Source organism: Mobula birostris, chromosome 24 (genome assembly GCF_030028105.1).
Source record: "Mobula birostris isolate sMobBir1 chromosome 24, sMobBir1.hap1, whole genome shotgun sequence".
Lineage (NCBI taxonomy): Eukaryota > Metazoa > Chordata > Chondrichthyes > Myliobatiformes > Myliobatidae > Mobula > Mobula birostris.
Window position 1 is genome coordinate 1372335 of NC_092393.1, and position 121896 is coordinate 1494230.

General features: G+C 43.5%; 1 protein-coding gene across 2 annotated transcripts; it reads right to left on the bottom strand.

Annotated features, from left to right (window-relative positions):
- Positions 1 to 6343: 6343 nt before the first annotated feature.
- On the bottom strand, positions 6344 to 114471 carry cdr2l (cerebellar degeneration-related protein 2-like). 2 transcript variants are annotated; one of them, XM_072242737.1, is made up of 5 exons: positions 113827 to 114471; positions 102477 to 102589; positions 58113 to 58261; positions 43950 to 44114; positions 6344 to 8723 (listed from the first exon to the last, which is right to left on the bottom strand). In XM_072242737.1, the coding sequence occupies exons 1-5, from the start codon at positions 113897 to 113899 to the stop codon at positions 7856 to 7858; spliced, it is 1368 nt and encodes a 455-aa protein (XP_072098838.1). In that variant the 5' UTR covers positions 113900 to 114471; the 3' UTR covers positions 6344 to 7855. The 2 variants fall into 2 exon arrangements, with proteins under 2 accessions (XP_072098838.1, XP_072098839.1); XM_072242738.1 differs by lacking the exon at positions 113827 to 114471 and adding an exon at positions 100138 to 100453 and having other exon boundaries at positions 102477 to 102564.
- Between the last annotated feature and the right edge of the window lie 7425 nt (positions 114472 to 121896).

Here is a 121896-nt window from a genome sequence, read left to right on the forward strand (position 1 = left end):
ATTTGTAAGGTCTTCAGTTTCAGGTGGATCAGAAATGAGTAGCCACAAGTCTTGCATTGTCATATGGTCCCAGTGTACCTTTGCTCTTGGAGTATTGTGAGCTATTCTGGGCCCCTTGTCCAAGAGAGGATGTGGTGGTATTGGAGAAGATCCTGAGTATGATCCCGGGAATGAAAGGGTTAACTCAATGAGGAATATTTGATGGCTCTGGGCCTCTAATCACTGGGGTTTAGAAGAATGAGGGAGGATCTCACTGAAACGTCAAATATTGAAGGTCCTGTATAGAGTGGAGATGGAGAGGATGCTTTCTACAGTGGGGGAGTCTAGGACCAGAGCACATCCTCAGAATACAAAGTTGTCTCTGCAGTAGAGATGAGAAGGAATTTCTTTAGCCAGGGGATGGTGAATCTGTGGAACCTATTGCCCAATCATTAGCTATATGTAAAGTGGAGATTGACAGGTTCTCGAATAGTAACAGAAGAATAAATCAGCTATGATGAAATGGGGATGAATGGGGCCTAATTCTGCTCCTGTGTCTTATAACTTATGGTCTCATCAGGATAATCTGAGAGCTCTGTATCTTCTTCGAACAATCAGTTTCCCTCCACTAACACATCAAATCACCTGGTCTCACGTCTTCATGTTCATCAACTTTGCCTTCAATAACATTCACATTCTCCAAATCAAAGATGTAGCAATGATTCTCATGGGTCTAAACATGCCATTTTATTGCACATTTTATATTCCCTTTATCATGCCTCAGTAGTCTCCTCCCTCACCTATGTTTCTCTGGTGAATGTGCTGCTGCTAGTTTATACTCACATGCAGAACTCAAATGTCATCATGTTTGATGCTCATTTCCATCCTGCTCTCACTTTCCCAAGACTCAGACTTGTCCCTTGCAGGGACAGGTATTTGAAGCCCAGACTCTCCCAGGTCTCTCCACAACACCTCCTCTCACCAAGCTTCCTGCAAAGGTCCATTCCCTTTCCCCACACCGTTGTTTTGTTCAAATAACACTTTCCACACAGTGCTTGCCTTTTGCTTACCTCTAGCTTCACCTTGGAACAACAGAGAACCCACTTAAAGAACCGCCCCCCCTGCCATACAACACCAGACGTGCAAAAAAAAAATCACACAAGCAGCAAGTAAACAAGTAACAGACAAAACATCAAACCATACAGCCCCCTAAAAAAGCACATTCAGTGTTGGATGTTAAACATCACACAGCTACTTGGATTCCTGCACCTCCCACTGGCAGCAGCGAGACAGGGAGTGGTCAAATGCAGACGGACAGCACAAAACACCCATTCATTTTCTGCTCCTGTCCTCCTCTTTCAGTTGGTGAAATAGTAATGCAGATGGGAGTTCATGCTAATAAACTGGAGGTGATGTTCACACCCTACCTGCTCCCAGCCAGAGCACAACGGGATTCTCTTGGCCTCACCTCCTACTGCACTCGTACAAAATAATAACCACCCTTCAGCCCACCCCTTCGATGCTAGACATTGAGTGCACGTCTATACAAATCGCTTTCATCAGCACTTGGTCCATAGATTGGTTGGCCTTGGGCATTCAAGGTTTTCTCTAGATAGTTCTGAAACTTGAAAATCCCTGCCCAGCCTCCTCAGCTAGACTCCAACCTCCTCATTCCACTGCCCCCCCCCCCAGATAAAACACTTCTTCCCCAGATTCCTTCTAAACCGCTTTCTACCTTAAAACGGTTTCCTCCGGTTCTACCCACCTCTGCTATAGAGGAAAGTTTCCTCCAATCTACCCCTAATAATTTTGTACACATCTATAAGCTTCCTCTTCAACATCTTCCATTCCAAGCCTAGCCTGGTGAACCTTCCCTCTTCAGTGCAGTCATCTTCTTCCCATGACATGGTGACTGGAATACACAAAGTCACACTTTGCTATCAGCTGTGGGTAAATGTGCCCACGAGGGTCACCAGTTGAAAAAAGAAACAGATGGTAAGCCTCACAGCATGTTAGTTCAAGGAGTTTTATTTAGAACCAAGTGAAAGAAAAACAACACTGCCCAAAAGTTGTGAAGAATAAAAAGTATTTACAAATGGACAAAACAAAGGTGTACAAAAAATTATAAATATACAGAGGCTTTCTCCACAACACACTTTGTTGTTAACTTTTCAATATAAATATTCACCAATCATCAGACCCAACCTCGACACCTTCCACGGGCTCTTCTTAGTGGTTTCACACTCTCCTGAACTCTCTCTTCACAATTATTTTCAACTTTCCCTTACAATACTTGTTGACTGTCGACCTCATGCCAGTATTTAGCCTTAGATGGAATTTACCATCTGCTTTGGGCTGCATTGACAAGCAACCTGACTCAGAGACGACTTCATTCTGATGAGCCAGGGGTCTCTACCAGCCAGGGGCCTCACACCGTCCACATGAGACTGCATCTCTGGAGCATCTGGCTTAACTCTGGTCTTCCATGAGCACAGCCCAGCTCTTTTCAACATCCTTCTGTGTTCGAGCAATGTTTTATAAAGCTTTCATAAATCCTATTTCTTATGTCTATGTCCTAGAGGTAATGAAGACAGATATCCCCATGCTTCTTCACCTCTTTATCTACTTGTGCTCCTCCTTCAATCCTGGTATAGTACACTGACAATTAACTCTGTTCCTCAATCATCTCCAGAGCTGGATCATTCCCTCTCCATGATCTACTCTTACTGGTCCTCCCAGAATGCAACACTTCCCACTTATTTGTATTAACTTCCATCTGCCATTGCCATTTACCAATTGATCAGTTATCATCCTGTGGTCCAAGACTAATCTCTTCATTATCGACACCACTACCAATCTTTGTCACTCAAGCTTTGTCATTCATCATATCTCCTATATTATTGTATGTAGAAAATGATAAGAGTTCGAGATTCTTACAGCACAGAAATAGGCCTTTTGGTCAACCAAGATGCCCTTCTAACCTAGTTCCATTTGTCTGTATTTAGGTAACTTCCCTCTAAACCTTTCCTATCCATGTACCTGTCCACTATTGCACCTGCCTCAGCCACTTCTGCTGGCAGCTCATTTCCATACCGACCAGTCCATGTGTAACATAAAGTAGCCTCTCAAGTTCCTGTTAAATTTTTCCCTTCTCACTTTAAACCCAAGTCTTGTAGGTCCTGACTTCTCAACCCTGGGAAAAAGATGGAGTAGATTCACCCTATCTATGTCCCTCATGATTTTCTAAAGATCTACAAGATCGCCTCTCAGTCTCCTATGCTCCAAGGAATAAAGTCCTAGCCTGTCCAACCTCTCCTAATTACTCAGTCCTTCAAGTTATTATGGCAACATCTTTATAAATGTTTTCCTCACTCTTTATGCATTGTACTTGTTGGATGTTACTTTCTCAGCTCTCTAGAACCTGGAGCAACACTGGGTTTGAATTTTACAGTGAGGATCAAGTTCAAAATCAGTGGTCATCTGTGTGGAGATGCAGGGATCATGTGTAAGGTGCACGTATTCCTGTAGTATACCATTGCTCACACGATCAACCATCCACTATCAACCTGTCCACTATATCAGACAATTTTGTATCTTTCTACATTCATTGAAGAGATGTACACTTCAAATCATATGCTAGCATTCAATGGCTATCCATAATTGTCCTTGGAAAGTGGTGGTGATCTGCCCTCCTGAACCATTTAGTTTCTCTTGCTGGTGATACTGTCTGAGCTGCTGTTCTGTACATTGTCCATGTTTGTACTGGAGATGAGACTCAGAACGTGAAGTAATTCAGCGACCAGTCTCCAGCAACAAGCCCTGGCAAGTGGGACAGGATCTCATGTTACTCTGTTCAAATTCACCTGAAATTATTTGAGCCATTTTCAGCTCACTGGTCACAATCCAAGAGTACTGGTGAAGTAACTTAACCAAAATTGATTAAACTATTCCTGCAAGAACCTTACCAACCTCTGGTGGTTACACACCGTCGTATTGCATCCTTCCTTTATGTGATCCCTCAGACTTGCATCTGCTTTTAGAAGAGAATTAGCATAATTGAGCAGCAGATGGTAGTGCTACCTTCCAGCTTGTGACCAGGGTTCCATTCCTACCTCACGTGCTGTCTGCGTGGAGTTTGCATATCCTCCCAGTGACTGTGAGGGTTTCCTTGGCTGCTCTTTTTCCCCCACATTCCAAGACTTGACGTTTGTATGCCAATTACTTTTAGTTCGCAGGCAAGAGGGAAAAAGAACTAACAGAGAATGGACATGTGAGAAAGAACATGTTGCAGGGCTACAGCAGAAATGGAGAGAGAGTGACCAAATGGTTTGCTGGGAGCCAGAATGCAGCTAATCGGTTGAATAACCGAGTAAAATGGGTATAATGAAAAAAAAGCACAAAACAGGTTGGATATTAAAAGAGTGAAATAAAGGTAGAAGGACAAAGCATTGGCTCAGAAAATCACACGCAGTCCATTTTAGAAGAGTTCAGTGATAGGAAGGGCAGACAGCACGGGAGTTGCTTTTTGGCCCCAGAAATTGGTGGTGATGCAAGGCGCAGGATCAATCAATCAGGAAATTAAAAGGTTATGCAACCTGGACTATTATTCACATATTGACTGGGAAGCAAACAATATGGAGAGTGATTTCACGGTTTTCCAAACCAGCATATTGAGGAACCAATGAGGGTATAATCTATTTTAGAGCTGGTACTGAGAAAGAATTAACAGACAATTTGGTAGTTAAGGGACATAAGGAAAGAGGGACCACTGTGAACTTCTTTAATATAAAAAAAAAGTGAAGTTACTTAGTTCAGCATGAAACTGGGGTCTTAAAGCTGGATAAAACGGCAAAAGTACACTCCTGGTAAAGTACATGCAAACAACAGCAGTTAGACAGGCAATAGTGAAACTCTGAACTAATATACAGTTTACAAATAATATTCCCCTCTAGTGGAAAATACAGAACTATGAGATAACCATATCTAAATGTTAGATCAGGCTAATATTGTGTCAAAAGTGCTGTAAGCCTAGCTAGTTCTTACAGAAACATCTGCATGATGCTAAGCTAGGGCACATCATCAGTGTTCAGGTGTTTTGGGTCTTTCAGCATCATACACCCTCGCCCAGGCGACCCGACCGGGGTTGATCAGACCCCGGCCTGCACCCTAGCAGCAACCCACCGATCTGCCCTCTTTATCCAGAGCCATCTTGACGCTTTCTCTGCTGCATCTGTGGTGGTACAAATGGCTGTCCTTCTTCTCTCTCTCCCGTGATTCCAAGTGCAGAGCGACTGGCCGGCAAAGCCATGACACCCGACCTCCACGGGCCAACACTTTTCTCTCCAGCCTCTCCTTTGGCAGTTGTTCTTCAGATCTTCAGCTACAATACTGTATATCCATATGTTGAAAGTAAAAAACATCTTAATAAGAGCTGAGTAAAGGGCAGAGAGAGATTAAACATCTTATGCCTGTCATTACAGAAAGCTCTGAAATTCCAAAAATATTAAGTGTAGAGTAAATGAGGAGTAAAATCAACTTCAGTAAAACTACTTTTTGGGAGAAATTACAGGGACTGAGAGACAATATATCTTTAGATATTCACCATTGTTGGTCTACCGATGCACCTTTCATGTAGTTTGTCTAGCATACTGGCACAACTAAAGACTTGAGTTTAAAGGAATGTGGATTTGGATGTAATGGTTATCATCTTCCAAGCTTCCACAGACCACTCAGACTGGGTGATAGGAAATCCACCCAGTATTCACCAGTTCAAGGAGAGAGAGAAGTGAATATACAGTCTAATGTTAGAGGGGAAATTTCTTTGGAATCTATGATTAAGAAACACCATGTTAAAAAATATAGGATTTTGAAATCAGTGTGCATTTATGTAATTGCATTTGATACATCAGTTTGAGATTTCGATGTTTTTGCCTGCAGAAGAGGGTGAACCAGTCGATATGGTGAATTTGGAATTTCAGAATGCTTTTGATGCATGAGATTATCCAATAAAATCAGAGTACATGGGTTCTCTGAATATCCAGATATAGGGTTTTTTAAAAAATCTATTATTTCCAGCCTGAGCTGAAATCAATGGCACAATTCCAATAACAATCAACATCGCACAGGATGAAGTAGGACTACCATAAAGCATTTTTTGCTGGTGGTGAAAATGTTGTTGAGTGTGGGGAAATGAGGGAGGATGGAAATAAGCCTGGATGTCCCAATTTAGAGTCATTGGAACAATGGTTGCTTGAGTCTTCAGTAGAACAAGGAGGAGAAATGTGGAACAAGGCTATGTGTGAAGTTGCATACAGCCCATGAATTCATCCAACACCAAGAATACAAATAACAGCACACCAAGTGGTAACAGTAACATTGCTTGTTTAATATCCAAATTATTAACGGAAATGTTTAATATTACATTTGAGGTTATATTTCTAGTTAAAAATGCATATGTTTTGGCACTTATCAAACGTGTCAAGCCTGCATACACAAGATGGAGCAGAAGCAGGATCAGTGCCAGAGATCCTTCCAAACCCTCTCTCCCATCTTCAGCTGACTGGGTTCCATGTGATTGACTCTCAATGCCTCAACAATCCCAATTCATACTGAATGTTTAGCAATCTGGGTGTATCACAGTTAACTCTACTTACCCAGCAGAAACTGGAATGAAGTAGACATGGATCATGAGAATGTCTCTGCCATTTTCCTCTCTTTCTTAATTTTGATTTGCATCACATAGCTACTGGGGGAGTCAGTTTTTTTTTTGTTCTTTGACCACATGCTCTGACTCTGACAATTAGTGCCTTGGACCCCAAAACATATTTGACAGCACGCACCATTTTCACAAGTACTCCAGGATGAGAAACCAATATCCTTTTAAAAAACAAGTTGAGAAAGAGCAGTCCTGGGAAAGGAACCATCCAGTTTTCTGTCCCTCTTTAGGGAATAATGTGGAGTGAAATCCTCGTTTATTACCAGAAGCTTCAGTGAAGCAGTGAAAATGGAATAGCCTCCATGACATCATCTAGGATAAACAATTCCATGAAACTGATGCAAGTTTGTGGAGTTGTAACTGCCCAGTTGTTGGACAGCACTAAATAGTAACTTATGGCCCAAATTTTCTAATGTTCAGATATACATTCTTCACCAGATCATCTCCAACCCTCATTTTCCCTGGGGCTGAAGTCTGCTACAAAGGCAAACCACAAAGAAATTTCTACAGACAACACCACAATGTAGTGAGATGAGAGGTCAGGCTCCATCTTAGTGCAAGCTTTCTCAACAAGGCAATCTCTCCAAAGATTGCACATCAATCTCATAGGCTGAGAGAGGCAGCACGTATGTAATACTGATTAACAAACTATTGCACATTTAGCAAAACAGAAGTACTAACAGCAACTGAGGAATAGAGCCTAGATGGAGGAGAAGGAAAAGGCCAAAGCAAGGTCTCTGGCTGATATTTCTCTAAGGTCAAACACCTACATGACCTCGCCCACTGAGACTTCACTGGAAGAATGGCTGGATTTCAGCAACTTTATAATGGGGGGGGAGCAACAAAACTGAGGAGACACAATGGGCTGTGAAACTCCATGGACAAATACAGAAGGCAGATAAAGTACATTTCAAAACAAATATCTATGCATCAGGAGAGGGAAGGAATCACATCAAAAGCCATATTAGTGCTTCTCCTTCCTACCCCAGATACATATTTACATTTTTTTTTGAAAGCAACTACTTTATTGCATAGTATCCCTTCATTCCACTCAGTAACAGTCATAGAAAGCCCAGGAGGTCTGGTTAAACAATTAATGCTAATGTGGTCAAAAACAAAACAGCACCACCCATCTTACCCCCTGGGACTGTGAGCTTCCTTTCAGTTGGTGGCCTTAGTTATGCTCTTGGAGGCGCTGATGTCAGCCTTGGTCTTCTGGATGCGGGTGAATATCTCCCTGAAGAGGGCCTTGTATTCAGGCTGGGACTGGCTCAGCCGCTTGTCAGCTGCCTCCACCTGCTGGCTGAGGCTCAGACCCTTTTCGGGGGCCTTCACCTCAGCCTCCAGGCACTCAAGAAGCAGGAAATCGCGGCAGGAGGTGTCGCGGGAGACAGGCCGCGATGTCTGCACGGCGGCGTGCCGTAGCCCCTCTTCGTGGCGCCGGCACTTACCAAGCAGCTCCTCGTACTTGTCCAGCAACGCATGGTACTGCTCATCCACCTCGCGCAGAATGGACATGCCACGCTTGCGCACACTGTTGGCGTGCAGGGCGTAGCTGCCCTCGTGTCGGCTTACATCATCCCGCGTGACCAAGGTGCTCAGGGCTGTGTCGCTGCTGCTCTTGCAGACGCGCAGCAGGCCGCCGTCAGGCGCGAGCGGCAAGGTGGCGGAGTCGTCGGTTTCGGGGGCAGCTGTAAGCGGTTCCAGCAGGGCGTCAGCCAGCGGATCGTCGCTGCTGATGAGGTACTGCCTCACCTGCCTCATCTGCTGCAGCTCCAGCAGCTCGGCCTCCAGCTCCTGCACCCGTGCCTTGCAGCCCTCCATAAGGCAGAGTCGCCGCTCCAGCTCCGAGTACTCGGCCAGCACCGCCGCGCACTCCCGTTCCGCTGCCTCCTTGCGCTGCCTTTCCTCACTGATCTGCAACCGCAGCGCGTTGGCACTCAGCCGCAGACGCTCGTTCTCCTTCTCCAGCCGCTCGGGCTTGGCCAGGCCGCCAGCGATGGGCGGAGAGTCATCCGGGGAGCTGCACCTGCGGCACAGAAGGAGAGGCGTTACACCGCTTGGCCTGTTGCTGACCACCCCCAACACAGTCCCATCCCTTGCTGCAGGCTGGGCACCATTCAATCCAGGCCCTTGGCCCATCACGTACCTGCAGACCACCTCCCAGAACTTGGTTGTTACCTTGTGCGGCCTGAGAATCCAAAGGAGGTGGAATTTGTACATTCATTAACAAAGGTTGTTCATTATCAATCTCACTTGTAATTATCAGTCCCTAATCTGAGTCAATTGAACATCGTACGATTTAATGGCAGTCACACTACTTGTTCATGAGGTTTACTGGTATATTGATCACACCTGTCTACATCTCCCCAAGCACGAACACCAAAGGTGCACGAGGAGAGCTTCACCGTATCATCAGCTCTCTGCAAAACAAATATCCTAACAGTCTCTTAATAATTACAGGAGACTTCAATCATGTTAACAGGCAGGACATTCTACCCAAATTCCATTAACATGTCACTGTGGCCACTGGGGAACAAACAGACTGGACCATATTTATACAAACAGACATGGTAGTTATAAAGCCATCCCACGCCTTCATCTTGGCCTCTCTGACCACATCTCCATAATGTTAATCCCAGCATTCCAACCATCGCTGAAAATGAAGAAACCAGTCAAGAGGACCATCACTGCATGGCCTAATGATCCAATCTCTAAGCTTCAGGACTGTGTTCAATGGACTAATTGGCAGATGTTCAAGGAGGCTGCCGCAAATGGAGAAGGCAGATCTCGAGGAATATGCCTCATCTGTCACACTACACACAAAGTGCTGGGGGAACTCAGCAGGTCACGCAGCATACATGGAAATGAATAAACAGTCTATGTTTCAGGCTGAGACCCTTCTTCAGGATTGACCTGTCAACGGCTACATCAGTAAGTGCAGGCGATGTTGGTACCTCAAAAACGGTCATCTCACGGCCCAACCAGAAGCCCTGGCTGAAAGCAGAGGTGCGATCCCGACTAAAGTCCGGTGATAGAACAGCTCTTGAAGCTGCCAGGAGAAACTCACCTTAGGCATCCAAAGAACAAAAAACCACAGAAAAAATTCAGGTACACTGTCTAACAATGAGCCCCAGCATATGAGGTTGGGCAGCGAGGGCGTTACTGACCACACAAGGCAAAGCAGCATTGACTATACCAGTGACACTTCCTCCACACCATGCGTGCAACACCACACCAGCCATGAAAGCTACGCCCTCTTCCAGATGAGCAGCCACAGTCTTCAACAGCGACAAACGTGAGAAGGGCTCTCCAGGGAGTCAATCCCTGTAAGGTGGCCAGGCTAGACAATATTTTCCAGGCTGAATACTCAGGGAGTTTGCACAGACACCTGTAAGGACGTTTTCATCACTTCACTTATCCAGGCTGTTGGACCCACATGCTTCAATCAGCCACCGTCATCCCTGTTGCAAAGAACTCTACATTTTCCGAAGGAAACAACGACCCCTGATGACACTGACACTAATCACCATGAAGTGCTTTGAATGGATTAGAGTGACACATCTCAAAAACTCCATTGCTGCCAAATTAGACACTCACCAGTACGCTTACCAACAGAACCACTGTATGACAGAAGCCACAGCATCTGTCATGCACCTGGCCCTGACACACCTAAAACAAAGACAGTTATGTCAGAACACTGTTTTAGGATTTCACTTTGACATTCAACATGACTATTCACAGACCCTGGGGAACAAACTCCTTCTCCTTGGTCTTAATACACTACTGTGCAACTGAGCGTTGGGTTCCTAATGAACAGACCTCAAACAGTCAGGTCCTCCCCCTCCCCAGGGCTGTGCGCCGAACCCATGGCTGTACACTCTTCTCACAAATGACAGCACGGCCAAACACCCAAGTGATCACATTGCCTGGTTCGCCAATGACACAACGTTGAAGGGGCTCATCACCTACAACGTTGAGATGGCCTACAGAGAGGAGATGGAAGAGCTCAGAGACTGGAGCCAGTCAAATAACTTCTTCCTTTATGTCAACAAGATGAAGTGGATGGTTATCGACTTGAGGAGAACTCGCACCCCTTTGTAATGGCGACAGAGAAATAGAAACCCCAAGCAGTCTCCAACTCCTGGGAGTGCACATCTCACACAACCTCTCATGGTCCCGGAATATATTCCACACAGTCAGGAAAACTCACCAACATCTCTACTTTCTGAGGAGGTTAAAGAGATCCGTCCATCATTCGGCAGGTGCGCAGTGGAGAGCATTCTGACAAGCTGCATCACTGCTTAGTATGGAAACTGCACTGTGACAGACAGGAGGCCTCTACAATGGGTAGTCAAAGCTGCCCAATGCATCACCAGTATCTCCCAGCTGCCATCAAGGACATCAATTGGTCAGGGCATGAAGGGATACTGGGCGAGAGGGTGGGGAGAGAAAGGAGATCTGGGCGTGAGAGGGAAATTGGATCCGCAACGATGAAACGGCAGAGCAGATTCAATAGGCAGAATGGCCTAATTCTGTTCCGGTATTTTATACGGAAAAGGGGCAGTAACATCATGAAGGATGCCACCCACCCTGTTCCCATCAGGGAGGAGGCTACATAGCATCCATGCCAGGACCACCAGACTCAAAAACAATTATTTCCCCAAGCAGTAAGGCTGATCAACACCTGCACCCATGAACCCACCCCTCCACACCCCCAGCACCACTAACCACTACGGTATTTTATCAGTCATCTTGTGTACAGACACTCCTGTGCCTAGCATCACTTCATGGACATACAATCAAAGTATATGAGCTATCCTGTGTATTTATATTTATTGTATTTTTATAATTACTGTATTCTTTATTTTTGTAGGTTTTGTGCTATATCAGATCTGGAGTAAATTATTTTGTTCTCCTTTACACTTGTGTACAGGAAATGACATGAAACAGTCTTGAATCTCAAAGTGCTCATGTAGATACCGTTAGCATGTGAGCAGCTCTACCTCGAGCACCTTCAGTCAATGCATTCTAAAATCAACCACCTTCCGGTTGGAAGAATTTCTTCACGCCCCCTCAATATCTTATCCCTTGCCTTAAATATCTGCTGTTTTTCAAACACCACCTTAGCCAATTTGAACCCCTTATGAACTTATACACCTTTTAGGTTTTACTGTTCTAAGGCAAACAGATTCAGCTATCCAATCCCTCCTCATAACAGAAACACTCGATTGCAAGCAACAGACTAGTAAATCCCATCTGCACTCTGTGTTTAAGTACTTAATTTGTAACCGAAGGAATGTTTTACATAAATTTTCCATAATTTCCTTGTTTATATTCTAAGCTCCAGCTAATAAAAGCAAATATCTTGTATGCTTTTTTCCATCACCTTATCTACATATGATTTTCCATATAACCGTATAACAATTACAGCACGGAAACAGGCCATCTTGGCCCTTCTAGCCGTGCCGAACACGTACTCTCCCATCTACCTGCACTCAGCCCATAACCCTCCATTCCTTTCCTGTCCATATACCTATCCAATTTAACCTTAAATGACAAAATCAAACCTGCCTCTACCACTTCTACTGGAAGCTCGTTCCACACAGCTACCACTCTCTGAGTAAAGAAGTTCCCCTTCGTGTTACCCCTAAACTTCTGCCCCTTAACACTCAACTCATGTCCTCTTGTTTGAATCTCCCCCATTCTCAATGGAAAAAGCCTATCCACGTCAACTCTATCTATCCCCCTCATAATTTTAAATACCTCTATCAAGTCCCCCCTCAACCTTCTACGCTCCAAAGAATAAAGACCCAACTTGTTCAACCTTTCTCTGTAACTTAGGTGCTGAAACCCAGGTAACATTCTGGTAAATCTCCTCTGTACTCCCTCTATTTTGTTGACATCTTTCCTAATAATTCGATGACCAGAACAGTACACCATACTCCAAATTTGGCCTCACAAATGCCTTGTACAATTTTAACATTACATCCCAACTCCTATACTCAATGTTCTGATTTATAAAGGACAGCATACCAAAAGCTTTCTTCACCACCCTATCCACATGAGATTCCACCTTCAGGGAACTATGCACCATTATTCCTAGATCCCTCTGTTCCACTGCATTCCTCAATGCCCTACCATTTACCATGTATGTTCTATTTTGATTAGTCCTACCAAAATGTAGCACCTCACACTTATCAGCATTAAACTCCATCTTCCATCTTTCAGCCCACTTTTCTAACTGGCCCAAATCTCTCTGCAAGCTTTGAAAACCTATTTCATTATCCACAACCCACCTATCTTAGTATCATCTGCATACTTACTAATCCAATTTACCACCCCATCATCCAAATCATTAATGTATATGATAAACAACATTGGACCCAGTACAGATCCCTGAGGCACACCATTAGTCACCGGCCTCCAAACCGACAAACAGTTATCCACCACTACTCTCTGGCGCCTCCCATCCAGCCACTGTTGAATCCATTTTACTACTTCAATATTAATACCTAACAATTTAACCTTCCTAACTAACCTTTCGTGTGGAACCTTGTCAAAGGCCTTACTGAAGTCCATATAGACAACATCCACCACTTTACCCTTGTCAATTTTCCTAGTAACCTCTTCAAAAAATTCAATAAGATTTGTCAAACATGACCTTCCACGCACAAATCCATGTTGACTGTTCCTAATCAGACTCTGTCTATCCAGATAATTATATATACCATTTCTGAGAATACTTTCCATCAATTTACCCACCACTGATGTCAAACTCACAGGCCGATAATTGCTAGGTTTACTCTTAGAACCCTTTTTAAACAATGGGACCACATGAGCAATACACCAATCCTCCAGCACCATCCCCATTTCTAATGACATTTGAAATATTTCTGTCAGAGCCTCTGCTATTTCTACAGTAACTTCCCTCAAGGTCCTAGGGAATATCCTGTCAGGACCCGGAGTCTTATCCACTTTTATATTCCTTAAAAGCGCCAGCACTTCCTCTTCTTTAATCATCATAGTTTCCATAACAACCCTACCTGTTTACCTTACCTTACACAATTCAATATCCTTCTACTTAGTGAATACCGGAAGAAGAAATTGTTCAAAATCTCCCCCATCTCTTTTGGCTCCTTACATAGCTGTCCACTCTGATTCTCTAAGGAACCAATTTTATCCCTCACTATCCTTTTGCTAGTAGTATAACTGTAGAAACCCTTTGGATTTATTTTCACCTTACTTGCCAAAGCAACCTCATATCTTCTTTTAGCTTTTCTAATTTCTTTCATAAGATTCTTTTTATATTCTTTATATTCCTCGAGCACCTCATTTACTCCATGCTTCCTATATTTATTGTAGATCTCTCTCTTTTTCCAAACCAAGTTTCCAATATCCCTTGAAAACCATGGCTCTCTCAAACTTTTAACCTTTCCTTTCAACCTAACAGGAACATAAAGATTCTGTACCCTCAAAATTTCACCTTTAAATGAACTCCATTTCTCTATTACATTCTTCCCATAAAACAAATTATCCCAATCCACTCCTTTTAAATCCTTTCGCATCTCCTCAAAGTTAGCCTTTCTCCAATCAAAAATCTCAACCCTAGGTCCAGTCCTATCCTTCTCCATTATTATATTGAAACTAATGGCATTGTGATCACTGGACCCGAAGTGCTCCCCAACACATACCTCCATCACCTGACTTATCTCATTCCCTAACAGGAGATCCAACACTGCCCCTTCTCTAGTTGGTACCTTTATGTATTGCTGCAAAAAACTATCCTGCACACATTTTGCAAACTCCAAACCTTCCAGCCCTTTTACAATATGGGCTTCCCAGTCTATGTGCGGAAAATTAAAATCTCCCACAATCACAACCTTGTGCTTACTACAAATATCGCTATCCCTTTATAGATTTACTCCTCCAATTCTCGCTTCCCATTAGGTGGTCTATAATACACCCCCATAAGTGTCACTACACCTTTTCTATTCCTCAATTCCACCCAAATAGCGTCCCTAGACAAGCCCTCTAATCTATCCTGCCAGAGCACTGCTGTAATATTTTCTCTGACAAGCAATGCAACACCTCCCCCTCTTGTCCCTCCGATTCTATCACCCCTGAAGCAACGAAATCCTGGGATATTTAGTCGCCAATCACAACCCTCCTGCAACCACGTTTCACTAATAGCTACAACATCATATTTCCAGGTATCAATCCATGCTGTAAGCTCATCCACCTTTCTTACAATGCTCCTAGCATTAAAGTAGATGCATTTAAGAAACTCTCCACCTCTTACTCTGTTTATCCCTAATGGTGCAAACAACTTTATTATTTTTTTCTTCCTTCTCCCCCACATCTTCGGTCTGAGCGTTCTCGTTCTCTGTTCCCTGCCTATCCTCCCTCACACACTGTCTACTAGCTTTCCCTATTTGTGAACTAACCTCCTTTCTCCTAGTCTCTTCAATTTGATTCCCATCCCCCAACCATTCTAGTTTAAAGTCTCCCCAGTACCCTTCGCAAATCTCCCCGCCAGGATATTGGTCCCCCTAGGATTCAAGTGCAACCCGTCCTTTTTGTACAGGTCACACCTGCCCCAAAAGAGGTCCCAATGATCCAAAAACTTGAATCCCTGCCCCCCGCTCCAATCCCTCAGACACGCATTTATCCTCCACCTCATTCCATTCCTACTCTCACTGTCGCGTGGCACAGGCAGTAATCCCGAGATTACTACCTTTGCGGTCCTTTTTCTCAACTCCCTTCCTAGCTCCCTATTCTCCTTTCAGGACCTCTTCCCTTTTCCTATCTATGTCATTGGTACCTATATGTACCACGACCTCTGGCTCTTCACCCTCCCACTTCAGGATATCTTGGACGCAATCAGTAACATCCCGGACCCTGGCACCAGGGAGGCAAACTATCATCCGGGTCTCCGGACTGCATCCACAGAATCGCCTATCTGACTCCCTTACTATCGAGTTCCCTATTACAACTGCCCTCCTCTTCCTTTCCCTACCCTTCTGAGCTACAGGGCCAGACTCTGTGCCGGAGGCACGGCCACTGTCGCTTCCCCCGGGTAAGCTGTCCCCCACAACAGTACTCAAACAGGAGTACCTATTGTCAAGGGGCACAGCCACTGGGGTACTCTCTATTACCTGACTCTTCCCCTTCCCCCTCCTAACCGTGACCCACTTGTCTGCCTCCCGTGGCCCCGGTGTGACCATCTGCCTGTAACTCCTCTCTATCAGCTCCTCACTCTCCCAGACCAGACAAAGGTCATCGAGCTGCAGCTCCAGTTCCCTAACACGGTCCCTTAGGAGCTGCAGCTCGGTGCACCTGGCACAGATGTGGACGTCCGGGAGGCTAGGAGACTCCAGGACCTCCCACATCCGACACCGAGAACAGCAATCTGCCCTCACACTCATACTTCCCCCTTTCCTCAAATAGCAGGAAAAATTGAAAACCAAACCTACTTTGCCTCGCCCTTTTCTGCCTAAGCCCGTTGAGCCAAAGCCCTTAAGCCTTCACTCTGCTTCTGGCTCACTCCACTGCCCGCAAAACAACGCTACCCGCTGTATAAGGCTGTGTTCCTTTTAAACCTTCTGTGCTTCACTGCCCGACGTCACATGCCTGCGCAGTCCCGCCTCTCTGAACTTCGATGAGAAAAAAAATCAAAATGGCTCCCACTGCACTCCCACTCCGGGAGTCTTTGAATCTAGCAATCTTTGAATGTGTATCCCAAGGTCTTTCTATTTCTCATACTGTGAAGTTCCGTCATTCGCTGAGTACGTCCTACCTTTGTTAGCTTTCCTAAAATGCATCACCTCGCACAGATTAAATTCCATCTATCACTGTTTTCCCCATTTTACCAACTGATCAATACAGTTCTGAAGCCTCTAACTATCCTCACTAATACAACCCTCTCTGTCACCTGAAAACTTACTAATTATATTTTCCACATTCAAGTTTATTATTAAAGTACATGCATATACAACCCTGAGGTAAGTTTTCTTGTGGGTATACACAGTAGATCAAAGAAACACAATAAAACGAATGAAAGATCGCACACAACAGGGCGGAAAACAACTAATGTGCAAAGGACAACAAACTGCGCAAATACGGAAGAGAATAAATAAACAAACAAACAAACAATAAATAAATAAATATCAAGATCATGAGATGAAGAGTTCTTGAAAGTGAGCCCAGTTTAGTGGTGGGCAAGTCAAGATGAGTGAAGTTATCCCCTCTGGTTCAAGAGCCTGATGGCTGATGGGAGAAGAGAGCCTAGCCCAGATACTGAACGTCCTTGATGGTATTTGTTGCTTTCCTATGATAGCGTGTAGGTGTGCTCAATGGTGGGGAGGGTTTTACCCGTAATGGACTAGGCCGTATCCACTACTTTTGTAGGCCTTACCGTACAAGGGAATTGGTGTTTCCATACCAGGCTGTGATGCAACCAGTCAGTGTAGTCTCCAACACACACATCTATAGAAACTTGTCAAAGTTTTAGCTGACATGCCAAAAGTTGTTGCCTCTCTCCACCTCTGATCTCCCAAATGAGGACTCTCATGGACATCCAGTTTCCTTCTTCTGAAGTCAAAAATCAGCTCCTTAGTCTTGCTGACATTGAATGAGAGGTTGTTGTGACACTGCTCAGCCAGATTTTCAGTCTCCCTCCTACATGCTGATTCATCAACACCTTTGATTCAGCCTTCAACAGTGGTGTTGTCTGTAAACTTAAATATGGCTTTAGCTGTGCTTTGCCTCACAATCATAAGTATAAAGTGAGTCGAGCAGGGGAGTAAGTACACAGCCTTGTGGTGCACCTGTGCTGATGGAGCTCATGGAGATGTTACCACTAATCCAAACCGATGGGCAAGAGAGGAAATCGAGGATTCAATTGCACAAGGCGGTTTTGAGGACAAGGTCTTGAAGCTTATTGATAAGTTTTGAGGGGATGATGGTATTGAATGCTGTAATGTAGTCAACAAATAGCATCTTGATGAATGCATCTTGCTCTCCAGATGTCCCATGGTTGAGTGAAGAGCCAACAAAATGGCATCTGCTGTGGACCTGTTGTACCGATAGGCAAATTGGAGCAGATCCAAGTCGCTTCACAGGTAGTAGTTGGTCTGTTCATCACCAACCTCTCAAAGCACTTCATCACAGTGAATGTAAGTGCTACCGGTCAATAGTCATTCAGGCAAGTTACCACATTCACATTGAAATTATTCATCTGCATAGACCATAATGATCCCAGCACTGATTACTGCGGTATGGCAATGACTTTCAATCACAAAAACAATCCTTCACTATCAATGTCTACCTCCTACTAAACAAGTCAACTTCAGATCCTTTGAATCCCATGGTCTCCACATGGAACTTTCTCAAACTAATCATGTAGTTTTCACATGTGCACTAATGTGAACCAGAGAGGATAACTTCACTCATCTTGACTTGCCCACCACCGAACTGGGCTCACTTTCAAGAACTCTTCATCTCACATTCTTGATAATGATTTATTGTTTGTTTACAGTATTTATTTATTCTCTTTTGTATTTGTGCAGTCTGTTGTCTTTTGCACATTAGTTGTCTTCAATACATTTTTTCCCTCTTCAAACCAACTCAATCCAAGTGGACAGACCAATTCTGCAGAGTTTATTCCCCATTTCATTGTGTCTTCAGCCAATAAATGTATGCCCTTTGACTTTATTGAAGAACCCAGGTAAGTCAGACACAATTTACCTTAAGTTAGTTAATGCCTGTAGTCTCTTCAGCTGAAGCTTCCAATTGTCTGTTGGATTCGACTGTATAATTGGTATTTTCTTTGGACTTTAACAATTTATGACAGCTTGTATTTATCTATATACAGTATGTTCAAAACTCTTAGACACATACATATACATAGCTAGGGTGCCTAAGACTTTTGCACAGTACTGTACATTTAATTGTTCAGTATGCCCCCGAGGTTAGTGGTCACCAACCCATCAATCGCAATCGACCGGTTGATCTTTGAGACTTTCCCAGTAGATCCCGAAAAAAATCAAAAACAAATACACAAATACTGTTGTAATGTGAGCATTATAAAAATAAGTAATACTAATTAGGATAATGGTAATATAGCAATACTTTTGCTACAAAGCTGTTTATGAAGGGAGATTGATTGCTTCTGGTTGCAGGGTTTTAGTTCCGTTCTTTCTGCCCAGTGCGCATGTGTGTAGCACCCTCGCCACGAACTGCGTTTTCAGCGTAGCTTGTGCTGCATCAAAATGACCAATTAGATTAGATAAGAGCAGTGGTCCCCAACCTCCAGGCCGCGGACCGATATATTGCCGCAAAGAATGCAGTGGTACAGCAGTAATCGGAACACACCCAGCACATGTTTAAGAAAAAAGCCGAAATAAACAAGCTAATTAATCTGGTGCCGTGCTGGCCCAGATCAGAGGCGATTGTCAATTGCCACCCCTGCATCCCTGCATTCTTCGTGGCAATGTATTGGTCCGTGGCCCAGAGGTTGGGGACCACTGGATAAGAGTACAGGCTGTCGCAAACATCAATATACGGCACTCACTCGTGATATCCTGATAGCATGGCGGAGGCTCCACAAAAGAAGGTGAAAACGTACAAACTCCATCCAGAATGGGTAGAGGAATTTCTATTTACCTTGGGGAAAGATAATTGTGAATCTATGTTGTGCCACCAAACACAAGCACTGACTAAAAGAGGGAATCTGGAGCGGCACCACAACACCAACCACCAGGAATTTAAAGACACCTACCCCCCAAAGAGCGCAATTCGTGCCAGGAAAGTTGAGGAGCTGAAATCAGGGTTGAAGGCCCAGCAATCCTTTTTCACAAAACATGCTGCTCAAAATAAGGCTGCTATTGAAGCATCATTTCATGTAAGTCACCTTTTGGCTAAACACAAGAAGCCTTTTACAGATAGCGATTTATTCAAGGAAGCAATGGCCATTACCGCAGAGACTGTTTTTAATGACTTTAAAAACAAAAACGACATCACAACCACAATACATAATGTACCGCTTGGCCCTGCAACAGTGACAAGGAGGGTAGGGTCACTGTCAGAGGACGTGGTTAAAGGACTTGAAACTCTGTGAATATTTTTCACTACAGTTCGATGAATCCCTGGATGTAATGCAAACAGCTCAGCTTGTATTTGTCAGAATGGCTTTCCAGGATTTTACAACAAAGGACAACTTCCTCACTCTTTTGCAATTAAAGGAAAGAACGAGAGGTGAGGATACTTACAATGAGTTTAAAAAAATATGTCCGTGAACATGACAACCCCATTCATAAACTGGTGGCAATTACTACTGATGGGGCCCCAGCAATGTGCAGTGTGTGCGTTGGTTTTATAGCACTAAAAGTCAGTGCCTACTTCGGGTTGACTTATCTGTGTGAAATTGCATTTTCACGGATGAAAATTATTAAATTTAAGTACAGGAGCTGTCTTACTGACAGACACCTCACAGACTGTCTCAGACTGGCTGTCTGTAGTTATGAGCCAAATTTCAGGGAACTAGCAGAAAGTATTCAGCCCCAGTCACCACACTGAGTGCAACAATCAATTTTTATTCATTTATTTTTCGTGTTGAAATAAAATTAAATAATGAAACTTAGAATTAAAGGTGTGAGGTATTGTAATATTCTTAAAGAAAGACAGCTATGGCCTGTTTGATATGCTAGTTACAGTGTTTTCTTGTTTGAATTAATTTGAAAGTTTGACAAAAGTATTTAGTGTAATTCAAATACAATTAGCCCAAATAAAAGGCCTCAAATTGGAAGTACAATCTGAGCTGTTTTTTCTCCAAATGATTTAGTAGGTAGATCTTGCCTTTCACTAAGGTCGAGATAGGGGATCTTGGGCTTAAAAAGGTTGGTGACCACTACCCTAGGTGATTACAGGCTTTGAATTATTCTGGAAGCTTCTTTGGCAGTGCATTATTTGAATAACGGCTATTTAATTGGTTAACTCCTGTACAGATTTGAGTGGAATGTCCCTTATCTATGGTATAAGAAGGGCTGAGCATATGGTCCACCATCTGTACTACTTCTTTTCCTTCCACTATTAGCCTCTTGCTACTCCCCATTTCCAATTCTTTGTTCTGCTAGAACTTAACAAAATGATCATAAAGCAACAAGTTTTATGCCTTTTTCTTGACTTCTGTACAAACCTTGGATCAAAAGCATCCAAATCCAACAATTTGCTATAATTGACAAGGATAGTTACGAAGATTTAAGGACTTGGAAGAATCCCAGGTGATGTGGAAGCTTTTAGTGCCCAAGCTTAAAAGGAGGTAATAACTTCTTTGATTCAAAATTTTCTGAGGGAATCGATTAGTTCTGGCTTCAGTACATCATCTGGTGGAAGTGCTAGAGTGAGCAAACTACTTTATGGTGCTATTTTAAAAAAAAACATTATTAAAAACAGACAAGAACGGAAATTAATACCGTGCTTGGATTAAATTTATGCAAGCTAGTGGAGTACGCAGAAAGATTTCAGTTGTAATTTAGTGCTTAAAAACATCTAGATTGTGATTGAGTGAGAAAGTTTGCAAACCAAGAATCTAATATTATTTTGGATCGTGGCAAAGTGATTTATAAAAAAATGTACCAATTAAGTGTTGCACGAGATTGAATTTGGACTACGGCCAGAGTCATGAAACCGAGCTCTGACCAGAATAAAACACCTGTTTGATAAGATTAATGAAAAAAATCCAGATGAAAAATCTGTTGGGTTTATTAAAGTGTGATAAAATTCAGAGAGTGCCTGAATGAAAGAAAAAAAACTGGAATGTGTGAGTTAAAGATATGAACACGTGGTCAGTCTGATTGAATGTATGAGCAACTGAAAAAGTTAACGGGGTGAGTAAAGGAGTTTACTAATAGATTGGAGAAGAAATGTGAAACATGAGATAAACTACAAGAACATTATGATGGAGACAATAAAAAGCCTAAAGAGTAAACTTCTGCATTAACTGAATGCGTGAATGAAACAATATGACAAGCGTAATCAAATTGAAGTGCATTGTATGGAGGTAAGGAGCAAACTGAAGTCATATTAAAAAGCCAAGCAGGACCTCCAGTGGGAAGTCCTGCAGTCTAGTGAAAGGTCCTGCAAGTGACACTTCTTTTGACACATCTCCTTGGGAAACACCTCTCACATCAGACAGTCCTCCCCTAGAGCAACATCATCTGACCTCTGAGGAATTACAGGATGAAAACGATACGGACACTATAGCGACCTTTAGAAACTCAAGGGAGGATGACAGTGATGAAATAATGGGATTGGCAGCTATGTCACAGCTTGCTCCGATAAAGACCAAGGGAGTGAAGACATGCAGGACTGAAGATGGAACCTTTGAAAGGAGACTGACAGCGGATTGCCAGGCTGCTTATCGATGTACTGACAAACTAACCCCTCTAGGGACAGATCCATCAACTGTTTTCAATGCCTTGAAGCCATCACACAAGTGGTTTACATTTATTGATATGGCCAATGGATTCCGATCTAGTCCACTGGCATCTGAATATCAACCATGGTTGGTTTTCACAGTTGATGGTCAACAATACTAGTTGACGAGGCCACCACAAAGGCTCCTCGACAATCTCACTGTCTTTCACGTGGCTTTGAGACAACATCTGAAGGACTTACCAACTATTGATTCAATTGTCATACAATATGTGGATGGTGTCCTGATTGTATCTGAAGCTGCAGACCAGCATGAATGTGATGTGCTTTACTTGCTCAATTACCTATCCTCCAAAGGTCACAAAGCAAACTTAAAGGTCTGACTGAAGCTTGTAAAGATCAGCTAATATCCACATGATGATGATTTTGGAAACTTATGGAGACAACGAGGATTTCTTATGGATGTAGGAACTCAGGAATATCATACAATTGCCACACACAGCAAATACACTCCCTAGGACACACTGGAGTGGAAAGGATATTCAACAGATTCTCCTAATGGTGATTGAATCTGAAGTTCAGGTGACAAGCTGAACAATTGAAAGATGCTTAACGTGCCAGAAAACAAATCCAGGAGCAGTAGAAAAGCCATCAGAATTAAGTTCTCCTGGCCTACCTGGTCCATCCTCACACTTGACTACATTACTTTCCCGAAGTGTCAAGGATACTCAGACATAATGATAATGGTGGACCAGTTTTCAAGATTCCAGAAAGGAAAGCTACTGACACACACAGAGGAAAAACTCTGATCAAGGAACACATTTCATTGGAAGTGTTTGTCAAGAGTTATGTTGATTAATGAACAATGAACGGTCTGCTTCTCAACAGCTTTCTGCCACTTGCAGTGATCCAACAGGAGGAAGACACGCCCTGATTCATGGTGAGTGGATCCTGATTAAGAAACCACATACGAAACCACTAGGAGCTTGTTGGGTTCTTTATCAAGTACCATTCATTACTAACTCGGCAGTGATAGTAGAAGGTAAAAGCAAGTGGATACACATTAGTCACTGCAAGCGAGCTTGTGTGGTACCCAAAGAGGACCACAAGCACTTTGCTTAATGTGCTAGTAACCCCTGACTCAATGCCTCTGTGCTGCTGGGCTACAGTGAGAAAATCACTGACCAGCTAGAAGACATTAAACGGAGTCAATAACTACTGGGTATTTTCAGGCCATCATGTTTGCTCTGCCATTTTATCATGGCTGATTCATTTTCTACTCAGCCCAATCTCCTGCCTTCTCCCCATATCCCTTTACGCCCCTATTAACCAAGAATGTATCAACCTCTGCCTTAAATTTACCCAATGACTTGGCCTCCAGAGCTGTCTTGGCAACAAATTCCACAGATTCACCAATCTCTGCCTAAAGAAATTCCCCATCTGTGTTCTAAATGGATGTCCCTCTATTCTGAGAATGTGTCCTCTGGTCTTAGTCTCCCCCATCAGAGAAAACATCTTCTCCACATCCACTCTATCAAGCCCTTTCAACATTCAATATGTTTCAATGAGATCACCCCTCATTCTTCTAAATTCCAGTGAGTACAGGCCCAGAGCTATCAAACACCCCTCATTGGATAAGCCCTTCAATCCTGAAATAATTTTTGTGAACCTCCTCTGAACCTTCTCAAACGTCAGCACATTAGTGAGCCTCAACAGGGCAGTATAAAGCCTCAACAATACATCCTTTCTTTTGTATTCTAGTCCTCTCGAAATGAATGCTAACATTGCATTTGCCTTCCTCACCACCAATGCAACCTGCAAATAACTTATAGGGACTCCTGCATCAGGACTCCCAAATCCCTTTACACTTCAGATTTTTGAATTTTTGTCTGTGCTTTTGTTTCTTCTATCAAAGTGCACGACCATACACTGCCGACACTGTATTCCGTCTGCCACTGCTTCGTCCATTCTCCTAATCTGAAGTTCTTCCGTAGCCTCTCTGCCTCCTCAAAACAAATTGGCCCTCCACTTATCTTTGTATCTTTTGCAAAGTTGATCACAAAGGCATAAATCCTGTCATCATTGACTATTAACATAAAAAGAAGCAGTCCCAACACAGACACACACAGACACCTGTGGAACACCACTAGTCACCAGCAAAAACAGTCAGAAAAGGCTGCCTTTATTCTCACCCTGCCTCCTGCCAATCATGCAGCCTCATGCGTTGCACTTTGCCAAAGGCCTGCCGAAAATCCAAGTACGCAACATCCACCAGTTCTTCTTTGTCTATCCTGCTCGTTATTTCTTCAAAGAATCCCGAAAGATTTGTCAAACAAATTCTTCCTTAACAAAACCATGCTGAGCATGGCCTATTTTATCATGTGCCCCCAAGAAAACTACTTCCTTAACAATTGACTCCTACATTTTCACAACCTGGCCTATAATTTACTTTCTTCCATCTCACTCCCTTCTTGAAGATTGGAGTGACATTTGCAATTTTCCAGTCCTCCGGAACCATGCTAGAATCCATTGATTCTCAAAAGATCATTGTTAATGCTTCCACAAACTCTTTAGTCATCTCATTCAGAACCCTGGTGTCTAGACCATCTGGTCAGGTAACATTTCAGACCTTTCAGTTTCCCAAGCACATTCTCCCTAGTAATTGCAACATTACACACTTCTGCCCCCCTGACACTCTTGAACTTCTGGCATACTGCTAGAGTATTCCATCTAGTGAAGACTGATGCCAAGTACTTACTCAATTCCTCTGCCATTTCATTGTCCCCCATTACTGCCTCTCCAGCATCATTTTCCAGTGGTCCAATATCGACTCTCAATTCTCTTTTACACTTTATATGTCTGAAAAAACTTTTGGTATCCTCCTTGATATTGGCTACCTTACCTTAGTATTCCATCTCTTCCTTCTTTATGACTTTTTTAGTTGCTTTCTGTTGGTTTTAAAAAGCTTCCCAACCCTCTAACTTCCCAGTATTTTTGCTCTATTGTACAGTATGTCCCCTCTTTGGCTTTGACTTCTCTTGTCAGCCACAGCTGCATTATCCTGCCTTTAGAATACTGCTTCTTATCCTGCGCTTTCCAAATTGCTCCCAAAATTCCAGTCAATACTGCTCTGCCATCATCCTTGCCAATGTTCCCTTCCAAACAATTTTGGCCAGTTTTTCTCTCATGCCTTTGTAATTCTCTTTATTCCACTTTAATACAGATACATCTGAATTTTGATTCTCCTTCTCAAATTGCAGGGTGAATTCTGTAATGTTATGATTACTGTCCGTTAAGGGATTATTTACCTTAAGCTCTCTCATCAATTCTGGTTCATTACACAACACCCAATCCAGAACAACTGATCCCCTAGTGGGCTCAACCACGAGCTACTCTAAAAAGCCATTTTTAGGCATTCTGCAAATCCCCCTCCTGGGACACAGCAACAATCTGATTTTACCAGTCAACCTGCATATTGAAATACCCCCTGACTATCGTAACATTGCCCTTTTGACATGCATTTTCCGTATCCCATTGTAATTTGTAGACCAATTCTTTACTACTGTTTGGGGGTCTGTATATAACTCCCATTAGGGTCTTTTAAGCCTTGCAGTTCCTTAACTCTACCCACAATGATTACACACCTTCTGGTCCTATGTTACCCCTTTCAAACGATTTAATTTCATTTTTTACCAACAGAGTCATCCCAGCCTCTTGGCCTAGCTGCCTGTCTTTTTGACACAGTGTGTATCCTTGGATACTAAGCTCCCAGCTATAATCTTCTTTCAGCCTCAATCCAGTGATGCCTGGAACGTCACATATGCCAATCTGTAACTGTGCTACAAGCTAATCTACCTTATTCCGTATATTGTGTGCAATGAAATATAACACTTTCAGTCCTATAGTCCTCACAGTCCTATAGTGCTAAGTTTATGCATTTGTGCTTTACATTCCCTTAAATGGGGTAGTGAATATGGAAATTTCCTCGATGATAGTCATCAGAAAATTACTGCAGCGCAACAAGGCTCCTGTTTAGTAATAAGAAATGGAACAAATATGTACTTTATGTAAGGAAACAGGGCACTCTTCCGCGTAATTGGTTAGGATCTTACTATTTGGAGTATTGACTTTCCTGCCATGAGACATACACAGACTTTACCTTTACCTCTGAGTCTAGAAGTAAACGAGACATTTTAGAAGGAGCTCTTTTGTAACAATTTCATTCCCATCTTATGGTGCTGCAAGGACTATCAGAGAGATTAAAGATGTCGCTGCAACTTTAGAAAAGGTAAGCAGTAACACTGCTGTTGCTTTATGAAACAATCACCAGGCACGAAATGGTGAACAGCTTTACGTTCCTCAGCATCCTCATCACCGAGGTTGTCACATGGTCTGTACACACCAGCTGTGTGGTGAGAAAGGCACAACAGCGCCTCTTTCACCTTAGACGGTTGAGGAAGTTTGGTATGGGCCCCCAAATCCTAAGAACTTTCTATAGGGGCACAGTTGAGAGCATCCTGACTGGCTGCATCACTGCCGAGTATGGGAACTTAATCGCAGGATTCTGCAAAGAGTGGTGTGGACAGCCCAGCATATCTGTAGTTGTGAACTTCCCATGATTCAGGACATTTACAAAGACAGGTGTGGCAAAAGGACCCGAAAGATTAATGGGGACTCGAGTCACCCCAACCACAATCTATTCCAGCTGCTACCATCTGGGAACGGTACTGCAGCATAAAAGCCAGGACCAACAGGCTCCAGGACAGCTTCTTCCACAAGGCCATCAGACTTAACTCACGCTGATTTGAGTGTATATCTATGTTACATTGACTGTTCTATTTATTATAAATTACTATTGCACATTTAGACAGAGACGTAATGTAAAGATTTTCACTCCTCAGGTATGTGAAGGATGTAAGAAATAAAGTTAATTCATTCATTCATTCAATTCTTCAAAATCATATGGCATTAGATCTTCTCTTACCAGTGATAGGCAATGAGTATTGTATTGAGACCTGGTGAGTCTGAAGATAATAACTAATATAGCCGATTATATTCATAAAGAAGCAGCTAAAATGCACCATTCTGGATGGGATTTCCTTGACTGGATTCATTTTAAGTCTAGGAAGCTGAGGTTACTCAATATTAATGATGGAATTGATGGCTTTGTTGCAAAGTTTGCAGACGAAATGAAAATAGGTGGAGGGGCAGGTAGTTTTGAGGAAGTAGGAGGCTACGAAAGGACTCAGACAGATTAGGAGAATGGGTAAAGAAGTGGCAGATGGAATACAGTGTTGGGAAGCATATGGTCATGCACTTTAGTAGAAGAAATGAAGGGTTGACTATTTCTAAATGGAGAGAAAATACAAAACACTAAGGTGCAAAGGAACTTGGGAGTCCTAAAGTTAATTTGCAGGTTGAGTCTGTGGTGAGGAAGGCAAATGCTATGTTAGCATTCACTTCAAGAGGACTAGAATATAAAAGCAAGGATATAATGTTGAGGCTTTATAAAGCAGTGGTGAGGCCTCACTTAGAGTATTGTGAGCAGGTTTGGGCCCCTTATCTTAGAAAGGATGTGGTGAAATTGGAGAGAGTTCAATGGAGGTTCACGAAAATAATTCCAGGATTGAAAGGCTTGTCATATGAAGAGCATTTGATGGCTCTGGGCCTGTATTCAATAGAATTCAGAAAAATGAGGGGTGACCTCATTGAAACCTATCCAATGGTGAAAGGCCTTGATAGAGTGGAGAGGATGTTTCCTATGGTGGGAGAGTCGAAGACGAGAGGACACAGCCTCATAATAGAGGGGTATCCTTGTAGAACGAGGATGAGAATGAATTTCTTTAGCTAAAGTATGGTGACTCTGTGGAACTCATTGCCACAGGCGGCTATGGAGGTGAAGTATTGATGTATATTTAGGGCAGAGGTTGATAGATTCTTGATTGGTCAGGGCATAAAAGGATATGGGGAGAGAGGAAAATTGGATCAGCCATGATGAAATGGCGGAGCAGACTCGATAGGCCAAATAGCCGAATTCTGCTCTTATATCTTATGGTCTTATATTGTGAAGCATAATATTTGTCCTGTTATGCTTATCATAATTTACATCTTTTTTTAAAAACTTTATATAAGGGTAATCATTAATAAGAGTAGTTCAAACTCATGTAGGTGTGCCTACTAATTTACCGAACTATGACATAATCCTATGAATTTTCAGATGTAATGATTCTGAATTTCATTTAGAGTCAAAGGGGAATATTGGACTGTATAATATTCAACTGTATAATTGTTATTTTCTTTGCAGTTTAACAATTTATACCTGCTTGTATTTTACATGACTACCCATATACATGTAATGATCAGTATGCTCCTAGTGGTTACAGTTCTTTGTATTACGTATTTTGGAAGCTTCTTTTGTATTGCATTATTTAAATAGGAGCTATTTGATTGGTTAATACTTACCGACAAATTTAAATGGAATGTCTCTTGTCTTACGGTACAAGAAGGGCCGGGTACGTAGGCCCGTCGCCTTTGCTTCTCCTTTTTCTTCCCTTATTAGCTTCTTGCTACTCCTCATTTCCCATTCTCTTTGTTCTACCACCGCTTAATAAAATGATTGTAAAGCAACAAGTTTTGTTCCTCTTTCTTGAGTTTGGAAAGAAGCTAGGATCAATATCCAACACGTCCTTGATGATGATTTCCAGTTGACCCCCAACTAGAAATCCGCCTCCACCACCACCCTTGGCATTGCGTTCCATGCAGCACCCACTGTAAAAAACACCTACCTCTGATCTGACATCCCCACCCCCCCACACTCTTCTCCAATCACCTTAAAATGATGCTTTCAAACCACTGGTCATTTCCACCCCGTGGGGAACGGCGCTGGCTGTCCACTCCATCACTGGTCATTTCCACCCCGTGGGGAATGGCGCTGGCTGTCCACTCCATCACTGGTCACTTCCACCCCGTGGGGAACGGCGCTGGCCGTCCACTCTATCACTGGTCACTTCCACCCCGTGGGGAACGGCGCTGGCTGTCCACTCCATCACTGGTCATTTCCACCCCGTGGGGAACGGCGCTGGCTGTCCACTCCATCACTGGTCACTTCCACCCCGCGGGGAACGGCGCTGGTCGTCCACTCCATCACTGGTCACTTCCACCCCGCGGGGAACGGCGCTGGCCGTCCACTCTATCACTGGTCATTTCCACCCCGCGGGGAACGGCGCTGGCCGTCCACTCCATCACTGGTCATTTCCACCCTGCGGGGAACGGCGCTGGCCGTCCACTCCATCACTGGTCATTTCCACCCCGCGGGGAACGGCGCTGGCCGTCCACTCCATCACTGGTCACTTCCACCCCGCGGGGAACGGCGCTGGCCGTCCACTCCATCACTGGTCATTTCCACCCCGCGGGGAACGGCGCTGGCCGTCCACTCCATCACTGGTCATTTCCACCCCGTGGGGAACGGCGCTGGCTGTCCACTCCATCACTGGTCATTTCCACCCCGTGGGGAACGGCGCTGGCCGTCCACTCCATCACTGGTCACTTCCACCCCGTGGGGAACGGCGCTGGCTGTCCACTCCATCACTGGTCATTTCCACCCCGCGGGGAACGGCGCTGGCCGTCCACTCCATCACTGGTCACTTCCACCCCGTGGGGAACGGCGCTGGCCGTCCACTCCATCACTGGTCACTTCCACCCCGCGGGGAACGGCGCTGGCCGTCCACTCCATCACTGGTCACTTCCACCCCGCGGGGAACGGCGCTGGCCGTCCACTCCATCACTGGTCACTTCCACCCCGCGGGGAACGGCGCTGGCTGTCCACTCTATCACTGCCTCTTATTATCTCACCAGAATCAGGTCTATTATCACTGGCACGTGACATGAAATTTGTTAACTTAGCTGCAGTTCAATGCAATACATAATCTAGCAGAGAAAACAAATAATAAATCAAATAAAAATAATAATAAATAAAGTAAATCAATTACAGTATACATATATTGAATAGATTTCTTAAAATGTGCAAAAACAGAAATACTGTATATTAAAAAAAGTGAGGTAGTGTCCAAAGATTCAATGTCCATTTAGGAATCAGATGGCAGAGGGGAAGAAGCTGTTCCTGAATCGCTGAGTGTATGCCTTCAGGCTCCTGTATCTCCTACCTGATGGTAACAGTGAGAAAAGGGCATGCCCTGGGTGCTGGAGGTCCTTAATAATGGATGCTTCCTTTCTATACACCTCTGTCAGGTTTCCTCTCATCCTCCTCTCCAAAAAGAAAAACCTTAGCTCACTCAACCTTTCCTCATAAGACAATAAGAGGCAATTATGGTATAAAAAAAAACTTATGAGGGGTTGAAATAGGGGGAGAATTGGATTAGTGTAAATGGGCAGAGGGTAATAATAATAATCTAAATGAATTATAGCTTGACACACCTTCTCTACATGGACATTTTGAAATTACATACTCTACCAGAAAGCTAAAACAATTAATTAAAATATAAACTGAACTTTGGACCTGATTAGTGCAGAACATAAAGGTGCAATAGAATGAGTACAGTATAAAACAGAGCAGCAGGACACAACTTATGGATGAATATTAAACATAAGAGTATCTGGGATATCAACAAGCAAGGAAAATAGATCATAGTGTGATATTGGGAAAACTTGTGACAGAATTTACATCAAGGCTTTAGAAATTATGCCAAACAGAGCACAATGGGAAAAGAAAACATAACAAAGACAATAACCATTTTTACTAATCCCATATTGACGTCAGAGGGAAGAAGATGAATAACAAAAAAATTATACAACAGTCAAATAAAACTTCTAAGGATATATTTTCACTAATGAAAATGGGATTCAGCTCTCCACATGAGCATATGCAATTCTGATAAGAACACACCACTATACCTAAACGAAAGCACAATTCAGAAAAATGAAGAAATTATCACTACAGAAGAAAAAATTTAACTAATGGAAGACCATGACCATCCATGGAAGACATCTCCATGACCTGAGCAGACCAAATGTCGACAAGGAAGCGTCAAACGTCTGGCTCAGCGCTGGCGATGATACATGCAAAAAATGCCAGGAGACACCAGAAACAATTCAACACATCACAGGATCCTGCAGCAGTTTGACTCAATCTGATTACTTACATGGGCACAATCAAGTGGCAAGCATCATTCACCAAAAATCTTTCTTTAAACTACTAACTCATGAAAGGACCATACCTCACTATAGATACAAGTCTGATCCAGTTTTCGAGTCAGAGTCCTACAAATTATATTACAACTGATCCATTATTACAGATCGGATAATCTCTAATAAGCGGCCAGTTATAATATTACAGGATAAACAAGCAAAAACTACTTACTTAATAGATATAGCTATTCCAAACACAGACAACATACAGAAATCAATAAATAATAAAGACCAGAAATATGCTGAATTAAAAGAGGAAACTGAAATACATTGTTCCAATCGGAATATCTACAACTGGTATCATTCCAAAGTCACTACACAATAACATTAAACTACATGCCTGCACAGCAATATTTATGTAAATCTCCAGAATAAACACGAACAGAATAGTCCAAAAATTCCCAGCAATTGAGAAATGAATGTGCTTGGCTACGCCTGTACCTGCGGTTTTATCAGCTTGAGCTGAGAAACGAAAATATCAGCAATAATAACAACAACAAACTTATTTATAAAGTGCCGTTTATACAGACAATGTCGTTCAAAGTGCTTTACAATGGGATAAAGAGCAAACATGAAAATAAAAGACAAAAATATGTTAGTTTAAAACTAAGTTAAATAAATAGGTTCTGAGCTGTTGTTTAAAATTTAGTGTCAACTGAACCTACATCCCTTGTAGTTTTAGGAACTGAATTCCACAGTTTAGGAGCATGGTTCAAAACAGCTGGCCTGCCAACTGTATTTTGAAGGAAATTGCTTAAACTTAAGAGGCTGGCAGAAGATCTGAGAGCTCAAGCAGGAAAATAAAATGAAAGTGATTCTGTGATGTACAATGGTCCGAGACCATTGAGAGCTTTAAAAACAAGACGACTTTAAGATAAACTCTAAAAGATACAAGAAGCCAATGCAGAGTATTTAGGACAGGAGTGATAGGCTCCCTCACCCTGATTTTTGTAAAAGTCCTGCAGCGGCTTTCTGAATGAGTTGAAGTTTGTCAATAATTGCTTTGGAAGGCCAATAAAAAGCGCATTGCAGTAATCTAGTCTATTCGATATACAGGCACGAACTAGTTTTTCAGCATCATTACGTGACAAAAAGATGTACCTTTGCGATATTGCCTAAGTGGAACTGTCCAAAGGAGCAGGAGAGGCAAAGAATATTTTGCATTTGAACTGTACTGGGAGTGTGTCTGAGAAATGATAACTGCAGGGTTGTGGGTTGTGGACCCAGAGTTGGTTGGTGGGTTAAACTCGAGGAGCCTCTCAACAAGTACATTTTCAGACGTTCAAAGTAAATTTATTATTAAAATGCATATGTCACCATATTTATTTATTTACTGAGACACAGCGTGGAATAGACCCTTCTGGTCCTTCAAGCTGTGCCACATAGTTAACCCTGATTTAACCCTAGCCTAGTCATGGGGCAATTTACCAGCACCCATTAATCCGCCAAACTGTGTACATTTGGGAGGAAACTGAAGCACCTGGAGGAAAACCATGTGGTCATGGGGAGAACGCACAAACTCCTTACAGGCAGCAGCAGGAAATGAAACTGGGTTGCTGGTACCGTAAAGAGTTGTGCATTACCTCTTGTGGGCAACCACTGTGAATATAAGAACACAATAGAATCGATGGAAAATCGCACCTAACAGGATAGACAAACAATGTGCAAAAAAACCTGTGCAAATACAAACAGAAAGAGAAAAAATAAATAATAACAATAAAATAATAAACAATAAATATCGAGAACATGAGATGAAGAGTTCTTGAAAGTGAGTCCAGTTCAGTGATGGGCGAGTGGAGATGAATGAAGTTACAGCATTCCCTCTGGTTCAAGAGCCAGGTGACTGAGAGGTAATGACTCTTCCTCAGCTTGGCAGTGTGGGCCCGCTTCCTGATGGCAGCAGTGAGAAGAGAGCTTAGTCTGGACAGTGAAGGCCCTTAATGACGGATGCTACTTCCCTGTAACAGCGTTCAGTGGCGGGGAAGGCTTCACCCGTGATGGGCTGGGCCTACTTTTTGTAGGACTTACCATACAAGGGAATTGGTGTTCCATCGCTGGCTGTGGTGCAACCAGTCAATATACTCTCAACTAATCAGCTACAGAAGTTTGTCAAATGACATTCCCAATCTTTGTAAACGTCTAAGAAAGTAGAGGCGTGGCTATGTTTTCTTTATAATGGCGGTTATGTGCTGTACCCAGGACAGATCCTCTGAAATGGTAACATTGAGGAATTTAAAGTTGCCAACCCTCTCCAGCTCCAATTCCCCCGGAAGAGGACTGGCTCATGGATCTCTGGTTTTCTTCTCCTGAAGTCAATAATCAGCTCCTTGGCCTTACTGACATTGAAAAGTTGTTGTTGTACCACTCAGCCAGATTTTCAATCTCCCTTGTGTATGTTGTTTCATAACCTCCAACGACAGTGGTGTCATCAGTAAACTTAAGTATAGCATAGGGACTGTGCTTCATCTCAACATCATAATTATAAAGTTAGTAGCACAGGCACTAAGCACACAGCCTTGTGGTGCCTCTTTACTGAGGGAGATTGTGGAGGAGATGTTGCTGTCAATCTGAACTGACTGGGATCTGCAAGTGAGGAAAACGAGGATCCAATTGCTGAAAGGGGTATGTGAAAGTGTTTGAAAAGTAGTTATAGTATTGACATCAAGCCAGAAATTCCTCTGACTCATTTGAATTCCTCACACCAGCCGTACCTCCTCTCTCGCCCACTCCACCATACCACCCCCCCAAAAATGAACAGGCTTTTGGTAACAGTCCCAAGTGCAAATTGTATCATTAAGCTATCAAATTCTTTCAATAAATTCATAAATTATCAATTGCTATTCAACTACATGGGGCTTCAAACCATCCAGATGAGTATAACATCCCCCTTGGGAGGAGAGATGGCAGGGACAGGGTTACCAGACACTGATCACGAGGGTACAACCTTGGCAATTGTTTCTTTCTTTCTATTTCAGTACTACGGAAGCAAGCATAGCCACTGGTTTGTGGGTTAGTTTGGGAAGTCACTCAGACAAGCTCTTTAAAGAGCTCCTGAAATAATACAGACTGCCTAGAGGACCCCAGTTCACCCGCAGATTTCAAAATAAAGAAGCATAAAACTCCCCATTTGCACTGTTTTACAAAGTAGGATTTCATGGAAGCCTGAGGCAATTCAAAACACCAACCACAGTAAATCAGTTCCCTGATAATTTATGCAATGATAATAAACAACAAATGAATGTCATTCTATAAATTGGCATCTGTAAATTTGCTGATCACAACCATTGTTGGCACAATTTCAAGTGGTGACGAAAGGGCGTACAGGAGCGAGATACATCTGCTGGTTGAGTGCTGTCGCAGCAACAACTTTACACTCAACGCCAGCAAAACCAAAGAACCAATTCTGGACTTCAGGTAACAAGGGAACACATATCAGTCCTCACAGAGGGATCAGAAGTGGAAAGAGTGAGTAATTTCAAGCTCCTGGGTGTCAATATCTCTGAGGATTTAGCCTGGATCCAACACATTGATGCAGCTACAAAGTAGGCACGACAGCGGCTATATCTCAAGGGAAGCCTATCTTAGGTTGGGTGGTGTGTAATAACCCAGATCTTATTAGGGAGCTTAATGTAAAGGAACCCTTAGGAGCCAGTGATCATAATATGATTGAATTCATACTGCAATTTGAGAGGGAGAAGCATAACTCACATGTATCAGTAACACAATGGAATAAAGGGAATTACAGAGCCATGAGAGAGGAGCTTGCCCAGGTGGACTGGACGGGGATGACGGCAGAGTAGAGGTGGCTGAAGCACCTGGGAATAGGTCACAAGATGCAGGATAGATAAGTCCCACTGAAGAAGTTGTTCTCAAACTGCAGGGGTAGGTGACTGTGACTGACAAGGGAAGTTAAGGACTGCATAAAAGCCAAGGAAAGGGCATATAAGCTAGCAAAAGTGAGTGAGAAGTTGGATGATTGGGAAGCTTTTAAAATCCAAATGCAATTAAAAAGCTATAAGAAAGGAAAAGATGAAATATGGAGGCAAACTAGCCAATAATATAAAGCAGGATTTTCAGAATCAGAATCAGGTTTATTAACACTAGCATGTGACGTGAAATTTGTTAACTTAGCAGCACCAGTTCAATGCAATACGTAATATAGCAAAGAGAAAAAAAACAAATAATAAAATAAAACATAATAATAAACAAGTAAATCAATTATGTATATTGAATAAATTAAAAGAAAAATGTGCAAAACAGAAATACTGCATATTAAAAAAGTGAGGGAGTGTCCAAGGCTTCAATGTCCATTTAAGAATCGGATGGCAGAGGGGAAGAAGCTGTTCCTGAATCGCAGAGTGTGTGCCTTCAGGCTTCTGTATCTCCTACATGATGGTAACAGTGAGAAAAGGGCATGCCCTGGGTGTTGGGGGTCCTTAATAATGGACACTGCCTTTCTGAGACACTGCTCCCTAAACATGTCCTGGGCACATTGTAGGCTAGTGCCCGAGATGGAGCTGACTAGATTTACAACATTCTGCCCCTTCTTTTGGTCCTGTGTAGTAGTCATTCCATACCAGACAGTGATACAGGAATAGAAGTTTATGAGTGTATTTGTTGACATCCCAAATCTCTTCAAACTCCTAATAAAGTATCACTCACAACAGGCTGAAGGAACTCAGCGGGTCGGGCAGCATCCGTGGAAACGATGAGACGATGTTTTGGGCCGGAACCCTTCGTCAGGACTGAAGAGGGAAGGGGCAGAGGCCCTATAAAGAAGGTGGGAGGAGGGTGGGAAGGAGAAGGCTGGTAGGTTCCAGGTGAAAAACCAGTAAGGGGAAAGATAAAGGGGTGGGGGAGGGGAAGCAGGGAGGTAATGGGCAGGAAAGGTGAAGAAGGAATAGGGGAAAACACAATGGGTAGTAGAAGGAGGCGGAACCATGAGGGAGGTGATAGGCAGCTGGGGGAGGAGGCAGAGTGAAATAGGGACAGAGGAAGGGAGGAGGAGGGAATTACCAGAAGTTGGAGAATTCTATGTTCATACCAAGGGGCTGGAGACTACCTAGATGGTATATGAGGTGTTGCTCCTCCAACCTGAGTTTAGCCTCATCACGGCAGTAGAGGAGGCCATGTATGGACATATCTGAATGGGAGTGGGAAGCAGAGTTGAAGTGAGTGGCTACCGGGAGATCCTGTCTGTTTTGGTGGACGGAGCGGAGGTGCTCGACGAAGCGGTCCCCCAATCTGCATCGGGTTTCACTGATGTAGAGGAGGCCGCACCGGGAGCACCGGATGCAATAGATGACCCCAACAGACTCACAAGTGAAGTGTTGCCTCACCTGGAAGGACTGTTTGGGGCCCTGAATGGTGGCAAGAGAGGTGTAGGGACAGGTGTAGCACTTACGCTTACAGGGATAAGTGCCGGGTGGGAGATACATGGGGAGGGACGCTTGGATCAGGGAGTTGCGTTTCTGCCTGCTCCTGCCCCACCGGACTTGTATCTGCCTACCTGGCCTCCATTTTGTCACCCATAGTTCAGTCCCTCCCCACCTACATCTGGGATACATCCCATGTCCTCCACCTCTTCAATAACTTCCAGTTCCCCGGTCCCAACTGCTTCATTTTCACTATGGATGTCCAATCCTTATACACCTCCATTCCCCATCAAGAAGGTCTAAAAGCCCTCCGCTACTTTCTGGACAATAGACCTCACCAGTTCCCCACCACCACTACCCTCCTCCAGTTGGCGGAACTGGTTCTCACACATAATAACTTCTCTTTTGGCTCTTCCCACTTTCTTCAGAGCAAGGGTGTAGCTATGGGCACTCGCATGGGCCCCAGTTATGCCTGCCTTTTCGTTAGTCATGTGGAACTGTCTGTGCTCCAAACCTATTCTGGTACTGCTCCCCAACTTTTCCTTCGGTACATTGACGACTACATTGGTGCTGCTTCCTGCACCCATGCTGAGCTCGTCAATTTCATCAACTTTACTTCTAACTTCCACCCAGCCCTCAAATTCACTCGGTCTATCTCTGACACTTCTCTCCCCTTTCTCGATGTTTCGGTCTCCATCTCTGGAGACAGACTGTCCACTGACATCTTCTACAATCCCACTGACTCTCATAACTACCTCAACTATACCTCCTCCCACCCCGCCACATGCAAAAATGCCATTCCCTATTCCGAGTTCCTCCGTCTCCGCCACATCTGCTCCCAGGATGAGGCTTTCCGTTCCAGGACCTCTCAAATGTCCTCTTTCTTTAAGGATCGTGGTTTCCTTCTGCTGTCATCAATGATGCCCTCACCCGCATCTCCTCCATTTCCTGCACTTCGGCTCTCATCCCATCCTCCCGCCACCACAACAGGGACAGAGTTCCCTTTGTCCTCACCTACCACCCCACCAGCCTCCAGATCCAGCACATTATCCTCCGCAACTTCTGCCACCTTCAACAGGACCCCACCACTAAGCACGTCTTTCCCTCTCCACCCATCTCCGCTTTCCGCAGGGATCGTTCCCTCTGCGACTCCCTGATCCACACGTCCCTCCCCACGGATCTCCCACCCAGCACTTATCCCTGTAAGAGAAGTGCTACACCTATCCCTGCACCTCCTTTCTTGCCACCATTCAGGGCCACTGAGGTGCACCAGTGTTGATCGTCAGCAAGGAGGATATGTTATCACCAATCCGCACAGATTTTAGTCTTCTGGTTAGGAAATCAAGGATCCAATTGCAGAGGGAGGTACAGAGGTTCAGGTATATGAAGAGTAAAAGGGAGGTGAGAGTTGATATTGGACCACTGGAAAATGATGCTGGTGAGGTAGTAATGGGGGTCAAAGAAATGGCAGATGAATTTAATGGGTACTTTGCATCTGTCTTCACCATGGAAAACACTAGCAGTGTGCGAGAGGTCTGTGAGCATCAGGGAGCAAGAGTGATTGCCATTGATATTACAAAGGAAAAAGTTCAAGGCAAACTCAAAGGTTTTAAAATGGATAAGTCATCTAGACCTGATGGACTACATCTCAGAGCACTGAGAGAGGCAGCTGAAGAGATAACGGATCCATTGGTCATGAGCTTTCAAGAATCACTTGATTCTGGCATGGTCCCAGAGGACTGGAAGATTGGAAATGTCAGTCCGCTCTTTAAGAAGGGAGAAAAGCAAAAGAAAGGAAATTATTGGCCAGTTAGCCTAACCTCATTGGTTAGGAAAGCGTTGGAGTCTATTATTAAGGATGAGGTTTCAGTGTACTTGGAGACTAACGATAAAATAACTCAAAGTCAGCATGGTTTCTGTGAAGGGAAATCTTGCCTCAAAAATCTGTAAATTATCCTCGAGGAAATAACAAGCAGGATGGACTAAGGAGAGGTGGCGGATGTAATTTACTAGGATTTTCAGAAGGCATTTGATAAGGTGCCACACGTGAGGCTAGTTAAAAAGTTAAAATCCTATGGGGTTACAGAAAAAACACTGGCATGGATAGCAGAATGGTTGACAGGCAGGAGGCAGCGAGGGGGAATAAAGGGGGCCTTTTCTGGTTGGCTGCCAGTGACTAATGGTGTTCCTCAGGGGTCAGCATTGGGACTGCTACTTTTCACATTGTTTGGCAATGATTTGGATAATGGAATTGATGGCTTTGTGGTAAAGTTTGCAGATGATACAAAGATAGGTGGAGGGATAGGTTGCGCTGAGGAAGCAATACAATTGCAGCAGGACCTAGCTAAATTGGAAGAATGGGCAAAAAAGTGGCAGATGGAATACAGTGTTGGGAAATGTATGAGGATGCATTTTGGTAAAAGGAACAATAGTGTGGACTATTATCTAAATGGGGAGAAGGTTCAAAGATCAGAGGTGCAGAGGGACATAGGAGTCCTCATGCAAGACTCCCTTAAGTTTAATTTACAGGTTGAGTTTGTGGGAAAGAAGGCAAGTGCAAGTTTGGCATTTATTTGAAGGGGAATAGAATATAAAAGCAAGGAGATAATACTGAGCCCTTATAAGACACTAGTCAGGCGCACTTAAGAGTATTGGCAACAGTTTTGGGCCCCATATCACAGAAAGGATGTGTTGTCAATGGAGAGAATCCAGAGGAGGTTCATGAGGATTATTCTGGGAATGAAGAGGGGAATGGAGGGGGGGGGGGGGTGTCCAGAACTAGAGGGCACAGCTTCAAAATTGAGGGGCAATCTTTTAGAACAGGGGTAAGGAGGAATTTTTTTTTTAGCCAGTGAGTAGTGTATCTGTGGAGTGCTCTGCCACAGACTGCGGTGGAGGCCAGGTCCCTGGGTATATTTAAGGTGGAAGTTGATAGTTTCCTGATTGGTCAGGGCATCAAAGGATATGGTGAGAAAGCAGGTGTATGGGGTTGAGTGGGATCTGGGATCAGCCATGACCGAATGGTGGAGCAGACTGGAGGGGCTGAATGGCCCAATTCTTCTGCTCCTATATCTTATGGTCTAATACATTAGGAGGTTGAGGAGACTTGGTATGTTGCAAATTTCTATAAATGTCCTGTGGAGAGCATTCTAACAGGCTGAATCACCGACTGGTATGGTGAGGGGCTGGTGCACAGGATCGAAATAAGCTGCAGGGAGTTGTAATCTTAGTCTTCCCCATTATGGGTACCAGCCTTCGTATCCAGGACATCGTCAAGGAGTGATGCCTCATAAAGGCAGCATCCATCAATAAGGACACGCTCAGCACTCAGGCATGCCTTGTTCTCATTGCTACCATCAGGAAGGAGGCACACATTCAAAGATTCAGGAACAGCTTCTTTCCCTCTGCCATCTGATTTCTGAATGGACGTTGAATCACAAGAACATAACATAAAAAGATAGGTGCAGGAGTAGGCCGTCTGGTCTGTCAAGCCTGCTCCGCCATTCAATAAGACCATGGCAGATCTCCACCTACCTGCCTTTTCCCCACAACTTCCAATTCCCGAACTATGCAAAAATCTATCCAACCTTGTGTTAAATGTATCTCCTGAGGTAGCCTCCACTGCTTCATTAGGCAGAAAATTTCACAGATTCACCACTCTTTGGGAAAAGTAGTTCCCTCTCATCTCCATCTTAAATTTACTCCTCTGAATTTTGGGTACATCCCCTGGTTCTACTCACACCAACCAGTGGAAACAACTTTCCTGCCTCCATCTTATCTATTCTTTTCATAATTTTACATGGGTTTATCAGATCTCCTCTCATTCTTCAGAATTCTAGCAAGTACAATCACAGGTGACTCAATCTTTCATAGTCTAATCCCCTCATCTCTGGAATCAACCTGGTGAACCTCCCCTGCACCGTGTCCAAAGCCAGTACATCCTTCCTCATGTAAGGAGACCAGAACTGCACACAGTACTCCAGGTGCAGCCTCACCAGTACCCTGTACAGTTGCAGCATAACGTCCCTGCTCGTGAATTCAATCCCTCTAGCAATGAAGGCTAACATTCTATTTGCCTTCTTAATAACCTGTTGCACCTACAAACCAACCTTTTGTGATTCATGCACAAGCACTCACAAGTCCCTCTGCACAGCAGTATGCTGCAATTTTTTACCATTTAAATAATGATCTGATCTTCCATTTTTCCTTCCGAAGTGGATGACATCGCATTTACCAACATTGCACTCCATCTGCCAGATCTTTACCCACTCAATTAACCTACCTATATCTCTCAGAAGGCTTTCTGTGTCCTCTGCACAATTTGGTTTTCCACTCAATTTAGTATCATCAGCAAAATTAGATACACTACACTCAGTCCCCTCTTCCAGATGGTTAGTGTTTATTGTGAACAGATGCGGGCCCAGCACCAACTGCTGCGGGACACCACTCACCACTGATTGTCAACCAGAGAAACACCCATGTATCCCAACCCTCTGCTTTCTATTAGTTAACCAACACATGCTAATACATCGCCCCCAACTCTCTGTATCCTTATCTTATGGACATCTTTTGTGTGGCTCCTTATCAAATGCCTTCTGGAAATCCAAGTAAATAATGCCCATCTGTTCCCCTCTATCCACTGCGCTCGTTATATCCTCAAAAAACTCCAGTAAGTTTATCAGACAGAACCTGCCTTTGATAAATCCATGCTGTGTCTACATTTCTTTCCAGATGCCTTGATATTTCTTCTTTCATGATAGCTTCAAGTACTTTCCCAACTACAGATGTTAAACTAACTGGCCCGTAGTTACCTGCCTTTTGCCTACATACTTTTTTGAACAGTGGTGTGACATTCACCTTCTTTGAATCTGCTGGGACATGCCCAGAGTCCACAGAATTTTGGTAACTCATCACCAAAGCCTCTACTATAACCTCTGTCAGTTCTTTCAGTACCATGGGTTGCATTCCATCAGGACCAGGGACTTGTCTATCTTTAGACCCACAAGTTTGCTCAGCACTACCTCTTTAGTGATAGCTATTGTATCGAGGAACTTGCCTCCCATCACATCTATATCATCTCTCTTTGGCATGTTAGATGTGTCCTCTATCATGAAAACTGACACAAAATAGTAATTCAAAGCCTTGGCCATTTTCTCATTACCCAATATCAATTCCCCCTTTTCATCCTCCAAGGGACCTACATTCACTTTGGCCACTCTTTTCCACTTTATATAATTACAAAAACTTTTACCATCAGTTTTTATATTTTGTGCTAGTTTATTTTCATAATCTATCTTCCCTTTCTTTATTGCTCATCTAGTGGTACTTAGTTGTTTTTTAAAGTTTTCCTAATCTTCCAGTTTCCCACTACTCTTGGGAACTTTGTACACACGAGCTTTTAGTTTGATGCCTTCCTTTATTTCTTTAGTTATCCATGGCTGGCTCTCCCCACCTTTACTGTCCTTGATTTCAACTGGAATATACTTTTATTGGGCACCATGAAAAATTACTTTGAAAGTCTTCCACTGTTCCTCAACCGTCCCACCATATATCCTGTGTCCCCAGTCTACCCTATCCAACTCCTCACTCACCCGTTGTAGTCTTGCTTGTTTAGGCATAATACACTGGTTTTAGATCAAACTATTTCCACCCTCCATTTGTAAGAGAAACTCAATCATACTGTGATCACCCTTTCCAAGAGGATCCCTAACTACAAGATTGCTAATTTTACCTGTCTCATTGCACAGGCCCAGACCCAAGAAAGCATGTACCCTCGTAGGTTCAGTAACATGCTGTTCAAGAAAGCTATTGCGTATGCATTCTGTGAAGTCCTCCCCAAGACTACCTTAACCAACTTGAGTCACCCAATCTACGTGCAAGTTAAAGTGCCCCATGATAACTGCTGTTCCATTCTTACATGCCTCCGATATTTCTCGGTCTATTGGCTGTGCCACTGTAAAGTTATCATTTGGTGGCCGAAAGACAAGTCCCACCAGTGATTATTCCCACTTACTATTCCTAATCTCTACCCAGATGGATTCAACATTTTGCTCCTTAGATCTTATAAAGTCTCTCACTATCGCACCTTAATTAAGAGCACTACCCCACCTCCCTTACCTTCCTGCCTATCCTTCCATATTACCTGATATCCTTCGATATTTAATTCCCAATCCTCCCCACCCTTCAACCACGTTTCTGTAATGGCCACTAAATCATACCCCTTTGTACTGATCTATGCCACAAGTTCACTGACTTTGTTTCGAATACTAGGGGTATTCAGATAAAGTGCCCTTACACTCCTTGTGCTTTTAAAATCTAGTAATCTTTGTCTCTTTTGCACTTGACTTTTCTTACCCTTTTCTCCTTTTTAACTTTTGCTTTTACTTTACCCACACTTTCCTCTATTACTTTATCCATACTTCTCCATTCTGTTGAACGCACCGCTCTGCTATTTAGTTTAAAGCCCTATCCACAGCCCTCGTTATACGATTCGCCAGGATCCAGGTCCCATCGTGGTTCAGGTACAGCCCGTCCCGATGGAACATGAAGCCTGGAACACTATCTCATTACTTTCTTAATTTCTACTTTTGCAGATATATTACAGCAAATATACACAGATATGTATAGTTACTGTAATTCACAAATTTTTTCTATTATTATGTATTGGATTGTACTGCTGCTGCAAAGACAAATTTCATGACATCTGCTTGGGATAGTAAACCTGATTCTGATTCTTTGCCACATCAACAAAGGGGATTCAGTGAAACCTTACTGAAAACACTGGTCACAAACTCAGGTCCAAAGTTGTTCACGCATATCCATTCTACTTAATAATGTTTCTAATAATCTCGATTCTTGTTCTTTTATTTTGCATCTCAGACATCAATTCATTTCGATTGCGATGTCCTAGTTCACACCCTTGTCTGGACACTGTTTCGGAGTAGAACACCCAGCTACTCATCGTCTCGAGCTAGATAATTGAGCAAAGTGGCTATGACATTAGAGACTTGTACTTACACACAGTACCCATTTGTGATTAACAGCAGGAAGTATAGCTGGCTTCGCATTGTGCCATACAGCATGGAGACCGGCCCCTCGCCTACGGAGTCTGTGCTAACCACCAAATATCAAGTGTCGATAACAATCCTTTGTTTACTTGCATAATATCCCAGGAACCCACTTTCAGACTTGCTGATCCAAGCAATCATGCCACTACTGTGCAATCATCTTCAGAATGTTACCTGGGCTTAGCATAAAGCTCCTTCAAACAGGGAAACGTGTGGATGGTTTTCCGGCGTTCCCGTTTATCCCTGCGGACTCGCAGCTGATCCATATTTCTCATTTCATGCACCTGGCTCTGAAGCATATCCACTTGGTTCTGCAAACTTTCAATTGTCTCCGTCAACCTGTTTTATATACAGGACATAATATGCAGTTACAAGATCCACAATTTATACCCGGCACAGGTCAGATACTGCGTAAAGTCTGCTCTACTTTGTCCATCACTCTGCCCAAGGCTGAGAACAGTATTGATTACATTCCCCATGTGTTTGCCCTCATCTGAAGTCCTGATGTGACAGAGACAATTTACTCTATCTTCTGGTGGCAGGTAGACCTCTATGGCAGTTTCTTAACGTACAAGTCCTCCCCCTTTACAGCAGGATCTGGGGTGGGAAGTGTTGAACACAGCAGTGCTGTGCAGCAGATTTTTAAGCTGGTTCACAGGCTCCCAGGCCACCTGCCAATTCTGTGACTCAGAGGAGTTCTTGTTTCATGGAGTGTGAGAGGTTGCAGCTATGAGTATTTGAAGGAGTTGCTCCTCAAATTCTGACTGCCTGTCCCTGCACTTGCATCTGTGGGAGCATGCAGTGCCCAAGGCCTTTCAGATTTATGGCACTATGGAAGCTGGAATATCTCATGGACAATGCTAACAATGTCTTACATTAACTAACGTGTAATCAAACAAAACAAAACCCACGAAAAAGATATTGGTTTCCTCTCTATTATCCCATCAGAAACTCCAAGGGCAGGAACAACTCAGGACCATGCACAACACTAGTGGGAATGTCACTCTCACCTCAGGCTGAACTGGAGTGCAGCAGAGTCATCAAGTACAGAAACAGATTCTCCAGTCCAAACTATCCATGTCTCCTGTCAACATGCTTCAGGTTCTCCCACTCATCTACACACTAGGGGTAATTTACAGCGGTCAGTTAATCTAGCAAAAGCACCCTGTGGCTGATTGGTAGGTTTTTGGTCAATGTACTACTTCACAGTAACAATCCAGATTCAGTCCCAGTAACTGCAGTTTGCACGTGCACCAGGTCTTCTCTCCCTGCAATGGGTGGTCTGTACAAGTGTAACGCCCTGGGAAAGGCTTCACTGCAAACGTACATAATGGTCTTTCTGTAGAAGCAGTGTTTGGGTTATGGTTAGAGATAACGGGTGCGCTGGAATGTGAGCTGTCCAATGAAGGCGTGTGTTTTCGTGTTGTGTGCCTGACACCGGTGTGTGAGCTGGGTCTTTGGTTCGCCAGGGAATGAAGGGAGAAGATGTCAGAGAGAAGAGGTCGTAGGACTCAACCCGGAGTGGCGCCATGATCCGACAAAGGCCGGGGAGATAGGGGGAGGATCGGCGAAGGGGAAACCGTGAGCTCCAACTTGTGCACATTAGACTGCTCCATTAAAATGGGCCCTTTGCTTTTTTTTTGCATTTTTGTTACTAACCCTTTAGTCAAGTTAAGAATTATAAAGTGAAATCGTTTAATTGTAAGTGGTGTACGGTCTGTTATTTCGCGGTACTGACTTGTAACAGAGTAACGAATCATGCAGCATCCACACAAACAGCAGGTTTCGGGGTGGGGGAGGCTCGCACCTCAATCTCACACGTTTGGTGGGGCCAGAGATTGCCTTCCCTAGACAGACAGAACCAGAACGTTTCACAAGTTATTCAATTCCACTTCCGGTGGGGTAGCTATCTTTTTAAACTTGGCATCTCAGCTAGAGATCCTCAGAATGTGCCAGGCTACTCATCTGGGTGATATGCTATTACACTTCATGAACATATCCAACTGCAGGTCTAATGCATTGCAAGAGCACTGCTATGAAACGGTGTTCCTGTGAGATCCATTTATAGTGCCGAATGCTTCATTGTCAGGGGTGAGGTAAGCGGCAGATACCAACTGTGCGCTGGAAGGAAGCAATCACTCTGGCACCCAGCATGTGTGACAGCTGAAGAGGCTGAGGGAACTGGCTCCTTACTTAAGACTTCTGGCAAACCCTCCATCTGAATTCTTGTGCCTTCACTTAAAGGTCTGGTAGAGAAGGCCCTCTGTTCGTATTTTAAGTATATGTGTGACATTTTGGTGAAGTTCACTGGTGTGGGCAGAGCTCAGTCTTCTGCACGTGCAGATATCAGGTTCACATACTGACACTGCAACAACCAGGTGTCATAAGACTGGCAATGCCAGGATTCATCCCATTATTACCATGCTGCCCAGATGATTGAAATAGAAGGGCTTCCCCCTCCTTGAGACTATGATGGGACCTGCGCAAAACTCAAAGCATTGAAGGGATCCATTTTTAAAGGGACTCAAGAACCCAGTCTTGTGGCAGACGTAAAAAGAGAAGAAAGGCGTGCCAGTGGACCTGTAGCTCATGGGATCCAGATGCTGCAAGGTTTGGACTACACCTTAACCTTCAATGCGTTCGTGGGGTGATGGCAGCCTACAGAGTCCTCAAATGGTGGCAACATTTGTGAGATACATCTGGAGGGAACAACCTTGGGCTCCTCTCTTGACTCATCCAAGGAGGTTATGCACAATAGTTAAAAAATAAAGGCTGTAGGAAGAAAACCGATGTTTTATGTAGAAAACCCTTTTTTTATAACTGGGGGAGAAGGTCATTTGGTTTAAAGTGACTTTAATTCTCTCTGTTCTGAGAGGTCCAATATGTGCTACAGGAATAGCACCAATTCCTCTGCCTTCTGGATTTGATACCACGATTCAACAGTTCCAGGCAAGTTATTAGCCAGATCTGCTACAAGTTATTCATCAGTAATATTGACTCTATTTTTACCTTACCCTTTTGCCCTAAATGGTAGAGGAGCTACTGGGAGGTAAGTCACCCCTAAGCTGCAGGAAGGAGAGTGCAGGAGAGATAATGAAAGTCTCCAAAATAAAGTTTAGAAAGGATAAGAATTTAAATGCCAGTGATGTGAGAGCAAAATTGAGCAAGGGCGATGAATGCAGAACTGAAGGTGTTAAATTTGAATACACACATGTAAGGGGGTTTCGACTTTTATGTTACTGCGGAGGCTAATTAAAATGGCATCCTTGTTATGTTAATCTGGGTAATGCGGCTTTGTTGTGTTAAACACTGAGAAAGTTTGTGCTAACAGCTTGTTTTGATTTAGAATGTGATAAGAGAGTGCTATTAACCAGTTAGGATAGTTGTTATGTTTTTGGTGTATTTGAAGATACTGTATGCGTGGGGTTTTGGGGCAGAAGGCGGGAGAGCGAGACAGAGGATGGACGAGGTGCTGTGATGTCTGCTAACGGGGTCGGACCCCAAGGAGGGTGTTCGGCGAGGAGACGGAGACGGACTCGTGTGGAGCGTCTGGTCGACTACTGTTGTTGGTCCCAGGCGGCCGGTCGAGGTGGTCTGAGGGGTTGCAGGGTGAAGAAGGTGGTCCTTGAGCTCCAACTGTTTTGTGTGCGAAGAGATTGAACTTTGATAAGTGTAGCGCCTTTTATTTTCCTTTATTTTATTCTCTCTTAATTATATAGTTCCAGTAATATCTATAAAATGTAAATCATTTAATTGCGTCTGGTGCATTGTCTGTTATTTGGGCGGGGTGGGGTACATCACACAGCATCCACACAAACGAATTATCCAGTTTGCCGGGGCCGAGGCTGTTTCCCTAGACAACAGCGAGCCGAGCGACCCTGAGGGCAGCCGGGGGGGCTACACACAGTATACACAATATGGTAAGTAATTTTGTAGCACAATAAGAAATTGTCAGGTATAGTGTTGTGGGTACCACTCGAATTGTGGCTGAAAGAAGCTCCTAGTTGGGAGCTTAACATCAAGGACAGGCAAGTAAGCAGAGTGGATGGGTGGCTTTGTAATTTAAAAATGAAATCAAATCCTTAGAAAGCGATAACATAGGATCCAAAGATGTCAAATACTTGCGGGTAAAATTTTAAAAATCGCAAGAGTACAAAGACCCTGATGGGAGCTATATACAGCCATCTGAACAGTAGCCAGCATGTAGAGTACAAATTACAATAGGAGACAGAAAAGGCATACAAAAAGGACAAACCTACAATAGTGAAGGACGTTTTCAATATGCAGATAGATTGGGAAAATCAGGTTAGCGTTGGATCCCACGGAAAGGAACTTCTAGAATGCCTACAAGATGGCTTATTAGAGCAGCCTGTGGTTGTGTCCACTAGGGGAAAGGCAACTCTGGATTAAGTGCTGTGTAATGAACCAGATTTCATTAGTGAGCTTAAGGTAATCAAACCCTTAGAAGGCAGTAATATGATAGAATTCAACCTGTAGTTTGAGAAGCAGCTAAAATCAGATGTATTGGAATTACAGTAGAGTAAAGGGAACTACCAAGGCATAAGACTTTAAGGCACAGGAGCAGAATTAAGCCATTCGGCCCATCAAGTCTACTCCACCATTCCATCATGGCTACTCAACCCCATACACCTGCCTTCTCACCATATCCTTTGATGCCCTGACCAATCAGGAAACTATCAACTTCCACCTAAAATATACCCACTGACTTGTCTTCCACCAAAGTCTGCGGCAGAGCATTCCACAGATTTACTCCTCTCTGGCTAAAAAAAAAATTCTCATTACCTCTCCTCTAAAAGGTTGCCCCTCAATTTTGAGAATTTGCCCTCTAGTTCTGGATACCTCCACCAGAGGAAACGTCCTCTCCACATCCACCTTATCTAGTCCTTTCAACATTTGCCATGTTTCAATGAAATCCCCACCGTTCTCCTAAATTCCAGTGAGTACAGACCCAAAATTGCCAAACACTCCTCAAATGTTAACCCTTTTATCACAGAATCATCCTCATGAACCTCCTCTGGACCCCCTCCAATGATAATACATCCTTTCCGAGATATGAAGCACAAAACTGTTGACAAACAGATGTGGGATATGGGGCCCAAAACTCTAAGTGCGGCTTGACTAGTGTCTTATAAAGCCTCAGCAATATCTCCTTGTTTTTATATTCTATTCCCCTTAAAATAAATGCCAGCATTGTATTTGCCTTCTCTACCACAGGCTCAAACTGTAAATTAACCCTCTGGGAGTCTTGCACAAGGACTCCCAAGTCCCTCTGCACTTCTGATGTTTGAATTTCCTCCCCGTTTTAGATAACAGTCCGCACTATTGTTCCTTTTACCAAAATGTATTATCATACATTTCCCAGCACTGTCTTCCATCTGCCACTTTTTTGCCTATTCTTCCAATTTGTCTAAGTCCTTTTGCAATCAGCATTACTTGCCCTCCACCGATATTTGTATCATCTGCAAACTTTGCCACAAAGCCATCAATTCCATTATCAAAATCATTGACAAACAATGTGAGAAGCAGCGGTCCCAATACTGACCCCTGAAGAACAGCACTAGTCACCAGCAGCCAAGCAGAAAAGGCCCTTTTCATTCCCACTCGCTGCCTCCTACCTGTCAGCCATTCCGCTATCCATGCCAGTATATTTCCTGTAACGTCATAGGACTTTCTCTGGTTAAGCAGCCTCATGCGTAGCACCTTATCAAACGCTTTCTGAAAATTCAAGTCAATGACATCCACTACCTCTCCTTTGTCCACCCTGCTTGTTACTTCCTCAAAGAACTCTAACAGATTTGTCAGGCAAGATTTCCCTTTACATTAACCATGCTGATTTTGACTTATTTTATCATTAGTCTCCAAGTACCTTGAAACCTCGTCCTTAGGTTTCAACACTTTCCCAACCACTGAAGTTTGGCTCACGAACCTATAATTTCCTTCCTTTTGCTTTCCTCCCTTCTTAAAGAGTGGAGTGACATTTCCAATTTTCCAGTTCTCCGGGATCATCCCGGAATCAAGTGATTCTTGAAATATCATGACCAACACATCCATTATCTATTCAGCAACTTCTCTCAGGACTCTGGCATGTAGTCCATCAGGTCCAGAAGTCTCATCCATCTTAAGACCTTTGAGTTTGCTTTAGAAGAAGGCAGAGCGGAGTGATGATGGCGCTAAACAGCAACTCCTTTGCTTGCTTCTTCGGAAACAGCTCTATTTCCATCTTTAATATCTTTATTTTTCCCTTTCAGGGTTCGTTTGAAGACCCTAACCTGGACTTACATGCTGACTATGGGTCTTGTGGGAATGGGACCAGCTCTCGGGATTTCACAACCGGTCCTTGTTGTTCGTCACGCTAAAGGCTCGACCTGAGAACCCGGCTTGGATTCGGAAGCCTAGGATCTTGGGGTTCTGGAGGTAAGTGGATTGAGGGTTGGTGTCACGAAAGGAGACCTGTGTGTCATTGGGGGAGTCGAAATACCTGCGGTTGTGCGCGTTTTTTTGGGCATAGAGCTCGAAAAAAGTGACATTGCGGACTTTTAACATGGTAAACGAGCGAGTTGATTGCTGTTTCCTGCACGCTGTGAAAACAGAGACACCTCTTTCTCCCTTATTAGGGAGAGAGAGAACCTGTGGTATGTCGAATACCGGGTGAAATGTGAAGTCTTTGGGGTAACTGTAAGTCTGTGTCTTTGCTATTGCTTTGCTCACACTTGAGTGCTCGGTAGCGGGTGCTGATGCTATTTTTTGCCGGTGGGGTGGGGGGGGGATGTTGCTCGCTGCCACTTACGCACGGGAGGGGAGAGCTGGGGGAGTGGAATTTGGTTTTCTAACATTTAACTGTCATTCATTCTTTGGGTTGTGGATGGTTGCGAAGGAAAAGCATTTCAGGATGTATATTGCATACATTTCTGACATTAAACTGTACCTTTGAACCTTTTCCTTTGTATTAACAATGGCACTCACTCCTGCTCCCTGACACTCACTGACCTCTGGCACACTGCTAGTGTCTTCCACAATGAAGACAGATGCAAGGTATTCTTTATCTGCCAATTCTTTGACCCCATTACTACCTCACCAACGTCAATTTCCAGTGGTCCAATAGCAACTCTCACGTCCCTTTTACTCTTTATCTGACTGAAAAAAGCCTTTGATATCCTGCTTTATATTATTGGCTAGTTTGCCCTCATATTTCATCCTTTTCCCTCATTATAGCTTTTTTAGTTGCCTTTTGTTGGACTTTAAAAGCTTCCCAATCACCCAACTTTCCACTCACTTTTGCTACCTTATATGCCCTTTCCTTGGCTTTTGGTAGACATCAAAGGATATACTTTGTATCGAAAGGACAGGCAGGAAGGCATAGGTGTTGGTGCGGCTCTGTTAGTAAGAGATGGAATTACACCTTGAGAAAGTGGTGAAAATTCAGCCATCATCTCTGCCGTCATCTCCGCCAGTATCCTCCTCCAATCCACATGGGCAAGCTCCTCTCTTATGCCTCTGTAATTTCCTTTATTCCATCGTGATACTGATACATGCGAGTTATGCTTCTCCCTCTCAAATTGCAGCATGAATTCAATCATATTATGATCACTGCCTCCTAAGGGTTCCTTTACATTAAGCTCCCTAATAAGATCTGGGTTATTACACAACACCCAATCTAAGACAGCCTCTCTCGAAGTTGGCTCAAGCACAAGTTGCTCTAAAAAGCCATCTCGTAGGCATTCAACAAATTCCCTCTCTTGCAATTTGACACCAACCTGATTTTCCCAATCCCCTTGCATATTGAAGTCCCCCATTACAATTGTGACATTACTCTTATTACATGCCTTTTCCACCTCCCTTTGCAATCTCAACCCCACATCTTGCCTACTATTTGGAAGCCTATATATGATTCCCGGAATGGGTTTTTCACCCTTGCAGTTTCTTAACTCCACCCACAAAGATTCAACATTCTCTGACCCTGTGTCATCTCTTTCTAAAGATGTAATTTCAACTATTACCAACAGAGCCACAGCACCACCTATGCCTTCCTGCCTGTCTTTTCAACACAAAGCATATCCTCTGGTGTTAAGAGGAGCGTTGATGCATGAGAAGGGAGCTGGCCAAAGTTGATTGGAAGGGGACAGTAGCAGAATTGACAAAACAGTAATGGCTAGATTTTCTGGAAGCAATTCAGAAAGCACAGGATAGAGTCATCCCAAAGAAGCAATATTCTAGAGGGAGGATGAGGGAACTGTGGCTGACAAGGGAAGTCAAAGACGCTAAAAAAGCAAAAAAAGGGGCATACAATATAGCAAAAATTAATGGGACGATAGAGGATTGGGAAGCTTTTAAAAACAAACAGAAGGCAACTAAGAAAGCAAAAGGAATGAAAGGATGAAATATGGAAGTTAAGCCATCACATAATATAAAAGAGAACACAAACGTTTTCAGATATACTGTATAAAAAGTAAAAGAGAGGCGAGATGGATATCAGACTGCTGGAAATTGCTGTTGGAGAGGTAGTAATGGGGAGGGTGGGCAGAAGAATTGGCAGACGAACTCAGTAAGTATATTGCACACTCTTCGCTGTGGAAAACACCAGCTGTATGCAAGAAATCCGAGAGTGTCAGGTTGCAGAAGTGAGTGTAGTTGGCCTTACTAGATAATGGGAAGCTGAAAGGTCTGAAGGGAGGTAAATCACCTGGACCAGATGGACAACACCCCAGGGTTCTGAAAGAGGTTGCAGAAGACACTGTAGAGGTGTTAATAGTGATCTTTCAAAAACCACGAGATTCCGGATTGGTTTTGCAAATAAAGAGTCTGCCACTCTTTAAGATGACAGGGAGGCAAAAAACAGGAAATTATAGGCTGACTTTCGTGGTTGGAAAGATGTTACAGTCCACTATTAAGGATGAAATTTTGAGGTATTTGGAGTCAGCAGATAAAATTAGCCCATCTCAGCATGGGTTCCTTCAGGGGAAATCTTGCCTGACAAATCTGTTGGAATTCTTTGAGGAAATAACAGGCAATATAGACAAAGAAGGATCAGTAGATGTTGTTTATTAGGGTTTTCAGAAGGCCTTTGTCAAGGTTCTTTACACAAGATAAGGGTCCATGATGTTACAGGAAAGATACTAACAATGATAAAAGATTTGCTGAAGATTGATAGAAAGAGACAAAGAGTGGGAATAAATGGGGCCTTTTCTGGTTGGCTGTCAGTGAGTAGTGCAATTACAAACAAGAGAAAATCTTCAGATGCTGGAAATCTAAGCAACACACACACAAAATGCTGGAGGAACTCAGCAGGCCAGGCAGCATCTATGTAAAAGAGTATAATTTACTTTTTGGGCCGAGAATCTTCAGCAGGACCAGGGTCTCGACCCGAATGTCGACGACTATACTGTTATCCACAGATGCTGCCTGGCCTGCTGAGTTCCTCCAGTATTTTGTGTGTGTTGCGGGAGACTAGTGCTGTTCCACAGGGGTGGTTTAGAACGGCTTCTCTTGTCAATGATTTGGATGATGGAATTGATGGCTTTGTGGCCAAGCTTGCGGACAATACAAAGATATGTGTGATGGTGGTTTGGGGGGGGGGGGGGGGGGGGAGGAGGGAACAGGTGTCCGGTTGACTACAGTGTAGGGAAGTGTATGATCATGCACTTTGGTGAGAAGGAATAAAGGCAGAGATTATTTTCTAAGCAGGGGGAAATTTCAAATATCAGAAGGACAAAGGGACCTGGAAGTCCTTGTGCAGGATTCCTTAAAGTTTACCTTGCAGGTTGAGTTTGTGGTGAGGAAGGCAAATGCAATGTTTGCACTCATTTCAAGAGGACTAGAATATAAAAGCAAGGATGTCATGCTGAGGCTTTAGTAAGGCATTGGTCAGGCCATATTTTGAGTATTGTAGGCAGTTTTGAGCCCCTTATATAAGAAAGGATGCCCTGGCATTCTAGAGTGTCCAGAGGAGGCTTGTGAGAATGACCTAAAATGAAAGGGTTAATGTATGAGGAGTCTGATGGCTCTGCACCTGTACTCGCTGGGGTTTAGAAGAATGAGGTGGGGGGGAGATCTCATTGACATCTATCAAATATTGAAAGGCCTAGATAGAGTGAACACATTTGTGAGATTGTTTCCTATAGTGGGGGAATTTAGGACCAGAGGGCACAGTCACAGAATAGAAGGATGTCCTTTTCAAACAGAGATGAGGAATTTAAAGTTGGAGTTGACAAGTTCTTGATTAGTAAGAGCATCAAAGTTTATGGACAGCAGCAGGAGAATGGGTTGAGAGGGATACTGGACCTCAAGAGAGAGAATTTGTAGAATGTCTAAGGGATGGCTTTTTAGAACAGCTTGTTGTTGAGCCCACTAGGAGATCGGCTGTGCTGGATTGGGTGTTGTGCAATGATCTGGAGGTGATAAGAGAGGTTAAGGTTAAGAAACCCTCAGGGAACAGTAATCACACTATGATCGAGTTCACTTTGAAATTTGAGAGGGAAAAAATAAAATCCAATGCATCAGTATTTCAGTGGAATAAAGGAAATTACAACGGCATAAGAGAGTAACTGGCCAAGGTTGACTGGAAAGGGACATTAGGAGGAGGACAGCACAGCAGAAATGGCCGAAGTTTCTGCAAAAAATTAAGGAAGTGCAAGACAGATATATTCCAAATAAGAAGAAATTTCCGAATGGAAGGAGGAGCATACCGTGGCTGACAAGTGAAGTCAGTGCCAAAGTAAAAGCGAAGGAGAGGGCATACAAGGAAGCCAGAGCTAGTGGGAAGATAGAGGATTGGGAAGCTTATAAAAAATTGCAGAAGGAAACTAAGAAGGTCATTCAGAAGGAAAAGGTGAATTATGAGAGGAAGCTGGCAACTAATATCGAAGGCGATACGAAAAGCTTTTTTAAGTATATAAAGGGTAAAACAGAGTCAAGGGTAGATATAGGACCAATACAAAATGACGCTGGGGATATTGTAATGAGAGATGCAGAGATGGCAGAGGAACTGAATGCGTGTTTTGCATCAGTCTTCACAGTGGAAGACACCTGCAGTATACCAGACATTCAAGAGTGTCAGGGGAGTGAAGTATGTGCGTGAAAATTACGACTGAGAAGGTACTCAGGAAGCTGAATGGTCTGCGAGTGGATAAATCTCCTGGACCTGATGGAGTGCACCCTTGGGTTCTGAAGGTAAATAGCTGGAGAGATTGTGGAGGCATTAACAACGATCTTTCAAGAATTGATCAATTCTGGCATTGTACTGGATGACTGAAAAATTGCAAATGTTACTCCACTATTTAAGAAGGGTGGGAGGCAGCAGAAAGGAAACTATAGACTGGTTAGCCTGATATTAGTGGTTGGGAAGTTGTTGGAATCGATTGGTAAAGATGAGATTACGGAGTACCTGGAGGCACATGGCAAGATAGGCCAAAGCGAACATGGTTTCCTGAAAGAAAAGTCCTGCCTGACAAACCTACCACAATTCTTTAAGGAAATTACAAGCAGGGTAGACAAAGGAGATGCAGTAGACATGGTGTACTTGGATTTTCAGAAGGCCTTTGACAAGGTGCCGCACATGAGGCTGCTTAGCAAGGTAACAGCCCATGGAATTACAGAGAAGTTACCAGCATGGGTGGAGCACTGGCTGGTCAGCAGAAGACAGAGAGTGGGAATAAAGGGATCCTATGCTGGCTGGCTGCCGGTTACCAGTGGAGTTCCACAGGGGTCGGTGTTGGGACCGCTGCTTTTTACAATGGATGTCAATGATTTAGACTATGGTTTTAATGGATTTGTGGCTAAATTTGCTGATGATATAAAGATAGGTGGAGGACCGGGTAGTGTTGAGGAAACAGAGAGCGTGCAGAGAGACTTAGATAGTTTAGGAGAATGGGCAAAGATGTGGCAAATGAAATACAATGTTGGAAAGGGTATGGTCATGCACTTTGGTGGAAGAAATAAACGGGCAGACTATTATTTAGGCAGGGAGAGAATTCAAAATGCAGAGATATAAAGGGACTTGGGAGTCCTTGTGCAAAATACCCTAAAGGTTAATCTCTAGATTGCATCGGTTGTGAAGAAGGTGAATGCAATGTTGGCATTCATTTCTAGAGGTATACAATATAAGAGCAGGGATGTGATATTGAGGCTCTATACGGCACTCGTGAGACCACACTTGGAGTATTGCGTGCAGTTTTGGGTTCCTTATTTTAGAAAGGATATACTGAGGGTTCAGAGAAGATTCATGAGAATGACTCCAGGAATGAAAGGGTTACCCTATGAGGAACGTCTGGCAGCTCTTGGGCTGTATTCCCTGGAGTTCAGGAGAATGAAGGAGGATCTCATAGAAACATTCTGAATGTTAAAAGGCCTGAACAGATTAGATATGGCAAAGTTATTTCCCATGGTAGGGGATTCTAGGACAAGAGGGCACAACTTCAGGATTGAAGGACGTCCTTTTAGAACTGAGGTGCGGAGAAATTACTTTAGTCAGAGGGTGGTAAATCTGTGTGATTTGTTGCCACGAGCGGCTGTGAGGGCCAAGTCATTGGGTGTACTTAAGGCAGAGATAGATAGGTTCTTGATTAGCCAGGGCATCAAAGGGCATGGGGTGAAAGCAGGGGAGTGGGGGTGACTGTAAGAATTGGATCAGTCCATGATTGAATGGCAGCGCAGACTCGATGGGCTGAATGGCCTCCTTCTGCTCCTGTATCTTATGGTCTTATGGATAATAAATCAGCCATGATAGAATGGCAGAGCAGACTCGATGGGCTGAATGGCCTCCTTCTGCTCCTGTACCTTATGGTCTTATGGATAATAAATCAGCCATGATAGAATGGCAGAGCAGACTCGACAGACCGAATGGCCTACAGTAATTCTGCTCCTGTGTCTTATGGTCTAATGGCTTTATCTGTATCTTTTTCTCACTCCAATCCCAAACTGGCTATATCAGGGATATTCCCTTTGTACATCCATCCTTCCATCATGCATTCTGCAATCTGTTTTCTCCCATTTTTAGTTTGGGTAAAGGATGTTCCACATGAAACATTTACACTGCTTCTCTTTCTAAAGTTGCTAGATGACCTTATAAATGTTGTGATTTTTTTTTTTTTTTTTTTTTTGCAGCCAGAGGGCTTTGGGAGGGCCTGGATGAACAGACTTGATGCCGCCGTCAGCTCTCAAGTCCTGGGGCTGGATAGGGCAATCTCAGCTTCCTGACACGTCACGCAGAGCAATTATTCACAGGAGCTAGGAAAATCCTTGACATAGTTGACATAAGAGCTGCCCTATTCATAGCACAGCAAATTATCTTATTTCTCAATAGAAAAGTGTGCCTGGTCTTCTTCCTCAGCAAGGATTACAATCTTTATTTGATCCACCCAGCTTTGATTTGTGGAGTGAGTTAGCAGGCAGGTCCCATGTCTAGTCACCTACACTGAATTGGTTTCACTCTGACATTGATAGATTTACCTCCACTCTGGCATTGAGGTGGTTCTGCTGGCTTGCACCAACGATAGTCTCATTACAGTCACAGATCCCACTGACATAGAAAGGGTATACAAGAGCCCGATGTTTTGGTGCATCCTCCACTAGGATGCATTCCAGCAGAAATGTGTTGGGTTGCTTGTAAGTTGGTTGTAGGTGGATTCCCTACCAAAGAAATGGAGACCATTTCTCCAAAATGGAGGAGTCATTGATACAGCACCACAGTTAATAGCGAAAGCCTTCAGGAATCACATCACCGTGGGCATCAGGAGTGTGAGGCAATCCCAACTGGACTAACCCCTGCCCAGGTAGAATTGCTTATTGGATCCAGGTCCTGAAAACAACTTAAGCATGATTTACATAAATTAAAATACACATCTTTCTGAAATGCCTTCCTTATTGTTCCACTCTCTGCCTCTGTACTCTGTCAGTGGTTTTTCCCTCACCTGCCGTCAGGGCACGCTATCAAGAGGATCTCCAGTAGAGGGCTGTCTATGCAGAAGCTCTACTGTTTTTGTTGGATTTAGCAGGAATAACTACAAAAGGATCACAGACAAAGCAAAGCTATCTTCGCTCCAAAGACAAGGACGAATGGTTCGAATAAGAGTTATGTTTCCCAATCTATGATGTGCTGTTGGCTCATTTTGCCTTTTCCAAATATTTACATGCATCAATCTCAACCCAACGAGTCTTGGACTGAACCCCAGTTGATGTGTGAACAGCTAAGAACGTTCACTTGTGTCTCTCCATTCATGGGGGCAGGAGTCTCTTGGACAGAACTCAGAGAAAGCTTCTGCTGATGGCACTAGTTCTAGCTGGTTGGCCCTGTTCTCAAATGTGTTCTGTAAGGGTACATACCGCTCTATTTTCTGTTGTGAAGCCTTGCTGTCCAGCAGCAGTCTCTGGTTGTTAAGCTCCAGGTCACGTGCCGTCACATCCAGCTGCTCGTACACCTTGGCATGCTGGTCATTCATTTGTCGCAGCGTCTCCAGTTGTTTGCTGAGATACTGTCAGACAAAAGCACAAACTAAATTCAAAGCAGAAATAGATTGAAGGACTGGATGCCCAGTTGTGTTCAGTAGCAGCAGCCAGAGGCCTGAACCTGGAAGATTTTGCAGCTCTCACTGGCTCAGGATCACAGCCCAATCACTAAATTTTGTGTTGCAGGCAGTTTATTGACATCAGTCCATGAAAGCGAACTGCTCATCATCCTTTACAGCGTTCGCCAGAAAGAATGACGATCTGCAAATCAGTGAATTCAAATGATCAAGGACAGTGGAAACAGGCAGACTAATTGTTTTTGTTCCTGCCACATGCTTGGGGATGGAAGCTGCCATTTTGTGAAGACACTCTATTTTCCATTTTGTGAGCTTGACATGCTCGGATTGATCAATGTTTTAAAGAAAAGTGACCTGCTGGATTGGAGATCATTTCCAAATAAGAAGTTATTTGTGAGATGTTCTTTGGTTGGCTATAACATGCAGGTTTGTGAATGTTGGGGTTGGTGCCTGCCTAAAGTGATTCGAGCTCATTGCTGATTGAGAACAAAGAGCGATAAATTATCGACTGTCACTTGATGGGAAGAGGGCAAGAAATGGATGCTGGCTTGGAGCAGAGCCAATAACAAGGTGTTAAAGGACAGACACATGACCTGTGGCCAATGACACTGGAATGCGATATTTGAATTGATAAGGAATGGATATAAAAGTTGATGCTTTGTGTATGTTGGTGGCGCTAACTTCGAAGAATAACCATCACAGATACAAGCATGAGCAGCCCTGCGTGAAACACGTGGTGAGTGAATTGGGTCAACGAGGAATGCCCAGCCAGCGTAAACTCCTTTGCCTGGGTCATACCTTCGCTATTCTTTGACATTTCAGGAGAGTCAGGGATACCTGGCGAGTGTGCACACAAGGTAATTAATATATGAATTCACATACTTATTAGTTTAAACAATAAAGGTACTTGTCAGTAAATACAGATCTCTCTGTGCCTTACTAATCATTGCAGTAAGTAGCAAGTATTTGTTTCAACAACAGCCTATGACATTGGTAAACAGACCTTTGTCCTCAGAAACACAAGGGATTGTGCAGGTACTAGAAATGAGCATCACGCACAAAATGCGGAAGGAACTTAGCCTACACAAAGGGAAATACACAATCAATGTTACAGGCCAAATCCCTTCAGGACTGGAAAGGAAAGGGGCAGAAGCCAGAACAAGAAGGTGAAGAGGAGCAGGAGTACAAGCTGACAGGTGATAGGTGAAACCAGCTGAAGGGAAGGTTGGTTGTTGGGGGTGCGGGTGGGGATGGACAAAGTAAGAAGCTGAGAGGGACAGGTGGAAGATGTAAAGGGATGGAGGAGGAATCTAACAGGAGAGTACAGTGGACCATAGGAAAAAAGGAAGGAGAGGAACTAGAGAAAAGTGATAGGCAGATATGAAGAATAAAAGGAGAGAGAGGGTAACCAGGATGTGGAATGGAAAAAGTTCAGAGGGAGAAGGGAAGATATTGCCAGAAGTTAGAGAAATCGATGTTCATGCCATCAGGTCAGAGGCTACCCAGGCGGAATATGAGGTGTTAATCTTCCAACCCAAGCTTGGTTTCGTCATGGGGGGGGCGGGGGGGGAGGTTATGGACAGAAATGATAACATGCAGTCAGATTATTAGGAAAGGTGGGCAGATGATTGGACAAAATTGCAGCCAACAGAGTGAGTATCAGTGCATTGGGGGTGCAGAATCAAAAAAGGTTGGAAATACAGTACTCAAAGTATTACATCTCAATGCATGGAGTACAAGAAATAAGGTGGATGATCCTGTTGCACTATTACAATTTATCAGGTATGACGTTGTAGCCAGATTGAATCAGGACTGAAGGATGTTTGCAGTTGGGAGCTGAATGTCCAAGGTTACATGTTGTATCGGAGGGATAGGAAGGCAGGCAGAGGGGGTGGTGTGGTTCTGCTGGTAAAGAATGACATCAAATCAGTAGAAAGATGTGACATAGAAATATCCTTGTGGGTTCAGTAAAGCAACTGAAGGGTAAAAGGATGCTGATGGCAGTTATATACAGGCCTCCCAACAGTGGCTGGGATGTGGACCACAGGTTACAACAGGAAGTAGAAAAGGCATGTCAAAAGGGCAATATTATGATAGTCCTGGGAGATTTCAACATGCAGGTTGACTGGGAAAACCAGGGTGGTAATGAATCTCAAGAAAGTGAGTTTATTAAAAGCCTATGAGATAGCTTTTCAGAGCAATTTGTCGTCGAGCCTACCAGGGGATCAACTACACTGGATTGGGTGTTATGTAATGAACTGGAGGTGATTAGGGAGCTTAAGGTAAAAGAGCCCTTTGGAATCAGTGAACACAGTATGAATGACTTCATTTTGAAATTTGATAGTGAGAAAATGAATTCTGACATAGCAGTTTTTCAGTGGAGTAAAGGAAATTACAGTGGTATGACAGAGGAGATGGTCAAAGTAAATTGGAAGGAAATGCTGACAGGGATGACAGCAGAGCAGCAATGTCGTGAGTTTCTGGAAAAAATGAGGAAGGTACATGATAGATGTATTCCAAAAACAAAGAAATACTCAAATTTTAAAATAGTAGCACCGTGGCAGACAAGGGAAGTCAAAGCTAATGTAAAAGCAAAAGACAGGGCATGCAACAAAGCAAAAATTAGTGGGAAGACGGAGGATTGGGAAGCTTTTAAAAACCTACAGAGAGCAACTAAAAGAATCTTTAGGAGTGAAAAGATGAACTATGAAAGCAAGCTAGCATACAATATCAAAGTGGATGGTAAAAGATTTTTCAAGTATGTAAAAAATAAAAGAGAAATGAGAGTGGATACAGGACTGCTAGAAAATGAGGCTGGAGAAATAATAACAGAGGATAAGGAACTAAATGAGTATTTTGCATCAGTCTTCACTGTGGAAGACACTAGAAGTATGCCAGATGTTGAAGGGTGTGAGGGAAGACGAGTGAGTGCAACTACCATTACAAGGGAGAAGGTGTTCAAAAAGCTGAAAGACCTAGGGGCACACAAGTCACCCGGACCAGATGATCTGCACCCTAGGATTCTGAAAGAGGTAGTGGAAAAGATTGTGGAGGCATTAGTAATGATCTTTCAAAAATCTTTGGACTTTGGCATGGTGCCAGAGTACTGAAAGATTGCAAATGTCACTCTACTCTTTAACAAAGGAGGAAGGCAGCAGAAAGGAAATTATAGACCAGTTACCCTAACCTCAGTGGTTGGGAAGATGCTGGAGTCAGTTGCTAAGGATGAGGTTATTGAGTACTGGGTGACACAGGACAAGGTAGGACAAAATCAACATGGGTTCTTTAAGGGAAAATCTTGCCTGATGGACCTGTGGAATTCTTTGAGGAGATTCTAAATAGGACAGATAAAGGGGAGGCAGTGGAAGTTGTATATTTGGACCTTCAGAAAGCCTTTGACAAGGTGCCACACATGAGGCTGCTTACCAAGTTAAGAGCCCATGGTATTACAGTAAAGTTACTAGTTACTTGGCTGGTTGGTAGGAGGCAGTTGAGTGAGAATAAAAGGATCCTTGTCAGTTGGCTGCCAGTGACTAGTGGTGTTCTCCAAGGGTTGGTGTTGGGACCACTTCTTTTAATGCTGTATATCAATGATTTAGATGATGGAATAGATGGCTTTGTTGCCAAGTTTGCAGATGATACGAAGATTGGTGGAGGGGCAGGTAGTATTGAGGAAACAGGTAAGCTGCAGAAGGACTTAGGCAGACTAAGAGAATGGGCAAGAAAGTGGCAAATAAACTACAATGTTGGAAAATGCATGGTCATGCACTCTGGTAGTAGGAATAAATGTGCAGACTATTTTCTATGGGGAGAAAATACAAAAAATCTGAGATGCAAAGGGACTTGGGAGTTCTTGTGCAGGGTTAACTTGCAGGTTGAGTTGGCGGTGAGGAAGGCAAATGTAATGTTGTCATTCATTTCAAGAGGTCTAGAATACAAGGGCAGGGATATGATGCTGAGACTTTATAAGGCACTGGTGAGGCCTCACCTTGAATATTGTGAACAGTTTTGGGCTTCTCATCTAAGAAAAGATGTGCTGGCATTGGAGAGGGTTCAGAGGAGGTTCACAAGGATAATTCCGAGAATGAAAGGGTTATCATATGAGGAATGTTTGATGGATCTGGGTCTGTACTCGCTGGAACTTAGAAGGATGAGCGGGATCTCACTGAAGCTTCACAAATATTGAAAGGCCTAGACAAAGTAGATGTGGAAAGGATGTTTCCCACAGTGTGGGAGTTCAGGAAAAGAGGGCACAGCCTCAGGATAGAGGGGCATCCATTTAAAACAGAGATATGGAGAAATTTCTTTAGCCAGAGGGTGGTGAATTTGTTGCCACAGGCAGCTGTGGAGGTCTGGTCGCTGGGTGTATTTAAGGCAGAGATTGATAGGTTCTTGATTGGACACGGCATCAAAGGTTTCGGGGAGAAGGCCAGGGAGTAGGGCTGAGGAAGGGTAAAAACGATCAGCCATGATTGAATGGCAGAGCAGACTCCATTGCCTAATGCCAAATGCCTAATTCTGCTCCTACGTTTTATGGTCTTACGGAAATCATACTGAAATTGTTAGCTACTGGGAGACCCTGCCCATTGTGGCAGACAAAGCGAAAGTGCTCATCGAAGTGGTTTCACAATCTGTGTTGGGTTTCTCTGATGTAGATTTGAAGGTTGTATGTAGCAGATGTACCTTGATGATAGCTCCATAGTTACAGGAGCAGACATGAGATTCAATGGACACAATAGAGACACCCAGATAGAATGCTGTCCCCCAGGTGCCAGGCTCAAGTACGTCTCAGATCAGGTTCATAGCATTCTAAACTGCGAGGGTGAGCAGCCAGAAGTCTTGGTACATATTGGCACCAATAACATAGATAGGAGGTCCTGAACTGAGAAGTTAGGGAGCTAGTTAGAAAGCTCAAAAGCAGGACTTCCAGGGTAGTAATTGTCCTGTTGGTAGAAAATGAAATCAAATCATTAGAAAGAGAGGACATAGGGTTGGAAGGTGTTAAATCATTGTGGATAGAGCTAAGGGCCAACAAGGGTAAGAAGACCCTGATGGGAGACCCCAAACAGTAGTAAGGATGTGGCCTACAAAGTATAATGACAGACAGAAAATGCATGCCAAAAGGGTAATGTTACAATAGTCATGGGGGAATTCAATATGCAGGTAGATTGGTAAATCAGGTTGGTGCTGGATTACAGGAGAGGGAATTTCTAGAGTGCCAACAGTACGGCTCTTTAGAACAGCTCAAGGTTGAGACCACTAAGGGACCAGCTAGTCTGAATTGGGTGTTGTGCAATGAACCAGAATTGATTAGAGCAGCGGTCCCCATCCTCTGGGCCACAGACCGATATCCGGCCACAGCCCGGAGGTTGGGGAACCACTGGATTAGAGAGTTTAGGGTAGAAGAACCCTTAGGGGAAAGTGATCATAATATGATCGAATTCACCCTGAAATTTGAAAAGGAGAAGCTAAAGTCAGATGTATTAGTATTACAGTGGAGTAAAGGGACTTACAGAGCCATGAGAGAGGAGTTGACCAGAATTGATTGGGAAAGAACACTGGCAGGGATGATGGCAGAGCAGCAATGGTTGGAATTTCAGGAAGCAATTCGGAAGGCACAGGATATATACATCCCAAAGAGGAAGAAGTATTCTAAAGAAAAGATGACACAACCATGGCTAACAAGAGAAGTCAAAGCCAACATAAAAGCCAAAGAAAAGGCATGTAATAGAGAAAAATTAGTGGGAAGTTAGAGGATTAGGAAGCTTTTAAAAAACAACAGAAGGCAACTAAAAAGTCACTAAGAAAGTAAAAATAGAATAAGAAAGTAAGCTAGCCAATAATATTAAAGAGGATACCAAATCTTTCTTCAGATACACAAACAGTAAAAGAGGTTTCAGGTGATATCAGACTGCTGGAAAATGATGCTGGAGAGGTAGCAATGGGGAGGGCAATGAAATAGCAGAAAAACTGAATAAGTATTTTGCATCAGTCTTCACTGTGGAAGACACTAGCAGTATGGTGGAAGTTCCAAGCGTCAGGGAATGAAATATGTGAAGTTACCACAACAAGGGAGAAGGTTCTTAGGAAACTGAAAGGTCTGAAGATCAATAAGTTGCCTGGACTAGATGGTGTACACCACAGAGTTCTGAATGAGGTGGCTGAAGAGATTGTGGAGGCATTTGTAATGATCTTTGAAGAATTACTAGATTCTGGAATGGCTCCAGAAGGCTGGAAAATTGCAAATGTCACTCCACTCTTCAAGAAGGGAGAGAGGCAGAAGAAAGAACACCATAGGCCAGTTAGTCTGACCTCAGCAGTTGGGAAGACGTTGGAATCAATCAGTAAGGATGAGGTCTCAGGGTACTCAGAGGCAAATGTTAAAATACTCCATAGTCAGCATAGTTTCCTCAAGGGAAAATCTTGCCTGACAAATCTGTTGGAATTATTTGAAGAAATAACAAGCAGGGTAGACAAGTAGAAGCAGCTGATGTTGTGTACTTGGATTTTCGAAGGCCTTTGGCAAGTTGCCACATGAGACTGGTTAAAAAACTACGAGCCCATGGTATTACGGGGAAGATTCTAGCATGGATAGCAGTGGCTGATTGACAGGAGGCAAAGAATGGGAATAAAGGGAGACTTTCTATCTGGCTGCCTGAGACTAGTGGTGTTCTACAGGGGTCTGTGTTAGGACCAATTTTTTTTATGTTATATGTCAAAGATTTGGATGATGGAATTGATGGCTTTGTTGCAAAGTTTGCAGACGATATGAAGGTAGGTTGAGGGCAGGTACTTTTGAAGAAGTAGAGAGGCTACAAAAGGACTTACACAGATTAGGAGAATGGGCAAAGAAATGGTAGATGGAATACAGTGTTAGGAAGTGTAATATCATGCACATAGGTAGAAAAAAATGAAAGGCTTGACTATTCTTCTAAATGGAGAGAAAATACAAAAAACTGAGGTGCAAAGGAACTTGAGAGCCCTTGAGCAGGATTTCCTAAAGGTTCATCTGCAGGTTGAGTCTGTGGTAAGGAAGGCAAATGCAATGTTAACATTCATTTCTAGAGTACTAGAAGATAAAAACAAAGATGTAATGTTGAAACTTTATAAGACACTTGTGAAGCTTCATCTGGAACATTGTGAGCAGTTTTGGGTCCCTTATCTTCGAAAAGGTGTGCTGAAATTGGAGCGGGTTCAAAGGAGGTTTACAAAAATGATTGATTGGCCTGTCATATGAAGAGCTTTTGATGGTTCTGGGCCTGTATTCACTAGAATTCTGAAGAATGAGGGGGTGATTGAAACCTATTGAACATTGAATGGCCTCAATAGAATGGATGTTTCATATAGTTTGGGGATTAGGACCAGAAGGCACAGCCTCAGAATAGAGGGATGTCCATTTAGAACTGGGGTGAGGAGGAATTTTTTTAGCCACAGGGTGATGAATCTGTGGAATTCATTGCCACAGGTGGCCATGGAGGCCAGGTCATTGAGTGTATGCAAGCTGGAGGTTGATAGGTTGTTCATTAGTCAGGGAATAAAAGGTTATGAGGAGAAGACAGGGAAACGGATCAGCCATGATCAAATAGCAGAGCAGGCTCAATGGGTCAAATGGTCTACTTCTGTTCCTATGTCTTATGGTCGTATTTCTTATAATAAACGTACTTTGAACTTTGCTTATTGGTCGGTTCCTGTTGGAGACAGCACCAGTTACAGAGAGTGATGTGTTGGATACGGAGGGTCGTAGAGTGGTAGACAAGGACAAAAGAGACCCAGGTATTCTGGAAATGGAGGAGATGCAGATTAGGGCAGCATTAATGGTAGTGGAAAGGAAACCACAAAAAAAAATAACATTTTAGATATTCTCCAATGGAAAACCTCATTCTGAGAACAGGTATGGCAGATGGATGTGCGAGAAGTATTGGTAGGCTTGTAAAAGGTGTCAGTGTATTGTCTGTCTCTAGATATGGAGCTAGAGAGCTTGAAGAAGGGGAGAGAGGTATCAGAGATGGACTAAGTAAATTTGAGGGGATGGTGGAAGTTGGAGGCATAGTTGATTAAATTGATGAGCTCAGCACTGGTGCAAGAAGTAGCACCTTATTCTGGCTTCTACCTACTTCCTTTCCAACCCTAATGAAGGGTCTCAGCCCGAAACAGTGACTTGTTCATTCCTTTCCATAGATGCTGTCTGACTTGATGAGGTCCTCTTACACTGTGTGTACTGTGCCGTCCTCAGAAATGTTACTTAGTCCTGGAACTGGCACACCCTGAGGAAGCTACAGTAACAGAATACGCACTCCCTTATCTCTGCAAGTACTAGGAGCAAACCTATCAACTCATGGAAACAAGATGGCCTAACAACCAATTCTCGCTCTTTGATCTGGCCTGTTATTTGTTTGGTTTCATGCTTGTATCCAAATACCTTTTATAGATTACTGTAACTGTGATTTCAGCACAGTCTCACACAGTGCATGCCAGATCAGAATGGCTTGCAGCTGAAAAAGAGTCTTTTATGCTGTGCCTGGATTTGTTTGATAATTTTTAAGCCTCTGGTAAATGACACATCTGGCAAGTTGAAAGAGTTATTCACCACACTATCAAATATCTTTTATGAAAGTTGTCAATTTCAGATCCTTTTGTGACAGTTAAAGTAGCTGAAGGAACAGATTGGATCAATCAATTGCTTTGGAAAGCAAGAGAGTTGGCTACTTAAGTCTTGACTAAATTCTGCATCTGTGTCAGACACAGATGAGCTCTCAGAAGGTTGGGGACAGCCAATGTTGTTTCCCTTTAAGGTTAGTAAAAATAAGTTGGTAAGCGTTTCCATAGAAATTATAGGAGAAAGTCTCAAGATACAGGATGTATGTTCACCTCAAAAGGCAGGGATTGATTAGGGATGGTGTGTGGTAGAGATCCTGTATCACTAACTTCATTGAGTTGTGTTGAGGTGGTAATATTGGTTGTGTGGACATTGGTAAGACAGTTGACTAGGTCCCCTGTAGCAAACTTATTCATAAAGATTATGATACATGGGATCCAAGGAAGGGTGGCTAATTAAATCCAAAATTAGTCTGGTGATTGGAGGAAGAGGAAAACAGTGGAATGATGTTTGTCTGACTGCAAATCCGTGGCCAGTGGCATATCACAGCATTCAATGCTGGGATTCTTGTTATTCATGATATATTTTAATGACTCAGATGTTGTGGATAGTAACAAAGGTCATTCAATGTACATTACAGAACATAGAACAGTTTTGCACACTACAAGCCCTTTGGCCCACAATGTTGTTGTGACCTTTGAACTGACTCTAAGATCAATGTAACACTTCCCTTCTGCATAGCCCTCCATTTATCTTTTATCCATGTGCTTATCTGAGAGTTGCTTCAACATCTAAAGTATTCGCCTTTACTACCACCCCTGGCAGTACATTCCATGTATAAAAAATCTATACCTCTGACATCACCTTTGCACTTCCTTCCAAACGCCTTAAAATCATGCCCACTTATATCAGCCATTGGGAAAAAAGGTACTGGCTGTCCAATCTGTCAATGCCTCTTATTATCTTATACACTGCTATCAAGTCACCTCTCATCTTCCTTTGCTCTACTGGGAAAGCCCCAGCTTGCTCAACTGTAGATTGGATGTTAAATTAGGCCAAGGATTGACAGACAGAATTTAATCCTGACAAGTGTAAACTTATGTACAGTGGATTCCAGTTAATTGGGGCAGACTGGGATCAGTCCATTTTGGTCCAGTTAACCAGCTAACCTAATTAGCTGAAGTTTCATGGAAATATTTAAAAAGGTATAAAAAGACAAACTACCATTTAACTGAATAACAAATTATGTATTTAAATAGAATAAATAACAAACTACAATACTACTACAGTACTATAAAGCTGTGCATTAAGTTCCCAATAGTCATCGATGGAGGAATTCAACCAATGTGCACGGTGTCACTGGGCTATCCAGTGAGGGGTGGCACCTCTTGCGAAGGGGCTTGTCATGTCCATTCTGGGGCAGCTCACTCACCTTTGATCCCCACCAGACACTCAGTTCTTACCTGTGATTTCAAATAGCACGCAACAGCAGCCGCACCCCAGTACAACACTTCAACAGGTAAGTGAGGGAAGCCAGCAGGCCTCATACCCTGGTAACATAGGGACATGCCTGTCCTGGCATGTAAGGTCAAGTCCGGGGAATTAGGCAGATGAGATCAATAGTGACATCGAATGGCCAATAAGGCAGGTCTGCAATGCTTCATGGAGGGCAAAAGGCATGACAAGGCACAGAAGAAGTCATATTTAACCACTGCCATGGCTATCCAGTTTGCGATGACTACTCATACCATGGACCCAGACATTCAAAGACAAGAGAGCAGAACTGCCCCAGTGCAATGTCTTTTCCATTTCAGAAACTCTCCTACAAAGGTTTCACTGTCATTGTCAGATATGATGCAAAATCAACACGCTGCCATGATCTTTTGATCGACTGTAAATGAGCAAAATTAGCGCAGACACCTAGTGCAGATAATACAATGCATTCATACAATGCTTTTGACAATTGCATCCTCCAAATCTTAATTTTCATTGTAACATTCAAGATGATTGTCAATACCCTCAAACTCTTTGTACTTCCTAACTTGTTGAAGTGGTGAAACTGGCATCCCCAAGCCCGAATGCTTTTAACCACAGCGAACAAAACAATTTGAAATTGTCTTACTGCTTATTTCTCACCAACTATCAGAGGAAAACCACTGCTTTTTGAAAACAGATGCAACTGACACTACTTAAAAACTGTTCATTTGAAACACAGTATAGTGTTTTATGGCCACAGAAGTTCACATGATTAACACGGGTTAGAATCTGTTTGGCAATAGTTTCCAGTCCCAATTAAGTGGCTTGCTGTCCCAAATAAATAAAAGGGAAGCCTAACTATTTTCTCAATTGCAGGAAGATTGTTCTCGATGTTGGGGAAGTCCAGAACGAGGGGTCACGGTTTGAGGATAAAGGGGAAGCCTTTAAGGACCGAGATTAGGAAAAACTTTTTCACACAGAGAGTGGTGAATCTGTGGAATTCTCTGCCACAGGAAACAGTTGAGGCCAGTTCATTGGCTATACTTAAGAGGGAGTTAGATATGGCCCTTGTGGCTGAAGGGATCGGGGGTATGGAGAGAAGGCAGGTACAGGGTTCGGAGTTGGATGATCAGCCATGATCATACTGAATGACGGTGCAGGCTTGAAGGGCCGAATGGCCTACTCCTGCACCTATCTTCTATGTTCCTATGTTTCTATGATTAGTCTTTGTTCGTTAAGGATTGTCCTAAATACGTGACTATTACTAATGGGCTAATTATTCAGAATCCACTGTACTTTGGCAAATTAAATTAGGATAGAACCTAAAAAGGTCATCCCCATGTTCAAAATGCCTAGCATTTAAACATTTGTACACATGAACACGCTTATATTTAATTCAAAAAGTCTGTTGAAAATAAAAAATGTACAATCTGACAATAGCAGAACTGGTATTCTTTCTTTCTGTTTTTAGTAACTTCTTTCTGGTCAGTGTTGTGTGCTGTCTATGTCATTTGTTGTATAATATGTGGAGGTATGGTAACAACATTGAGTGATTTTTTAGTATTTTATAATGTGTCTGTGAGAACAGACCCTATTCATTACCCAGCAACAGCTCGCATGGTAAGTTGTACGGACTAATAAATGCTGATAAACAAAAAGATGTTGGTGTTCAAGTCTATAGTTCCCTGGTAGTGGATGGGGTGGAGACGGCAGCAGATGGCATGCTTCCTTCACAGACTGGGGCACAGAATCTAAAAGTTGTGAAGTTATGTTGCACCTTAACAAAACACTGATTAAGCCCACAGTGTTCTGGTTGAAACAGCACAGGAAGGATATGGTTGTGCTGGAGAGAGTCCAGAGAAGAGTCACCTGGTTGTTGCCTGGATTGGAGGACTTTAGTTATGGGGGGAGATCAGATAGCTGGGTTTGTTTTCCCTGGAGAGACAGACAATGAGGGGTGACTTGATAGAGGTGTATAAGATTATAAGAAACACAGACAGGGTTGAGTCAGGATCCTTTTTTCTTCGTAAAGATACCAAAGACAAGAAAACAGAATTAAGGTGAGAGGAAGGAGTTTTAAAGGGAACCTGTGGGGGATTTTCTTTTTAAACTGAGTGTGGTTGATATCTGAAATGGGGCTGCATGAGAATGTGGTGAAGTTTGAGACTTTCATAGGCAAGGCTTTGAACAGTATGGATCTGGTACACTCTGAACATCACAGTAGAAGGGCTTGAGGTCATGCAAGGATCTATTTCTGAGCCGTGCAACGAAGCACTTTCTGAGTGGCCAATGCTGGAACACCTGCATTAAGAAAGGGGGTAGAGCACTTCCAGGGAAAGAAAGCTCAGTAATCATAGAATCATAGCCATACAGCACAGAAACAGGCCCTTCAGCCAACCCCCTCCGAGTAAACGTGATGTCTATCTACACTAATCCCATTTGCCTGCACCCCTCACATTTCCTATCTAGGTACCTGTACAAATACCATTTAAACATTTTAACTCTCTCCTCTGGCATCACTTTCCAGGTAACTGCACTGTAAGGTCAGTATAAGGTCACTCCTCAGCCTCCTAGCAAGAATAAACTCACTGTCCAATCTCACTTTATAACTACAATCCCCTTTTCCAGGCAATAACTTGGTGAATTTCTTCTGCACTCTCCAGCACAGCCATGTTTTTCTTATAGTCTGAATACCATAAATGTCCACAATACTCCAAGTGAAATCTAACCAATGTTTGTGCAGCTGCAACATGACATCCCAACTCTTACACTCAATACTGTAGCCAATGATCTCCTCACTACCCTCTCCACCCGTGTCACCACTTTCAGGGAGTTATGGACGAATTCAAAGGTCCCTCTATAATCTTTGTATTTTCTAACAGATGTATGTTACTCCCAAAGTATGTTATCTCAGATTTGTCTGGATTAAATTCTATATTCCACCAGTCCACCCAACTTTCCAGCTGATACACATCCCTCCATATCTTTAAACAGTGTTTTTCACCATCTACAACTCCAGTTTCAATGTAAACGGCAAACCTACTAAACAGACCACCTTCCTTCTCATCCAAGTCATTGATATAATACAAACAAAAGTCGTCCCAGCATTGATCCCAGCCATACACCAATTGTTACAGCCTTCCAATAAGAGAAACATCCATCCACCTTAACCCTCTGTCAATTCTGGATCAAGTTCATCAATACACCTCAGATCCTATTTCCTTAACTTTTCAGACTAACCTACCTTGTGAGGCGTTGTCAAACGGACTGCTAAAGTTCAGTGAGTCAACATAGAATATAGAATATGACAGCACACGCATTAGCCTTTTGGCCCATGGTGCTGTGCTGACATTTTAACCTTCTCTCAGATCAATCTAACCCTTCCTTCCAACTTAACCCTTCATTTTTTTAAATCACCTATGTGCCTATCTAAGAGTACCTTAAATGCTCTTGATGTATCTGCTTTAACCAGCACACCCGGCAGGGTGATCGGCACACTCACCACTATACTTTCCTCCAATCACCGGAAGATTATGCTCCCCTTTATTAGCCACTTCCACCCTGGGAAAAAAGTATCTGGCTATCCACTCTATCTATGCCTCTTAGTGTCTTGTATACCTCTATCAAATCACCTCGCATCTTCTTCTGCTCCAAAATGAAAAGCCTTAGCTTGCTCAACCTATCTTCATAAGATATGTTCTCCAATCCAGTCAGCATCCTGGTAAATCTCCTCTGCACCCTCTCAAAAGCTTCCACATCCCTGCTATAGTGAGGAGACCATAAATGAACACAATATTCCAGGTGTGGCTTAACCAGGGTTTTATAGGGTGCAACAGTATCTTGCGGCTCTTGAACTCAATCCCCTGACTAATGAAGACCAACACACCATATGCTGTCTTAACACAGACATCCCACCCCGCAAAAACTCATTTCAGGGAGGTAGCACCATCAATTTGCGGGAGACTTCCGGGAGAGGTGGGATGTCTGCAACAGAGTAGCTCCTTAGCAGCCAGCCAGCTAGTTTAAATAACGTTAGCTATGCTAATGAACGGATGACACCTGTTAAACTCACCTCAACATGTCTTTTACAGTCTTAACCCACCATGGGCAATAGAAAAGTCACTGTTGCAAACAGTGCAGCGAGCAACACTGTCATTATTTTGACCCCTATTAGGCAGGGGTACACTTTAGTGTAGTCTGGGGTGACGTACGTTTTATATTTTTTTTGCAACACTCTGCCATGGCGTGCTCTCGCTCTCTCTCTCTCTCTCTCTCTCTCTCTCTCGTGGTCGCTCGCGCTCTCTCAAGTGCTCTCGCTTGCTTTCTCTCTTGCTCTCTCTCTCTCCCTCTCTCGCTCGCACACTCACTTGCTTTCTCGCTCGCTTGCCTTCGCTCGCTCTCTCACGCGCGCTCTCTCGTGGTCGCTCTCGAGCTCTCTCTTGCTTTTCTCTCGCTCGCTCTCAAAAAAATTGATTTCCGTGATATTGTATATAATTTGCAGACATCAGGGAGCCACTATTAATATGCGGGAGACTCCCGAAAGTTTCGGGAGAGGTGGGATGTCTGTTAACAACACTATAAATTTGCACGGCAACTTTGAGGGGTCTATGGACATGGACCCCAATATCCTCTGTTCCTCAATACCGCCAAGAATTCTGCCATTAACATGTATTCTGCCTTCAAATTCAATCCTCCAAAGTGAACCTCTTCACACTTTTCTGGGTTGAACTCCATCTGCCACTTCGAGACGAAGGGTCTCGGCCCGAAACGTCGACTGTACTTCCTAGAGATGCTGCCTGGCCTGCTGCGTTCACCAGCAACTTTCATATGTCTTGCTTGAAATTCCAGCATCTGCAGAGTTCCTCGTGTTCGCCACTTCTCATCCCAACTCTGCCTCCTGTTAATGCAACCTACAACAACCCTCAACACGATCCATAACGTCACCAACCTTCATGTCATCTGTAAACTTACTTAACCAACCTTCCACTTCCTCATCCCAGTCATTTATCTAAATCACAAATAGCTGGGGTCCCAAAACAGATCCCTGCAAAACAGCGCTGGTCACTGACCTCCAGGCACAATACAGTACTCTCTATCTCCCCACAGTACCTTCTGCCTTCTATGAGCAAGTCAATTCTATATTCACACAACCAGGTTTCCCTGGGTCCCATGCCTCCTGACTTTCTGAATTACCCTACCATGGGGAATCTTATCAAACGCCTTACTAAAATCCATACACACCCCGTCCAATGCTCGACCTTCATCAGTGTGTTTGGTAGCATCCTCAGGCTTATGAGGCATCAGCTTCCCCTCACAAAACCATGCTTACTGTCCCTACTCAGACTAAACTTCTCCAGATATCCAGATATTTCCTGTCTCTAAAAATCCTCTCCAATAGTTTGCATACCACATAAGTAAGACTCACTGGTCTATAATTCCAGGTTATCTCTACTCCCTTTCTTAAACAAAAGATTAACATTGTCCACCCTCCAATTATATGATGCTATTTCTTTGGCAGTGATGATACAAATATCATTGCCAAGAACACAGCAATCTCTTCCCCTGCTTCCTAGGGTACGTCCCATCCGGCCCCGAGGTTTATCTATCCTAATGTTTTTCAAAAGTTCTACCACAACTTTTTTAACATCAGTGTGTTCTAGTATATCAGCCTGTTTCACACTGTCCTTGCAAATATTAAAGTCCCACTCACTGGTGAGTACCACTTATATTTAGGACATTAGGTCATTAGGACATTCTCTACCCTCTCGGACTCCAGGGCACACGGTTCCTCAACTACCCCTGATTGGTCCTACCATTAGTCTGGCCATCCTCCAGTTCTTCATGTATGTGCAGAGTACATTGGAATTTCCCTTAATCTTATTCACCAAAGCTTTGTCATGCCCTCTTCTAGCTCTCTTAAGTCCATTTTTCAGCTCCTTCCTAGCTATCCTGCCTGATTGTTGCTTCCAAAACCGTAAGTAAGCTTCTGTCTTCCTCTTGACTAGATGAACATGTCTGGTCAAGCATAATTTCTTCATCTTATCACCTTTTCCCTGCTTCAATGGGGGAAAAAATATCCAGAAACCCCAGCAAGTGTTCCCAACAACCCCCACATTTCTGTTGCGCACTTCCCTGAGTACGTCTGACCCCATTTTATGTTCCTGCCTAATAACATAATTCCTCCTCCCCGTATTAAATACTTTCCCATACTGTCTGCTCTTATCCCTCTCATGGAGTTGTGGTAACTACTCTGAAATGCTCTCCCACTGAGAGATCAGACATCTGACCTGGTTCATTGCCCAGCACCAAGTCCAATACTGCCTCTCCTCAACAACGTCTCCAACATTTACCACTCTGCTTTTATCAATCTCCTTGAACACTTAAAAAAAAGCTTTTGCCTGTACAAACCAGTACTGAACCATCCTTTCCAAGTGAAAATAAATCCCATCAGCAATCTTCTTTCAAAGTTAACGTTATCAAATTACATCCAATACTGCCCAGGGATTAATTTTCTTACAGGCATTCACAATAGAATCAATGAAAGGCTACACACAAGGTTTGACAAATTGTGTAAATACAAAAGGGTCTCGGCCTGAAACGTCGACTGCACCTCTTCCTACAGATGCTGCCTGGCCTGCTGCGTTCACCAGCAACTTTGATGTGTGTTGCTTGAATTTCCAGCATCTGCAGAATTCCTGTTGTTATGTATGTATATATATCACCTTCCCTGCAACATGCAAGGTACACTAGATTGTAATTTCAGGATTATACCTATTGCCCTATTAAACAACAGGACAACATTAGCTACCCTCCTGTCGTTTGTTACCTCACACGTAGCTATCGTATGTAAAATTCCTCCCATTACCTCCCTCAGTAGCCTGAGACAAACCCCACCTGGATGTTGCAAGGCAGGAACCATTTGAAAAGACAAGTCTTGTCGGGAGAGAGCTTTATCTGAGCTTGTAAAAACAAAGGAGGTGTGAGCAGAGCAGCCATTGCTGGAGTGGGCTAGTGATAGAGTGAAATGTTTTAGGCGAGAACAGGTCAAGGTTCCAAGTTAAGTTCTAGTAGACAACCCTTTGTTACAGGAGACTCTCAGGAGAGAGAAAGGGAATAGGGAGCCAGTAAAAAGTACCTTTGTGGCCGTACCTCTCAATAAGCTTTGGATACTGTTGACAGGGGAAGCTACTGCAACCAAACCTTTGGCAGAGTCTGGCTCTGTGGGGGAGAAGAAGAGTGCAGTACTGACAGGGGATTCCATAGTTTGAGGAGCAGATAGGAGATTCTGTGAATGTGAAGGAGACACCTGAATGGTATGGGGCCAGGATCAGTGATGTCTTGGATAGTGTTCACAGCATTCTAGAGGGGGAAGGTGAGCAGCTTAAAGATGTGGTACAAATTGGTACCAACCACATAAGTGAAAAGGGAGAGGTCATGAAGAGAAAATATAAGGGGTTAGGTAGAAAGCTGAAAAGAGGTGGTAATCTCTAGATTGCTGCCTGTGCCAAGCACCAGGAACTACAGACTGGTGAGTCTCATATCAGTTATGGGGAAATTACTGGAGAAAATTCTTAGGGATAGGATATATGAGCATTTGGAAACTACTACTACGTCGACTCAGGCCACTTCTCCCTCTCCCTCATCAGTGTGTTCCGTTCACCTACATTAGCCGCGCCGCCGTCTTCTAGGAGCGTATTGACCATAGTCGGGAGGGCGCCCAGGGTTCATCCTCCCGTGCTTGGGCTCCCATATGATGACTAGGCTGGCAGGTAGCTCGGGGTGGCGTAGACAGTGCCCCACTAGTTACAGTCTTCTCCCCTCGATTTTAGTGGAGAGCATAGGTAGGTTGTTATAGAGCTCGACGTTCGTCATGTGCAGTTGCCAACTCACATCAAGAGCCATCCAGGGCATTCGTGTATAGCAACCATCTAGAGACTTTCGCATTGTTTTGGTGAGTGTCCACGTCTCGCATCCGTACGTGAGAATGGACTCTATGACTGCTATGAAAATCCTCTTTTTAAGCCCTCTGGTCAGGTTCGACTTCCAGATTTCCTTCATGTCGTTTGTAGCCCTCCATGCCAGCGCCTTCCGTATCTTTATGTCCTTCTCCGAACTCATCATTCTTGACCCGAGGTACTTGAAGTCAAAGACTCTCTTAATGGTATCATTCTTTACAGTCTTGAGAGTACCTTCGTCGCAGTTAAACACCATGTACTCTGTCTTTTTAGCATTTAGGTGAAGTCCGACTTTATTGCACTCAATTTCTACTTTTGTCAGTAGCTGCTGTGCTTCCTCCATCTGGTCAGAGAGCAGGACTATGTCATCTGCAAAATCAAGATCTGGTGAGCGTAACTGGTCTGACCCTTTTGGTTCGCCCTGGTTTTATGGTAAAACCAAGCTTGTCATGATCTTTGGTAGCTTGACGCAGAGCGTAATCAATGACGATTATAAAGATGTCGGGTGCCAGAGTGTCTCCTTGCAGCTCACCAGCTAGGAGCTCGAACACTGCTGTTTCTCTGTCTGGTGATACAACTTTCGCCATGGTTTAGGTATAGCTCCTCACCAGCTAGGAGCTCGAACACTGCTGTTTCTCTGTCTGGTGATACAACTTTCGCCATGGTTTAGGTATAGCTGGACTCTATTGCTCTCAGTAGACGGTCTGGCACTCCGTAAGCTTTCAGCATTTTACCTCGGTGAATGGAGTTAAAAGCTTTGCGAAAATCAATGGAATTAAGCACAGATGGTAGGTTTTTCTTCTTGACTTCCTCGATGATTCTAAAAAAAGCAAGGATTTGTATTACTGTTGTGCACTTCTGCCGAAAACCATTCTGATTGAATCTTAGCTTAGGGTCAATGGCGGTGTGAATCCTGTTCAAGATCATCCGATTGTATAACTTTGCTAAGATGCAGGTCAAGCTGATACCGCGGTAGTTATCTGTCTTTGTGAGGGATCCAGACTTGGGGACTGGGAGTGACCACTGTTTGAGAGTTTGAGAGTGACCACTGTTCTGGTTTGCCGCCTTTCATCGGTGCCGTATCACATATGTCCAGCAAGATGTCATCCAGGTCACAGTTCTTCAGGACATCTGGTGGTGTCCCAGCATTTGGAAAACCCTGTCCTAATTAGTGAGAGCCAGCATGAGTTTGTGCAGGGCAAGTCGTGCCTGATGACCTTAATTGAGTTTTTTGACAAGGTGATGAGAGACATTGATAAGGGTAGGGCACTGGATGCTGTTCACATGGATTTTAGTAAGGTGGTTGACCAAGTCCTTCATTGGAGGCTAAACTAGAAGATTACGATGCAAAGGATCTGTGGCGAATTGGCTGTTTAGATTCAGAAATGGCTTGCGCATACAAGACAGGGTAGTGTTTGAAGGGACTTACTTGAGGTAGAAGTTCGTAATTACTGGTATTCCACAGGGATCTGTGCTAGGACCTCTGTTGTTTGTGATGTATATAAATGACCTGGAGGAAAATATAGACGGGTGAGACAGTAGATTTGTGGATGATACTAAAATTGGTAGAGTTGTGGAAAGTGTAGAATACAGCATAATGTACAAACCTTTGTAGATCGTTTGCAGATATGGGCAGAGAAATGGCAGATGGAGTTTAACCAGCTAAATGTGAGGTGTTGCAACTCAGTAGGGCAAATGCAAATAGACAGTACACTGTTAAGTGCAAGGTCCTTAACAGTGTTGATGAGCAGAGAGATGTTGTGATCCAAGTTCATACAGTAGCTCCTTGAAAGTACTATACAGGTTGATAAGGTGGTGAAGCAAGCTGAGAGAATGCTGGCTTTTATTTGTTGAGGCACTGAGTTCAAAGGTCAGGAGGCTATGTTACAACTATAGGCCACATCTGGAATATTGCGCAAAGTTCTGGTTGCCCCACAATAGCAGGCTTTAGAGAGGGTGCAGAAGAGGTTTACCAGAGTACGACCTGGTTTAAAAGGTATGTGCTATCGTAAGAGGCTGGATAAACTTGAGTTGTTTTCTCTGGAGCGTCGGAGGCTGAGGGGAGATCTGCTAGATTATGGCAAGCACAGATAGTGTCTGTTTCCCAGGGTTGAAATGTCTAATACCAGAGGGCATGCACTGAAGGTGAGAGGGGGTAGGTTAGAAACATAGCAAAAATACAGGCCCTTCGGCCCACAATGTTGTGCCAAACATGTACTTACTTTAGAAATTACCTAGGGTTACCCATAGCCCTCTATTTTTCTAAGCTCCATGTACCTATCCAGGAGTCTCAAAAAAGACCCTATCATATCCGCCTCCACCACCGTTGCTGGCAGCCCATTCCACACACTCACTAATCTCTGTGTAAAAAACTTACCCCTGACATCTCCTCTGTACCTACTTCCAAGCACCTTAAACCTGTGCCCTCTTGTGACAACCATTTCAGTCCTGGGAAAAAGCCTCTGACTATCCACACGATCAAAGCCTCTCATCATCTTATACACCTCTATCAGGTCACCTCTCATCCTCCGTCGCTCCGAGGAGAAAGGGCCGAGTTCACTCAACTTATTCTCAGAAGGCATGCTCCCCAATCCAGGCAACATCTTTGTAAATCTCCTCTGTACCCTTTCTATAGTTTCCACATCCTTCCTGTAGTGAGGCGACCAGAACTGAGAACAGTACTCCAACTGCAGTCTGACCAGGGTCCTATATAGCTGTAACATTACCTCTCGACTCTTAAACTCAATCCCACGATTGATGAAGGCCAATGCACCGCAGGTCTTCTTAACCACAGAGGCAACCTGCGCAGCAGCTTTGAGTGTCCTATGGACTCGAACCCCGAGATCCCTCTGATCCTCCACACTGCCAAGAGTCTTACCATTAATACTATATTCTGCCATCATATTTGACCTACCAAAATGAACCACCTCACACTTATCTGGGTTGAACTCCATCTGCCACTTCTCAGCCCAGTTTTACATCCTATCTATGTCCCACTGTAACCTCTGACAGCCCTCCACACTATCCACAACACCCCCAACCTTTCTGTCACCAGTAAATTTACTAACCCACCCCTCCACTTCCTCATCCAGGTCATTTATAAAAATCACAAAGAGAAGGGGTTCCAGAACAAATCCCTGAGGCACACCACTGGTCACCAACCTCCATGCAGAATATGACCCATCTACAACCACTCTTTGCCTTCTGTGGTCAAGCCAGTTCTGGATCCACAAAGCAATGTCCCCTTGGATCCCATGCCTCCTTACTTTCTCAATAAGCCTCGCATGGGGTACCTTATCAAATGCCTTGCTGAAATCCATATACACTACCGCAGTACCATTAGAGCATACTCACCAACTGCATCTCAGTGTGGTATGGCAATTGTCCCGTATTGGACCGCAAAGCACTCCAGCGTGTGGTGAAAACTGCCCAGTGGATTATCGGCACCCAATTGCCTACCATTGAGAACATCTACCATAAACGCTGCCTGGGCAGGGCGAAAAGCATTAGCAGGGATGCATCTCACCCTAACCATGGACTTTTTACTCTCCTCCCATCCGGTAGGCGCTACAGGAGCCTCTGCTCCCGCACCAGCAGGCACAGGAACAGCTTCTTCCCTGAGGCTGTGACACTACTGAACCTCTCATCACAGCGCTAAAGCCTGGTTTATACTTCTGCGTCAACGCGTCACTGTAAGTACTGCGTTGTCGCAAACCCTACACAAAGCCGACACAGAACTCTACGCGAGAGCCTGCATTGCTGCGACGCGCACCTCTCCCAAAATGTAACCGTGCGTCATGGCAACGCAGAATGCAACAGCTGTGATTCGTCCACTTAGTAGCATCGCATGTCATCCTTCGCTGCAATAGCTTCCCATTGGGCAACTGAAGGGCAGGGAAGGAACTCTGGCTACAATGCTTTCCATAAAGCTTTACAGACCTCCGAAATTATGGAGGACACATTTCACTTTTACGAAAAAAGACGCTCGCTTCTTGTTTACCCCGAGAAAGTCTACCATGAAGCCTTGCGCGGGCAGGTGTGTGTGCATGTGTGACGTGCGCGAATTGCACAGAGACGCAGACACACCAACGCACAAGTATAAATGCTCACAACACGCGTAGGCCACTTGCGGCGTCCATTTGACGCAGAAGTATAAACCAGGCTTAAGCAGTATTGCATCCGTATTGTACTGTCTCAGTACTTTTATAGTTGTGTGCTGTAGCACTTTTTTATTCGCAGTTATTTTGTAAATAACACTATTCTTTGCATTTCTGGTGCTAAATGCATTTCATTGGCTTTGTATCTGTACTCGGCACAATGACAATGAAGTTGAATCTAATCTAATCTACTGTTCTACCTTCAATGTGTTTAGTAACATCCTCAAATAATTCAGTCAGGCTCGTAAGGCACAACCTGTCTTTGACAAAGCCATGCTGACTAGTCCTAATCATACTATGCCTCTTGAAATGTTCATAAATCCTGTCTCTCTTGCCAGAGGCTCAGCAATCACCTCCCTCGCCTCCCACAGAAGCCTGGGGTACATCTCATCTGGTCCTGGAGATTTATCCAACTTGATGCTTTCCAAAAGCTCCAGCACATCCTCTTGCTTACTGTCAATATGCTCAAGCTTTTCAATTCGCTAATCTCTGCTATCCTCCAGTTCCATACACACTTTTCCACTGTCACACTTGATTGGTCCTATTCTCTCGTGTCTTATCCTCTTGCTCTTCACATACTTGTAGAATGTCTTGGGGTTTTCCTTAATCCAGTCCGCCAAGGGTTTCTTATGGCCCCTTCTGGCTCTCCTAATTTCTGTCTTAAGCTCCTTCCTGCTAGCATTATCATCTTCTAGATCTCTATCATTACCTAGTTTTTTGAATCTTTCGTAAGCTTTTCTTTTTGACTAGATTTTCAACAGCATTTGTACACCATGGTTCCTGTACCCCACCATCCTTTCCCTGTCTCATTGGAACGCACCTATGCAGAATGCCACACAAATATCCCCTGAAGATTTGCCACATTTCTGCCGTCCATTTCCCTGAGAACATCTGTTCCCAATTTATGCTTCCAAGTTCCTGCCCGATAGGTTCATATTTCCTCTTACTCCAATTAAACGCTTTCCTAACTTATCTTTTCCTATCCCTCTCCAATGCTATTGAAAAGGAGATAAAATTATGATCACTATCTCCAAAATGCTCTCCCACTGAGAGACCTGACACCTGACCAGGTTCATTTCCCAATACCAGATCAAGTACAGCCTCTCCTCTTGTTGGCATATCTACATATTGTGTCAGGAAACCTTCCTGAACACACCTAACAAACTCCACCCTATCTAAACCCCTTGCTCTAGGGAGATGCCAATCGATATTGGGGAAATTAAAATCTCCAATCATGACAACCCTGTTATTATTACAGCTTTCCAGAATCTGTCTCCCTATCTGCTCCTCGATGTCCCTGTTACTATTGGGTGGTCTATAAAAAACACCCAGTAGAGCTATTGACCCCAAGGGGGATGTGAGGGGTAATTTTTTTACTCAGAAAGTTGCGGATACTTGGAACGCACTGCCTGGTATAGTAGTCGAGGCAAACACATTACAGGCTTTTAAGAGTTGTTCGGATAGGCACATGGATGTAAGGAAGATGCAGGGATATGGACATGGTGTAGATAGGAGGAATTAGTGTTTGGGTGTTTTTGATTTGCTTTTTAGTTGGTTTGGCAAAACATTGTGGGTCAAATGGTCTTTTCCTGTGCTGTACTTGTAACGTGTGGATCTATTTCTTTTAGAGCAATGGCTCCACTTAGCACTATGTATGGACTGTTGTCTACACAATCATATTGATCTGTTGCCTACGCACGTGCATTGTTCTCTCTCTCTCTCCCCCTCGCTGCAATGTGAATACACCAGTTAAAGCTATCTCTCACATGCATGCTTTTATTCAATTGATATATAGTTGCACAACAAAACAAACTGGCAATGTGTACAAACCTGAATATCAGAGAATATCACCAAATGCACTGACAGTTACGGAATGATTACGGGATGAGACAGCGAGAGGGAAGAGTTAAACAGTACGAATAAATATGTCCATACATGGCCTCCTCTACTGCCATGATGAGGCTAAACTCAGGTTGGAGGAGCAACACCTCATATACCGTCTAGGTAGTCTCCAGCCCCTTGGTATGAACATAGAATTCTCTAACTTCCGGTAATTCCCTCCCCCTCCCTTCCCCCATCTCTATTTCACTCTGCCGCCTCCCCCAGCTGCCTATCACCTCCCTCTTGGTTCTGCCTCCTTCTGCTACCCATTGTGTTTTCCCCTATTCCTTCTTCACCTTTCCTACCTATCCCCTCCCTGCTTCCCCTCCCCCAGCCCTTTATCATTCCCCTTACTGGTTTTTCACCGGGAACCTACCAGCCTTCTCCTTCCCACCCTCCCCCCACCTTCTTTATAGGGCCTCTGCCCCTTCCCTCTTCAGTCCTGACGAAGGTTTCCAGCCTGAAACGTCAACTGATCTTTTCGACGGATGCTGCCCAACCTGCTGAGTTCCTCCAGCGTGTTGTGAGTGTTGTTTAAACAGTACGGAGAAGGCTGTGACAGACGCTAATAAAGGGATGTGCGAATAATTGCATAATACACAGTGAAAGACACAACTAGCAAAGTTAAAGTGAAAATATCATGACAATGGCTTTAGTTGGCGATTTCAATAGTGCTAATGAAGGCTGGAATTGATACATTGAGAGGGCTGAACTGTATTGTCATGAGGAAAAGCAAGCTTCCAGCTTTCCAAGCTGAATCAGTGCTAGAACTACAGTCTTACATGCAATGTAGTAACCCCTGAAAAGCCAGCAAGACATTCAATGAAATTGTTGGAATTTTACAAAATCATTTGAGCCCTAAACCATTGGTAATAGTGGAGAGATTTACACTTTACAACAGGAACCAAAGGATGAAAGCATTTCTGAACACTTTGAGCTGTGTCAACTTTCCCAAAACTGTGACTTTAGAGATAGCCTTTCTGAAGCATTAAAGGACAGAATGTGGCGTGAATAGTCAAAGCACTTATGTAAGGGGTTTCTTCTTTTATGTTACTGCGTAGTCTAATTAAAATGGCTTCTTTGTTATGTTATAATTGAAATGGCTTCTTTGTTATGTTAACTGCTGAGAAAGTCCTCCCACTAGCAGTTTGTTTGGATTATGTTACAGATAAGAGGGTGAACAAACCAATTGGGATAGATGTTATTCTTTCTGTGCGTCTGTAAGTTAGTGTGATGCGCGGGTTTTTTGTGCAGAAAGCAGGAGAGAGAGAGAGAGAGAGAGAGAGAGAGAGAGAGAGACACAGACAGAGGATGGACGAGGTGCTGTGAGTCCGCTAACGGGGTCGGACCCCGAGCAGGAGTCCGAGGTCCAGGGTGTTCGGCGAGGAGAGGAGATGGAGACAGACTTGTGTGGAGCGTCTGGTCGACCACTGTTGTTGGTCCCAGGCGCCAGGTCAAGGTGGTCCAAGGGGATGGCAGGGTGAAGGAGAGTCCTGAGCTCCAACTGTTTGTGCACGAAGAGATTAAACTTTGACAAGTGTGGCGCCTTTTATTTTCCTTTTATATTTTATTCTCTATTAATGACATATTTCCAGTAATATCTATAAACTGTAAATCATGTAATCGTATCTGGTGTATTGTCTGTTATTTGGGCGGCGTGGGGTACATCACACAGCATCCACACAAACTATTACCCAGTTTGGCGGAGCCGAGGGCTGTTTCCCTAGACAACAGCGAGCCGAGCGACCCTGAGGCTGGCCGGGGGTGGGGGGGGGGCGACACTTAAAAGAGGCTACTGTCAGAAAGAGACCTAACCTTAGAACGGGCATTGACCTATGCAATATCGTTAGAGACTACAGCAAAGAATACAGCAAAACTACAGGAAAAGAGGTCTGATGAAGGGTCTCAGCCCAAAACATTGGCTCTTTACTCTTTTCCATAAATGCTGCCTGGCCTGTGTTGCCACAGAAAAAGAGGCTAGAGTGTGAAATGTACAAATTGTCCCTGAATGATGCAAAAAGCCAAAAATGTTATCAATGTGGCAAATTCTCCCATGATACAAGTGACTGCTGGATCAAAACAAAAAGTTTGCAGGAAGTGTCACAGACAAGGTCACGTAGAGAGAGTGTGCAAGGCAGACAAAAAGAAAAACCACATGGGGTGAAAAGTTTCAAATAAAACTAAACAAATGCATAAAGTGGCCAAATGTGAAACAGAATCAGACAACAGTGTTCTGATAAAGGTGAGCTGTCATGTCTAGAATTGCATCGTAGTACTGAAGCAGATCACAGAATCATATGGGTCACAATATATGATGTAAAATTTAAAATGGAACTGGATACACGGTCAACTTTGTCTATAATTTCAGAGGCTGACTACAACAGACTGTTTTCTAAGATACCAATAAAGAAGAGCTCAGTGATGCTAAAGACCTACACAAGCAAAAAAGTGTCTCCCACAGGGCAACTGAAGGTACAATGGCCAAACACAGCAGCTAGACCTTTATGGATTAAAAAACGGAGGGCCAGAACTGTTCAGACTTGAATGGTTGACAAAAATCCAACTAGACTGGCAAAAAATCAAAGCTCTGAATGTGTCATCAACAGGGAACTGCAGCCCAAATGGTAGCACTAACCAGAGACTGTCACAGCTGCTTAATGCTAATGGAAAAATGTTTGAGAAGGGTATTGGTAAACTCAAAGGCACAAAGACCAGAATTGAACTGGATGAAGCAGCAACAGCAAGATTCCACAAAGTGCGTCCAGTGCCTTATGCACTACATCCTAAAGTGGAACTACGGAACTTGGAGGCATCTGGAGTGCTCTCCAAGGTTGAGTGGAGTAATTGAGCCACGCCCATTGTCCCGGTGATGAATTAAGGAATCCTTTCGCCCATTTGGGAATTTCAAATAGAGCATCAACCCAGTGCTGCATTCCTTGCCAGAAATAGAAGAAATTTTTGCATCTTTGGCAAGCGGGGAGAGGTTTTCAAAGACTGACTTGTCACAAGCCTATCTGCAAATGGAGACTGAGCAGCCAGGGAGCAAGTTCCTCACAATCAAAGCTCACAAGGGATGGTTCCAGCATAACCATTTTGTCTTTGGCATCATATCAGCTTCAGCAATTTGACAAACAGCAATGGACCAAATGCTCCAAGATATCCCAGGGACACAACATTACCTCGATGACAGAACCTCCGCAACCTTGATAAAGTGCTAGCCAGGCTGAGTGAGTATGCTCTGCGTGCAGAGAGAGCAAAATGTGAGTTTTCAAGAATGAAATCTCAAATCGTGGGCACGTCACCAACAAGCATAGCTTACATAAGTCACAAGAGAAGAATGAAGCAGTGCTACAGGCAGCCAAACTAGAAAATGTGTCACAACTCAGGTCATACTTGGGCCTTGTAAACTACCACCACCAGTTTCTCCCAAACATAGCAACAGCGCTGCACCCATTGAATGCACTGTTGCAGACAGAAGCAAGGTGGGAATGGTCAGAAAGATGTGAAAGAGCATTCAGGGAAACAAAGAGACTAATAACTGCTCAATCATTATGATCCAGCACCGCCCACCAGACTAGCATGTGATGCATCCCCTTAGAGCATTGGCACCATTTTGTCACACACCATGAAAGATGGATCTGAATGCTGACTGCATTTGCGTCAAGATCACTGACGAGCGCAGATCGCAACTACGCACAGATCGATTGAGAGGCCCTTAGTCTAGCATGAGGAATAAAGAAGTTCTGCCACTACCTCTGCAGACAAAAGTTTACGCTAGACCACCAGCCCCTTGTGTCCATCTTCAATCCCAGGAAGGGAATTCCAGGGATGACTGCTAGCTGCTAACATTGGGCGATGTTCCCAGAAGCCCACTCTTATGACATAGAGTTCAAGAGTACCAAACAACACAGCAACGCTGACAGCTTGTCACGTCATCCACTGTCAACAAATGATGAAGAGTTTTCATACTGTGACCCAGTGGAAGTGTTTCACACAGCATTGGTGGACCAGTTGCCGGTAACAAATCCCGGATTACAAAGAGTGACAAGGAATGACCCAACATTGTCAAAAGTCTTTGACGTCACCATGCAATGATGGCCAGCTCATAGTAAACCTGCGCTTCCAGAGTTCTCAATGAGATGAGACCAACTGTCAGTATGTCAAAGGAAGCTGATGTGTGGATCTCATTTCTGGTTCCCTCTAAACTGCACACCGGCGTGTTAGAGCAGCAGTCCCCAACCACCGGGCTGTGGACCGGTACCGGGCCACAAAGCATGTGCTACCGGGCCGCAAGGAAACAATATGATTTGGCGATATGAGTCAGCTGCACCTTTCCTCATTCTCTGTCATGCCCACTGTTGAATTTGAATGCACACAAGGTCATTACACACGCGTGATCCATGTCAGGGCGGGAAGGAGATCAACTCCTCGAGCTTGCAAATGACGGTGGGCTGAAAACTATGTTTGACATAACATCTCTGCCGGCATTCTGGATCAAAGTCAAGGCTGAATATCCTGAGATAGCCAGAAAAGCACTGAAAACGTTTCTTTCATTTCCAACATTTTTCTGCGAAGCGGAGTTTTCTGCAATGAATGTAACGAAAACTAAATTGCAGAATAGACTGGACATGAGGAACCCCCTTCGAGTATCGCTGTCTCCCATCATCCTTCGACGGGACCGTCTTGTTGCAGGGAAACAAGCCCAGGGCTCCCACTGATTCAGCGATATCGGTGTGTTGCGATGATTTTATACGTTCATACGGGGAAAATATGTGCTGTGTGTTTAATATCCAAACGTTACTTAAAATGTTATGATGCTATTGACTTACTTATATAACCAGATAACAATTACAGCACGGAAACAGGCCATCTCTGCCCTTCTAGTCCGTGCCGAATGCTACTCTCGCCTAGTCCCACCGACCTGCACTCAACCCATAACCCTCCATTCCTTTCCTGTCCATATACCTATCCAATTTTTCTTTAAATGATAATATCAAACCTGCCTCTACCACTTCTACTGGAAGTTAGTTCAACACTTACTTCAAGCTCCCCTGTCCTCTCCTGATAATTGACTTATCACTATATTCATGCGAGGAAAATATGCGCTGTGTGTTCAATATTAAATTTGTTAGATAAACCCTTTTAGAAATGAAATTGAGTGTATTAGCCACTTATCACCTATATTCTGGTCGTGATTAACACCCCCCCCCCGAACAGAATCGCCAAAAACGTTTTGTAGAAAACAACCGGCAGGTACACGCATGCACAGGTCACGCATGCGCACTGGTGCCTGTGCAAGGCTTCATGGTCATTGTAGTCTTTCTCAGGGTAAGCTCAACTTATTTGACTGCTACTCTTGTCCGTTGGCAACCCTATACACACCCGCACCGCTCCCTGCCCCCGGGTCGGCCAGTCCGCAAGAATATTGTCAATATTAAAGCGGTCCGCAGTGCAAAAAAAGGCTGGGGACACCTGTGTTAGAGAATCTGCAGGTAGGTCACCTGGGTATAGTCAAGATGAACAGTCTCACCTGGAGCTACGTGTGGTTCCGGGAATAGATAAATAGATTGAATACTTGATCAAAAGCTGTTTGGGATGCCAAAAGGTACAAAATGCACCCCCACAGGCACTATTACACCTATGAGAGTGGCCATTGTCATCATCATGGCAGAGTACATATTGACTTTACTCAGCCATTCATGGACTCCATGCTCCTGATTGCTGTGGATGCTCATTTGAAGTGTCCGAAGGTCAAACCAATGAAGTCAACCACCTCAGAAAATATTCCTCTGCAGCACAAAGTGGATAATTTCTTTTTTATGTATCGGAGCTCTGTTTATGCAATGACAGATGAAACACCTGCAATGCTGTTCATAAGCAGGAATCTGAGATCCCGCATAGACCTCCTGAAACCAGATCTACGGAGGGAAGTGCAGAATACAGTTGCCAAGCGAATCAGCAAGGAGCTTCCAGGTTGGACAGGAAGTCTTAGCACATGATTACCGAGAAGGCAAGTGGACACCCTAGGATAGCTACAAGGGCTGGACCACTGATGAATACAGGGGGTGTTAGACATCAGACACATGCGGACCAGATACTGCATACTCAACCGAAACACACCTGAATCGACTGCATCCAACAAAATGGACATATTACAGCCATTGGACTTACCGCTCAGTGATGGTGTCACTGACAACAACATGACACTGGCAACCGAGAACATTGACTTCGACAAGACACCTACAAACCTGATTGCACTCCACAGGTCCAGAGTCGCTATTCTGAAAGAAACAGACTGCCACCCAGAAGACTGAATCTTTAGTATAGCAAAGTTAGTTATGGACCATTATTATGAAAGCATGTTTATTTGAATATGGTTTGTAAAAAGGAAACTGAATGTTTTGTGCAAAATATAGTTTTATGTTACATTAATCTAAAGGGGAAGAAGTGTAATATATGGATCTATTTCTTTTAGAGCAATGACTCTCTTTAGCACTACGTATGGGCTGTTATCTACACATGCATCTTGATCTGTTGTTATGCATGTGCATTGTTCTCTCTTCCTCCCCCCCCTCGCTGCAATGTGAATGCACCAGTTACAACCATCTCCTGCGTGCCTGCTTTTACTTAATTGTTATGCAGTTGCACAGACACAACAGTACTCTGTTCTATGGAGGATGAGGTAACAGTTTTATACTATCTTAGACAAAGGAAGTCAAAGACAGTATAAAAGGAAAAGTGGGGGTGTATAATACAGCAAATAATTTGGGGGAAGTTAGAAGATTCGAAGCTTTTAAAAAATAAAAGAAGTCAACATAAAAAGCCATAAGCAGAGAAAAGATGAAATATGAAGGTAAGCAAGTATAAAAGCATACAAAAAGTATTCGAGTAAAAAAGACACACGAGGTGACATTGTGTCAGTCCTCACTGTGGAATACATGAGCAATATGCAGGGAATTTGAGAGTGTCATTAGTGTAGTGGCTATTACTATGGGGAAGGTGCTTGGGAAACTGAAACATGTGAAGGTAGATAAGTCACCTGGACTAGATGGACTACACCCCACAGTTCTGAAAGAGGTAGCTGAATAGATTGTGGGGGTATTAGTAACCATCTTCCAAGGACCTCTACATTCTGGAATGGTTCTGGAGTACTGGAAAATTGCAAATGTCACTCCACTCTTTAAGAAGGCAGAAATAAAGAAATTACAGCCTGACTTCAGTGATTGGGAGGATGTTGGGGTCCAGTTTTAAGGCTGAGATTTCAGGGAACTTTGAAGCACATGATAAAATAAGCTGGTCAGCACTGTGCTGCAACACACAGCTCGAACCATATCATTAAGTTCGCTGATGACACGGCCGTGGTGGGTCTCATCAGCAAGAATGATGAGTCAGCATACAGAGAGGAGGTGCAGCGGCTAACGGACTGGTGCAGAGCCAGCAACCTGTCTCTGAATGTGAACAAAACAAAAGAGATGGTTGTTGACTTCAGGAGGACACAGAACGACCACTCTCCCCTGAACATCGACGACTCCTCCGTAGAGATCGGTAAGAGCACCAAATTTCTTGGTGTTCACCTGGCAGAGAATCTCACCTGGTCCCTCAACACCAGCTCCATAGTAAAGAAAGCCCAGCAGCATCTCTACTTTCTGCGAAGGCTGAGAAAAGTCCATCTCCCACCCCCCATCCTCACCACATTCTACAGAGGTTGTATTGAGAGCATCCTGAGCAGCTGCATCACTGCTTGGTTTGGAAATTGCACCACCTCGGATCGCAAGACCCTGCAGCAGATAGTGAGGTCAGCTGAGAAGATCATCAGGGTCTCTCTTCCCGCCATTACAGACATTTACACCATATGCTGCATCCATAAAGCAAACAGCATTATGAAGGACCCCTCGCACCCCTCATACAAACTCTTCTCCCTCCTGCCATCTGGCAAAAGGCACCGAAGCATTCAGGCTCTCACAACCAGACTATGTAACAGTGTCTTCCCCCAAGCCATCAGACTCCTCAATACCCAGAGCCTGGAGTGACACCTCTATTTATTTATAATTATAAACCTACTACCCTCTACTGTGTCTATTGTCTTGTTTATTATTTATCGTAATGCCTGCACTGTTTTGTGCACTTTATGCAGTCCTGGGTAGGTCTGTAGTCTAGTGTAGTTTTGTGTTGTTTTTTATGTAGTTCAGTGTAGTTTTTGCATTGTTCATGTAGCACCATGGTCCTGAAAAACATTGTCTCGTTTTTACTGTGTACTGTACCAGCAGTTATGGTCGAAATGACAATAAAAAGTGACTTTAAAGGGAAATCTAGCCTGACAAATCAGTCGGAATTCTTTGAGGAAATAACAGTCATGATAGACAAAGGGAAGTCAGTGGATGTTGTTTATTTGGTCTTTCAGAAGGCCTTTGACAAGGTTCTGCACATGAAGCTGCTAAACAAGATAGGAACCTATGGTATTACAGAAAAGATGTAAGCATAGATCGGAGATTGGCTGACTAACTTCGGGCAAAGTGTGAGAATAAAAGAGGCCTTTCCTGATTGGCTGCTGGTGAGTAGCTGTGTGCCACAGATGTCAGTATTGGGACCACTTTTTATCACGTTACATGTATGTCAATAATTTCGATGATGGAATTGATGGTTTTATGGCCATATTTGCAGATAATTTGAAGATAGGTAATAGTGAAGCAGGTAATCTGCAGGAGTTAGGCAGATTAGAAAAATGGGCAAAGAAGTGGCAGATGGAATATTGTTTGGGGAATGGTATGGTCATGCGCTTTGGGAAGAAATAAAGGCATGAACTATTTTATAAACGGGGAGAACATTCAGAAATCAGAGTTGCAAAGGGACTTGGGAGTCCTTCTGGAACATACCCTAAAGGTTAACTTGCAGGTTGGATCATGGTAAGGAAGGCAAATGCAAGTTCTCGTTCATTTTCAGGGGACTAGAATACAAGAGCAAGGATGTAATTCTGAGGCTTTGTAAGGCATTGGTGACACTGTACTTAAGAGAACTGTGAGCAGATTTTGGCCCCTAATCTAAGAATAGATGTTTTGGCATTGGAGAGGTTCCAGAGAAGATTCATGAGAATTATTCCATGAAAGAAAGGGTTAATGAATGATGAGGATTTGATTGTTCTGAACCTGTACATGCTGGAATTTAGAAGAATGAGGGGGATCTCATTGAAACCTATCGAATATTGAAAGGCCTGGATAGAGTGGATGTGGAGAGGATGTTTCCTATAATGAGCGAGTCAAAGACCAGCAGGCACAGCCTCAGATTAGAGGGATGCCCATCTGGAACAGAGATGAGAGGAATTTCATTAGCCTGTAGGTAGTGAATCTGTGAAGTAACTGTCACAGACTGCTGCGGAAGCCAATCATGGGGTATACAGATTTTCTCTTGTTTAGGCTCTTGATTAGTCAGGGCATCAAAGGTTATGGGGAGAAGGTAGCTGAATGTGTCGAGAGGGATAATATATCAGCCATGATGGAGTGGTGCAGCAGATTCGATGGGCCGATTAGCCTAATTCTGCTCCTTTCTCTTATGACCTGCGGATTTATCTGCCCAAATGTGTTTCTAGCAGCTCCTCCTTTCTGATACAGGATATCATTGTACCCCTTGCTTAACTCTCCAGTTTCCACGTCTTTCCTGGTAAATATAGATGAGAAGTGTTCATTTAGGATCTCAGCTTACATCTCCTGTCTTCACCTATACTTTATGCTTCTGGTCCCCAGAGACCTTATTCTTTCCTTAGCTCTGCTCATGTCTCTGATATACACAATACATAAAAACATTTAGGAATGTCCTTAATCCTACCTGCCAAGATCATTGTTTGACTTCTATATGCCCAGAATTTCTTAATTAAACTTTCTCCTAAATCCTCTCTAGAACTTGAATGAATTGTTGACAGCAATTTCCTTCTTTTCCCCAGTCACAGTTTCAATATCATTTGTTAAGCAAGGTTCCCTAAACTTACCAGCTATGTCTATTAGCCTGATAGACACATGCTCTCATTTTTAACTTGGCACTTAATGGATATTGTTTTCCTATATTCCGTTCTGGTCACCAAAAGGCCTCATCAGAACGAGTGTAGGTGCAAAGACAATATCAAAAATGCAAAGACGTATATATCAATAAAGAAGGTTCTGTTGGGTTTCGTTCATCTTGTGGAACATCAAGATCTAAAAGAGATCGCTAAAGCGATGATTAGCTGCAGAGAGAGCTTAGAACATACAGAAGAAAATAACTATTAATCGTAAGGCAGAAATGGTTTCCAAGGGAAAATTTAATCATTCGAGTTTGCTCCGCTATTCCATCATGGCTGATCCCAGATTCTACTCAACCCCACATACCTGCCTTCTCATCATATCTTTTGCTGTCCTGACTGATCAGGAAACTATCAAATTTCACCTTGAATATACCCACCGACTTGGCCTTACCACAGTCTGTGGCAGAGCATTCCACAGATTCACTGCTCTCTGGATAAAAAAATTCTTCCTTACCTCTGCTCTAAAAGTCTGCCCCTCAATTTTGAGGCTGTGCCCTCTAGTTCTGGATACCCCAACCATAGGAAACATCCTCTCCACATCCCCCCTATCAAGTCTTTTCAATATTCGGTAGATTTCAATGAGATTCTACCCCCCCCCTCCAATATTCTTCTAAATTCCAGTGAGTACAGGCCCAAAGCTGCCAAATACTCCTCACATGTTAACCCCTTCGTTCCCAGAATCATCCTTGTGCACCTCCTCTGGACTCTCTCCAACGACAACACATCATTTCTGAGATACAGGCCCAAAACTGTCGACAATACTCCAAGTGCAGCCTGACTAGTGACTTATAAAACCTCAGCATTATCTCCTTGCTGAGGTTAGGCTAACTAGCCTATAATTTCCTTTCTTTTGACTTCCTCCCTCCTTAAAGAGTGGAGTGACATTTGCAATCTTACAGTCCTCTGGGACCATGCCGGAATCAAGTGATTCCTGAAAGATCATGACCAATGAATCTGTCATCTCTTCAGCAACCTCTCTCAGGACTCTGGGATGTAGTCCATATGGTCCAAGTTACTTATCCACCTTATGACCTTTGAGTTTGCCTAGCACTTTTTCCTTTGTAATGGCAATGGCACTCACTGCTGCTCTCTGACACTCACAGATCTCTGGCACACTGCAAGTGTCACACTGATGCAATGTACACATTAAGTTCATCTGCCATTTCTTTGTCCCCCATTACTACCTCACCAGCATCATTATCTAATATCAACACTCACCTCCCTTTCACTCTTTATATAACTGCTTTACATTATTGGCCAGTTTGTTCTCATATTTATTCTTATATCTTTTTTAGTTGCCTTTTGTTGCATTTTAAAAGCTTCCCAATCATCCAACTCCCCACTCACTTTTGCTTCCTTATACGCCCTTTCCTTGGCTTTTATGCCATCCTTAACTTCCCTTGTCAGCCACGGTTGCCTACCCCTGCCATTTGAGAACAACTTCTTCTGTGGGACATATCTATCCTGCTCCTTGTGAATTATTCTAAGAAATTTCAGCCATCTCTGCTCTGCTGTCATCCCTGCCAGTATCCTCCTCCAATCCACCTGGGCAAGCACCTCTCTCATGCCTCTGAAATTCCCTTTATTCCATTGCAATACTGATACATGTGAGTTATGCTTCTCCCTCTCAAATTGCAGTATGAATTCAATCATATTATGATCACTGCCTCTGAAGGGTTCTTTTACATCAAGCTCCCTAATAAGATCTGGGTTATTACACAACACCCAATCTAAGATTGCTTTTCCTCAGGTAGGCTCAAGCACAAGCTGCTCTAAAAAGCCATCTCGTAGGTATTCAACAAATTCCCTCTCCTGCCATCAGACACCAACCTGATTTTCCCAATCCCTTGCATATAGAAGTTCACCATTACAATTGTGTCATTACCCTAATTACATGCTTTTTCCAGCTTCCTTTGCAATCTCAACCCCACATTTTGCCTACTATTTGGAAGCCTATATATGATTTCCATTTTTTACCTTGCAGTTTCTTAACTCCACCCACAAAGATTCACCATTCTCTGACCCTGTGTAGCTTCTGTCTAAAGATGTAATTCCATCTCTTACCCACACAGCCACACCACCGCCTATGCCTTCCTGCCTGTCCTTTCAATACAAAGTGTATCCCTGATGTTAAGCTGCCAACTATTGCCTTCTTTCAGCCACGACTCAGTGATACCCACAATATCACACCAACCATAATTGTGTCCACCTTATTCTGAATGCTATGCACGTTTAAATACAGCACCTTCAGTCCTGCTTTCTTCGCCCTTTTGAATTTTGCCTCTGTGGTACAATTTAACTCTTTGCACTGTCTGCATTTGTACCCAATAATTGGCTTGTCCTTCCTTACATTTATGTTACATCCATCATCTCTTGTAAACCTGCTGGCTCATTCCCAGCTCGATCATCCTAGTTCCTATCCCTCTGTCATATTAGTTCAAACCACCCCCAACTGCTCCAGTAAACTTGTCTGCCGAATATTGGTCCCCCTCGGGTTCAAGTATAACCCATCCCTTTTGTCCAGGTCCCATCTGCCCCAGAAGAGGTCCCAATGATCCAGAAATCTGAATCCCTGCCCCCTGCTGATCACTAACAATCCTGTTACCAATCCCACTTTTCAGACTTGGTTTGCAGCCTTTAAGTGTTAGGCTATTTAAGCGTTACACTACTTACGTGTTACGCTACTTACGTGTTGGAACAGAATAGTACAGCACAGGAACAGGCCCTTCGGCCTACAATGGTGTACCAAACCAATTAAATTAATCAAATGGCTAACTAATCTTTTCCGCCTATATAATGTTAATATCCTTCATTTTCCTCACATTCAAGTGCCAATCTAAATGTCTCTTAAAAGTCTCTAATGTTTCTGCCTCTACCACCACCCTAGGCGGCGAATTTCATGTACCCACCATTCTCTGTGTAAAAAAACTTGCTCCTCACTTCTCCTTTGAAACTACCCCACTCTCACCTAAATGCCTGTGCTCTGGTATGAGATAAGGATTTTGTCAGTCTACCTTTAGCTATGCCTCTCATAATTTTATAAACCTGTATCGGATCTCTCCTCAGCCTCCAGAGAAAACAACTCGTGTTTGTCCAACCTCTCCAGCACATTCCCTCTAAACCAGGCAACATCCTGGTTAAGATCTTCTGCAGCCTCTCCAAAGCTTCGGTGTCCTTCCTATAATGGGGTGACTAGAAATTCTCCAGATGCAGCCTAACTAAAGTTTTATAAAGCTGCAACATAACTTCTTAACTCTTGAACTCAATGCCTCAGCTAGTAACAGCAGGCATGCTACACGCCTTCTTAACCACCCTATCAACCCATGTAGTCACTCCCAGGGAACTATGAACTTGGACCACAAGATCCCTCTGCTCATCAACACTTAAGACCTTGCCTTTAACAGTGTGCTATTTCTTTGTATTTCACCTACCAAGGTGGAGTACTTCACATTTGACAGAGTTAAAATGCATCTGCCATTTCTATAGTCAATATCTGCAAACGATCTCTATCCCATTGTATTCTTTGCCAGTCATCCATGCTACCCACACCACCATCCATCTTCATATCATCTGGATACTAACCTCTACATTTTCATCTTGGTTATTTATATATATCACAAACGGGAGAGGTCCAAGTACATTTTGCTGTGGATCACCACTCATGACAGACGTCAAACTGGAATAAGCTCCTATTATCACTGTCCTCTGTCTCCTATGTACAAGCCAGTTCTCAACTCAGATAGCAAGTTCACTCTGAATCTCATGCATCTCATGCATCTTAAAATTCTGCATAAGGGACCTCGTCAAACGCCTTACTCGTAAAATTCTGCATAAGGGACCTCGTCAAACTCCTCAATCCATCTAGACAACATCCACAGCCCTAACTTCACCAGTCATCCTCATCATCTCGTCAAAAAACTCAAGTTAGTTATACGTGACTTGCCCCACACAAAGCCATGCTGGTTCCAAATGCTCAGAAATCCTTTCCCTAAGAACTCTCTCCAGTAACTTCCCTACCACTGACGTGGAAATTGCCGATCTAGAATATCCAGAATTATCCCTTGTTCCTTTCTTGAATAATGAAACAACATTAGCCACTCACCAGTCTTGTAGGACTTCACCTGTGCCTAGAAAGGACATGAAAATATTGGTCAAGGCCCCAGCAATCTCTTCGCTTGCCTCTCACAATATATATCTCATCAGGTCCTTGGGACTTACCCATCTTTAAGAGAACCAAACCTCCTCCTTTACCTCGAAATGCCTTAACACATCAATACAGTCAGGACTGATCTCCCTGCTTTCCATGCTCTTCTCCTTGATAAAGTACTCAATAAGGATCTCACCTTCCTCCACATCCAAGCAAATGTTCCCCCCTCTATCCCTAAGTTGTCCTACTCTCTCCCTAGTGCTCTTTATCTATGTATAGAATGCATTGGGATTTTCTTTAATCCTATTGCCAAAAACTTTTCATACCGCCTCCTGGCTTTCCTAATTCCTTCTTTATAATCCTCCAGGGATCTCTTTGATTCTGGTTTCCTCTATACATACTTCTCCTTTTTCTTCTTGATTAAATTTATCACTCCCTCGACATCCAAGGTTCTCTTACCTTGCCATCCTTGTCCTTCATTCTCACTGGAATGTACCTGTACTGTACTCTGTGTAGTTGGTCTTTAAATATCCCCCAAATGTCAGATGTGGTCTTGGCCAAAAACAGCTGTTCGCAATTAACTCTCCACAGTTTTTGTCAAATCTCTCATAATTTGCCCTGCTTCAATTTAATACTCTCCTGCAAGCTCTATACTTGTTCATGGAGTCATAGAGAAGTACAGCACAGAAAACAAGGCCTTTTGGCCCATCTAGTGCATCCAAAACTATTTAAACTGCCTACTCCCATCACCTTGCACCGGGTCTATATCCCTCCATACCTCTACAATCCATGTACCCACCCAAACTTCTCTTAAACACTGAAATCAAGTTTGCGTGCACCACTTGTGCTGGCAGCTCCCAGCACACTCTCACAGCACTGAGTGAAGTTTCCTCTCATGTTCCCCTTAAACGTTTCACCTTTCACCCTTAACCCATGACCCCTGGTTATAGTCCCACCCAACCCGGCTCCACATCCCAGCCTGTTAGAACAGAGAGAAGCACCCATTCCCCACGTGAACACATTAGTACAAAAGCTGAACTTTTACGCAGTTGAATTGTCCCACTATATTATATTATATTATATGACCTGTGTAATGAAGGCAGGTATCTCCAGGCCTTCTTCACCACCTTTTCTACTTGAGCTCTCACATTTGGGGATGTTTGCATTTGTCTAAAAAGGTACTCGATTTTTAAATACTTTCTAAAACCCATTGTTATGTGTTAGCCTTATGGTTTTTTCAAAATGCATCGCCACACAATCTTAGTATTACCTTCTGTTTGCTATCACCTTGCCCATTTTATGGTTCTCCAGATAAAGATTACTCTTCTAATAGTCACTATTTTTTTGTATCATCTGAAGATTTCTTACACTCAAATCTGGATCGTTCATGTATGTGATGAACAAAATCAGTTCCTGCAATAATCACATCCAAACGTGCTACAGACCCTTGCTACGGTTCTGGAGCATTAGCCTAGATTTATTTTTGATTTAGACACTGGACCAGATAGATACATCAAGGGCATTTAAGAAAATCTTAGATAGGCACATAAATGATAGAAAAAAATAGATTGATTTTAGAGTAGGGTAAATGTTCGGCACATGATCAGACAAAGAGCTCAAAATTCTATAACTTAAATTCAATGTTTCATCTCAGAAGTGAGACATAATCAACACTATATTAAATTCCTCTTTTTCTTCTCTGCTCTGAGAGAACAGAAAAAAGCTTCTACTACCCCTTCTCACCACTTTATCCTGATCACGTCACCATTCTGGAAAACTAACATCCTTTCCATAGTAGTCCATCTCAGATTGAACCATTAATAAAAGTTCAGCAGAACTCAAATGCAGCAGGTCCTGAACAATATCCAGGCTTAGCTGGTCAAGTGGCAATAACATTTGAGCCACACACGTACCAGGCAATGACAATCTCCAACAAGGGAGGATCTAACCATCATCCCCTTGACATATAGTGGCATTACCATCACTGAATCCCCAACTATCAACATCCTGGGGGTTACCATTGACAAGAAACTGAACTGGTCCAGCCATATAAACACCGTGGCTACCAGAGCAGGTCAAAGACCAGGAATCCTGCAGAATGTAACTCACCTCCTGGCTCCCCAAAGCCTGTCCACCATCTACAAGACTCAGATCAGGAGTGTAATGGAATACTCGCCACTCGCCTGGATGAATGCAGCTCCATCAACACTCAAGAAACTTGACCCCATCCAGTGCAAGGCAGCCCACTTGATTGGTACCCCTTCTACAAGCATCCAATCCCTTCACCATCGACGAACAGGTGCAGTAGTGTGTACTGTCTACAAGATACACTGCAACAACACACCAAAGTTCCTAAGGCAGTACCTTCTAGACCCACGACCACTTCAGTCTAGAAGGACAAGAACAGCAGATACCAGCGGACACCACCGCTTGGAAATCCCCCTCCACATCACTCACCATCCTGACATGGAAACATATCGCCATTCCTTCATTGTTGCTGGGTCAAAATCATGAATTCCCTCCCTCATAGTGTGGGTGTACCTACACCTCAGGGGCTGCAGCTGCTCAAGAAGGCAGCTCGTCACCACCTTAGAGGTGGGCGATAAATTCTGACTTAGCCGGCAACACCCGCATCCCGCAAATATATAAATAAAAAGAGCACGGCAGGAGAGAGCTAAGATTATGCAGTCAAAGTCTGCTCATATTTTGTTGCAAAAATATAACTTCGGGAAGGGAGGAACTGGCTGGTGACATGTTTTAAATATGTAGCATCTCCCTTGACATGTAGCAGTTCCAAGCAACAATCAAGAAAGACCTCAGCTTGTAGACTTGACCCATGCTTAAGGAGTTAGTCAGAGGAACGGGTTCAGTGGATAGCTATGTACATTTCATCCATCTCCTACCTGGGAATTGAAAGGGATGCATCAATGGGGTTCAGTGGGATTAATGTCAATTGTTCCAGTACAAGTTTAACTGAACTCTCTACCACACTCAGCCCCATAGTTAAATCGTCTCTCTGCATTTGGAGAGCAGGCTCATAGACTAAGCAGCCACCTGAGTAGCAGGCACCCTCGAACCAGTCCCCTCCGTTCTGCTTTAGCATCAGAGAGAGCTAGCAATGATCGCTAATATAGAGCAAACAATAAACATTTAATTAGGATTTGACAAGCATAAAGGAGAAGGAGACACAGTGTAAAGTATAAATTTTATGTACCAAAAAAATCACAGGGCAGCCAAAGACAGCACAGGTTGGTTGAGGAGAAAACCTGTTACCGTGCCTATATCCAAATTCAAATACTTAAACACAATTATTCACTAATGTGGTAGTTAGTTTCAAAAACCAAACATGCTTAACAAAGTCTGCATTGATAAGAAGGAGGTACTGAAAATAGACTGGCAACTGGGGGAGGAGGAACAACTGGAATGGAAAACAATTGCAGGGTGATTCTGATAAGTGAACACTTCTGTGAGACAGACAGACCCCTTCATTGTTAACAGTCAAGGCACAGAACTGGTAGAAATGTAGCTGCAGCAACAAAGCAGTCCATTGGCATCAACTCACTACATGATGTTTTCTTTCTGCCCTTCGTTCTCTGGCCCTGGGCTCACAGCTTCTGCTGAAATCTTCAAACTCCTGTACAATGGCTCAGAGACAAACTCGTGGTAAGCTCACTCCTGCTTCGCTGTATTCCTCTGTACCAAGTTACAGACACAAAGTGAAGAAGGTGGACTCTTGTCTTCACAGCTGCCGATGTTTTTGTTGATAACTTAGCATCGGATCTCACTGGAGGGAGACTCTGAGCACAGAGGTCTCTTCTTGCTCAACCCAAGATGTCATCAGTACAGAACAGAGGAAATCATTCCACCTCTTTGTTGACCTATTTGCATGTTAATAACACAGTGTAAATTCAATGTAGTTATTTTTTCAGTTAGGACCTGTCTCCTATCTTCAATGCCCACACCCACTCTAATACCTACTGGAGCTTTACAGCCCTTGTCAAGACTGTCGATCCTCTCCCCACCCCCCACCCACTTAATCTCACCAGTCTCATTGTCTCTCCTTTTAGCCAGGGATAAAGGGAACACAGAACCCTTTAGGCTGCGTGCTACATCAATTTAGAAAGACATCACAATATCATTTTTTTGGGTCATAATCCAACAACAGCTAATTGAATTGCTCCATGGGAGCTCCTTTATTGTGCAGACCACTGGTTCCAGAAAACAACATACTTGCTCGGTCAGCCTAGACTTCAGAATACAGTACAACTGATCTGACTCAGTGTGCAATACGTCTGAAATTATGTGCAGTCCCTGTGCACTGGAAGGGAAGGAGTCAGGTTGGTCCAGGCCTCAGTAGGAATACTGACCTCCCCCTCACTCACATTGCAGAGAAGTTAGACTAAAGAAGTCCTTTACCATAACCATAAGATCAATCGCATCCTCCTTGACCTATTCATTCTGAAACCTCTCATAGATCTACCCCATTACATTTATCTCCAAATGTTGAGAATGGCCAGGATTATTCTTAGACCAAATGGTCTTCAAGGATCAAGAGAGATTGCAAACATTAGCCAGATACAGAGAAAAAAGGAAACAGTGAAATTACAACAGAAAAATACTGAAAACACTCAGCAGGTCAGGCAGCATAGCTGGAGAGAGAAATTGGTCTCAGCTCAAAAATTCCTCATGATTCTGGAAATGCAACAGATTAGCATCAAGTTGCAAAGATGGGTGGAGGGAGGGATTGCTAGGACAATAAAACTATCTCTGGGTGAGAGGTCAAGGTTACTGTAACAAGCGCATTGTAAGTAACTTAGTATTATCAAAGTTACCTGAAATTGCAGCATTGAACATCGAGGCTGCGATGTGACCAGCCTCAAAGTTGGGGGGTGACCTTTTAGAACAGATGTAAGGAGAATTTTTTTAGTCATTGGAGAGAATCCAGAGGAAGTTCACAAGGATGATTCTAGAAATGAAGGGCTTAACACGTGAGGAGCATTTGGCAGTTTTGGGTCTGTACTCACTGGAATTTAGAAGAATGCTGGGGATCTCATTGAAACCTACCGAATATTGGAAAGACTACATAAGGTGGATGTGGAGAGAATGTTTCCTATGGTTGGGGTATCCAGAACTAGAGGGCACAGCCTCAAAGTTGGGGGGGGGGGTGACCTTTTAGAGTAGAGGTAATGAGGAACTTTTTAAGCCAGAGAATAGTGAATTTGTGGAATGCTCTGCACTGACTACGGTGGAGGCCACGTCCGTGGGTATATTTAAGGTGGAAGTTGATAGTTTCCTGATCGGTCAGGGCATCAAAGGATATGGCAAGAAGGCAGGTGTATGGGGTTGAGTAGGATCTGGGACTGGCCATGACGGATTGGCGAGCAGACTCGATGGGCTGAATGGCCTAATTCTGCTTCTATGTCTTATGTGGTGCTGTAGATCAACCTGGCTCAACATCCCAGCCTGTCAGAACAAAGGGAAGCAGTCATTCTCAGCTGCTCTCTTCCCACTGCCCCAAAATAATCTTTGTGGAATACATACCATAAATGAGAGAACTAATCACAAAGTGAGTGAACTCCCCTCATTCACTGAGGCTGACAGTATGAATGAGTGGACTGTAATTACTGACTGTGCCAATACCCACACCTCTGTTAATGGGGTTTCCAGCGCATGATAAAATCAGACCTTTGTTCCACAGAAACTATCTATCCCACTAAATACTGATTAGGAATTCTGGGTTTCAAGTCTGCCCTCACCTCTCTACCCACCTCCAGCTCAGGGATATTGAAAACCAGTGTAGAGAATTTCCACCAGAGTCCAATTAGGTTCATTAACTCAAAGTCAAGACTAAAAGGCTTAACAGTAGTCGCTACTGGCATCTCACGGCCTGAATCCCCTTACCTCTATCTCCTGGACCTGCTCCTGGTTGGTTGTGTACATTTGTTGCAGTGAATCTTCAAGTTCCTTGTTGCGTTCAAGAAGAGTTTTCCCAAGCTCCGCAGCCAAGTGCAGATCTGTTGGAAAGAAAAACAGACTTCCATTTACATAGCCCCTTCCTTCCCTCAAAATGACCCAAGTCACTTCACTGTTGTGAGATAAGAGCCAGGGCAACCCATATGCACACAGCAAAACCCTATGGCTAGATCAGCAAAGTGGAGTGTCAGCCAAGCAAGAAAAGTTCAGACTGCGTACACTTCAGACTGCGTAACTAAGCACAGCTCCAAAGCTACATTTACTGTAAATTTGCTGACATCACCACTGCCATAGGTGAATAAAAGGTGGTGACGAATCAGCATGTAGGAGAGAGATTGGAAATCTGGCTGAGTGGTGCCATAACCCCAACTTCTTACTCAATGTCAGCAAGACCAGGAAACTGATAATAGACTTCAGGGGAGGAAACTGGAGGTCCATTCCTATCGGTGGGCCTGTCCTGGGTCCAGCACATAAATGCCATTATGAAGAAAGCACAGCAGTGCCTGTAATCGGTTAAACGTTTGCCAAGGTTCGGCATGATATCGAAAACTAAGAAACTTCTCTAGATGTGTACTGGAGAGTATATTGATTGGCTGCATCACAGCCTGGTATGTGAACACCAATGTCCTTGGATGGAAAATTCTACAAAAAATAGTGGACATGGCCCAGTCCATCACAACTAAAGCCCTACCCAGCACCGAGCACATCTGCATGGATCATTGTCGCAGGAAAGCAGCATCCATTATCAGGGACCCTCACCATGCAGGTCATGCTCTCTTCTCACTGCTGCAGTTAGGCAGAAGGTACAGGAGCCACAGGACTCACACCACCAAGTTCAGAAACAGTTATTACCCCTCAACCATGAGGCTCTTGAACCAGAGTAGATAACTTCACTTGCCCCATCACTGAAATGTTTCCACAATCTGTGGATTCACTTTCAAGAACGCTTAATCTCATGTCTCAATATTGATTGCTTATTTATTTATTAATCAGAGTAATAGAAAAGTACACCACAGAAACAGGCCCTTCGGCCCATCTAGTCCATGCTGAGACCATTTAAACTGCCTATTCCCATTGATCTGTACTGGGACCATAGCCTTCCATACCTATCCAAACTTCACTTGAATGTTGAAATTGAGCTTGCATACACCTCTTGTGCAGACAGCTCGATCCACACTCTCATGAACCTCTGAGTAAAGAAGTTTCCCCCTCATGCTCCCCTTAAAACTTTTTGCCTTTCACCCTTAACCTGTGATCTCTGGTTATAGTCCCACCCAACCTCAGCAAAAAAAGCTTGCTTGCATCTACCCAATCTATACCCCTCATAATTTTGTATACTTCTATGAAATCTCCTCTCAATCTTCTATGTTCTAAGGAATAAAAGTTCAAAGGTTCATTTATTATCAAAGTATACAACTCTAAACTTCTTCTCCAGAAAATCAAGAAAGAACAGCAGAGCTACCATAACCCTTAAATCCTTCTTCCCTACACAACACATCGAACAGGCAAACCGACCCTCCATAATCACCCCCCCCCGCACACAAGAAAAACGAGAACGATCGGCCAAAGAACATAATATAAAAACCAATAAAAATGAAAAAAAGGTTTATAGTTCAAGACCATATCCAAAACGCAGAAAACCCTGGGTAACAATCTTCAGGCACAGCAGCAGCCTTCCCCACTTTGGCAGCAGAACAACCCCACCAGTGATCAAACGTCAGTCTCCCCACTCCGATGGCAGGGTGATCCCCCAGCAATCAAAAGGCAGTCCCCCTTCTCTGTAGCAGAGAAATCCCACCAGCAATAAAAAGGCACTCTCCCTCTCTGGTAGTAGAGTGATCCTACAGCAATCAAAAGGCAGCCTTCCCTCTCCAGCAGACAAGCAATCTCACCGGTGATTAAAAAGGAAGGCAGCTGACGTACCCCTTACGCATCCGCCTCAAAGCTTCAATCTCCCTCATCGCTTTAATCGGCAGACAATGGAAGGTTTTAATCAGCAAAATGGAGTCAAACATCGGCTCACAGCCTTCTCACCACAAGGTTCACACACACACTGCCTCTGTTTACTGGAATTCTCTTGGAGACTGCAGAGTGCTGAAACACTCAAATGATCTCCAAACTGCAAGGCCAGGCTCCAACAGTTTCAGAATCACATCCAAGACCAAAAATCAAGTGCAAAAGAGATAAAAGGAGTGAAATATACAGCTTCATGATCTATCCAGAGATATCGGCTGAAAGAGCATTGTATGCAGACACCATCTTGACCAGAAACATCCTAACTTATTCAATCTTTCCTAATAACTCAGGTCCTTCAGATCTGGCAATAGCCTTGTAAATTTTTTCTGCAATCTTTCAACCCTGTGTACATCTTTTTCCATATTTACTTTGAAACTAATGTCATCATGATCACTTGATGTGAAGTGTTCCCCTACACAAACTTCTGTCGCCCACCTTGTCTCATTCCCTAGAGGCAGATCAAGTACAGCACACTCTCATTGGGACTTCTACGTACTGATTAAGGTAACTTTCCGAAACACATCTGACAAACTCTATCCAGGGTGGCCAACCTTTTACATTCCATGCGTCAATTTTTTCACGCACAAGTTCAGATGCACCATACAACTCTTGTAGCCCCATTCAATTCTTGTAAAAATATGTTAATATAGAATTCGTGCGTGAAAAAAATCGCATCTGAACTCATGCGTGAAAAAATTGATGCATGGAATGTAAAAGGTTGGTGACCCCTGTGTCTATACCATCTAGTCTTCTTACAGTATGGGAATCCCAGTCAATATATGGAAAGTTAAAATTACCTACTGTAACAACCTCATCTTTCTTGCAATAGTCTGCGATCTCACTACAAATTTGTTCCTCTAATTCCCGTGAACTATTTAGTGATCATATAGCCCCATTAGCGTGGTCATACCTTTCTTATTTCTCAGTTCCACTCACAATACCCCACTGGACCAGCTCTCCTATCCTGACTGAGCACTGCTGTGAAATTTTCCTCACTAGTAATGTCACCCATTCTCCTTCAATCCCTCATGCTCTGTGGCATCTAAATCAGCAAACCCTGGAATATTGAGTTGCCAGTCCTGCCCCTCCTACAACCAAGTCTCACAAAAGGCTACAATATCATAATTCCAAGTATTGATCCATGTCCTCAACTCTTTTGCCTTTTATATAAACTTCTTGCATTGAAATATACGCAGCTCAGGACACTAGTCACACCAATGTTTCCTGAACTTGTCTGAGGTCTTACCAACATCTGTCTCCACAACCTCTCCACTACCTGCTCTGGCACTCTGGCTCCCATTCTCCTGCAATTCAAGTTTAAACCCCACCATACAACACTAGCAAATTTTCCCACAAGGATATTAGTCCCCTTCCAGTTCAGGTACAAGCTGTCTCTTCTCTACAGATCCCACCTTCCCTGGAAGACAGCTCAATGATCCAAAAATCTGATGTGCTCCCTTCTACACCAACCCCTTAGCCATGTGTTAAACTATATTACCTTCCTAATCCTGGCCTCTCTAGCATGTGGCCCGGGTAGCAATCCTGTAGGTCCTGCCCAGACAGCAGCTAACTCTCTGAACTCTCTTTGCAGAACCTCGTCACTCTTCATGCCTATGGCATTGGTATGACCTCTGGCTGTTCACCCTCCCTTTTAAGAATGCTGAGGTCTCGATTCAAGATGTCCCAGACTCTGGCACCCGGGAGACAACATACCATTTGGGAGTTTCGTTCTTGTCCACAGAACTTCCTTTCTGTAGCTCTAACAAATCCCCATCACCACAGCTCACCTCTTCTTCTCCCTCTCCTTCTGAATCACAAAGTCAGACTCACTGCCAGAGACCTGACCACTGAGACTTTCCTCTGCTAAGTCATTTCCCTCCCCCCAACAGTATCGAAAGTGGCATACCTGGTGTCAAGGGGAATGGCCACAGGATACTCTGCACTGGCCGTTTAACCCCTGTCCCCTTTCTGATCTTTCTGTGTCCTGAACCTTGGGTGTAACTACCTCTTTATATGTTCTATCTATCACCCCCTCAGCCTCCCGAATGATCTGGAGTTCATTCAGTTCCAGCCCCAACTCCTTAATGCGGATTGTTAGAAGCTGCAGGTGGATGCGTTTCTCACACGTGCAGTCTCCCTGCCTTTCCACATCCCGCAAGAGGAGTACGTATTACACTATCCTGCCTGGCACCTCTACTCTTCTAACTGAGCACATGTGAAGAAGGGAGGGGAAAAAAAACACTCCCTATAGCTTTTTTACCTTATCTGAAGCCTCTCTCATTTACACCCTATCCTCGTTATATGCGTCTTCAGACAATGCGGATTCACAGTTAAGCGAGGAACCTATTTCTACCAACTTCTCGCTATATGCATCCAAAACTCACAGTTATGCGAGCAGCACTGCTTTCCCGCCAATACAAGTCATGTGCGCACGCCTCACAGTCTCACTCCCGCCAGTCTCGCATTGGTTTTGGCAACGCGTGGGTGTGCAATCTTGCGCTCTTAAACTTCTGTTTTTTTTTTTACCTACAGTGCAGTGATTTTGGGCTTAACTATGCCTCCTAAGCATCCGATGTCAAATCCTGGGCCATCAGCCAAGCAGCAGAGAACCACTTTAACACTTGGAAATTATAAACAGGGCGGCGTCAGGTGAAGGTAACACAGCTCTGGGACGCTACCCTGTGCAGTTGTGGGCTATGATAGCTGAGTTAGGCATCACACCAAAGCAGGTGTTTAATGCAGACAAGACTGGGCTTTTTTGGAAGCGTTTGCCGAAATGCACTTACATAAGTAAGCATGAAAAACCTGGGAGGTTTCAAGGCAGCAAAGGATAGATTGACTTTGCTTATGTGTTCCAATGCCGAAGGAGACTGTAAGATGAAGCCTCTCTTAGTTTACCATTCACTAAACCCCTGTGCACTTAAGGGTTTGTGTAAGAATATGCTTCCTGTCCACTGGGCAGCTAACAAGAAAGCATGAGTCACTAGTCAAATCTTTGAAGATTAGCTTGCTGATCATTTTGCTGTTGAGGCTGAACGCTACTGCCGGGAACAGAATCTTGCCTTTAAAGTTCTTTTGTTGCTTGACAATGCACCAGCCCATCCTAAACATCTGCACAGCATTCATCCTAACAGAACAGTGCGTTTCCTGCTGCCTAACACAACATCACTGATTCAACCACTCGACCAAGGTGTGATATCCACATTCAAGGCGTATTTTTTTTACGGCGAACTGCCTCTCAGATGCTGCAAGCAGCAGATGATTTTGAAAATCCCGGGAGTTTACCAACGGTGAGGGAACGGTGGAAGCCCTTCAACATCAGACATGCCATCAACAACACTGGTGAATCCTGGAAAGAGGTCAGGTCTTCCACTCTGAAGCAACTGGCAGAATTTTTTAAGGCTGCAGAACACTTGGCACAAATAGCAATAGACATGGACCCAAGTGTAGAACGGAGTCAGCATTTCAGTCGTTCCCTGCAGTCAAGCCTTCTTCCCTACAAGCAAATTTATGCTGAAAAACAAAATGCTGCCAAGCAAACAACCCTCACCACTTTCTTCAAACGGGTGTCATCCCCTGCTGCCGGCAGTACTGAGAGTTTTGTGAGTCTTCCTTCACCCCTTGCTGTCCTTGATGATCCTGACGACACACAACCATCCACCTCACCCCTGTAAAGCTGCCCGACACCACAACAACCACTCATCTCCCGGAGCCAACACACCTGCCACTGTTGGTGAGTACTGTACACCCTAGTATGTTAACTTTCTATGATTTATTATGTTGAATATTACCTTAAATTGATGAAATAGAATACCAATGTTGCCTTGTGGTACTGCTTTTGTGTCATATTGGTATGAAAATGTGAATAAATTACAGATAAAACGTATTTAGAAAGCCCTCAAGAACTCATCCCTATTTTCTCCATTTAAATAATTACTCACAGTATGCGTTTTCACATTACGCATCGACTTCGAGGAACGTATCCCTGCATATAACGAGGATAGGGCGCATTATTATTATTTTTTTTTGTATTTGCACAGTTTGATGTCCTTTGCACACTGGTTGTCCACCCTGTTGGTACGTTGATTCTATCAATGTTATTGGATTTATTGAATGTGCCTGCAGGAAAATGAATGTCAGGGTTGTATATGGTGACATAAATGTACTTTGATAATAAATTTACTTTGAACTTTGAAATCTCGAGGATAATTCAGGATGGGTAAGGCTTTGCTAACAAGACTCACATCTTAAAATGAACAAAAATAAGAGGTTCAAGTTTAACCCAAGCAATTTGACAGATTATTTCATTATCAGTCCACTTGGAATTTTACTTGTTGACTAGATTTCAAGGGTTGATGGAAAATGAAAATTATCATAAAAGGTCAATAAGTAATAAGCATTCAGTTAACCGTTCCCTTCATCCCATTAATCCTAGCCCACTGTGTAGGATTGAGTGATCCGAGGACTTCTACAAAAGTCAAGGTAACTCCCTCTCGAGTCTCAGGGCTCTGCCTTCCATTTTTTCTTTTACTTGCCCAGATTGCCTATACTCATGACAAACTTTCTCTGTTTTCAGTCCTTTATATCTGCCATTTGCTTTCTTAGTAACACACACAAAATGTTGGAGGAAGATAGGTCAAGCAGCACAGAGAGAAATAAAGATTGTCATTTCATTTTGAGACCTAAAGCACAATTCATGATTGCTTCCTTATTTTTATTTATCCAAATATCGCCATCCAGGATTCCTTGCTATTGACAGTACCTTCCAACCTTATGGCAACATATTGACCCTGAAATCTCATTACCTCACTCTTGAATGAGTCCCACTTGTCCATCTTAGTTCCCTCTCTACTTTGGTCAAATCTTGTCTAAGATTGAAATCAGCCTTCTTCCCATTCGTACCACCCCAGTCTCCAAACACATCCGAAACATCTGTCCAGTCATGTTCCACAGGATTAGGACTGATCTAGTCCTGAACCTAGAACATGGATCAGTACATGGAACTATTGCATTGCAGCCATTACAGAATCCTGATTGAGACAGAGGACTAAGTACTTAATATCGGAAGGCTTTGGTGTTTTATAAGAGATATGGACATAAAAGAAGAGGGAGAGAGGAGTTGTACTATTAATGATGAACAATATCACAGCCACACTGAGAGAGGAATGATGGAAGGTTATCTACTAGATCTATGGTACATTCGTAGATCTCAAATATAAGATAGATACCATTACCCTGGTGGGATTATGCTACCAGCCCCCATAGCCATCAGGACATTGAGGAACAGATATACAGTCAAATTAGGGAAAGGTGCGAAACAACAAGATTGTTGTCATGGGAGGCTTCAGCTTCCCCGGTATGGACTAGTACCTCCATCGTGGAAGAGGTTTTAATGGGGCACAATTTCTTAGGTGCAGAATCTGAAGCAGGTATATTTTCATTGATATAGGTTGTTAAATTTATTGTTGTATGGCAGTAATACAGTGCAAGGCATTAAAAAAAGTTACAAAATTAAATAATGCAAAAGAGGAATAATGAGTTAAGTGCTTATGGACCATTCAGAAATCTGATAGCTAAGGGGAGGAAAATGTTCCTAAAACCTTGAGTGTAGGTCTTCAGGCTCTTGCAACTCTTCCCTGATGATAGTATTGAGAGAGGACGGCATGTCCCAGATGGTGAAGATCCTTAATGATGGATGCAGCCTTCTAGATGCACCACCACTTGAAGATGTCACCAATGAGGATGCATCCACTAAGGTTTCTTATTCAGTAAGTAGCTAGGTCAATGAAAGGAGGGATTGCATTGTGTTGGGAAATGAAACTGTCCAGGTGATTGCCCTTTCAGTGGGAGAACAGTTAGGAAACTATTATCACAACTGTTTTACAAATGATTACAGTGACCACACTGCAAGTAGAAAATGACTATATAAGATTCATTAAAAAATTATGCTGCATAATTTGGCATTTTTATATACAAAACATTTTGTAACTTTAAAGGTTGATAAGCACACCCAGTTTAGAGAAATAGAGCAGTAAGAGTTCTGCTGAGTTTAGGGGTCTTCCTCAACAGTGAGGCTACGGCCCATTAGGGAGCTGTTAATCCAGTTCATGCTCAGCAATGCTTAAGCCATACTTTTGACTTTCCTATGGACACTGACCCTTGCCACAGGGATTTTGATGAAGACCACATGTACGTATTTCAGAATCAGGATTAATGTCACCGGCATATGTCATGAAACTTGTTCTTGAGTCATCAAAATGGTGGTCAAACTGTCCATGTATTTATTTTAACCACAGCAATGGTTCCCACTAATGTTAAACAGTCACGTTTGGTTAAGCCACACTTGCAGTACTACGTGCAGGTCTGGTCAGCACACTACAGGGAGAATGTGACAGCATTGGAAAGAGTGCAGAGGAGATTCAGCAGGTCATTGCCTGAACTGCAGCATTTCAGTCATGATCTAATAGAGATTTACAAATGACGAGATGGACGGATTGCACTGATTGTATGAATCATTTTCCCATGAGGGGAGTGTCTAAAACATACTGCCAGAGATAGGAGGTGCAGACGGTATCTGAGGGGAAATTTGTTCACACAGAGGGTGGCTAGAATCTGAAGGCACTTTCTGAGAGGGAGGTGGAGGCAGGTACTCTCGTTACATTGAAGAAGCATCCAAACAAATATCTGAACAGCCATGGCATTTAAAGTTTACAAAGTTATGATTCTAAAGAAAGGAATTAGGAGAATCAGAAGAGGCCATGAAAAGTCCTTGGCTAGTAGGAGGAAAGAAAATTCTAGTTATCAAAAGCAAAAAGATAACTAGGGAGCAAGTAAGACTACTGAAGGTTATGTGCTTGGAGGTAGAGTAAGTAGGCAAGGCACTAAAATGAATATGTTGAATCAGTATTCACTAAAATAATATAGATAAGTGAGATCTATGTGTAAAGTGCTGATTTAATAGATCATTTCAAGATAAAGGAGATAGTGTTGGGTCTCTTAAAGAACGTTAAGGTGGATAAGTTCCCAGGGTCCAATGGCATATACTCCAGTTTACCGAGAGGCAAGAAATGTGATTACTGAAGCCTCGACTAATATCTTTGCATCTTAGCTAGTTACAGGCAAGATCCCAAATGAGGCAAGTTTTTTTTTGTTCTGTTTTTACATAGAGAGTGGTGAGTGCCTGGAATACATTGCCAGGGATGGTAGTGGAGGCACATATGATAGAAGTATTCAAACTCTCAAATATGCCCATGAACTTGCAGGCAATGTAGGAAACTGGAAATTATGTAGACAGTGTAAATAGTCAGGGGCATTTAATTAGTCTGGCATAACAGTGTGGGCCAAAGGGTCTGTTCCTGTGATGTACTGTTACGCTACATCCTAAGACAAACTATATACAATGCCACCAAACTCTGAATTGTCTGTGAACATACTAACCCAGCCATCCACATTTTCTTAATACCGAGGTCCTAGCATGGATCCTAAAGGAACACAGCCTATACAAATCCCACTGACTCCAACCATTCCTCTTTCTTAACCCCAACATGCTCCAGCATTTAGCCTGTCCTACAATATCTTAACACTAAAGATAGGGAGGGGAGGAGAAGATGGCAGCGTGACGCAGCACGCGCGGCCGCTCTGAAATGATATTGGTATTTGTTAAGTAGGTACCGTGCACAATCCTGATTTGATGGAGACAGACGTGAGAAGCACTGAGGAACATCTGGAGAAACTTCTGAAATGCCTGCTTCACTGCCGCTGCTACTGTGCGGTCGAGAATCTCCGGAGGGGAAGGCCCCAAATCCTCGGCTTTGCCTGTTGCCGGGGCCGGGTCGAAGCGCTCGGCAGAGATGGTGCTCAGTGTCGGAGGGCTGGTCAGAGGCTCGGAGTTTTCGGACGGACTCAGAGTCGGCTGTGGTTGGGTGCTTCCAGGATGCTGCATCGGCAAGTTTGCAGCGCTGGAAGCTCATGGCAGGAAGAGTTTCTCCCTTCAACTGTCTGTGTGAGATGATGGGACTTTCGAGAGACTCTGAGACTTTTTTTTACCGTGCCTGTGGTCTGTTCTTTATCAAATTACGGTATTGCTTTGCACTGTTGTAACTATATGTTATAATTATGTGGTTTTTGTCAGCTTTTTAGTCTTGGTGTGTCTTGTGTTTCTGTGATATCTTTCTGGAGGAACATCGTATCATTTCTTAATGGATGCATTACTAAATGACAATAAAAGAGGACTGCATGTCCTCATAATCTAATCTAAAAGGAACTATGGTCACTGTTTCCTAAATGTTCTCCCATGAGAGACTAGTCACATGGCCAGGGTCATTTCCTTAAAGGGAGATCTTACCTGATAAATTAGGCCGAATGGCCTAATTGTGCTCCTATGTCTTATGTTCTTATTGTACCCCAGTGTTACAGCAACCATGCTGTATAGGAGTTATTTGACAGTGTGCAGATGGCCCACTTTTGTGCAGCGCGTTTTGAACACTGCAGAATCGCCCACCATTACAAATCCTCCCTGTCTCTATTGTAGATACCTTGCTACTCTTGGAAAAGCTGATTGTATGTTAAGGAGTCATGGAGCAAGGAGAAAATAAAGCTCCTGCGCTGTCGAGGAGAAGTCCTACACATAAAGAAGGGAATTATGAAGATTGAGCTACAATCCACCTGCCTCCACTACTGCAGCCGAATGCGATACACGACTCACTATATGGGGGGGGGGGGGGAGATTCAGCAGAACGAGGCATTAAATTACAGCTTGAGGCTACAGAGTTCAATTCCGGCGTTATCTTCAAAGAGTCTCCATACATCCTCCCCGTGGAATGCGTGGGTTTCCCCCGGATGCTCCGGTTTCCAACCACAGTCCAAAGACGTAGGTTAATTGGCCATTGTAAATTGTCCCGTGATTAGGCTGGGGTTAAGCAGGGTGGTCGGTTTTGCTGGGACGGCGAACCTCGAAGGATCGGATGGGCCTATGTATATTTTTTATATATATATACTCAGAGACCCTCAAGCACCGACACACCACCTCTCCCGACCCTCAGCATCCCTGTCCGAGATCACCTTGGCAGCCAGAAGCCGCTCACGGTGATGGGCGAGGGGATTCGCGTATCAGGAAAGTCGACCCGACGTGCGAATGCGGCCACGATCACCCCCGCCCGCCGCCGTCCTGCCCTTTATTTTGGAGCAGCGAAAAACGGGTGAAACCTCGGCTGCCACCCTCCTATTGTCCCTCCCTCTGCAATAAGCCGCCCGTTCCCCTCACCTTGCTGCAGGTCCTGCTGGTCATACCACGGCTCGTCATCTTCATTCTCGAACTCCTCCATGCTGTGCTTCATGGGGCGGCCCGCAGTCCGCACCCCGCACCCCGCACCGACGTGGCTGGCGCCGGCGCCGGCACAGGGCCTTTCGGCACGGCCACGGCCACACCCCCGCGAACAACCCACACACGCTCGCCAGTGACGAGGAGAAAAGCTCCCGCAGCACTCGCAAGTCCAGCAGTAGGCGGGCGGGAGAAGGGAAGCAGGCTGCCGTCAGATCACTCCCCCTCCGGTACAATAGGTGACCATTCGGTCACTCGGCCGCTGATAGCCCGCTGGGCTCGGACCGCTCGATCTGCGTTAAGCCAGTAAAAGCGAAACAATGCGGAATGTAGTGTAGCAGCTACAGAGAAAATGTGAAGCCACTGGGAAATGCGGATTTATATCTAGCATATTCAAAAGTCTGGGAACAGCGAGGGTTGTCTAGCCTGGTGGTTCACGCTTTCAAGCCTTTTCTCGGGGGTGAAGAGCGAAGGTCAGGGCTGGGTGCGGCCCCGTCATTACGTTGACAGCTTTCCTGAGGCGGCGGGGAGTGCGGGCGGAATATGGAGGGGAAACTGGTTTCTGCGATGGCCTGGGCTGTGTTCACAATTATCTGAGATTTCCCACTCTACTGTACTATGCCGGGATGCAACTGGATGAGGGGCTTTTCATGATCCATCTGTAAATGTTAATGCGGCTGTAGGGGATGTTATGTTTTGTAACTTCAAAACATTAAGCTAATTCAAAGGAAGGCACGGGAATCCGAAAATGCAGATCTAACTTCTGTTTTACTTTAAGTGAGGCGAGCACGTATCACGTGGAAGCGTGATGACGTTGCAACTCGTGTATTTTTACGTGGAACCCGCAATTAATTAGTTCAACAAGAATTCTTAATAAACGTGTGCGTGTATTTCTATCTATCTATATATATAATATGTGTGTGTATGTGTATATATCTATATATACCTCTCTATCTCTCTCTCTCTCTCTCTATATATATATATATATACTCAAATATTATTTAAATATCAAACACACAACAGGGGGCATTCCAAATTTCTTTAACCTTCTGTGGAAATATAGGGTTTGGTGTGCTTTTTTGGCCGTAGCATCAACGTGATTTGTAAAGTTTACACTATAGAATTTCAAGCTCTCAACCACCTCCACCTCAGAACCACTGCTCCACCCGACTTCTTGAAGCAAATGACAACTTGCTTTGTTTTGCTGACATTAAGCTAGAAGTTGTGGTCCTGACACCATGCCACTAGGCTAACTCCTTCCAGATTGAGAGTATGTGCAGCATACAGATGTACTTCATTGGCAGGGCATTGAGTACAAGGATCAAGATGACATGTTACAGTTGTATAAAACTTTGCTTACCCACATTTGGCCCATTATTCACAGTTCTGATTGACCTGTTAAAGCTGTGTAGCAGCCTTGCAGAGAGTGTAGAAGATGTTTACCAGGATATTAGACCATAAGAGCCTGGAGCAGAATTAGGCTCCAATCCATATACCTCTCAATCCCATTCTTCTGCCTTCTCCCTGTAACCTTTGATACCCTTACTAGTCAATAATCTATCAACCTCTGCTTTAAATATACCCAATGACTTGGCCACCACAGCAATCTGTGACAATCCACTCCCACCCTCCAGCTAAAGACATTCCTCTACATCTCTGCTTTAAAGGGATATCCTTCTATTCCAAGACTGTGCCCTTAGGTCCTAGACTCGCCCACTGTAGGAAGCATCCTCTCCACGTTCGCCCTATCTTGGCCTTTCAATATTTGATAGGTTTCAATAAGATCTTCTCTTATTCTTCCAATCTGTAATGAATACATGCCCAGAGCCATCAAATGCACCTCATATGTTAATCCTTTCATTCTCTGGATCACTTGTGTGGATTGCCTCTGGACGCTCTCCAATGCCAGCACATCTTTTTTAAGACAAAAGGCCCAAAACTGCTCACAATACTCCAAGCGTGGTCTGACCAATGCCTTATAAAGCTTCAGCATTACGACCTTGTTTTTATATTCTAGTCCTCTCGAAATGAATGCTGACGTTGCATTTGCCTTCCTCACCACCGACTCAACCTGCAAGTTGACCTTTAGGGAATCCTGCATGAGACTCCCAAGACCCTTTACACTTCTGATTTCTGAACTTGGATCCCATTTAGAAAATAGTCTATGCTTTTATTCCTTCTACCAAAGTGATTGACCATTCACTTCCCGACACTATATTCCATCTGCCACTTCCTTGCCAATTCTCTTAATCTGTCTAAAACCTTCTGCAGACTCCCTGCTTCCTCAATACTACCTGCTCCTCCACCTGTCTTTGTACTGTCTGCAAATTTGGCTACAAAGCTATTAATTCTGTCATCTGAAATAGAATGTGAAAAGAAACAGTCTCAACACTAACCCCTGTGGAAAACCACTAGTCATTGGTAGCCAACCAAAAAAGCCCCCTTAATTTCCACTCTTTGCCAGTCAGCCAATCTTCTATCCATCTTTCCTGTAATGCCATTATCTTACTTAACAGCCACATGTGCAGCACCTTGTTAATGGCCTTCTGAAAACAGTTTTTTTTAGATTATGAAGACACGCAGTTCTCTTTTATTGTCATTTAGTAATGCATACATTAAGAAATAATACAATATTTCCTCCAGTGTGGTATCACAAAACACTGGACAGACCAAGACTGAAAAAGCTGACAAAACCATGGGCAATGGTGTAAATGGCTAGTTGGTGGCCAGCAGGCCTTGATGGCCAAAGGGCCTTTTTCAGTGTTTTATCTCTTTATTGCTCTTTAATTATAATTGACCAGGCCCTTATCTTGAAACTATATCCCTTTATTTGCAATGCTCCCTATAGTGGAAACATCTCGACGTCCACCTTGTCATGCCTCTTAAAATCTAATACTTTCCAATATGATCACTCTTCATTCTTCTAAATTCTAACAAATAGCGTCAACCTATTCAGCTATTCTTTATAGGACAACCCTCTCGTTCCAGGAATGAGCCTAGTGAATCATTTTTGAACAATGTTACTATATCCTTTCTTAGGTAAGAGACCGAGGGACTGTATGGTAGGCTGATCAAAATGCTTACAGTGCACGGGATGTTGGGATCCGCGGTGGTTCGGTAGTTTGGATTCAGAATTGGCTTGCACCTACAAGACAGGGACAAAGGTGGAAGGACGTTGTACTGACTAGAGGCCTCCGTTGGATCTCTGTTATTTTTCTATCTTTGGCATTCTTCCAGGGGTCGAGAATGGTGAGAATCAACATTTATTTTAAAGTTTAAACAAATACTGTATATGAGTACGAAGTAAACAAAGCAAACAGCGGAGAAAGAGAAAAGGAAAGAAGGTGAAGATTAAAAAGGGGAAAGTAAAGGTAAAAGATGGATCATCCGAAGAATTTATCACCTTCATACTCAAGATGTCAGAAAATTCCTTAGATAAAAATAAACCAATCAATGCTTGCACAATTACATCACACGGGTAACGTGCAAACATTTAGCCAATGGAAAAAGAAAAGGTATAGGTAACTGCTATACCACATTTTGCCAGTAATTGGGAATGAACCACCACATGCTGTAAAAATACACAATGATTAAATTACAACTTTATTCTTACATTAATATCCTATATAAAGTATTAAAAAGCAGTAACTTCCAACAGCTATGACTAGTGGTGTTCTCTGGGGTTCAGTGCTGAGCCTCTGTTGGCAGAGAAAAAGGCAGATGGGATTTAATTTAGGCAAGTATGAGGGGTTGCTCATTGGGAGGTAAAAGGTAAAGGGATCCTAAACAGGATTGATGTACAGAGGGATCTTGGGATCCAAGTTCCCTGAAAGAGGCCATTCAGATAGATGGACTGGTATCACAGGTGTAGGGTATGCTTCCTTTCATTGGTCAGGACAGTGATTATAAGAGTGATGTTGCGGCTAAATGGTTAGGCTGCACTTGGAGTATTGTGTGCAATATTGGTCGCCCTGTTACAGAATGATGTGGAAGTTTTCGAAAGGGTACAGAAGAGGTTTACAGTATGTAGGGTTGTTTTATCTGGAGCGACAGAGGCGGAGGGGAGACCTGATAGAAGTTTATAAGGTTATCAGAGACATTAATAGGATAGAGTACTTCTCCCAGGGTGCTAGTGTCAAATATCAGAGGGTATAGTTTTAAGGCAAGAGGGGTAAAGTTTAAAAAAGGTTTGCAAAATAAATTTCTTTACACAGAGATTGGTAGGTGCCTGGAACACCCAGCCAGGAGAAGAGGTGGAAGTACCGTCGATATAACAAAAACATCTATCATTTAGTGAGAGATCAATGGACAGGGAATTGAGGGATATAGACCATGATCAGACTAAAATTGTGGGCTGAAGGGCCTGTTCCTGTACTATGGTTCTATGTTCTAAAACCATGCACAGAGTATTCCAGCTGTAGTTCCACCAACAATTGGTAGTGAATCTTTGGAATTCTTTACCTGAAGGTTGTGGAGCATCGGCTGTTGAGTTTATTCAGGATGGATATTTGGGTATTAGGGAATCTGAGAATATTGATGCTAGTGCAGGCAAGTGAACTCTGTCAGGACTGACTGTGGAAACAGAAGGGTTGGGTATGGTGCTAGCAGAAGCTATCAGAAGCTCCAAAGACCTCATCCCCGGGAGAGGAAGGGTCTTTGCCCAGAACAGAAAGACTGGCCCAGGATAGAGACTCTGGTCAGCTGCATTGGTGGCCTCTGCCCCAGTAGGGTGATGGGCTTAAGTAAGAAAGTAAAGCAGGAAAGTGGTGCTGAGGGAAAAGATTAGCCATGATCTTACAGAACAGGCTAATAGATGGCAAGAGTATCTCCTCCACACTCACCACATGTGCACCACGTGGTTGTGTGCTTAGCTCCCAGCTTTACTCACTTTATACTATGATAGTGTAGCTAAGTACAGTTGCAATGACATATTTCAGTTTGCTGATGACGCCTCATCAAAGGTAGCGATGAATTGGCATATGGGAGGGCGACTGAAAATCTGGAGAAATAGCCCCACAACAACAACCTCTCACTCAATGTCAGCAAAACCTAAGAGTTTGTTATGAAATACAGGGGGAAGAAGCTGGAGGTCCGTGAGCCAGTCCTCACGAGGGGAGCAGAAATGGAGAGGGTAAGTAACTTTAAATTCCTTGGCATTCCCATACCCAAGGATCTGTTCCAGGACTAGCACATAAGTTCCATCATGAGGAAGGCACAACAGTGCCTCTACTTTTATAGATACTTGCATCCGTAAGGCCAGTGATGTTGTGGGGGTGGAACTGGACTCTCTGACGGTGGTGTCTGAAAAGAGGATGCTGTCCAAGTTGCATGCCATCTTGGTCAATGTTTCCCATCCACCACATAATGTACTGGGTGGGCACAGGAGTACATTCAGCCAGAGACTCATTCCACCGAGATGCAGCACAGAGCGTCATAGGAAGTCATTCCTGCCTGTGGCCATCAAACTTTACAACTCCTCCCTTGGAGGGTCAGACACCCTGAGCCAATAGGCTGGTCCTGGACTTATTTCCTGGCATAATTTTCATTTTACTATTTAACTATTTATGGTTTTATTACTATTTATTATTTATCGTGCAAATGAAAACCAATTTCCCCAGGGATCAATAAAGTATGACTATGACTATACATTTGGCATGTTACAAACAATTTGATAAATTAGTATAAATGCACAGTGGAGAGTATCCTAGTTGGTTGTATCACTGCCTGATATGGAAACACCAATGCCCAGAAATGGAAGAGTTCACAGAAAGTGATGGATACAATCCAGTCTATCACAGGCAAAGCCCTCACCACCATTGAACACATTTACATGGAGCTCTGTAGCAAGAAAGCAGCATGCATTATCAAGGACCTCCACCATCCAGGCAAGTCTTTTCTTGATTCAGGGACTTATTTAATTTAACTATTATATATATATATATATATATATATATATACATACACACTGTAATTCACAGTTTTTTATTACTACGTACAGCATTGTACTGCTGCAGCAAAAAACAACAAATTTTGTGGTATATGCTGATGACATGAAACCTGATTCTGATACTGTACTACCATCAGTCAGGAGGTACGAGAGCCTTAGGTCCCACATCCACACCACCAGGTTCAAGGACAGTTATTACCCTATGCCTGGGTCTTGAACCAGCATGGGTGGATAACTTCACTCACCAGAACTCTGAATTGATTCCACAAATTATAAGCTCACTTTTGAGGACTCTACAACTCATGTTCTAAGTATTTTCTTTATTTTCACAAATTGTCTTTTGCACATTGTTTTCTGTCAGTCTTCATTTATGAATAGGATTTCATAAATTCTATTGTATTTCTTTATTCTTCTGTAAATGCCTGCAAGAAAATGAATCTCAAGATAATTTAAGCAATAATCACCAAATGCTGAAGGAACTCAGCAGGCCAGGCAACATCTATGGAAAAAAGTCCAGTTGACGTTTTGGGCGGAGGCCCAATCATCAGGACCTTGACACTGAGGGACTGAAGTACCAAATCCTGCTTCTCTTTCTAATCTTCAAAACCTTTAGTGAACAGCTGCAGCCCAAGTTACCTCAACCATTACTGGACAGGACTATTTCTCAATATCCATTTTCCCAGTACATCATCACAAACTTACATCATTGGGCTCTCATCCAGAGAAAGTGGTACCTGTATAGAAGAGACAGTTTGCACCTAACTGGAGGGGTGGGTGGGTGGGGTTAGTATTTGCATGGGGTGGTTTAAACTAGAGTCACAGGAGGATGGGAACCAGAGTGCCAGAACAGATAGTACAGTGGTTGTGAAGATAGATTTTGTTAAGAACTCAAAGTCAGGAAGCAAAAGGTTGAGAACGGTGAGACTAATGTTCTGAGTTGCATATATTTCAATGGAAGAAGTATTGTAGGAAAAGCAGATAAACTCAGGGCGTGGAACATTACAATATTGTAGTCATTAGTGAGACTTGGTCGCAGGAGGGGCCAGACTGGCAGCTCAGTATTCTGGAGTTGCATTGTTTTAGACATGACAGAGCAGGAGGGGTTAAAAGCGGAGCAGTGGCATTACTAGTCAGGAAAAATGTCATGGCAATGCCCAGTCAGGATAGGCTGGAAAACTCACCTAATGAGGCTTTATGGATGGAACTGAGGAATAAGAAAGGTATGATTATGTTATAGCCCACGCAACAGTCCGAGGGATTTAGAGGAACAAATTTGTAGAGAGATCGCAGATTGTTGCAAGAAACATAAGGTTGTGAAAGTAGGTGATTTTAACTTTCCCCATATTGACTGGGACTACCATACTGTAAAAGGAATAGATGGGATAGAGTTTGTCAAATATGTTCAGGAAAGTTTCCTTAACCAGTATATAGAAGTCCCAAAGAGAGTGTCCAATACTTGATCTCCTATCAGGGAATGAAAAAGGTGACAGAAATTAATGTAGGAGGAACACTTTGCATCTAGTGATCATAATGCCATTAGTTTCAAGTTAATTATGAAAAATTATTGGAGAAAGGCCCATTTTGAAGGTATCTGAAATGATCTGGCAAGTGTGGATTGGGATATCCTGTCTTCTGGCAAAGGTGTTTTAGTAAGTGGGAGTCCTTCAAAAGTGAAAGCTTGAGAGTACATAGAATACAAGGCAAGGATAACAGATTTAGGGAACCTTGGCTTTTGAGGCATATTGAGGCTCTGGTTAAGAAAAAAAGGAGGTGCTTAGTAAGCACAGGCAGAAAGGAACAAATGAGGTACGTGGATTATGAGAGATGCAATAGAACATTTAAGAAATAAATCAGGAGGCTAAAAGAAGGTATGAAGTTGCTCTGGCAGACAAGGTGAAGGAGAATCCAAAGGGATTCTACAGATATGTCAAGAACAAAGGGATTGCAAGGGACAAAAGAGGTGGGGGAGATCTTAAACGGATTTTTTTCATCTGTATTTACTCGGGAGATGGACACAGATTCTGTAGGAATTAGACAAAGCACCAGAAATCTCATGGATCTTATAC

Coding starts and splice junctions, on each gene's coding strand:
- cdr2l (XM_072242737.1), bottom strand. CDS start 113,899: ATGAAGCACAGCATGGAGGAGTTCGAGAATGAAGATGACGAGCCGTGG. Junction 102,590..113,826: donor CCAGCAGGACCTGCAGCAAG/GTGAGGGGAACG, acceptor TCTTTCCAACAG/ATCTGCACTTGGCTGCGGAG. Junction 8,724..43,949: donor GAGCTTTATGCTAAGCCCAG/GTAACATTCTGA, acceptor TCTGTGCCGCAG/GTGCAGCTCCCCGGATGACT.